Source organism: Grampus griseus (assembly GCF_964374135.1).
Source record: "Grampus griseus genome assembly, chromosome: 4".
Taxonomy (NCBI): domain Eukaryota; kingdom Metazoa; phylum Chordata; class Mammalia; order Artiodactyla; family Delphinidae; genus Grampus; species Grampus griseus.
In genome coordinates, this window is record NC_138997.1 from 124,720,301 (window position 1) to 124,864,479 (window position 144,179).

At 39.5% G+C, this 144,179-nt stretch overlaps 1 protein-coding gene across 3 annotated transcripts; it reads right to left on the bottom strand.

Moving 5' to 3' along the window:
• Positions 1–8,690: 8,690 nt before the first annotated feature.
• TRPC3 (transient receptor potential cation channel subfamily C member 3) lies at positions 8,691–88,814 on the bottom strand (the record flags this gene model as incomplete). 3 transcript variants are annotated; one of them, XM_082653904.1, is made up of 13 exons in its annotated part: positions 8,691–8,833; positions 11,526–11,601; positions 34,878–34,961; positions 37,172–37,219; positions 38,445–38,654; positions 39,981–40,176; positions 44,187–44,451; positions 46,349–46,582; positions 48,667–48,883; positions 51,628–51,792; positions 60,083–60,271; positions 68,557–69,328; positions 88,603–88,814. In XM_082653904.1, 13 exons carry the CDS (start codon positions 88,812–88,814, stop codon positions 8,691–8,693), a joined length of 2,811 nt encoding a protein of 936 aa, XP_082510030.1. The 3 variants fall into 3 exon arrangements, with proteins under 3 accessions (XP_082510030.1, XP_082510031.1, XP_082510032.1); XM_082653905.1 differs by lacking the exon at positions 37,172–37,219; XM_082653906.1 differs by lacking the exons at positions 34,878–34,961; positions 37,172–37,219.
• Positions 88,815–144,179: the final 55,365 nt, after the last annotated feature.

Here is a 144,179-nt window from a genome sequence, read left to right on the forward strand (position 1 = left end):
GTGGTAGTTTTTGAAAAGTTAGTTGCAATGTGGCTTCATTATACAACATCTCCAAAAGTCCATTTGTTAATATCATCACAGATTCCATCAGAAAAGTTTTGAAGTGTTGGAAAGTTGTCAACCTCAGATGGCGGATACAAATTTTTGAAAAATTCTAATTTGTGCTTAAAAGCTTGAATTTGAAGCATTGGCAACAAATGTCAATTATTTTCCTTGAAATGATAGTTTTCCCTCTTGAATTCACAAGAAAGTGTATGCCAGGTATCCAAGTCTAAATAATCAAAATTTGTCAGTCGTGCTTTCAAAAAAAGTTCCATGAAAAAAACAGTGAGTTCAGCTAGCAATTCAAATAATCATACAAGTGCTTTTCCTTGAAACAACTAATGTACTTCCGTATTCAGTAGAAATGCTTCATGCATACTTCCCATGTCACCCCACAGAGTATTAAAAAGGATATGTACTCGGACTTCCTTGGTGGTCCAGTGGTTAAGACTCCACCCTTCCACTGCAGGGAGCCCAGGTTCGATCCCTGGTGGAGGAACTAGGATCCCACATGCCACGTGGCATGGCCGAATTAAAAAAAAAAAATGATATGTACTATGAGTAGAGGCTTAAAATTAACAATTTTCACTGCTTCATAAAGAACATTTTTACATGAAACTTTGTTTCCTGTCAATGTGTGGCCTTGATCCATGCTTAAGTACCAGCAGTATTAACCAACCTTGCTTTTGTACCATTAGTACAAATGTCCACACAGTGAAAAAGGCAAGTAGCATCTTATTGTTATGAAAATACCTTCAAAATCACAGACCCCCCGAAAAGGCCTCAGGGACCCTCTGACTATTGCTGGCCTATAGTGACCCATGATCTGATTGAGAGCTGACCTTACTTGACTCATTTTCATCAGTCCTTCCTTTGTGCATACCACACTCTGCCTACAGAAATACTACAGATGAATAAGTGGTTTCTGTGGTCTACTGGGGAGAGTTGACAAATGATTTCTGTGGTCAACTAGGGGAGAGTTCACAAATGTTTGTGAAACAAGAGTTAAGCCCTTGAGAAGAGGTTCTTTTTTTTTTAACATCTTTATTGGGGTATAATTGCTTTACAATGGTGTGTTAGTTTCTGCTTTATAACAAAGTGAATCAGTTATACATATACATATGTTCCCATATCTGAGAAGAGGTTCTTAAGAAAAGAAATTATTTCCTACACAGAGATCTGAGAAGGTTTTGCCTAGGTCCCAGGATATTCCAGACAATTCTTTTTTTAAAAATTTTTTATTTAAATTTTATTTCTATTTTTGGCTGTCTTGGGTCTTCGTTGCTGCACGCGGGCTTTCTCTAGTTGCGGAGAGTGGGGGCTACTCTTCGTTGCAGTGCAGCGGGCTTCTCATTGCAGTGGCTTCTCTTGTTGTGGAGCACGGGCTCTAGGCATGCGGGCTTCAGTAGTTGTGGCACGTGGGCTCAGTAGTTGTGGCTCGCGGGCTCTAGAGCGCAGGCTCAGTAGTTGTGGCGCACAGGCTTAGTTGTTCCGCAGCATGTGGGATCTTCCCGGACCAGGGCTCGAACCCGTGTCCCCTGCATTGGCAGGCGGATTCTTAACCACTGCACCAACAGGGAAGCCCCAGACAATTCTTTTGCTGAGGCCAAAATAACTCAGTATTGAAATAGACAACAATGCCTGAAGATGGTTTAGCTGTGTAGAAATTTGGAGAAAATATCAATTAAGACTCAACAAAAATACAGATAAATTTTAGAAGTAAATTGAAAAAATAAAGCCATAGAGGAGATAAAATAGAATTGTAATAGAATTTTATGGAATTTAGGGGGTTGGAAGGTGTATTAGTTAGATAGAGCCACTATAATAAAGAAGTACAAACTGAGTGGCTTAGACAACAGAAATTTATTTTCTTGTATGATCTCACAAGCTAGGATTACAAAATCAAGTTGTCAGCAGGGAACCAAACCAATCCTCTGAGGCATTTCTCCTGGGCGTGTAGATGGCCATCTTCTCCCTGTTTCTTCATATGGTCTTTCCTCTGTGTTCATCTGTGTCCTAATCTCCTCCTCTAATAAGGCCATCAGTCATGCAGGATAAAGGTCCACCCTAGTGACCTAACTTTAACTTAATTATTTCTTTAAAGGTCCTTTCTCCAAATACAGTCACATTCTGAGGTACTGGGGATTCGGATTTCAACATATGAATTTGGCGGGGGCTGGGGGTGGGGGGGAGGCACAATTCAGCCCATAACAGAAAGGAATTTGTTTCATCTTAAAAAGAATAGAAGAAACCACAAAGAAAAAACAGATATGAAAAACAAAGATTAGACATTTCAATATGTCACAAAAATTTTAAAACAAAAAAATTTAGGACTTCCCTGGTGGCACAGTGGTTAAGAATCCACCTGCCAATGCAGGGGACACGGGTTCAAGCTCTGGTCCAGGAAGATCCCACATGCCACAGAGCGACTAAGCCCGTGCGCCACAACTACTGAGCCCATGTGCCACAACTATTGAGCCCACGTGCCACAACTACTGAAGCCTGCACACCTAGAGCCTGTGCTCCAGAACAAGAGAAGCCACCACAATGAGAAGCCAGTGCACCGCAACAAAGAGTAGTCCCCTGCTCAATGCAACTAGAGAAAGCCCACACACAGCAACAAAGACCCAATGCAGACCCAAAATAAATAAATACATTCATAAAAACAATTTAGGATAAATATGTGTAGTTAGTATCTTAATAAACAGTTCATACAAATATTAAAAAAAGAAATATAATTATTCCAATAAGAAAAACATGAACAGACAATACACAAAGAAGGTGGCTACTGAACAAACATATAGAAATTTGTTACCTTCACTTGTAATCAATAATATTAAAGCAAGATACATTTTTTACCTTTCAAATTAGAAAATAAATTTAAATGATACCACTATATGCTGTAGAGAGAGCGCGTGCTCATCATCCATGATGCTTTAAACTAGTAATAAAAACCCTTTTCAAAAGCAACTTAGTAATGTATATCCAAATCTATAAAGTATGTGGTGATATTTTTAACCTATAACCCCAATTCTGGATATTTAGTCTATGAAAACAACACAAAATAGGTTAGAAGCCATGATCGAGGCATTATTTAAAGTAGGAACCTACGTGTCCAATAATAGGGGAGTATTGCATCCCTCCACTTTCCGGGCTATTATGCAGCCATTGAAAGTGAAAATAATGAAGGCTGTATAGCAATGTGGAAAGTGCTCAGGACAATTTTAAAAGAATATCAAATTGTGTGTATACTATGACTTCAATTATAGGAAAAGACTGTTAAGAAATATACCAAAATAACTTTAGTCGGTTATAAATTGAAGAATTATGAGCTTCTTCTCCTGTTTTTTTGTTTTCCATAAGGTGTTTAAGAGTCATCTGTTTAACTGGGCATAGTTTCCAAAGTACGCAATCCGCTGTCCCAGTGATTGCAAGTTTCTGATAAAGGGTATTCTAAGACGGTGAGTACCGAATCTTCCCACCGTCTATTTTCTTGTTTCCCTTTTTAGGTCCTGGCAGTACATGTTAACAATTTAAGGAAAATGGTACCGATATCAATATTGTTATGTTTTTGTATTATAACAAACAAACCATCAAAATGTCAAAAACCTGGTGAAGTGGACAGACATTATCTTTTTAAAAATGATGCTTGGGAAGTATTTATAGTATTCCAGGACTGGGTGAAATCTTAGAAAACATTAATTCAATATTTTCCCTTTTGGATTCACAAACTATTTTCATAGTAGTATATAATTCTTCAAAGCCCTTAGGAATTTTAATAATAACTTAATTTTTTCATTGTGTGGTTTTGCAATTAATTTTGTGTAATTTTTGCATAGAAATGTAACTTTAAAGAAAAGGTATTTAGATTGCTATTTAATTAAGGTGGCATTATAGAATTCATCTTTATACAATATTTATAATATTTGTAATAAAAACATAGGCTGGCAATGCTTATTTTCCATTTAAGAAGTGATGCTCGCTGTTTATTTCACATTCAGTTAATTGTGTAAAAGATGAGAGGTTTTCTTTTGAAGATCAACTTTTTAAAAAAATTTATTTATTATTTGATATTTATTTTTGGTTGTGTTGGGTCTTCATTGTGGTGCACAGGCTTCTCATTGTCGTGGCTTCTCTTGTTGAGGAGCACGGGCTCTAGGCACGCAGGCTCAGTAGTTGTGGCACACAGGCTTAGTTGCTCCGTGGCATGTGGGATCCTCCCAGACCAGGGCTCGAACCCATGTCCCCTGCACTGGCAGGCAGATTCCTAACCACTTTGCCACAAGGGAAGTCCTGAAGATCAACTTTTAAAACATAGAAATGAGGCTATGACATATTATCAAAAATAAATAAAAAGAGCTTGTATGATATGTTACTTGGAATTCTTTCATTCTGCATCTAGAAAAGGCAAGGGATGTATTTTTTATTTTTAAGTACTGTGTTCTGTTTCAAAATGATGAGCAAAGGTTTCAAACTACTAATTTTAAGCACTTCTCAAATAATTAGCAGGGTGGGGAGTTTTTATTCACAATAAATGAAATACAAAGTTAGACAAAATTGCCACTATATTTTCTCTTTTTAAACATGTCTTAAGGTAGTTGCGACATCTTAGTGGGCTACATCAAAAAGAAATATAAGTCAAAACAAAACAAAACCCCCCAATACAACACAACACAACAAAACCCCAGATGATTGCATCTCAGATGTGATAAAAATTGCCATGAGACAAATTTACTGAATTACCATGCACTTCAGTAACTTATAACCTTATGTTGTGGTCTTAAAGCAATCATTGTAAGCATAAATTAAAGAACTCATTACTAAGAATAGGAGCATTAAATTCATTATTCATTAATTGTGTTAAAACCATCCACACAGCTAGAGGTGGTTGGCTGAGTGACTGAGTCGTGAGTATACATATTGGTCTCCACTAATATGTGGTACCAATTTGGAAACTCTCAAACTCTTGTTTTAAAAGAAAAAAGAAACATACAATGGAAAAAGAAAAAAGAAAAATAACAAATAGCCCTTTCAGGCTGACTTTAAATAAAAGCAAGATATGGAAACAGAGATCATTACCACCTTGGAAGATGATATTAACCTTCTGAAACACCTCTACAATGCCCAGAGACCAGGAACCCCTGGTGTAGCATAACCCTGTTTGACTGGACAATGTATGAGACCAGAGAAGTTAAGTGATTTGTTTCAGGCCACACAATTAACAATTAATGTGGCTTCAGTTTCCTTTAGACATTGGCCATATGACACTTTACCATCCCATTTACAAAAGCTGCTCTCATTTGGTTTACACATTTGAATTGAAATATGTTGGACATGACGGGGAAAGAGAATTATCCTAAATTATACTAACTTTGCTTTTTTTTTTTTTGGTTGGAGCAGTGTGGCTTGTGGAATCTTATTTCCCTGACCGGGGATCAAACCCAGCCCGCAGCAGTGAAAGCAAGCGTGGAGTCCTAACCACTGGACCGCCAGGGAATTCCCTAACTTTGCTTTTAATAATCACAACATATTTATGTCATTTCTAAGTTTCAGTAGTGCACAGAACTTTTTGAAGACACTGGATACTATTTTGCATAGTCCCTTCTTTTATTTCAAGTCTATGAATCCAAGGTTCTCAACATATTGTGAATTCCAGCAAGTCAAGGGTCCTCAGTAAGTTTAATACAGCAAGCACTTACAAAGTGCCAAACTTTTTAAACAATAAGCCTAAGAAGCCAGTTGAGTGTTGCCTCCTTTCCTTGATCTTATCTGTAACAGAGGAAAAAACTAAGCATAGCAAAGAGGTCAAAAAGTAGGAGATATTGGACTTTGATAGTCCTGTAATCAATCATAAGCACCTAAATGTCTTTTGCTAGACAAGTTGCTTTGGTCCTGTTAAAGTGTTCCCTTCTCCAAGTTGCCCCACCAACTTCTTTGAACTTTACTTTTAAGCCCAATGTGCCTGTTACAATAGTAAGTGGGTCAAGGACTTGGTGGCCCAGGCCTATCATTAACCTCAAAGAAGTATTAATTCTCACGGTAATCCTCTAAACTAATCTTCACTTCACCCTTAAGTTACCACAGTAATACCTACCTCTTAGGGTGGTTCCCTAGACGCAAATTCTAACAAGATTTGGACGTGGTGATTTATTGAGGGGATGCTCTCAGGAGAAAGGGAGGGAGGGAGGAAGGATAAAACAGGGAAGAAGCTAAGAAAAGATTTGGTCTCAGCTGGAGTCTAGCTGCAGCCTAATCCTATCCAGAGCTCTGAAACATGAACTGCACCAAAAGAGTTGGCCCTACCTTGACACAAGGGGACAGCTTTTTGTGCGACCACGCCAGTTGGTCGTTTATTGGTGTGAGGAGGGGAGGTCATAACGACAGGGCTGCTTTCTTTCAGCTGAGGGCAGTTCCCTGGGGAACAGGATAGCTGGGACCTGTTAAGGAGCCAACACTCTGGATCTGAGAGATGCATGCCCTGGTCCATTCAAGGCAATCTGGGCAGGGCACCCATAGTATCAATAGCATCTACCACACCTTGGTATCACATCTTCCTCTGGACTACCACCCAGAAACTACAAAAAAAGAAAAAATGTGAAATATCAAAAACATACTAGTTTTACACAAGCATAGTAAACAAAGGAGAAAAAACCCTATGTTGAGAGCTCTAGAGTTGTGAAAGGTATGGACTGAAAAGATGTATGTACTCACGTGGCATAGATGACGTGAGTTTTATCTTCACTCAAGACTCCAAGAATCCTAAACTAGCTGCTTTTAACACTTTTACATTCAACATTTTTCCAACCCCAATCAAAAATATTACTTATTATTCTGCTCCATAGCTGTAAACAAAAATACCCACACTTGGAATCCTAGACAATACTATGGATAAGACTGAAAGTGTTGTCTATTATGGACACTCCATATCTTTACTGCTGTAATATAAAGTATAGTAACATATAACAATGAAAAATTCAGTCTTTTATTCTGTTCTGAGGTATAACATAAAATACATAAAGTTTGAACCATGTTTAAGACAAAATACTATTAGCATAGCACAAAAGCTAATGAAATATCCTACAATGGTAGCAAAAAATGTATAAAGTTCTTTTCTTAATTAAGTCCTCAAAAGTAGAAACTAAGAAATAATCTTTAAAGACCTTTATGTAGTTCCATTTAATGTTCATTTTTGTCTTCATGTCTAGAAAGCCTTCCTGTGTGATAGCAATGACTCAAAGTATTATGTATGTAATTGGCTTTTAGAACCTATAAAACTATTTATGATCTATGATCATAATTTGTATTCTGGTAAGGTTTGAGAGGAACAGACTGAAGAGAATTAGGACGGTAAGCATAACTCTATGAGAGATTTAAACCTAGCTGGTTAAAACAAATACTTTGACGTTTTATGGTCTGTGAAGAGAGGAGGGAACTTACCAGTCTGTATCCCCTTTCCTAGTAAAGTCATGAGGCGTTGTGGATATTACCAGTGTTCAGCTCAGTTATATAGTAAGTCATACACATACATCACAATCTATTTTGTGTAGCAAGTGTAAGTGAAATGCCTTGATAAGGAAAAGGATGTCAATCATTGTAAGCAATGATGGCAAGAGATGCCTCAAAGGAAAATGAAACCCAGCTGGTGATGCTTGGACATGGCTTTCCAGGTACACAGCCATTGCTCCTTCCTATTCCTCCCCATAGCATACCCTCCAAAACTCAGAGTGGAGCTAACAGGCAAGATATGAAGTCAGTTGTTGATAACTTATTTAGCATTAAAGCATCAGAGGCAGAAATTAGGAGGTTATAACAAACTAACAACCCTGCATAACCCCCGACTCTACAAAATTCACCACCCCACTGACTAAAGTCACATTACTGAAAAAAACCAAATGAAACTCTAAGACAGTAAGCAAAAAGTATATACTTTAGAAAAATCTTTAATGTGTTGTTTTGAACAATTCTATGAAACAAATATGTAATGTAATTATATTTTCTAGTAACCCATTTCATTGTGAAATTCTTCATTCAGGGCTCAAAGCTTCTAGGATTATCAGTGATGTCAAAAATTCTAAGAAAATCTGACCAAGTCATAGCTGTTTGTAAAATTTTTTGTTTATATTTTTCAAAAAAAAATCTCTTTAGCACTTGGACAAGGGAATATATGCTACATAGTGATGGCCTTTTAATTTTTATTTGTATTTTGTTGGCAGTTCAGTTCAGTTGGTTTTGACAACATTTATTGAGCACCTACTATGTACCAGGCACTGTACTAGATGCTGGAGACACAAAGATGAATAAGACATGGTCCCTGTCCCCAAGGAGCTTACAGTCTCTTAGAGGCAAACAGGTAGTGCAAAGACATAGAGTTTATTCTAAAATGGACAAAAATATCAATAATGTAGTAATATTGGGCCTTTAAATACAATGGCACGTCATTGTTTGTAATGTCAAGGCAGACAATTAAAATGAAGACCATTTGCATGTGATAAAACAGTAAAATCATTAAGACCTAACTTTTAAAGATTCACATGATAAAGGTAGTTAATACTAAAAATTTACATCATAGTTTTTCAAGTATTTCATACTTAGGAATATTATTGCCCACAATTGTGCTACAGTCAAAGCCATAATTCCAGGTTACTGAATCATTCACATCTCAGCACGCTGGGATTCAGTTTCTCACTGAGTTTATGAATTAGAATGGCTAATTCCTCAGTCGCTTGGCTCTTGTCCTCCAAAAGTTCATAGCGAAGGCTGGAGATATCTTGCTTGATTTCTTTTAATTCACCTACGGTATTTGTATTAAAAAACATATAATTGGTAATTTGCCCTTCGTATTTAGAAAAAAACAAAGAGTGAAATTTATACATGAATGCATTTGTCTCATAACATCTCCAACATAGTTACTTTAGAATGTTTAAGCAATGTCTGCCTTTAAAAATGTACTGGCTTTTGAAAAAAAAGCTATAAAAAGTAGTTCAGCTATGTTTTAAAAGTAAAACTCAGCTAAAGTATTGTCCTGTGGCTCAGCCAATTTTTAACACAGGGTGATTTCTCTGTTAACTGGTCTATAATCAGAGTATCTCCTTTCTATCTTCAGGGAGTTTGTCTGGTTCCCTGAGCCATAAGGGTTGACACCTATATGGATCATCTCCCATTGCTAGGCTGGAAGGAAATCCTAGCAAAATGAAACATTTCTAAAAATGAATCAATCTATATAACAGGCAAATACTCACATGTAAGAAGTAAACTGAGGTCAAGTTTGAAGTAAGGGAAAGGAAGGAAAAAGAGTAGGGGTATTTCTTAGGGAAGGCAGTGGCAATGAACATGGAGCTAAGGAACAAACAAATTAGTTTCTGTGGCACAGGGGATGATGTATAAGGAAATAACAAGCAATGGTGAAATTAAGGAGTTTAGATGTAGTACCACTGGCAATGTTTACATACGCAGAAGTCTCCATAGGAAACTTCTGGCTATTAAAACACAACTATTCCCATAATTTAGCTTGGTAATACTTTGAGCATGTGTAGATTGCAATTAATAACTGGATTCTCTTGCAAATAATTGTAATGTAGATAAGCCATTGACTTTGAAAGGTAAACCTTGGGGCATGAATTTATCTTGAATCCAAGAAATGATTCTTTAAATCACTGGCACTTTAATAGCTTTCTATAATAGAATCATATGTAAAACATATCTTTCATGATATTTCCTGGTATCTTTATGATGCTTTAAAGTATAATCTATGTTCTTTTATTATATAAACGTCAGAACCTTTTATTTTAAAGAATTCTAGCTCTTCCTCAAGAATACACACAAAACATTTGATTCTTTTTGTGGCAAAAAAAAGGTGGGGGGGGCTTTTCCTTTCACATTTGGCAACGTAGAGGAAATAAACTGATCAAATTAGAAATCGCGAGGCCAGTCTTTGGTGGAAGAAATGGATTCTCACAGCATTTAATATCATATTTGGACCATAAGCCCAGTGGGCCCCCTTTCACCTCCCTACTACTACATTCTTCTTCCTTGTTTTTGAGTTATGGGAAGCCTAAACACTAAGTGTTGTACTTAGTTTGCCAATAGAGGAAACACAAATTACTCAACCTCTTCGGGATTTAGCTTCTTCATTTATTCAGTGAACAGGTTAAATTATATGATATACTTTCTTAGTTAGAACTTTGTTCAAAACTCCAAATTTTCCTTAATTCACTTTCCTCTTTTGTATAAAAGGACTTGGAAGATGACTCCTTGTTTTTGATGCTGTCATGGTGGCCCATTGCCCCCTTCACTTAGTTTTTTTGTTTGTTTTCAGGGAGGTTATGGTACAACAGATAAGGTTTCTGCTTTCTAAACTAAAACTCAGTTCCAATCCTGTCTCTCTGAGACTGTTTCTAGGTCAACATGATTGGGTTTTTGCTGGTTTCCAATCACACATTCTTAGATTTCTACAAACACATACCATTGTATTGACTCAGATTTGTAAGAGATTCCTTGTATTAATCAAGTAATGGCTTCAAAGCTCAACAGTTTAGTTTAGCCTTTTCTTATCAGCGTAGCTCTATCTAGTAGCATCTCACTGGTGTTGAAAGCTATAGTTTCTATTTTTAGGGCAACTTATTTCTCCCTGGTTGAATTCTTTCCATCTCTGGACCTGTACTTTGTCTTATACCCCAGCCTTTGATGAAAAACTGTTACAGTCCAGACAGACGTGCTGCCTAGGATATGCCTGGAAAACAGGTGCCAAGAAGAAAAGTGAAAGGCAAAAGAGAAACACCAGATGAGAAAAATGGGTTAGAGATTTCTTTCTGGACAACAAAGTAAAGATTTTTCTGAAGAAATGTGGATTCTGTTTGAGCCAACATTATTCTATCTGCATCACTGGAAAAATGTTAACACTCAATGTGAACTCCCTGAAACAGAAGTGAAACTACAGACTACTTATGTAATAGGGATTAAAAACTCCCAGAAAGATGGCAGACTTTACATTCTAAGAAATCAGGGCATTCTGTAGTGATAAACTGTCTCTGATTGACAATTTAAGTGACGGTTTCTTTAAAAACAAAGAGTTTTAGAAATGTAGCGTAAGATTCTCCTGTCAATCTTGGAGGAACCCAGTTACCTGAGATTGGATTTTTTTTTCTTTTTCACACGTTTTAATTTTAATTTATTATTAAAATGTTTTGTACTGAAATCAGTAATGCCCCCGTCTTTCCTACTGGGATTAAGTGGCTTAGTCTTGCTTTGATATATTATGATGAGTCAAAATACAAGGCAACTCCAAAATCAACTTAAATATTTTTTCTTTTTTTTTTTGAAAGCAGGGTAAGAAGGAATTGCACTAACAATAGTTATTTCTGGTTGACTTTTACTTTCATTTCTTACTCTCCCATATTGGATTTTTCAAGTATCCTTCAATATGAAATTTTCCAAGTTTATTAAATTAGTTGTAAAAGGATGTTTCTCAAGTTGAAGGTGCTTACCTTCATTAACTTCATCATTTTCTTTGTCTACTTGTGCTTTCAAAACATACCGCTTTATAAGTCTTTTCATTATCTGCTGTTGGGCCAAGAAAAAAAAAAATTGTATCACCAACCATACACATAAGTAATCTGGATCCTATTTCCCAAAGAGCCTTACATACCTGTAAAGCAAAGAACCCAGGGGAGAGAAGCTGTATGTAACTATTTACAGAAGACTCACCCAGATTTCAGAACCTCATCCCTTTTCACCTTGTACTGAGTTTTACTGAATGATCCACAAACATTGCCCTGACCCAGCCTTCATTCACCCTCACTGCCACCCCACTCCGGGGATGCAAGAAGCTTCAAAAGAAGTTAAGCTAAAAGACTTCAATTCATGGCTTCTCTTTCAAAGAATGATTTCTCTTTAAGGTGCACTGACACTAAATTATCATCTATAGATACCACCTTATTTCTCACTGTTTAAAAAATATATAAATATATGTTCAATACGGAGAATTTCGAAAATACAGAGAACTAAACAATAAACGAAAATCATCAATGATCCCACCGTCCAAAGATAATCATTGCTGTTATTTTAGTGTATGTCTTTCCAATATCTTTAAATTTTGTATATATACTAATTACTATATGTATTACATTTTATGTTGTCTAAATACCATATATTCTGTTATATGTTTTCCTCTCATAGCAATATATGTTGTGAATATATTTCAAACTAAATAAATGCTCTTACAAGATAATTATTTACCATATGGAAAAAATTAAATTGGAGCCTTACTTCATACCATGCACAAAAAAAGGAATTCCACATGCATCTTAAATATGAAAGACAAAGCTTTTAAATCCTTTAAGAGGAAGTATAGGAGAATATATTTATAAATTCAGTGTACAACTGGATGTTTTTTAAACAAGATAAAAATTCTAATTATAGTATTTCTACTATAATTATAATTCTATTATAATTTCTACTTTTCAGATTTATAAACTCAACTTCATTACAATTAAAACTTCATTAAAACTTCTGTTTATAAAGGTACCATAAAGAAAGTAAAAAGGCAAGCCACATACTGGGAGAAAATATTGATGATACTTACAACTGGTAAAGAATTTGGATCCAAGATATATGAAGAACTTTAATAAGAAAAATTCAAATAATCCAATAGAAAAATGAGCAAAAGACAAACAGGCACTTCACTGAAATGGAATTGTGAATGGCCAACATGCATATAAAACAGTCTCAAAATCTTTTCTTGGGGAAATACAAATTACAATTAAAAGGAGATACATGGGGGTGGGGAGGGGAATTGGATGAAGGCAGTCAAATGGTACAAACTTCATTATAAGATAAATAAGTACTAGGGATGTAATGTACAACATGATAAATACAATTAACACTCTTTTATATTATATATGAAAGTTGGTAAGAGAGTAAATCCAAAGCGTTCTCATCACAAGAAAAATTTTTTTTTCCATTTGTTTAATTTTGTATCTATATGAGATGACTGATGTTCACTGAACTGATTATGATAATCATATCATGATGTATGTAAGTCAAATCATTATGCTGTACACCTTAAACTTATACAGTGCTGTATGTTAATTATATCTCAATAAAACTGGAAAAAAGCGATACAATTTTATATCTGAAAAGAGAAAAATCAATAAATCTTATAATGCCAAGTGTTGGAAAGGATATGGATCAATGGGACTTTTGTACTTCACTGGCATGAGTACAAGTACAGTAGACCACTTTGAAAAACAAGTCAGCATCATCTTTTTGTAATTGAAGTACAGCTGATTTACAATATTATATTAGTTTCAGGTGTACAACACAGTGATTCAATATTCTTATAGAGTACACTGCATTTAAAATTATTATAAAACAATGGCTATCTTTCCCTCTGCCGTACAATATATCCTTGCCACTTATTTTATTCATAGTAGTCTGTACCTCTTAATCCCCTACCAATTTGGCATTATCTTTTAAAGTTGGACACTTGCATATCCTTTCACTCAGAAAGGCCACTCCTTGGTATAGGCCCTAGAGAAACTTAGCACATGTGGACCAAGAGACAGACATAGACAAGGTTTATAGCAATCTTGTCTGAGACAGCAAAAAACCTGGAAACAGTCCAAACAAATACCAACAGAAGAATAGACAAATAAATCATGGTATGTTACACAGTGTTATGTCATTCTGTTCACTAATGAAATTAATTAATGCAATTAATGAACCATGGCCATACACAACAGTATGGATGAATCTTAGAAGCATAAATGTTGAATGACAAATTCAAGTTGCAGACTTCACAAAGTATGAAACTATCCTTATAAGGTTACTAAATAAAAGTAAATCCACATAATGCATTTTTAGGACTATCTATATTTGTGATAAACCTATATTTGAAAAGAAAGCCAAAGCCAGAGGATGAGAAACCCAGACTTCCAGATAGTGACTACCCCTTAGGTGGAGGCAAGGGTGTGGCCTAGGGAGGGGCACCCATGCAGAGGCAGTGGACAGATAATGTTACCCCTCTCACGGAAGTGGTGGCTTCCTAGGTATGCATGTAATTATACTTCATAATTGACGTGCTGCACATATTCTTGTGCATATATCAAGCATTAAAAAGACAATAAAGAAAAGAAAAAAAAGTTCTAACTGAAATGCAGATATAGTGAGGGTGGAAAATGTACCTCAGTTTTAAGAAAGTATGAATTATGAACCAAAGTGACCTACTAGATGCCAAGGTCAAGTAAAAAGGAGAAATCTAGGATAATTCAAAATGTCTGTCTCAGAGAATAATGACAGATTGAGAGGGAGCCCATGCTATCAAAAAGGAAAAGCCCATTTTATCAGTCATAATAAAATATGTATAAAACTTGTTGAGTTGTGTGGAATCTGGACCCCAGGACAGACCTTAGGCAGGACTCATTCATTCATTCACCAAATATTTTTAGTGAGCGCCAGCCAGGTACCATACTAGGCACTGGAGATGCAACAGTGAATACAATCCCTGCTCCAACGAAACCTCACTGGGACAATTCACTGTGGGTGGGATATAATTAAGTTTTGGGGACAATGCAGGCATATTCCTATAGAAAGAAAAAACAACGAAGTGTTTATCAGTGAAAAGCAGCTTGAAAGGCGGTAATACAAATCAGTGGGAAAGAAAAGACTGCTCAACAAATAGGGCCTAGACAATGGACTATCCTTACAGGGAAAGTTAAAATTAGACCTTCCTCACACCATATATTAAAGAAGAGAGCCAAATGGACGAAAAATCTAAATGTGAAAAGCAAAAACTTTGAAAGGAATATGGTAATGTTTCTTGAGAAAGCTAACAGAAAGGATAAGCCATAAGGAAAATGTTGATACATCTGACCATATTAGGACAATTTAAAACTTTCATACAAGGAAGAATATCAATAACATGTAATCTTATGTCAGATGGGATTTTTCCTGCTGTCCTGGAATTGTTGATAAACCCAAGACTGATGAAAAAGGATGCTAAGTACCAGGTCAGCCACCATGGTCTAAGACCACGTTGGTCCCTGCAGCTGGAGCCATCCACCTCCCCTCAGGGCTTACTGAGACTCACTAGATCAGTATTGAACTTACCAACTACTTTCTCCTCAACTCACATTAGGAAAGAGAGTGAGACATGGGAGGGATCATGGGCTTTGCGAGGAGAGAGGTTATTCTCTCCCTTACCTGTGTGGAAGGGAGAAGGTGCAGCCCGCCTCCTAGAAGCGAAGGGAAGAAGGAAATCCAAGGCAATGTAAAGTTTAGGGTTGCCTGTACGAAAGGGAGCCTGGCATCCTGCTTCCAATTAGATGGCTGTTCTAGCAGGCTTGCTGGCCTGATCCTGGTAATTTAGTCAGAAAGGCAAAAGAACTGTGATAAGAGAGGAACAGCCATTGGGTCAACCTGTACTCTCAATATTTGACAAACAGAGACAAATGTCCACTATGTTGGGTGGAATACACATCAGTGGGAAACGATAATCTTTTCAATAAATGGGGCTTGGACAATGGGCTCTCCTTATGGGAAAGGTGAAAATTAGAGCCACACCTCAAGTGAGAGCCAGATCTCTGCATCAGGGAGCTGTGCATCGCCTTCTCAAACCCTTTAAACGTGCCCCCGCCCAGTTAGACAGGTAGCAGTTTGGTGACGGCCACAAGCAAGACATCAGGATTTGATCAGTGTTAGAGCACTAGTGACGAACAACAAGGAAGAGACTGCAACCTGCAGTTAACTCAAGGGAAAAATGTTTACCTTTCAGCTTCTTCCCCTTGCCTCTCCACATAGCACAGGATGAACACCTAGAAGAGCTAACAGGAGGAGGTGTGGACAAAGGAGACCACAGCCTTCAGCCACTGGAATCACCTTCAGAGGTTTAGCTTGTGCTATAGGAGTGAGGAGAAGAGTGCTAGATTGATTTGGAGAGGTTTTTTCTTTCTTTCTTTCTTTCTTTCTTTCTTTCTTTCTTTCTTTCTTTCTTTCTTTCTTTCTTTCTTTCTTTCTTTCTCTCTCTCTCTCTCAATAATTTTTATTTATTTATTACTTATTTATTTACTTATTTTTGGCCCTGCAGCATGGCCTGCAGGATCTTAGTTCCCCCACCAGGGACTGAACCCCGGCCCTCAGCAGTGAAAGCACCAAGTTCTAACCACTGACTGCCAGGGAATTCTCAAGTTTCAAAATAAACATAACTATCTCTTTAATTACAAACATGAGACTTTCTAATAACCCTAAGTCACTGGAAAGTTATGGAGCCTTGACAAGGTGTTGTAAAGGGCTCCTCCATTCAGTGGAAAAGAAGAGTTCAAAAGAAGACAGTTAGTGGGAAATTATTGAAAACAAAGTCACTTTCATACATTCACAGGCTGCGACTCCTTAGTGAACCATTACATGAAGTTAAAAGACAAACCAAAGAGGGAGACAGGCTGCTTGCAAAACATACTGACCAAGGATCAGTATCCAGGACATGATAGGATTTTGACAAGTCACTAAGGTAAAGACAAACAGCCAAGTAGAATTAGGAAAAAGAATTTAAATTCACAAGAAAGGAAAACTGAATGACCAACAAATGGATGAAAAGATGTTCAATCTCATTGGTAACCAGAGAAGAGTACATTTAAAAAATTAATACCAATTCACACATATACGTTTGGCAAACGTTTTTTCTTTTGAAAAAAATTCAAACGCACAGAAAAGTTGAAAGTAAAATAAAGGGACTTCAGACTTTTCACCTTGATTCACGAATGTTAGAAATTTGCCACATTTGCTTATCTTGCTCCCTGTGTCTATTATGATTATATTGCTAAAGCATTTGAAAATAATTTTCAGACATCATGTCATTTTATTCCTAAATATTTCCATGAGTATTTTCTAAGAATGTTCTCTTATATAACCATGCTACAATGATCAAACTTTAGAAAAATTAACATGGATCAAACTGTCTCATTTTCCCAATCAAGGATCACATGTTGCTTTTAGATGTCATGTATCTTCAGTCTCCTTTAATCTGGAACAGCTCCTTGGCCTTTCCTTATCTTTCATGATGCTGACGTTTTTGAAGTATAAAGGGAAGTTGTTTTGTAGTTTGCAAAATTTAAAAATTCTGATAATACCAAGTTCTTGTGAGAACATTGGGAAACTCTTATACCCTGTTACTGGAAATAGAAATTGATATTACCACTCCCAGGTACACAACCCGGAAAAACACTTACAAATGTGCAAAAGGAGACATTTACTAGAATGTTCAATACAGCATTATTTATAATAGACAAAAATGGAAAATAAGCTAAATTTTCATCAACAGAGGAATAAACAAAAATTGTGTATTCATACAATGGGATATTATAGAACAGTTAGAATGAAAAACAAGACATATGTGTATCAATATAGATAATTCTCAAAAATATAAAGATAAGTGAAAAAACCAGAATATGTAATGTTATTTATATATATTTCAAAACCACATAAAACTAGTATCAATACATAATGGTATGAATATACTTATGTAAATAATAAAGTATACGTGGGAAGAACATACAAGAACTTCAAGATAGTGAAGATCTCTGGGGAGGGATGAAAGCCAATGTAATAGAGTAGGGGTATTTTAGTTGTATCAAAATTTCCTTACAAAAAAGATCCGAAAAGAATATGGCAAAATGTTAATATTTATTAAAGTAAGATGGTAGTGACATAGATGTCCAACAGGACATTTTGTGATACCTTTCTGTGTTTGAAATAGTCCATAATCAAAATTTAAAATATAATAAAATAAAAACAATTAAAATACTCTTATAAATAGGTTTTTAATGCTGCCTAGCAAATCGATGTGCCTCGCTAGCCTGGTCATTCATTCCATCTTCAGTAGCCAACAGTCATTCAGTCATGATAAACAAATATTTTTCACTTTTACAAACAAAGCTGTAAAAACTTCATGTTGTAAAGAAACTGAGAATAACTCAGGGCTTATAAGGGTCTTATTTAGTACCATTCAGAAGTGCATTATTTAGAAATACTATCTCCAGAAAAAATGAAACTTCTAAAAATGGAAATGAGGCAGAAGTTTGGAGTAAAAAACTTAGGAATTTGAGGGGCTTCCCTGGTGGCGTAGTGGTTGAGAGTCCGCCTGCCGATGCAGGGGACGCGGGTTCGTGCCCTGGTCCGGGAGGATCCCACATGCCGCAGAGCGGCTGGGCCTGTGAGCCATGGTCGCTGAGCCTGCGCATCCGGAGCCTGTGCTCCGCAACGGGAGAGGCCACAACAGTGAGAGGCCTGCGTACCACAAAAAAAAAAAAAAAAAAAAAAAAAAACCCTATGAATTTGAATGTAGGCCTTTATTTACTAGCTGAGTGAATTAAAGGTGCTTAAACTCTTTAAGCTTCCATTTCCTCATTTATAAAATGGGGGTAATAAAACTCAACTAATAAGTTGTACAGATTAAATAATCAAATGCATGTAAAAAGCATAGTTCCTGCTTAGAAAAGGACAGCTCTTGTTGGTATTACTTATAAAGTTTGAGGACTAAGATACTGCTACCCATATTCCCTAGCATAATACTCTAAAACATTTATGTAACATTATCCAAAACCACACTTAGAAAGTCTATGAAAACTTACATTTACTGCCAGAAGGGACAATAACAGGAAAATAAAATATTTTAAACATTCATATAGTGTTCAAGTTCCCTAGAAATATCCTGAACAAAACTATTCAGATTAAATTCCCTCATTGAAGGGAAAAGAAGAGGGCATATTCATCTCCATTTCATCTTTAACCCACAGGGAAAACGGTAGTTATAGGCTTAAATTTTTCCCTTCAAAATTTGATGTGTTTTAAGCTTTCCGTGCATCCCACAAAAATGTTCACCTTAATATTTATAACTTAAATATACTTTTCTACCACTGCACCAAGTTGGAGTCTCTCTAAAAGGCAAGAAGACACCTGCTATTGGGCTGAAATCAGTTTCCCCACATATGACACTACCTGGTAATAGTCCATCCCTTAGTTCACGTTGGAAAGATAACTGATGTGAATTCCAAAATGATTTGCAGCTCAGAGAAGGTGCAAAGTTTAGCCATTTCCATTCTATTAGGTAGCTTGTCTGGTGAGCCCAAGGCAGTATTGTATAGCAGTTGAGAAAGTGGGCTACAAGGACAAATAGCTTGGACCTGAGTGTGTTTTGAGCTATTTACAAACAATCAAATCTTGGTGACAATCTGTGTAGTGGAAATGTTAGCATCTATCTTATAAAAGATAATACAAGTTAATTACATAGAAGGTGCTCAATTAATGTAACTATTATTCTTATTATCATTTATGTTTCTTTTATAAAGAAAATTTTGATTAACCCATCTTAATAATGCTGGTACTATAGGCAAAGATCATGAAACTTGTGAGTAATAAATAAAAGTATCATTTAAAATATTATCTTTACCTCAATTTCTGATGGATTCTTTAATCAAAGCCAGTACCACAAATTAAATCGATCAATAACAGAATCATCTTCTTTCCCTCTTGGTCAAATTGCTAACTAATGCAACAGAAGTCTATAAATTAACTTCCACATTCCACATACCTCCAGAAATTATCCATATTTCTCAATATGAGCATGTGAGTCACTGTTTAAGGAAGACATTGTAATATTATTGAGTGGACTATGGATTTCCTCTATCCAAGGTGTGGAAAGCTTGGTCCTAGTTACCTCAAACATTACCTCCTGCAAACAAATCCAAGTTCATTTCTCAGCCCTCCATTAAGACTGGGAGAAGGAATGAGATTCGGATGGTTGCATATGTGTGCATGCCCTGCCTTTCCAGAAAGCATCAAAGCTTTTCTTTGCACGTGCTTATTTTTTACTGATTCAAATTCAACTAACAATTGTTAAGTAATCTATCAGATACTTTTACATTTATTTCCTCATTTACTCCTACAGAGAAACCAAATTTGACTGACATTGGCAGATTCTATAATCTGAATTTTAGCAACCTATAAAGTGTGACTATAAGGTAATAAGATTGATTTGGACAAACACAAAGAACTTGGAAGTAGAGAGCAGAATTTTAGGGAGGGAAGGGTCCTTGGAAATCATGTGTTTTTCATTTTTTCTTACCACTCATTGTGACATACATACCCTGACAGATCACCATTGCACAGCCTCTGAATAAACATCTGTGATTCAGACCCTGCTACTTTTTCCAGACAGTTGGTTTGGTCTATTTTTGGACAATTGTAGCTGTTAAAAAATTCCTTTGTATTGAGTCAAAATCTGCTTCATTGTACTTTCTAACTACTGGTCCAAGTTTTGTTCTTTGGAGAAACAGAGAATAGATTTCCGTCTTCTTCTACTTGATCAGCTTTCAAATATTTTCCTCCTCTGGGTTTCCCTGGGTTCCCATACCATTTTATTTATATCTCACTTATACCACATAGCCATATCCCAAGGTTGTATGAACGTTCACCTACTTTTTTCTTTCCTTCCCTTCCTTCCACCTCCATGCTGCCCTTCCACTCCAGTGGAGAGATACTTGAAGCCATGGACTGTATATTTGTAGTCTTACAACATAAGACCATGCATAACAGAGGATATCCTGAATGGGTCATGAAGCTTAAGGTGAATTCCTTATATTACCATGTACTTCCAGTAAAATCAAGACTACATGAATTAGATCAGAGACCATCATGTGGGCCGAAGACAGTCTAACACTATCTGAGCCAGAGGTGTTCCCAAGCCAAAGAAGGTTGTTAAAGCAGAGCTGCCACAGAAGAGAGCAGAGAGATAAGAACCTACAGCCCAGCTTTTGTGGAGGCTTACAATATATTCTCATTTCTCAAGGTCATATTAGCATATCTATGTACTTTTAACTTGAATTAACACAGGTATTCATGAGCAGAATTCAATCATAGCTATCCCTCCAAGTCTTTATGTTCTACAGAAAAATCATTCCCAGTTTTTCAAAAAAATTCTTTATATACATAAAAATTACCTCTGCATGCTTGTAATAATTAATGTTAATATAAATAATACTGCCATTAATTAAGGCACCTAAAAATTTTTCCTTTGTTGCCCTTTGAGACACATCTGAATCTCTTGTCTTTGAAGTAATTGTCATGGAGAGGAAACATTCATTTGAATGTAAAACATGTAAGATGATGACCTGATTGGTGATGGCCACATATTTTTTGAAGGTGGATGTAACTTTTTTTTTGCCGAGCCCTGCGGCTTGTGGGATCCTAGTTCCCCAACCAGGGATCAAACCTGCGCCCCCTGCAGTGGAAGCGCAGAATCTTAACCACTGAACCGCCAGGGAAGTCCCAGGATGTGATTATTTTTGAAAAAATGTGAAGTCAGATGGCACTGTCTTGTTAATAAGGTGAATGATTAGCTGAGTTCAGGACTGAGAAAGTAACAAAGCACTTTTTTGTGTCTTATAAACTAATTATAGACGTAACTCTTTAGAGATATTCCAGAAATATTCTGATCTGTGATATAAACCATTAGAATTAGTGTATTCCAAAGGTCATCCCTTTGAAGGAAAAATCCCCATTTAGCAGATTAAGATTTGGAATTTCTTTAAGGTAAATCACATAATCATACTACATGAAACAAAAATTCATAACAAATAAACCAATTGTTATCACTCATGGAGTTCATAACAGGTAGATTTTTATCTAAATGTAATCAAGACATTTATATGAAGTTTGGGGTATGTATAGATGATTGAGACTTTTTCCCTCAGTTTCTCTTTTTCTGCTATCACTTTTGGGGAGCTACAGAAGACTATGCCACAGGCACAGGGAATTCTTCTCTTTAGAAAATACGAAATATACAGGATTCTGGAGTCTCTAGGCATTTAGCAAGGATCATCTCATGCGGAGGCATAGCCATTTTCAATTTAACAATATACTTAGAAGTTTCTCCACTTCTTCCAAATCACTCAAAAGCAATAAGGAGAATAGGAAACAGAAACACTAACTCCCTCATTAATGAGACTTAAAGGAATCCATATTCTTTTTTAGAAAGGTTATATGTAAAGGTCAAATGGGGATATGGAGAAATGCCAAGAGCAGACATTCATGGCTGAGAATGTCCTTGACCTTTTGATACAAAGGCTACAGAAGCTTAGAATTATAGGGCTGAAGGAGAAATTATAAAGAAAAGCCATAATTGCTAGAAGTACTTTGTGAGTGAGGTGGAGAGGGAGAGTCTGCCTTGTGAACAATCCTGCAGTGCTATTTTTGACAAGAGATAATAAAGAATAAGTTGAACTCACATACACAATGCTGTGCCTAAAGGCAAATTCCTACTAGTCTGGGATGGGCGCCCTGGAATTCTCTGGCCCGACTCCAACCTCCTGAAACCAGCTGGTCCGAGAAGAACTTACTTCATTCAAAACTGAGTAATAGTCAGTAAGGAATCTATAAAACATATACACTAAGACAGTCCAAGGAAAAAAGGAAACTAACAAATAGCAAATAGAGAACACTCACTAGAAAAATGCTAAAGAAGAGATGAAAACACATAACACCATTATTGAAACATAATCTTTTAAAAATAGGGACCAATCATGTCTTCAAAATAAGAGCACAAGGAAAATATGGTAAGTCAAAGTAGGAAATGATATATAAGTTGGAAAATCTCAAGAAGAGGAGGAAGAAAAAAATTAAATCATCACAGAAATGAAAGATATATTTGAAGCAGCACATATGAAGACAGACAGGAATAAAAGACAGGATGGGAAAAAAAGGAGCCAAAGAGAGAAATGGATGAAAAATTCAAAAGGAATAGAGAAAAAAAGATTCAGCAGGCATCTAATTGGTATCTCTGAAGATGAGACCTCAAATAATGGAACAGAAAAAATATTTCAAGGTATAATTCAAGGAAATTTTTCAGAAATAAAAGAAGACTTGAATGTACAATTTGAAAGGACATACTCCATGCTAGGAAAAATTCATGCAGATCCACCTACAGAACAATCAATTGCAAGTTATTGGATTCAAAAGATAAACAAAGAAAATTTGGGCATTCAAATCAAAATCTCAGGTCAACTATATGAGAGAAATAATCAGGCTGGCCTCAAACTTTTCCATATCAACATTCCATTCTAGGAGCATTGGAGCAATGTTTACAAATACATCAAGAAAATAAAGTCATATCTAAGAATTTTACAGCTAGTTAATATGAATATATAGAAAATAGGAAACAGTTTAGGACATGAAATAACTCAGAGAACGTAGTTCCCATGAGCTCTTTTTTTTTTTTTTTTTTTTTTTTCCCGGTACGCGGGCCTCTCACTGTTGTGGCCTCTCCCATTGCGGAGCGCAGGCTCAGCAGCCATGGCTCATGGGCCCAGATGCTCTGGGGCATGTGGGATCTTCCCGGACCGGGGCACGAACCCGTGTCCCCTGCATCGGCAGGCAGACTCTCAACCACTGCGCCACCAGGGAAGCCCCCCCATGAGCTCTTTTTGAAGAAACTGGAGGAAGACAAACTTTACCTGACAAAGAGATTAATGGAAAATTAAGGCCAAAAGACTGGTGGTGAGTACTGACTGTTTAGCTGTGGGACTAAAACTAAAACAAATGTGAATTATAATCTTACAAGGTAGTGAAGGGGATCAGAAAATATCACCCTCAGATATATCACTTTGACATAGGATTACTTTGAGCTGAAGGCAATTAAGAAGCAGAAGACACAGAAGGAGCTCACTGCCTTCTTCCCAACTGCCCAAGAACAGGACATAAATTTCCCTTTGTGAAGGTCTTCCCCCTCCCCTCTCCCATACCAAGAGGAAGAGAAACAAGCATCACCACTAGAAACAGAAAGTTGGCTCAGAGATGGCTCTGCACAAACACAAACCTTACTACAATAACCCTAATCTTCCATTAATTTCCCCATATATATACTCACGTTCCCACAATTTACCATCCCTGGGAGCCCAAAGACATCCTCTTTCCTTTGTCTTGTCACTTCTCCACAATTCATTGCCCTTTTTAGGATGATATATAAGCCTCAATTTCTAACTACCCCTTTGAGTTACTCATCACAAAATTCTCCCATGTGTTTGCACTTTGCATGCATAAATAAACTCTGTTTTTTTTTTTCTTCTGTTAATCTGCCTTTTGTTAGTTTAATTCACAGGCCCCAGCTACAGAACCTAATGGGTAGAGGAAAGGTTTTTTTGTTCCACCCCTACAATTCTAATGATTTAACTAGCAAAAGCTGGGAGGAGGAGGGGAAAATGGTGAAAAATAAAATAAATATACTGATTTTTTCATATTTTATAGCTGGAGGGTCAAAAGATAAAACTTGAAACTTATAAATCAAATAACAGATATAAGTATGTGTAAAGCACCAAGACAAATAATATAATCCACTTTGGCAGAGACTGCCAATTCTCTTCCCTGGTTTTTTAGCTCAGCACACGGCCACTAGGAATTAAGACTTATTTTGTAGCCTCCATTGCAGACATGCTGTTTGTGTAACTTTACAGAATTTCCTTACAGGAAGGAGGCATCTTTCTTCCCTATCACTGTCTGACTATATTTTGGAATGCAGATATAATAGCCAGAGCTCCAGTAGCTTTCTTGGACTGTAAGATCATGTTAGAATGAAAGCCAATCATGACAGAGTAATATTATAGAAACAGCCTGGGACCCTGACAGTGGTGGGTACCATACCAGCCCTGGAATGACCACCTCCAGAATTCTTGAAGAGAAGAGAGAAGCACATTTCTATGTTCTTTCAGCTATTAGTGGTTGGTATTTGGTGGTTCTGTGTGATTTGCACCACTTAATCCTAATTAATATGAACACTCTGAGGACTACTTTAAAGTGATATTGGGTACACGAATGAAGATCTGAACAAATGGAAAGGTGTGTCATATTCTTGAAAAGGAAGACACAACATTATAAAGATGTCAATTCTTCTTAAGCTAACACAACCCGTAAAATACCAACAGAATATTTTGCAAATTATACAAGCTGACTCTAAAGTTTAAGGAGAAAAATAAACAAGAAAGAATAACCAGGAAAATTATGCAAAATAATTTGAGTAAGAGTCTCTTCAAGTAAGAGTCTTGAAGTAAGGACATATGTATGTGTTTCTGTGTATTTTGTTTGATTTTGTTTTAAACTATAGTAATTAAAACAATATGGTTCTATAGCATATTGAAAGCCCAGAAATAAATCTAAGTAGATATGGCAACTTAGTAAATGATAAAAGTGATATTTCAAATCAATAGAGAAGACAGATTATTCAACACACCCAGTTCTGTAATCATCTGGAAAAAAAATATATTTGGATCCCCATCCACACATTGCATCAAACTATATTCTACACAGATCAAATATTATCATGTAAAAAGTGAAACCGTTAGTGTACCAAGGAAAATATGGGTAAAACATTTCTTAAATATCCTCATATAGGAGAGGAGCTTTTGAAATAGGACACAAAATCTGAAGCCATAAACAATTTGTAATGTTGACTACACACAACTCTAAACGGTTGGGAAAAAATATCCACAAATATTAAAAAGACACACAACAAACTGGGGGAAAAATTCTCAACTCCTATCACAGATAAAGGGCTGATTTTCTTAAAATTAATTCTTAATTCTTAAAAGAATTCTTAATTCTTAAAAGAATTCTTCCTAATTTATAACAAAGAGCCCATCAAGAAAAGCAAATAAATATTGGGTCTTAAGCATATAGAAAACTAAGTCTAAAAAGATGGTCAAATTCATTCATTACAAAGAATGCAAAGTAAAATGTGACACTGTGGTCTCATTTTCACCTATCAATTTGGACAAGACAAAAACCTTTGGTAACATACTATTGGTATATTAAGGAGGAAACGGGCACTCTTGTACGTTTATTGTTAAGAATATAAACCGGGCTCAGACGCCGGCCGAAGCCCTCGATGGCGCACTCGGGAGCAGAGAAGGTGAGTGTCCAGCGCCCCACATGACTCAGACCCCAAGCCCGGCCCTCAGGTGACTGCACCTGACTGGGAAGCTCCTGACAGGAGGCCACCGCTCGGGCGTCTCTGGGACCTGAGGAAAGGAGCCCCAGGACAGGACGCCCGGCCCTCAGGTGACTCTGTAACAGGACGGCTGCCCGAGGAGTGAACTTCCATTTTGGAGAGGGGCCCACATGTGAGGGAATAGCAGATGGTCTCTATCAGCTGAGGGCTTGAGCTCAACAACCAAAAGGAAGCGAATTCCAACAACAACCATGTGCCTGCTAGAGGATCTGGAGCCTTAAATGAGTCTCCAGTCCTGACCAGCAGCTCCCGTGCAGCCTCCTGTGTGAGGCCCCGAGCAGAGGACCCAGCTCACCTGCACAGGTACCCACAAAGAAACGGTATCCTGGCAAAATGAGGCAGGAGCAAAAGAGTTGAACATGCATGAAAAGGAAAGTGACTCATAGTCCCTTCAGTCTAGTATAAAACGGGAAAATTGTTACAATCATTTGAAGACCCAAGAGGATGATAAAAGGCACACTATCAATAGAGAACTGTTTACTCATGAGAAACTGCTACCGTGTAGGGGAAGGATAATAAACATGACCTGGTCGTCTAAGAGCACTCAAGTACTTCCACCCAACCTCGGACAGAGTTAAAGACAGCTTCTTTGTGGCTGGCAGAGAAAACCAAGCAGCTTCACTGGCGAGAGGATTCTAAGGGAGGAGGAGAAGGAGAGTAGCAGGAAGGAAAACAGACATCAAGAGGGTCTTGGTGCTCTGGCCTGGTGTCAGGCCTGAGCCTCTAAGGTGGAAGAGCCGAGTTCAGGACACTGGACCACCAGAGACCTCCCAGCCCCATGTAAGATCAACTGACGAGAGCTCTATAAAGAGACCTCCATCTCAACACTAAGACCCAGCTCCACTGAACGGCCAGCAAACTCCAGTGCTGGATGTCCCATGCCAAAAAACTAGCAGGACAGGAACACAACACCACCCATTAGCAGAGAGGCTGCCTAAATTAATACTAAGTTCACAGACACCCCAAAACACACCACCAGACGTGGATCTGCCCACCAGAAAGACAAGATCCAGCCCCACCCACCAGAACACAGGCACCAGTCCCTTCCACCAGGAAGCCTAGACAAGCCACTGAACCAATCTTAGCCACTGGGGGCAGACACCAAAAACAATGGGAACTATGAACCTGCAGCCTGTGAAAAGGAGACCCCAAACACAGCAAGTTAAGCAAAATGGAACGACAGAGAAATATGCAGCAGATGAAGGAGCAAGGTAAAAACCCACCAGACCAAACAAATGAAGAGGAAATAGGCAGTCTACCTGAAAAAGAATTCAGAGTAATGATAGTATAGATGATCCAAAATCTTGGAAATAGAATGGAGAAAATACAAGAAATGTTTAATAAGGACCTAGAAGAACTAAAGAGAAAACATACAATGATGAACAACAAAATATATTAAATTAAAAATTCTCTAGAAGGAATCAATAGCAGAATAACTGAGGCAGAAGAACGGATAAGTGACCTGCAAGATAAAATAGTGGAAATAACTACCACAGAGCATGATAAAGAAAAAAGCATGAAAAGAATTGAGGACAGTCTCAGAGACCTCTGGGACAACATTAAAGGTAACAACACTTGAACTATAGGGGTCCCAGAAGAAGAGAAAAAGAAAGGGTCTGAGAAAATATTTGAAGAGATTATAGTTGAAAACTTCCCTAACATGGGAAAGGAAATAGTCAATCAAGTCCAGGAAGCACAGAGACTCCCATAGAGGATAAATCCAAGGAGAAACATGCCAAGGCACATATTAATCAAACTATCAAAAATTAACTACAAAGAAAAAATACTAAAAGCAGCAAGGGAAAAGTGACAAATAACATACAAGGGAATCCCCATAAGGTTAACAGCTGATCTTTCAGCAGAAACTCTGCAAGCCAGAAGGGAGTGGCAGGACATACTTAAAGTGATGAAAGGGAAAAACCTACAACCAAGATTACGCTACCCAGCAAGGATCTCATTCAGATTTGATGAGGAAATTAAAACGTTTACAGACAAGCAAAAGTTAAGAGAAATTGGCACCACCAAGCCAGCTTTACAACAAAGGCTAAAGGAACTTCTCTAGGCAGGAAACACAAGAGAAGGAAAAGACCTACAAAAACAAACCCAAAACAATTAAGAAAATGGTAATAGGAACATACATGTCGATAATTACCTTAAAGGTAAATGGGTTAAATGCTCCCACCAAAAGATACAGACTGGCTGAAAGGATACAAAAACAAGACCCATATATATGCTGTCTACAAGAGACCCACTTCAGACGTAAGGACACATACAGACTGAAAGTGAGGGGATGGAAAAAGATATTCCATGCAAATGGAAATCAAAAGAAAGCTGGAGTAGCAATTCTCATATCAGACAAAATAGACTTTAAAATAAAGACTATTATAAGAGACAAAGATGGACACTACATAATGATCAAGGGATCAATCCAAGAAGACGATATAACAATTGTTAATATTTATGCACCCAACATAGGAGCACCTCAATACATAAGGCAAATGCTAACAGCCATAAAAGGGGAAATTGACAGTAACACAATAATATCAGGGGACTTTAACACCCCACTTTCACCAATGGACAGATCATTCAAACTGAAAATAAATAAGGAAACACAAGCTTTAAATGACATATTAAACAAGATGGACTTAATTGATATATATAGGACATTCCATCCAAAAACAACAGAATACACATTCTTCTCAAGTGCTCATGGAACATTCTCCAGGACAGATCATATCCTGGGTCAAAAATCAGGCCTTGGTAAACTTAAGAAAATTGACATTGTAAAAAGTATCTTTTCCGACCACAATGCTATGACACTAGATATCAGTCACAGGAAAAAAGACTGTAAAAAATACAAACACATGGAGGTTAAACAGTACACTACTAAATAACCAAGAGATCATTGAAGAAATCAAAGAGGAAATCAAAAAATACCTAGAAACAAATGAAAATGAAAACACCACGACCCAAAACCTATGGGATGCAGCAAAAGCAGTTCTAAGAGGGAAGTTTATAGCAATACAATCCTACCTCAGGAAACAAGAAACATCTCAAATAAACAACCTAACCTTATACCTAAAGCAATTAGAGAAAAAAGAACAAAAAAACCCCCCAAAGTTAGCAGAAGGAAAGAAATTATAAAGATCAGATCAGAAATAAATGAAAAAGAAATGAAGGAAACAATAGCAAAGATGAATAAAACTAAAAGCTGGTTCTTTGAGAAGATAAACAAAATTGATAAACCACTATCCAGACTCATTAAGAAAAAAGGGGAGAAGACTCAAATCAACAGAATTAGAAATGAAAAAGAAGAAGTAACAGCTGACCCTGCAGAAATACAAAGAATCATAAGGGATTACTACAAGCAACTATATTCCAATAAAATGTGCAACCTGGAAGAAATGGACACATTCTTAGAAAAGCACCACCTTCTGAGACTGAACTAGGAAGAAACAGAAAATATAAACAGACCAATCACAAGCATTGAAATTGAAACTGTGATTAAAAATCTTCCAACAAACAAAAGCCCACGACTAGATGGCTTCACAGGCAAATTCTATCAAACATTTAGAGAAGAGCTAACACCTATCCTTCTCAAACTCTTCCAAAATATAGAGGGAGGAACACTCCCAAACTCATTCTATGAGGCCACCATCATCCTGATACCAAAACCAGACAAAGATGTCACAAAAAAAGAAAACTACAGACCAATATCACTGATGAACACAGATGCAAAAATCCTCAACAAAATACTAGAAAACAGAATTCAACAGCACATTAAAAGGATCATACACCATGATCCAGTGGGTTTTATCCCAGGAATGCAAGGATTCTTCAATATATGCAAAGCAATCAATGTGATACACCATATTAACAAATTGAAGGAGAAAAACCATATGATCATCTCAATAGATACAGAAAAAGCTTTTGACAAAATTCAACACCCATTTATGATAAAAACTCTCTAGAAAGTAGGATAGAGGGAACTTACCTCAACATAATAAAGGCCATATATGACAAACCCACAGCCAACATCATTCTCAATGGTGAAAAACTGAAAACGCTTCCTCTAAAATCAGGACCAAGGATGCCCACTCTCATCACTATTATCCAACATAGTTTTGGAAGTTTTAGCAACAGCAATCAGAGAGGAAAAGAAGAAGTAAAGCTGTCACTGTTTGCAGATGACATGATACTATACATAGAGAGTCCTAAAGATGCTATCAGTCTTAGAGGAAAACATAGGAAGAACACTCTTTGACATAAATCAGAGCAAGATCCTTTTTGACCCACCTCCTAGAGAAATGGAAATAAAAACAAAAATAAAGACATGGGACCTAATGAAACTTAAAAGCTTTTGCACAGCAAAGGAAACCATAAACAAGACCAAAAGACAACCCTCAGGATGGAAGAAAATATTTGCAAATAAGCAATTGACAAAGGATTAATCTCCAAAATTTACAAGCAGCTCACGCAGCCCAATATCAAAAAAAACAAACAACCTAATCCAAAAATGGGCAGAAGACCTAAATAGACATTACTCCAAAGAAGATATACAGATTGCCAAGAAACACATGAAAGGATGCTCAACATCACTAATTATTAGAGAAATGCAAATCAAAACTATAATGAGGTATCACCTCACACCAGTCAGAATGACCAGCATCAAAAAATCTACAATCAACAAATGCTGGAGAGGGTGTGGAGAAAAGGGAACCCTCTTGCACTGTTGGTGGGAATGTAAATTGACATAGCCACTATGGAAAACAGTATGGAGGTTCCTTAAAAAACTAAAAATAGAACTATCATACAACCCAGCAATCCCACTACTGGGCATATACCCAGAGAAAACCATAATTCAAAGAGTCATGTGGGCTTCCCTGGTGGCACAGTGGTTAAGAATCTGCCTGCCAATGCAAGGGACATGGGTTCGAGCCCTGGCCCAGGAAGATCCCACATGCCACGGAGCAACTCAGCTCAGCTCTAGAGCCTGCAATCCACAACTACTGAGCCCACGTGCCACAACTATTGAAGCCTGTGCACCTAGAGACCATGCTCCGCAACAAGAGAAGCCATGACAATGAGAAGCCTGCACACCGCAACGAAGAGTAGCCCCTGCTCACCGCAACTAGAGAAAGCCTGCACGCAGCAGCAAAGACTCAACACAGCCATAAATAATTAATTAAATAAATAAATGAGTCTTGTACCACAATGTTCATTGCAGCTCTATTTACAATAGCCAGGACATGGGAGCAACCTAAGTGTCCATCGACAGATGAATGGATAAAGAAGATGTGGTACATATATATATATACAATGGAATATTACTCAGCCATAAAAAGAAACGGAAGTGAGTTATATGTAGTGAGGTGGATGGACCTAGAGTCTGTCATACAGAGTGAAGTAAGTCAGAAAAAGAAAAACAAATATCGTATGCTAACACATATATATGGAATCTAAGAATGGATCTGAGGACATAAGGAGGGGTAAGGGTAAGCTGGGATGAAGTGAGAGAGTGGTACTATCAAATGTAAAATAGATAGCTAGTGGGAAGTAGCCACAAGGCACAGGGAGATCAGCTCGGTGCTTTGTGAACACCTAGAGGGGTGGGATAGGGAGGGTGGGAGGGAGATGCAAGAGGGAGGATATATGGGGATATATGTATATGTATAGCTGATTCACTTTGTTATAAAGCAGAAACCAACACACCATTGTAAAGCAACTATACTCCAATAAAGATGTTTAAAAAAAAGAAGATGCTATCAGAAAACTACTAGAGCTAATCGATGAATTTGGTAAAGTAGCAGGATACAAAATTAATGCACAGAAATATCTTGAATTCCTATACACTAATGATGAAAAATCTGAAAGAGAAATTAAGGAAACACTCCCATTTACCACTGCAACACAAAGAATAAAATACCTAGGAATAAACCTACCTAAGGAGACAAAAGACCTATATGCAGAAAACTATAAGACACTGATGAAAGAAATTAAAGATGATATAAACAGATGGAGAGATATACTATGTTCTTGGATTAGAAGAATCGACAGTGTGAAAATGACTATACTACCCAAAGCAATCTACAGATTTAATGCAATCCCTATCAAACTACCAATGGCATTTTTCACAGAACTAGAAGAAAAAATTTCACAATTTGTATGGAAATACAAAAGAACTTAAATAGCCAAAGCAATCTTGAGAAAGAAAAATGGAGGTGGAGGAATCAGGCTCCCTGACTTCAGACTATACTACAAAGCTACAGTAATCAAGCCAGTATGGTACTGGCACAAAAACAGAAATATAGATCAATGGAACTCGATAGAAAGCCCAGAGATAAACCCACAAACATATGGTCACCTTATCTTTGATAAAGGAGGCAAGAATATACAATGGAGAAAAGACAGCCTCTTCAGTAAGTGCTGGGAAAACTGGACAGCTACATGTAAAACAATGAAATTAGAACACTCCCTAACACCATACACAAAAATAAACTCAAAATGGATTAAAGACCTAAATGTAAGACCAGACACTATAAAACTCTTAGAGGAAAACATAGGAAGAACACTCTTTGACATAAATCACAGCAACATCCTTTTTGACCCGCCTCCTAGAGTAATGGAAATAAAAACAAAAATAAACAAATGGGACCTAATGAAACTTAAAAGCTTTTGCACAGCAAAGGAAACCATAAACAAGACGAAAAGACAACCCTCAGCATGGGAGAGAATATTTGCAAATGAAGCAACTGACTAAGGATTAATCTCCAAAATTTACAAGCAGCTCTTGCAGCTCAATAACAAAAAAACACACAACCCAATCCAAAAATGGGCAGAAGACCTAAATAGACATTTCTCCAAAGAAGATATACAGATTGCCAACAAACACATGAAAGGATGATCAACATCACTGATTATTAGAGAAATGCAAATCAAAACTACAATGAGGTATCACCTCACAGCAGTCAGAATGGCCATCATCAAAAAAATCTACAAACAATAAATGCTGGAGAGGGTGTGGAGAAAAGGGAACCCTCTTGCACTGTTGGTGGGAATGTAAATTGATACAGCTACTATGGAGAACAGTATGGAGGTTCCTTAAAAATCTAAAAGTAGAACTACCATATGACCCAGCAATTCCACTACTGGGCATATACCCTGAGAAAAGTGTAATTCAAAAAGAGTCATGTACCACAATGTTCATTGCAGCTCTATTTACAATAGCCAGGACATGGAAGCAACCTAAGTGTCCATCGACAGATGAATGGATAAAGAAGATGTGGCACATATATACAATGGAATATTACTGAGCCATAAAAGAAATGAAAATGAGTTATTTGTAGTTAGGTGGATGGACCTAGAGTCTGTCATACAGAGTGAAGTAAGTCAGAAAGAGAAAAACAAATACCGTATGCTAACACGTATATATGGAATCTTAAAAAAAAAAAAGGTTCTAAAAATGGTTCTAGGGGCAGGACAGGAATAAAGACGCAAATGTAGAGAAGGGACTTGAGGACACGGGGAGGGGGAAGGGTCAGATGGGATGAAGTGAGAGAGTAGCCTTGACATATATACACTACCAAATGTAAAATAGATAGCTAGTGGGAAGCAGCCACATAGCACAGGGAGATCAGCTTGGTGCTTTGTGACCACCTAGAGGGGTGGGATAGGGAGGGTGGGAGGGAGACACAAGAGGGAGGGGGTATGGGGTTATATATATACATATAGCTGATTTTCTTTGTTATACAGCAGAAACTAACACACCATTGTAAAGCAGTTATACTCCAATAAAGATGTTAAAAAAAAGAACATAAATTGGTACAAGCTCCATGAAAATCAGTTTGATAATAGCTAAAAAATTAAAATGCACATATACTTTAACCAGACAATTCTATAGGCTTGCACGTTTCAAATATCATGTATAGAAGGTTACTTACTTGTATTGCTTGTAATAGCTAAATATTGGCAATATCCTCTATTTCCATCAATAGAAGGCTGATAAATTAAATACAACCATATAATGGGACATAACGTAACCATTACAAAGTAAGAGTTTGACAGTCAGTGTGCTAAGCAATTTTGCAGAATGTGGTGTTTCCAAGAAAATCATATGAACAGGAGTACACCCATTAATTGACATTACCATTCATTATAAATTCTTTGATCCTCATTCTTGTGATCTTGTACTCAACAGAAATCTAAAGATTTGGTAGTCAAAGTGATCAACCAGATGGGAAGGACTATACCCTCTTCTGAGTTGGAAAATAGTGTTGAAATGTCACATCCAAGATCAAAGGGAAACAGGTATTTTAAAGTAGTACTGATGCAACAGTATAGCCTAAGATTCCATTTGAACAACAGATTATCTGGCAAAATGTACCAGGTTTTTTTGTACTGTGAGAACATTATTTTCCTAATATACCACATCTCCCACTGCGTTCTCCAGCTCAAGGTGTATGAAAGTGATCTTCGGAAATTGTGGCAACACTTTGCTTTCAATATCACAAAGGAACTCTTCTTCCTCAATCAAACAAACAAATAAACAAAACAACAGCAAGAAGAAGAAGGAGAAGAAGAGGAAGAACTTGGACTCTGATTTCTAAAGCGCCCTCTAACATACCATTTTCTCTGTTCTGTTCTACCCTCACAGCACATCTGAAGAACAGAAGAATATAATTCTACTCACTTTTCTCACACACACACACACATGCACACACACACACACATGAACACAGAGACATATATGGAACTACATACAGATAAAGAGATATGTCTAATGAATGCTTACCTGATAACGTGTTGGCGGATTGAGAATGCTGTTAAAACTGTGTGATTCAAAAACTCTTGAGTTAGACTGAGTGAAGAGGTTTAACTAGGAAAAAATACAATTAGCCTAGTAAATTAGAATACATTTATTTGGAAATCATAAATATAATCTACCTTATTCTCCCTCATAACTTTTCTGGAGTCAACATTTCCGAGGGACATTTTGTGGAAGCTGAGTTTTATGAATGACTTCATATATTTCCAAAGGCAAAAATTAATGTGAGCAACACGCTCACATTTATCAAAATGTTGGACAGATGTACTGTAATAGAACTGTTTAACTGAAAAAATATTTTTTAAAGTTGTCTCGTGTTAAACATAATTGTTCCTGGGGTCCTTGTACACTTTATCAAAATGTCTTCATGGCATCTAGAAGGAGAAATTGCACAGAAGCAACTCTATCTGCTCCTGAGCCTGTGTTCCTCTCCTACACTTGAACAGATACACACTACAAGTTCAGAGGGTATAGGGTATCATTTGATATTTTGTAATCCTAAAACATGAGCCAAAACAAAACGTCTTCCTAAGTATCTTGGAAGTACACTGTGCCAGGTTCAACACTTTGGAGAGAACTGGACTAAGGTATTTTGGCTTTTTTTCTTTTCTCTTTCTTTTTAAGGTTTAACTTTTGAGTGGGTAAGAACAGAAAGCAAGAGGAGACTGTCGTTACTGTCTACCCTTCACGTATGTGTACGGGGCCTGCATCTTATTCACAGATAAGCTGCTACCTATACAGTGTGATTCAAAGGCAGGGCCCTTTATCCAAGAAAATGTATTCACTCCACCACCTGTCTTCCCACCGTCATAACTTAGGAAGCGGTGGGACACTAGAAGGGAAGGAAGTGGCACTTATAGGTAAGGATCCTCCCGGTTTTGTCCTCTTTCGATTGTGGCAGGAGAAAACCTCAGCTAACAAAGTTAATTTTCCTATTTGCCACTAGAGGTCAGTCTCTGACTGTTGACTGAGGTTAGAGGCAAACGTTAGATTGATTTCTTGAGGTTCCTTCCTGTCCTCTAAACAAGAAAAGCAGAAACATAATTTCTCCAAATGTTTACTAAATTCAGGAGACAGAGAGTATCTATAAAGATTAATAAGATTAAAGAGATAAAAACAGCTCATGAACAATTTAAGAAATAAAATCAAAGCAGCAGGGCTTCCCTGGTGGCGCAGTGGTTGAAAGTCCGCCTGCCGATGCAGGGGACACGGGTTCGTGCCCCGGTCCGGGAAGATCCCACATGCCGCGGAGCGGCTGAGCTTGCACGTCCGGAGCCTGTGCTCCGCAACGAAAGAGGCCACAACAGTGAGAGGCCTGCGTACCGCAAAGAGAAAAAAAAAAAGGAGGTTTTTTTTTTTTTGGCCACACATGCGGGATCTTAGTTCCCTGACCAGGGATCAAACCTGTGCCCCCTGCAGTGGAAGCGCGGAGTCTTGGCCACTGGACCACCAGGGAAGTCCCCAAATGGCAGTTTTTAACCAGATATGGGCAGACTAGGAAGCCAAGCAGCATGGCTCCTGAAAGATCAGTGCTCAACCTTCTTCTGTTTCCAGCAACGTCTCTGAAGAAAGCTATTCTTCCTGCCGCTGTTGCAATACAGGCAGGAGAGGACACCCTAAACAGAACACAGCTGCCCCCCTCACATCCCTGTGAGCAAGCTGGGTTTTTTTGTTTTTGTTTTATAACAGGGGTCTAGGTAGCCACAGCCAACTTGAATGTGCTCCTCTCAACCTGTTAGTGTTTCTCCCCTTCTACATTATGACAGTATCAGAAATGAAGTCAAATGTCAGTGAAATCATTTGCCTACAGAAAGAAAACTTGAGGGTGTGAAGTGCTGGAGCTGTGAGTTCCCATGCTTGAACAGCTTCCCTTTTAAATAATAAAGCCTCAGAGAATAATAATCAATCCCCAGAGAAACAAACTGCCTTCCAAACAAAGTCCATCTCAGCAGTAGCAGGAGCTGCCCAGGATGGCAATTAGAACCCAACCCCTTTAAGACACCAGCTAAGCTGCAGCTAAAGGCACAGCCCGTGGGGAGAAGGCGGGGCAGTAACCAAGCCAGAGCCACAGCTGCTCTGGGCAGGAGCAGCCAGGTGGGCAGGAGGCAGCCAGGTGCAGCAGAAGGAGTTAGACCTCTGAGGCCGGAAAACGCCAATTCCACGACTACCCCCACACTGGCTAGCTCTTGTGACCTTGCATAGGTGAGTTGTTTTAATGGCTTCAGTGGTCTTATCTATAAAATGGGAATAATAATACCTACCTCACAGCGTTGCATGAGGTTCAAATGTATGGCAGAGCACTTTGTAAACTGTGAATGAGGAAGGGCACTGATATTTGTTGAGGCTGGAATTTTGTGCCTCTCGTATCCTCCTCACAATAACCCTGTGAAGTTTTCTCTCTTTCAGGTGAGACAACTATGGCTTAGGGTAATGAAGTGATTTATCCATGTTACTTTCTAATAAGCCTTAAGCCAGAATTGAAACCCAGGTCTAATGCCAAGGCTCTCTTCCTTACATTATGCTGCTTCTCACAGTATACACTGAGATATTATTTGAAATCGTAGCCAATCACTGTCTTAAGAGCCTTAAGAGCCCATATTCAGGTCAAACAAAGAAGGTTTAAAAGGCTACCTTCTTAAAGAGTAAAATGTAGAGTATTACAAATCTTGGAAATGCACATCTCTTTTAAAAAATGAGAAATTAAATTGCACTAATCCTGTCTTTTTCCCCAGCATCAACTGAGAAAAAATATGAACTTCGTGGAGGTAACATTGCTATATTGTGGGCTCCATTTTCACAACTTTTAGGCAAAATTATATTTTAATTTTGCTCCTGTCTGCTTCACTCCCTATTATTTGAGGTTCTGCCAATATCCTTCTGTCTCCTATACCAATTCTACCTCTGCAAATTAAGTTCCTGATTCCTGATACTAAAGAGCTAGCATGGAACTCATCTTTGTTAAAATACTTTGACTCAATCAGCGTGACTCAAGAACAAACCATTCTTGATTATTTATAAAAGGGAGCATTTATGGTTAATATTTGGGGGTGCTCTTAAGCCTGTATCAAGTTTATGATATTAAAGGAAAAACGATTATTTAGCCCAATAAAGGGTTTCTACAAATAAGAATAATATGTTGGTGGTGAACTATATATACAACCAAGAGAAAAATATGAGGATAGAACTATCTAATTTCAGAATAACAATTGAGAAGCATGGAACACACACAAAAAAAACAAAGTGTTTTCTAGCAATAACTTTTCTGTTTACTTTTAACAAGTTAAAGAAGTTTTTTGTTTGGTTGTTTCTAATTTGGTAGTTTACATGAAATTCTGACCAAAAACAAGGCATAGACTAAGTGACTTCTTGATATATTATGAAGACATTAAGTATTAGTCTATGAAAGACTACGGAATGGACGGTTACTTTCAACATCTTCTAAGTTCACACATAAAAATTATTGAACAAACGTCAAAAGACAAGGAGAAAGACAAAACATTTATCTTCAGGTCTCAGAAAGCTTTTGATACCTACCCTGGACTTTGAGTTACCCATTCCCATTTCTATATCCTTCTGTAGCCTTCTCCTTCTGCATCTGGAAAAGTTAATGATCCGCATGATGAAATAAACAAATGACTTTGGACTAGGAACCAGACTGAAGGGTGGAGGTAATGTTTTTCCATCATCAAAATACGATAACCAAAGTTTTGAGCGAGCAAACTTCCATTCTACGTCACTGTCATCCTGTGTCACAAAAACAGAAAAAATATAACAACTGATTTTAAAAACTAAAAAGTCTAGTAATTGATTTCAGTAGGATCTTAACAATGAACATACATTATGCTTTTGAAATACAAAAGTGGCATATATACATTTATCTGCATATTATCTCTATTGGGCTATATAATATCTAAGTAATATCATTTTCATGATATTTAAAATTTTTTTCTCTTCCATATGCCTCTGTCTGTACCCACTGAAATTTAACCAGAATTTCCTGTCCCCTATCTAAAAAACAAAGCATAAGCACAAGAAAAATTCAGGGTCGAGGAAGGATGAAAAGATTAATTCCTCCCTCCCTCCCCACCCCCTCCAATTCTGTGTATTCAACAATAGTTCTCCGTTCCCCTCCTCATCTACACCCATCCAAGCCAGGCTGTAGACACAGCATATTATAAAGGGCAAAGGAAAAAGACAGCAGCATTCAGATGAATTGCACTTTGGAGTTTATGTGTCTGCCATATGTACTCAAATGTCACATAAGGCCCCCAGTGGCCTGTGTCTGTCTTAATCTCCTTTTATCCTCAGTGCTGCCCCTGGTGGTGGGCACAAACATTCTATCTGGTAGGAAGAATGGAGAGAAGAAACGGAGCCCGTTTCTTCCATGATTGGAAGAAGTTGGCTCAGTCATTTCACACTGCCCAGTCTGCCATTGCTACACCCAAGCAGGTGTTCAGAGTACCAGTTTTCAACTCTGGAGGACCTAACTTCTGCTTTGAGAACACTATCTTATGTGTTTCTAAAACACAGATAGAAAGACTCGATGGACTTAACAAACAGTAAAGCACTAAAGAGATACAGCACACTAAACTGGAGTACGTAAGAAAATATATATACAGTGATGAAGAAAGGCACCAAATCGAGCCCAATCCCAAACAAAAATAAAGTGATTTCTAGAATACTAAAAATTCTGACTAGATAAAGAACATCATCAAAGTTTACCAGGCACCTAGTAATTCCTCTACTGGGATCTTTCAGATGGTTGGCTGGCCAAAATAGGAGAGAATAATTTCCCTATGGCCAATACTTCTTCTAGACACTAATTCAGCAATATACCCTGAGAGAAGGCAGAGTGATGGTAAATTCATGAGGACCCTGCTGTGCTCCTAGAATATACTAGAAGGTGTATTACCACCTATCCAGATGGAAAACACAGAGAAAGGCCCTGCTTTGGTCTAAGCCTCTTTGTTGACGAGATCAGGAGCTCCAGCACAGGGCACAAAAGCAGACACAGTGTGCTATTAGAACGAAATGGCAAGGACAGACACAGTGGGTAGGAAGCAGATTTACCTCAATTTCTTGATAGGAGCTATTAATCATAGCAATGAGCATGTTGAGTAAAACAACCACCATAGTTACATTGTATATTCCATAAAGAACGTATCCAATATTCTCTATGAATTTGTGATCATATTTGAGCACAACGGAAGTCACTTCAGACAACCCAAATATTGACCAAAACAAAGTCTTGAAACTTTCTTCTACACTGTTGAAAGAATAAGGTACAAAGTAAATAAGTAAACAGTTTTCAGTATGAAAAAGTCAAAAGTAAAAACAAGTTAAGGTCTGAATACTGCACAGACGTAAAATGCTATTGTATTAAACTATCATCATAATACCCCGATCATAACAATTTTGTTATAATATTTAATAGAAAATTTTCTCTCAGGTTTTTAGGAACTGGTGATTAAATGGTGCCGATACCTAGTTTTTCTTTAAGTTATCATCAAGTGAAAATTTTCCGAGCTTGGCAGGTGAAAGTTGAAGTCATGCCCCAATACCCATTCCTTTTTCCTAGAAGGATGGAAGTTTGGGGTTTGACTTTGTAGGTGGTTTAGGAATTTAAGTCGGGTTTTCTGGAGTAGAACAAGATTAGGATTAAAATTATATACCCACTTCAAAAAAGAGTATGTACAAACGTATTCCTTGCAGCATGGCAGCAGGGAAGAATGAAAACTAACAGAATATCTATCAATAGAAGAGTGGGTAAATAATTCTGGTACATCTATAAATGGATTGCTATGCAGCCACTGGGAAAAAAATGAGACCTATCTGGCTTTATGTGTTTATATAAAATGATATCCAAGATATATAAGAGAAAAAATGAGATGTAACAAGTGTGAAATAGTCTACTGTTTTAACAACAAAGAGGGGTATACAAACTCTTATATTCTTGTTTATGCAAAAACCATCTCTGAAAGTAACCAAAAGAAACCATTGCCTCTGTACCTAAGGAGAACCTAAGAGACTGGTGTCCAAGGCTGAGGAAGGGGACAGGCTCTTCACTGTAGATACTGCTCTACATGTATTTTTCACCACAAGAATATATTACCTACCTAAAAGTTTTACTTAAGTGGAAGTGAAGAGAAGGCAACAGAATTAAAGATTCCTATTCTTTTCCCTTCATTTATATAGTCTACTTCCTGATTCTTCCATCACAGCAGTTAGCACTTAAGCCCTCCCCAGACTAATTACCTACTTGTATCCCTTAAATGAACTATGCCGACTGAATTTGGCTGGTTTTGTCATACAACCGAGTGGTAGTCACTGATCTGTGAACCATGAGAATAATCCTTAAACAGTTACACATGTAGAATTCCAGTAAAAAGGAGGGTTCCAAAGTAAGCCCTTTTTTTTTCAAGGAAATAGTACTTTTTTTGGTTTGTTACAACAGATGCTAAACAACAATTTTATAGATTTGCAGGTTTTAGTACTAGTTTAATTCAATCATTCAACAAGTATTGAAGGAGCATCTATTACGTTATAGAAATTGTGCTAGACACAATTTCTATAGAGGGTTCTGTAGAGGATAGAGGGTTCAACAGAAAGGTTCCTGTTCCTGTAGAGTTACTCTCGATTATGAAACATCTGATGATGTGACGTTAAAGCACAGATGCTAAAGGAAGAATAAGAAAGACTATTAGCCTCTTTGTTCCTGCCGTGAATTTAACAGCATCACAAAGTGTCCCCACTCCCTCCTCTTCCTTTGCAAACCTTCCCACCTCTAACGCTGGGAATATAGATTCCCAAGAATCCACACGTGTGGGGAGAGCGGGGGAGGGAAAAAGAGAGGACACTGGCAGTTCCTAAGCTCCTACTACGGGCAAGAGGCTTTACATAAATTACCTTCCATATCCTTACAATGACCTGATTCAAACCTTATTGTGCTTTTTTTTTTTTGGCCTCACCACGGGGCATAGAGGAATCTTAGTTCCCCGATCAGGGATTGAACCCGTACCCCCTGCAGTGGAAGCACAGAATCTTAACCACTGGACCACCAGGGAAGCCCCTACAATACTTATTTTGAAAACAAGAAACTAATACTGAGAAATGTTAAGATACTTAACCAAAGACCACAGCTAGAAAAGAGCAGACGTTGCATTCACAGCCCGGTCTGCCTGATTTTCCAGCCTATGGTCTTTCCACCATATCGTGTTGCCAGGTCCTCACACAAAGCAGTGACGAAATGTAGTGTATAAGATGAGTTCTCATAGAGGTCAAAGGGGTACTACTGTGTGCAGGATCTCTCTGTCCTTCCCCCCTGGGTTCAAACAGAATTTTTTTTTTCATCAATAAAGTGAGTTTCAGTTCTCTTTCACCCCTACGATCTGCTCTATATTAACTACTTGGAAAAATTCATTTCAAAACAATTTAGATGCCTGGAAGGGCTGGATATTCTACTTTAGTCCACAGGGAACTTACTGAAGGTCTAGTTTGTTTTCAGCTGTGGCATTACAGGGCACAGAGGGTACAAACGGAGGCACGGAGGACCTTCTGATCTCCTCACCTGGAAGGACCACAGTACAGACGGAGGGCCCGCCTCCCTGACCGCTAAACAGCAATGGGTGACAGAGGATCTGGCAATGTGGACTTCTCCATGCTGAGGGAACTTAAAGGGACAATCACTAAAAAAGCTTATTCAAGGAAGACTTCATGTGGAAGGTAGGCCTCCAGTGCAGATGTCAGTATGATCAAAGGAAGGAAGTGGTACTACTGTATAGTGGATGGTACAACATTTAGTTATAATTTCTTCTTCTTCAACTCCCTGTACTGATTAATGATACATTAACATAAAAGCCAATGCTCCAGGACTTCCTTTGTGGTGCAGTGGTTAAGAATTCACCTGCCAATGCAGGGGACACGGGTTCGATCCCTGGCCCAGGAAGATCCCACATGCCACGGAGCAACTAAGCCCGAACGCCACAACTACTGAGCCTGTGCTCTCGGGCTCTTGTGCCACAACTACTGAGCCTGCGTGCTGCAACTACTGAAGCCCACGCACCTAGAGCCCGTGCTCCACAACAAGAGAAGCCACCACAGTGAGAAGCCCACACACCACAACGAGGAGTAGTCCCCACTCGCTGCAACTAGAGAAAGCCCGCACGCAGCAATGAAGCCCCACTGCAGTCAAAAAAAAAAGAAAAGCCAATGCTTCTTTTTGAAATAATAGTAATGGCTACAAAATGATGAAACTAAATTTAACGTCATACATAATGTAAGAGATATCCAGTATTAAAAATTTGCTACCCAATTCTCTTAAAATAGCTAGTTTTATCTAGAATTGCCCTGAGTTTTGATCCACTCTATGATCAAACATTCACTAAACTCAAAGAGATGAGCCTTTGGAGCAATGTAATCTCACACAAGCACTGTTTTTGTTTTTTGTTTTCTTAGGTTTTCTCCATCCCTTTCCTTTTTTTTCTTTTTTCGGTATAGCTGATGTACGATATTACATAAGTTTCAGGTGTACAACACAGTGATTCACGATTTTTAAAGGTTATATTCCATTTACAGTTGTGACGAAATGTTGGCTATGTTCCCTGTGCTGTACAGTACATCCTTGAGCCTATGTTACACCCCACAGTGTGTGCCTCCTAGCCCCCCCCCCCGATTATTACACGCCCCCACTGGTAACCACTAGTTTGCTCTCTACATCTCTGATTCTGTTCCTTTTTTGTTACATTCACTAGTTTGTTGTATTTATTAGATTCCACATATAAGTGATAGCACATGGTTTGTCTTTCTCTGACATTTCAATTAGCGCACTCCAAGTCTATCCACATCTTCTTTATCCATTCCTCTGTTGATGAACACTTAAGTTTGTTTCTATATCCTGGCAATTGTAAATAACACTGCTATGAACACTGGGGTGCATGTCTCTTTTTGAATTCGTGTTGTTTTTTTTTTCTTATATATACCCAGGAATGGCATTGCTGGATCATATGATAGTTCTATTTTTAGTTTTTTGAGAAACTTCCATACCGTTTTCCACAGTGGCAGCACCAATTTGCATTCCCACCAACAGTGTACAAGGGCTCCCTTTTCTCCACATACTCGCTAACATTTGTTATCTGAGGCACTAACTATGTTTAATGGATTATTTTCCTGCTCTTAAAAACATCTTTAGGACAATCATTGAAAAAAATTTTTTTGCTTCATCTAGACTTGTTAGAATTTCCCTTCATCCTACCTTTTTTTGTAAAATGTTTTACTTACGTGGTAAAAGCAGCATTTACTTTAGCCCCAAGGTAGTAAGAATAAAGTATGAACATGCCAATCATAAAAGCAAGAAACACCATAATAAAGAGGACCATGAACTTAAATATGTCCTTCACAGTCCTTCCAAGAGAGATCTGTAAGGGGCCGAAGCTCTCATTCGCAGGGAGGATGTAGGCGATCCGAGAAAAGCTGAGCACGACAGCTATGGCATAGAGACCTTCAGATATGATCTGAGGGTCAGAAGGGAGCCATTTATCTCTGGCTGCAAGAAAAGAGACAGAGATTAAAGATGGAACTTTCTATTCATTGCTAACTACGTGGAACACCTTAAATAGGATCTACCTTGTAGGTAGGTGGTTATTATCTCAATTGAAACTACTCTACATTTAATGAACTGTCCAGGCACTATTTTTCATGTTAAACCAGAAACATATGAATTCTACATTCATATGTTTCTTTTAATGGAGGAAACACTATTCTAAAGATACAATGCTGACTTCACATTGAGCAGAAGCAGAATATAGTACAAGAGATGAAAAAAGAGGTGAAAACACTTCATTAGATACAGACTGTGTCCAGGATGACAAAACAACTGACCTGACTGATTTGTCCCCTCAGTTACCAGATTTATTGACCGGCTATTTTATCATCCTATAGGCTCAGTTGGCACAAATCTTCTTTTCCCTAGTTCATGGGAAAACTAGGTCATCTATCAGTTTATGCAAGTAAAATGTCATATTATAAGAAGTGAGAATGTCACTGAATCACAATGGTGCTGTCAATGTGATGTCTGAGCAACACAGCTGGTTCCTGGAAAGTATAAAATGCTACTGAGGTGCAAAAATCTTGGCAACAGATTCTAGATGAGGACCCCCAACACCCCTTTCAAGGTTATTTTAGTAAGTTCACAGCAGACTACTGGGTACTCATTACCCTGGAAGATCAGCAAAACACTATGTGGTTAATTCTGTGAGAACTGGGTCACTCCCAGAAGGATGGCGCACTGCAGACATTTCCAACAACAACAAAAGTGAACATTTATTGCATGTTTAATATGTACCAGACACTGTGCTTTCAATGACTCTATGGATCTGAGGTTATTATTCTCTTCTCAAAGATGCAGAAACCAAGACTTAGAAAGGTTAAAAACTTGATCAAAGTCACAGTAAAGAGTGAAGCCTAAATTCACAAATTTCCATTCCTCCCGATGACAGTCATTAGACACACACAAGTAAATCTAAATAAGAAGGTACTGAAATAGTCAAGATATATGTTACACACAAATACAGTCTAAGCTATTTCCTTAATTATAAGTGGTAATCACTTGCTCATTTGATCCTTAGTATATAAAAATCTTTGCTTGCTGACAATAAGAGATAATGTGTTTAAATTTCACAATGTGTAAAACGTGCACCTTCATTTTAGAGCATGCACTCAGCCTTCTTCAATAATGTTAACACGCTGCTGGTACGTATCACAGTGTACTTATAAAGAGTTATTCCTTACAATCAGAACGCATTTAAACTCTGTGCCTGAGTTTCCTTATCTGTAAAATGAGGGTTAGACAATGATTGCTAAAATCTTTTCCAGGTTTAAGATTTTGCAACTATATGAAAATTTGCTAATTGCGGCTTCCCAATTTCGCCTCAAGGGAAGGGAAGCTAACATTGCTTAATATCGGTTTGCAGTGGGCAAGGAAGGCATCGGTAACCATGCACATCTGATGTCACTGGGGTCTCCTGCTCTCATGATCTACAGAAGCCTGGCTTCTCCATCCCATGTCGGTCGTAGGAGCACAACATCCTTCCCAGCATTTCTGCTGGTTCTGCAAAGCTTACATTCTCACTGTCACTTTAGCTCCTATTTCCTGCCTCTGCTGAATTTTTGTTCACTTCCCTCTACAGCAGTTTAGCACCTTTTATTATCTTCTCTAACCCAGGCTCTCATCTTCCACATCAAACAATTTAGCAAGCTATTTTTCCCCCCAATTAAAGACAATTTCACGTCCTAAGAATATATAATGTTATGTCATGATGTTAGGCTTAAAGGTAATTTTCTCCCACCTTGCAATACCTCCTTTTTATAGATGTGAAAACTGAAGCACAGAGAAGTAAACTAATTTGATGAGACAAAAGAGGACTCTGCAGCTGATAACTTACCATAAGTGAAATACTGTATCTCTGGTGGAAGTGTAACTTCACTGAGGTCGCTCTCTTGGACATAACTGTCCACATAGTGTTGTGCTTTTGTCGCCTGAAGGAAAGCCAGGAATCTGGCTGTGAAAGCAGCAATGAAGATGGAGAGCATCCCAAAGTCTAGGACATTCCACAACTGCAAAATGTATTCCCTGGGTCCTTCCAGCCAGAGCTCCTTACACTCAGACCACATCATTCCTGTCACAAGGTGCACAGATTACAGACAAGAGTTTACTGCTTGGATAGGGAAGCTACTATTTCGCCCACCATCTGTCCCCACCTATAAAATGCCCCAGTGTATAGCTTGCCACTGGGCACTGTAAAGCACTGATGGACTACAGCTCGGGAAGGGAGGTGCTGGGCAGAGTTAAGTGAAAGAAGAAGCTTCGACCAAAGGAATGATTCACTCCATCAAGTTAGATTTTGGTGAAACATAATTCTACATGTGGCACCAGAAATGGTGCTACTCTTATGGGGGTAGGGCAGGAGGGAGGGAAGGAAATAAGCAAGGAAGGCTCTTCACATCAAATGATTTTGGCCCATGAAACACTTGGAGGAGAGGAGAAAATTCATCTTTATAAAATGACAATGGTTAATTATCAAATCATGGTGATTATTAGAGAAATAAGCCCCTAATTGAAAACCCTACTCTACACTTTTTTTTTTTTTTTTTTGCGGTACGTGGGCCTCTCACTGTTGTGGCCTCTCCCGTTGCGGAGCACAGGCTCCGGACGCGCAGGCTCAGCGGCCATGGCTCACGGGTCCAGCCGCTCCGTGGCATGTGGGATCTTCCCGGACCAGGGCACGAACCCGTGTCCCCTGCATCGGCAGGCGGACTCCCAACCACTGCGCCACCAGGGAAGCCCTACACTTTTAACAAGAACAGTTTTCCAGTCATCCAGGAACACTTACCTCATTCCCCTACCCTCTCTCCTCATTTCAGCTTCATGCTGAGAAGGTGAGGAATGTCATTGGAAGAAGAAGAAACCCTTAAGCAGGAGGCCCTAGGACATTATGAAGAAACTGAAAGCAGAAAATGTCCTTCTGGGAGAAGAGGACAAAATATGCCAGTTTAACAACTTGTCCTGACTATGTAAGGGGAAAATATTGTAGCGCTTTTAAAAGACATGTAGTGGGGCTTTCCTGGTGGCGCAGTGGTTGAGAGTCCGCCTGCCGATGCAGGGGACACGGGTTCGTGCCCCTGTCCGGGAAGATCCCACATGCCACGGAGCGGCTGGACCCGTGAGCCATGGCCGCTGAGCCTGCGCGTCCGGAGCCTGTGCTCCGCAACGGGAGAGGTCACAACAGTGAGAGGCCCGCGTACCGCTAAAAAAAAAAAAAAAAAAAAAGACATGTAGTGGCTCAAAATAAAATTTATAAAATAATTGACCCAGGTTAAGGCTACAGGAGTGAATGAGGAGGAGAACCAACCCATTAATTTGGGAACTGAGAAGATAATAAGAAACATTCTGTGTGAAATAGAATATCCAAAAATGACTTTGGATTAGTGATCAATAGATAAACTGGTTCCAATCTTTATTTTTTTCTCATATTGCTTAAAATGTTTACTTTAACATAGCTATTCAAAATGAGCTATTGTGAGGTGAAGTAACAAACATTCTGAAAATGCAAACTCTCCTTAAAAAAACCTCTGAAATGGAAGCAATAAATGTTCTTTAATCATCAGTTAATAGCCACTAGGTTATTTCAGAACTATTTCAATTAAATATTTGATCATCACAATGAGTCACATTTTATTTTTTTTAATTTATTTTTTAACGTCTTTATTGGAGTATAATTGCTTTACAATGGTGTGTTAGTTTCTGCTTTATAACAAAGTGAATCAGTTATACATATGTTCCCATATCTCTTCCCCCTTGTGTCTCCCTCCCTCCCACCCTCCCTATCCCACCCCTCTAGGTAGTCACAAAGCACTGAGCTGATCTCCCTGTGCTATGCGGCTGCTTCCCACTAGCTATCTATTTTACAGTTGGTAGTGTATATATAAAAATGGCATTTTATTCAGTAATTGAAGTCGGATTTCTGAAACATGGTATATTTATAATTAAGCTTATGTTACTCATAAAACTTTTGTTTAGTGTTAAGGGATACCTTTCAGCATTATCAAGCTGCCACGTTATTCCAGTATTTGCTATTCTGCTTATCTTACAGTGGGGATGTTGTCACCATATAACGTACCACAGCATTTTAAATAGAACATGGCAATCATTATATGGATGTTATTTTGGTAGAAATTAGAATACTTGAAATACAAGGCTTACCAAGAACCCAGACCATAATTAGCATTTCAGTCCATGTGAACTGGGTGGTTTTCACCCTGAAGATCTGTTTGGGATAGTCAATAACAGTGATATTTGGCAACGTGGTGATTCCTTCGAATCTGTCTGAGGCATTGAACACAAGCAGGCACAGGAAGATGATGAAAGAAGCAGCGTGTGCCACAAACTTCATAAAAGGGCTTCGCAGAATTTTCCCCAGCTGTAAGAAGGCAAGCAAACAAACAAAACAAACAAAAAACACCAAAACCTTTTACTTTAGGAAATCTGGCTTCCACTTATGAAAACTACTATACAGGATAAAAAAAAAAAAAACAGAAAATGAGAACACTCTCAAAATTCTGCTTTTGTTTCTGAAGAGTTATACATTGTAAAAATTACTCCTTTTAGGGGATGCTTCCTCTAAGAATAATTTAAGAAGTCTTCAAACTTCATTGTTTCTAAATATCCAATTTGTCTTAGGATGTACTTCATTCACAGATGCATTTCTGGAAATTACAAGGCATATACTGGTTATTCTTATTTTTACGTGAAAGATTATGCAGTGTCAGGATTTTAGAGTCTAGGAAAAGAAACTCCAAATTTGTAATATGTAATTCTTTATAATTGAAATGTTATGATGAGTTTGTGGACTCATTCATTTATAATTGAAATGTTATGATGTTTTTGTAGCACATTACAAAGCCTTTGAAGGTTAAAAAAAACTTACTACTACAGAAGTAAATTTTTGTTCTCACTTCTACATATTCCAAAATCAATTTGTACTTTGTATGATATAAAAAGGCAGAAAATATTATAATAAACATAAATATTTTATCTGTTGCTATCCAATAAGAGCAGAGAGATACACAATAATTAAAACCTCTAGGTAGGTTAACTTAATGAAAAGTCATCCCTGAGTTTGGAAAATCATATAAATAGTACAAAAGCACTTTTAAAATTCAGATTATAATGATTTTAAGGTAACTCTTTTTAAATCCCATGTGATATAATGTCCTTAAAAGCCATATGTTCTAGTAGAAATGAAAAACAATTCTTCCTGTCCCAAGAGCTTCTGCAGTCTAAGAATTAGGTATATTTGGTAGATTTATCAGAGAAGTTCTCTATTCTGCATACTCAGACCCTACTTTCAAACTCAGTCTGTGACCTTAAAAAGTACCAAGGTTCACATGTAAAAGACTGTCACTTCAAACAAATGTTTTTGTATGTCCAGAAACTTAATTTGATGTCAACAAATAACCAAAGAATGTCAAGCATTTCTGGGATTGGACATGAATGCACACAGACAAATGTCACATGTTCCATATTAGACACAGAAAAATAAACCACTCATTTACATAACACTGTGCTGTGCCCCAGCTGCCAAGGAGACACACTGGGGTAGCTCATCCACAGCACATCGTGATCTGGCGGGAGCTGCCAAGTCTGTCTCTCCTAAAGGTTGATCTTTGAAAATGTTAAATAACATTAGAAAAAAAAAAAAAGCAGCATGCCTATCTTAAAAAATGGGACACATGTGGAGAATTCTTACTATATTGTCCTTTCACCACAGGATAAGTGGTATATGGCAGGTATAAATGTGGGCTCCAGAAACGACTCAATTCCCTCCTTTCCCTTCTCTGCTGGGCAGAGTTCACCACATCATTAGCTGCACTTTTACAAGTGAAGAGAAAGAAGAATAGACTTCAAGATGCCTACTTCAAACTCAATATGTTTTAACTGGGTAAGCTGCCCTAAGAGACAAACATGTATAAATCTGAACATTCCAATTCATTTCCCCCAAGAAGGGAAATTATTTGGGTGGGATATGATTTTTGCTTTAATGAATGCTCTCTCCTTATTTATAGTTTTCAGTTTTTAGTGTTTATGTATTAGCAGAATCTTGAGGTATTTGCCCATGATATATAAAAAAGGAACTTAGCTGAGTCATCAAAATTGATCAAAATGACATTTCTGCCTTAAACTGCATGGGCAGCTCAACGACGAAGTGAGATGGATGAATATTCTTACACGTATATGGGCCTGCGGAGCAGGACTCTGCAGGGGGAGACAGATGTGCCAGAGAGATGACGGATTTCCAGGGTCATTTGTGAGTGGCCTTGACTCATTTTGCCTGAAACTGCCTCTGATTTTAACAAAACCAGATTGTAGAATATAAAAATAAGACTAAAGGATCTCAGAACTGTTTCTTCTCCCTGGCAGTGTCCTTTATTAACCTAATACAGATTCTGTTAGCATGACTCCTATGCCTTTCCACATCTTGTTTAGAGGACCTCTTAGGCACAATTAAAATTGACTGTAAACTGGCAAAGTTGAGAGAGGGATAAAGGTAGTGAACAAAATGATTCAAACAAAACTAAATATATGAACAATCTAAAAAATCCAAAGCCCCCAAACCCAAATTTAACACTTTTTAGAATCTCCTGAAGGAACAAAGGGCTAGGGGCACCTGACATGTGCTTTCTTAAAGACTTTGGATAATACCACTGTTCAGAACCTAGCTTAATACACCCAGCCTCAGATCTTTTTGACAGGTTCAACCGAGCTGCCTTTTCAGTTCTCAGGTTAACTGTTTCTTGGAACCACTGCAGTAGGGCTCTTCCTCTTCCACAGGCCAGCCTGGTAGACTATTTATTAAGCTGGCAATAGAATCGGTACAATTGCTACTTCACTTAAGCAGCTTTTCCTCCTGCTTACCATGGGGATTTAATCTTAAAAGCCTAAGTATTATATGCCTGCAAATATGATCTATCCCACTAGTACCAAATTCTTTTCATCCCTTATTTGAACTAATCCAGTCATTAAAAAGCAGAATTCGTATTCTTGAGTCAATTAACATTCAGGGTAAAACTGATAAGAGCCTTAAGTAGGAAGCTTTTTCCTTTTTCATCCTCAAAGGACATGGTACACCAACCACAGAGGAAACAGAGGTGGAAAAGCCGGTACCCTGCTGCAAGGTGCAATCCAGTAGCCGATGGCAAGGAACGGAAGGCCCAAGGCCACGACCAGAACCACCAGACACTTGATAGCTACCGTCTGTTCCCGCAGGCCTGAGAGGTTCTCGTACCAGATTGTCAAGAGCTGCTGCTGGCAATTGGGGTGAGCCACAAACTGTTGGTCGGAACAGAGAGAGAGGGAGAAAGAGAAGTAGGTTACCATGCCATTGTCGACAGCTGGGCTACCGAATGCATGTGCATCCTAAAGATATTAGGCGCTGGATATAGGCACTGGAAGGTTTCTGGTAATATTCTTTACTTTCCCTTTGTTTTTCAAAATTGCTTCAGAACTATTACAAGAACTAAAGCGGAAACATGAGGGTAAAACTGACGTTGTCCTTAATCATAGTTCTTTCTCTCTGTATTTACAGACTCCTCTCTGGAATCTGGGTGACATACGCTTTCCTTTGCGGAAACGTGTCCCATGTTGCTGTCTGTCAGCTTACTTGCATTCAGTTCAAAATGGAAAAGAAAATAGTTATTTGGTTTACTGGATACTACAGCTAAAAGAGAAATGTTACTGTTTCATGAGCAACTCCTAAAATGATACATCTATGAAAAATATATACATGATATGTCCCATGTGGATGTATGCCCTACCATAGCAAATATGCAAAAGATTTGCAAAAACTCAGTGAACCTCCAAGTGTTATGCTTGATCCACGTTTGCTCTGCTTCCAGGAATTGGCATCAAATATCATGTCCATCCTATTTTAGTAATCTGTACTCTTTTTGTTGTTTCCTCTATCACAGGTGAAAAACACACAAACATTTATCTCTATCAATTCTTTTATAATTACAGCTCTAATCAGGAAAAACATGAGCAAATTATACTTATTTTAGCCCTGCTATTTTATTTTATTATTTTTTTATTTTATTATTGCCATCTGATTTTGCTAAGTCATCTGCCTACATCTATATAGAAGGACTGGGATTTCATTAAGGTCCTGTCTTCATTAAGGTAGCAGAATATATTTGTAGTCAGGCCCATGTGAAAAGGCCCCTACGTCAAAAGGTGCCTATCTGCAGCTGGATATGCCTTTCTTTGAACGGCCAGCTGCACTTTGCCCAAGCTTGGGAATTATTCAGGGTCATTCACAAATCAGCGACGAGTGTCAACATATTTTTAAAAAAGAGTGCTTAGCAACACAAAAATCAAGGTATAACTGTCTTCTATAAAATGCTATAAACAACAAAGAACCTGCTAGGAAGTACCCATGAAATGTTTTTGCAAATTCTGAGAGGCAAAGGAAGCAGCCGCAGTTCCCACTAAGCAAAGGGGTCAACTTTAATCAAGTTCTAGTTAATGAGCTGAATGCTTCTTAGTAACTCTAGGCAATTCCTCAAGTTACCTGGCTATCTATCAATAGCTTACTTATTTCTTCAAGGAAATGAACAGGATTCCACTTAGTGGTGTAGAGTTTACCATCAGCTGTTCTAATTTTTTTTAAAAAAGAAAAGAAAAAACAAAAGTAAAACCTCATCTCCCAGGTTGGGCAGTAGAGGCACAATTTTCCTCAAATTCTCACTCTTTTCCCCAGTGTGCACCCGCCCTCTGGGAAGTCCACTGACTTTGCTATGACAGCTGCCACCACTGTGCAGAAGGAAAACTTGACAATCCATTGACAGAGGTGGTGAGGATGAGTTTACAAATATCAGGTTTGAAATACTTAACTGAATTTTTTCCCAATAATACAAAGGAAATGAACAGCAGGATTTGGGAGATTGAAAGTACTAAAAGGAAGATGCTATTTTTTTCTTGCTCGATGAGTTCAATGGGAAAAAACATATTTTATCTTGTAAGTTCCTTTTAATTTAGTTATAAAAATCCCAGGTCCTGAGGCTCATGGGTCATTGCTAGTGGCTAAGTATACATTAGATCTTCTTTCCAAATTCAAGATTCTGTCACTCTTCCAAAGTTCTGATTTTTGAAAACAGTATTTCAAGATCAATGCAGTCATTATTTGAACTCATGATGAAATAAAATCAAGGTTGAAGGCTTCCTGGGGTCTATGTAACAATTTCCTAGGAGTCTTACTGAGAATTTCTCCAAACTTCCACTTGTGCCCCTGTACTCTATTGGATCAATATCTTTCTGCTTCACCCCTCCTTTTGTGTTAAGAATCTTCATCCCCTCTACGGTTCTTCTTCTTTTTTTTTTTTTTTAAGATTTAATTTTATTTAATTTTGGCTGCATTGGGTCTTCATTGCTGCGTGCAGGCTTTCTCTAGTTGCAGCTAGCAGGGGCTACTCTGTTGTGATGCTCGGGCTCTAGGCATGCAGGCTTCAGTAGTTGCAGCACGCAGGCTCAGTAGTTGTGGCTCACGGGCTCTAGAGCACCGGCTCAGTAGTTGTGGCACACAGGCTTAGTTGCTCCGCGGCGTGTGGGATCCTCCCGGACCAGGGATCCAACCTGTGTCCCCCACATTGGCAGGCGGATTCTTATCCACTGCACCACCGGAGAAGTCCCCGTTCTACGGTTCTTAAATGTCTGTCTCATTCATTCATTCATTCTTCAAAATGTCATAAGCCCCTCCTACACGCCAGGAAGGTATTTGGTACAAGAAAACCAAAACGGGAACATTAGTATTGCAGTAAGTGATAAGTGGTCCCTGTTCTAGAGCACACAGTAAGCTCTGCATAAATGTGAAGAAGTTATTATAATGGAGACTTGGATTCCATATGCTTGCCAAGATAAATAATCAGCATTTAAAATACTCTTAATTTGAAAGTTGGTCCAAATGTCTTGGTGTTTGGAGGATCTGCATTTGTGGGAAGTTGGAGAGATGTAACTAAAAGGCAGTCCTGTGACTCCAGGTAGGCTCAGCTTAGGAATGGGAATGTTGCATTCAGAGAAACCTACAGGTAGAGCATACACTGTCATCAGGTCAGATTACCACTTGGGAAGCCAACACGCACTTGTTTATAGGCCAAGGGTTTCTGTAAAACAGAAAATCCGCATGAAGTTAAGAGACACTTGGACACGTGTCCCTGTGAAATTGATGGACAAACTTCCCTTTTGTGGTTGTCCAGCCTTTCTCAGGTTTTAAACTCTTGAGTACAGAAATAGTAATGTAGTATGGCTCCATCTTCTTGCTCTTCCTCCTTGAGCTAATCTTTAAATTTGAATCTTTAAATGCGTTATGGGATTAATTATACTGTATAAAGTTTACAAGGCCCTCAAAGACTTGGTGGAAATCAATCCTTTCCATATGGCATTATGCAATGATCAATCTTTGACCTGGTGTGACTTGTACAATACAGTGCAGACACTTAACATATGTTAAATACTAGCCAAAATCATGGTGTTTGCACTTCACTTGTTACACTTTAAGATTCAACCTAACAGGTATATCTCCTATACCATTAATTCTACCCTCTTCTTAACTGAGATCACAATACGGCACCATATGGCATTTAATCCACGGAAAGCAAACACAAATAGATATTTTCCTCCAATGATTTAAAATCCTAATACAAGTACACAAGGAACATTTTAAAAAAGAAAAAAAACCAGTATAATAGTAGCAAGTGAGGGCAAAAGAGCTAATCCTTCTAGGAGCTGAGTTTTGCTCTTTTCAATGACTTCAAAATAGGGCAGTAACCTTTATCTCTTAAAACTGATTTACCTCCTAAAAAATGTCCTATGCTGCCACACCAGTCACAGCCAGCTGGATAAAATTTGTATGCTGTTTCTTAACTTCAGTGGACCAACAAATTGAAACCATTACAGAAATAATACCCTTATTTGAGGTTTTCTGATATAAAGGGAAAATGCTTGACACACAAGAAAATCTCAGTCTTTCAATGGAACAAAACGACTGGAGCATAGAGAACAAACTCTATTCCCTACCAAATGACGGACAGATTGTAAACTGAACCACCAATCAGGGCAGTTGATAAATTTCAACCTAAAAAAATTACACTGTCTTTTTATCAGATTAGCTTTTCCAAGAACTATCTTCATGGGAATACTGTTGTACAAAAACATGGTAGGAACACTCTGTTTTTGTTTTTAATGACATTGCTGGAGCCACAGTTTACAATATTTAAAAGAAAATATTCTTGTGAATAAAAACTAGATCACTCATCTTCTTTTTAAAGTTCTTTGAATTGTGAAATATAAACTGAAAACTCCACTGTGCTGCACAGCAGAAACTGGCACAACTTTGTAAATCAACTCTACTTCAATAAAAAAAATTTTTTTTTAAAACCCCTGAAAACTTACATTGTACACGTTTTCTGGATTTCAAACCCACTGAGTGCAAAGTGCTGTTACCAAGAGCTAACCGACTGTTACCTTTCAGGTGCCTGAGCAAAAACATGGCAGAAGCCCTACAGTGCAGGACCCCTTCCCGTGCCGGCTGCCACATGCACGCCAAAGTCTCTGCAGTGGATTTACCACTCTTTCATTGTACTGCTCACTTTCTGGGCTTTCTTTTCACACTTTCTGCCTACACAGTGGATAATTTTATGTGTCTATATTGCTGCATGTCTCATTTCTAGATGATCTTTCTACGGTTAAACCTAATCTCTCTCTGGAGGAAACAGAGCAAGGAGGAAGAACTCAGGAAAGGATTTCCTCTTTCTCAAGAGCTCGGTTTTCCAGATTTGATGATCCATCCAGTGCTAGTATCTTTTATCTCTGTCAGGGGCTTTCTTACAATAGAGAAAGCTCACTTGAGATAGGTAGGACTCCCGTTACTTCTATGGGGGGAGTGGATTGATATTTATCCTCAAGTCAGAGAAGATAGAGGTACAGTCATAAATAGAGCTCAGGACTTTTTGGAGGGCAAATAGTCCATTATTCTAATTGGAAAATAATGAATGGTTTGCCTAAAATTTAATTTTCTTGTACTTATTTTCAAAAAACCAAATTTCACCCTCCACTCTATTCCATTCTCTTTTGTAGAATAATGTGGGTAACTCTACAAACGGTAATAACATTTACTATCTTTCCAGTTTTATTATTTACCTTAAAGACCCCTCAGAAGTGAATCTGGGATGAATAAGCTTCAACATCCACTCCCTGATAGAAGATACATTATTGTTTGTTCCCCACTAGTAGTGTATGATTGCTCATTTCACCAACAGCACTGAGAATTGTAATTTTTTATTCTTTAATAATTTGAGTGAGAGGAGATGGTATCTGTATGTTAGCATGCATTTCTTTTATTACTAGAGGGTTTGAAATTTTAAAATATGTTTGTTAGCCATTTGAATTTTCTTTTCTGTGAATTACCTATCCAAGCCTTTTGCTTATTTTTCTACAGGGCTCTGAAAATTTTCCCTATAAATTTGTTTGTGTACTTTGGATATTAAGAATATCAATCCTCTGTAAGTTATAGTAAAAAAATGTTCCCAGTTTGCCCTTCACCTTTTTTGTTTATGATCTTTCTGATGTACAGAGGTTTTAAGTTGCATGTGGTCAAACAATTTATATTTTTGTTTTTTATATCTTCTACTGCTTTTATATCAAAAAATCCTTTCCCACATAAACATTAAATTCATGTTCAGACCTCTCCTATTCAGATCTTTTATATTTTCATTTTCTTCATTAACTGTCATTGAGCCTCTAAGGCCTAAGGTGAACTCATGGTTATTCCTAGGGAAGACCTGAGCCCAGAAAGAACCCAACAGACTCAGAATCAGAGTTGGGGGTAGGTCTTGGGCAGATGGCAGAAGAGACATCCTGAGTTTCTTATGGGACCTAAACAAATTAACATTAATCAAATTGGCTTCCTTGGTGGAATTATGGGTTGATTTGAACATATACAAGTTTATTATATTATTAGGGGGGGAATTCCATAACATATAAAGTATTTTGAAATCCCAATGCCATGCATATAGCTATGGGCTACTTCAGTGTCACAGTGGGTAGGGTTCATGAATCATTATAACCCAAGAGGTTATTTTACTTGGGGACTAGAAATGAGATGATGGAAAAAGGAAGCAGCAGAAGTGGGTGGGGGTATTTTTGATCCTTGCTAGATGGAGATGGGTGAGTATTGAGTGAAGAATGAAGGAAACCTTGGAGAGAAAGAAAGAGGAACTAGGGCTTTTGGGGGAGGCATTCCAGAATAAAGTTCTTATATACAGTTATTGGGTGAAGATTCCAAATCAAATATTTTAACTAATATTCCTTTTATAGCATAAAACAGACAAAACCAGAAATACCTGCAAAGTCATAAATCTCCTTTCAGTTCCGAATACATTTTTGTTGTTGCTGTTTCCTGATAGTTGACGGATAGCAAATTTATTATTAATTGACACTTCATACATTGTAACCTACACATCAATTTATTTAAAATCAACATGCAAGAAGACATTCACTCTGCAAGACAGTTTGGTTAACAGAAGCACATCTGTAGATGAGCTGTCTCTGCTAATACGACACTTTCAAAGCAATAATAAAGAACCAGTGACAACTGAAATCAATTCTCTCCTCTCAGGTGCTAAAGAGGAGAGATGCCTATTGCAAGATCTGTGAATAAATGTCCAGACAGTTTTCTAAAAACAGTTTAATATCAATCTTATGCAAAACTATCTTTTTCTTCCAATACAGCAAAACTTCAACCAGCAAGAATACTCTGAGAGGAGGGCAGTTAATCCAATTCATTTACCTTGTAACTGACACTTCCTTGAAAAGTTATTTTACCTCAGCATTTACTGAGAATCTTCACATCTCACTATCTTATAAAGTAGAGGGGAGATCTGTCATTAATGGCTGGCTATAATCTTGTGAACACTACAATGTGGAAGTTTTCTACATTGTGGTAGAACTGTGTATGTGTGTGTGTACACACATAGAAACACACACACACAGAGAGAGAGAGAGAGAGAGAGAGAGATTCCCCCATCCTCATTTGCTACCAGGGTGCAAACTTTGGCCTAGGTTCCACGGGTCAGAGGCATATGTGCACACCTCTGATTTGGAAGAGGCTTTTTATAACAGGCAGCACTCAGCACTCAGCACATCCTTTCTGTTGGTGGGGAGCTGGCCATCTGCAGCAGAGGCAGAATTGTTCTGTTTGGGCCACAGAAACTCCCTTACCAGGTCAGTTCTGGGCCTGGTTCTGGGCAAGCTTTCTGCAAGCACAGCTTAGATAAGCTTGTTCCTCCACCTCTCCTAATGATTCTGTGAGCCTCCTAATATCCTTTACTGAATTATTTTCTGTTTAAATTGGCTATGGTCTACCACTAAGAAGCAGAACCAGCACAATAAACATGAAATGTCGTTGATGACTAAGAGCTGAACTTGTTTAAGAGCCATCATTCTGAGAATGAATTTTCAAATGCAGAAATGTGATTAGCTGACACTTATTGAGCAATCACCATGTACTATGCCTGTGCTAATTACTTTACTTGCATTAGCTCATGTAATCCTTAAAACAACCAAAACAGTAGTTGTCCCCACTACCAACGAGCAGAATGAGGTTTAGACTGATCAAGTGACTTGCCCTGTCACACACAGAAGACAAGTCAGGACTTGAACCCTTGCAAGTTGGCTCCAGGGCCTGCCCTCTTATGCACCATGTCACACTGCAGGAAGGACAGAAGATTCCATAGATTGACCAGTTCATGAAACCAGATCTATTCCCGACAACAGCTTACTTCTTTGTGATTTAAAGAGCAAAAATTTAAGTTGTATAAAATATGTATAAGCGATTAGATTCTGGATAACTGAGATTTTTATTATAAGTGAAACGTCCTAACTACAATTTACATGAATTATTTCAAAGGCCCATACAAGTAGCAAACACATAATACATAACTGTTCTATCTGCAGTAACCAGAGTAAAAAAGTAATCATAATTTTTTTTTTTTTGGCAACTGCATAAAATTCCATAGCTGTGTGATCTGAGGCACGTCTTTTAAGCTTGGTGAACCTCAGTTTCCTTATAGAATAGAAATCTCATCATCGAACATTTATTTTATAGGTGAAATGGATAATAACAAAGGCTTACTGCAAGATTAACATGCGAATGTAAGTAACAGTGCCTTACAGAAATGTTTACAAGTAACAGATTTTATTATCATTAAATGCATTTTAATGAGCAGTTTACAAAGCTCTTTTGCATATCTTAATCCACTGAAATCCCACCAAGACCCTGAGACAGATAAGAGGTATTATTCTCCTTTTATATGAGGAAAAAGAAATTTAAAGAAGTTTTATGACTTATCCAAGGTCCAAAAATGGATAAAAAGTGGAAAGGATCGGAGCTAGATACTTGACTCACAACTTTACCATGATACTTCATTTAATCTCTTTCATGAAGTGAAATAAATCTTCTTATCAATAACATCTATTACTGCTATTATTTTAAAATCTTTCCTGGGATTATGGCATAGTTGATATTACATGTTTATTCTAATATGGAGCTGGATGAAAGTAGGCCACTCACCTTTTTGACTTCATACTTAATGGCAAGTTTGACACGACTCAGTGAAGCTTTATGCCTGTGCATCTCCAGAGGCTCTGCTGATTCCAGATCTCCGTTCAGAATGGCTTCTACCTCTTCCGAGTCTCGGCAAAGATCCAGCACACCCACTACGAAGTCTTTGCATTGCATGGAGAGCTTGCGATAGTCATTCTAAGACCAAGAGGTTTAGAGTTTAATGCAGAGAATGTGCTTTAATTCAATGGAAAGTGTTTAGGGGTTTTGTGAATTAGAAAAAAGTCTCCCTACCTCTGGGTAGGAAGTTGCAGCCCCCAGGTGGGTGCAAGTTTTTTTGTTTGTTTGGGGGGTTTTTTTTTTGCTGTACGCGGGCCTCTCACTGTTGTGGCCTCTCCCGCTGCGGAGCACGGGCTCCGGACGCGCAGGCTCAGCGGCCATGGCTCACGGGCCCAGCCACTCCGCGGCATGTGGGATCTTCCCGGACCGGGGCACGAACCCGTGTCCCCTGCATCGGCAGGCGGACTTTCAACCACTGCGACTCCAGGGAGGCCCTGGATGCAAGTTTTGTTCAGTTCGATACCGGCTGGATTTGCTCCCACCTACCCCCGTAGCCAGTACCTTCCACAACCTGTACAATCATAGGAGACAGTTCTGAAAATGGTGTGCATGTCAGTGATTGATTTATATTAAGAGATGTTGGCTAAATGCTAATGCTGAAAGACTAAAGAATCAAAAGAATCTTTCTTGTACAGATGAACAATAGTTTTCTTGAAGCTCAAACAAAACCATTTCTACGATGAAAGTTCTTTAAATTAAGTGGCATTTTGGCATAGAAGATTGACTATGTATGAAAATAACCTACCTGATTTACTATCCATTGCCTCTTTGGAGACAGTGCTTCTCAAATTGTAGTCCTCGGACCAGCAGCCTCAGTAGCACCTGGACATGTGTTAGAAGTGTAAATGCTCAGGTCCCACCCCAGGTGTCCTGAGTAGAAACCGACGTTGAGGGCCCGCAATCTGTGTTAACACACTCTCCAGGTATTCCTGATACACATTTATGTTTGAGAATGATGGTTCATAGTGAAGGCAAAGAGAAGGATAGGTACCAACATGGAGGGTATTTTTTCTTGTTTGTCTGAAGGGCACATTACAATGTCCTGCAGAGCTTCTAGAGAGAGAGAAATGTCTGATTATATGTAACAGAATTCTCAAGGGTTGCAGAATATCAATACCTGAGAGAAAAATTTTCAGGCTACTGGAACTGACACCTTGCTAAAAATAATCTGTGAATCTTTAATTTCACTAGCATATTTATATAGTGCCATGGACTAGTATGAGGAAGTCAGCTGTCAGCATTCCCTGTTACCTACTGAATGGAGCTCTATTTCTAGCCCATTGATTCCAGTCTAGGTGTCAATGGCCATCTCTTCGGGAAAGGGCCTTACTTTTGCAACCCCCAGCTCCACTTCTATGGCTTTCACTAAAATTTTAGCCCATTAAGAAAATTAATCAGATGATAATCTAATTTGGTGCACTTGAGGAAAATAGAATCCCTCATTCCAACATGTCCTGAGATACTGTATATGTCTAATAACTGAGTAACATTTAGCACAGCAGAATTTCTGGGCTTCCAAAAATCATACTTTAAAAATGATGTATAAAGAATTTCAATTTTTTTCCCCTTAAATGATTAATTAACTTGATTTGATGGGCAAAAATCATGTCACCAACTAAAATAAACAAGAAGAGGAGAGACTGTTTAAAGGCTACACAGACTAGAATAGTTTCCATTTCAGATATCAGAAATCCAGATAAAGAACAGTTGCAGTTAATCCTTTTCCCCTCATAAGGGAACAGATAAAATGAATAAAAACTTCAATCTTTGGTTTCCATTCAAGTTGGTACCATGCAACTGATAAAATTAATAAAATGTTCAGTCTCTGGTTTCTATGCAGAGTGTCAGTTAAATATCCATCTGCCTTCCATTCCTGAAAGACTAATGAAATATTTTATTATAGCATCCAGAAGAAGTGTTATCCATGTCTGTTTCCATATAAAGCTCCCCTTTTAATACAATTTTTTAGATGAAATTTCCTCATGTTCCTCGTCAGTTCAGACTGTTCTGTAAGATTTGGTGCAACACAGGATGGCCAATCCTCCATTGATCAGAAATAAAAGAGACTATTTTCTATTCTTGAAGAAGACATAGGAACCAATTTTGCAGTAATACCTGAATAATAACTCATTATTTTAAAAAATTATAATCTGTAAAATTATCCGATCTTAAGGAAAGCTTTGTGGCCTTTTCACATCCACTAAAAGAACAGTCAAGAAGCAAAAAACAGGTAACCAAGTTGCAAGGACAACACTGTTTTCATAACAATTTAAACATTTCCTGCTGGAAGAAGTCTGCTATCCAAGTACAGAAAATAATCAGAGCTGGAGGTAATAGCGATTTCTTCTACTGGGGTTGTGGGATACCATTTGCCAATATATGCAGAGCTCTCAGGGAAAGATGGAGAGCACCACTAAAGATGGCCTTTCCTCAGCTGCAAAAGGAACTATCTAAAGTCTGAATTGCATCATGAGCTGACTCTGTCCGTTCTACCATGAGGTCCTGTCTCATGTTGCTTCACAACTCAGACCGTTTATCTGCTCTGAATTTTCTAATGATGCTGTCTTAATTTAGTTTTGCTTGATCATCTTCACTGTGCCGCTTTTCCATTACCATGGCCTTCCACAAAGTTACCAGATGGATCTGCAGCCCAGAGCAGGAACTCAAAACCTGGAAGAACTGCTCAAGCCAGAGGAAGAACAACGAAGCTCGCGCCTCATCACAACCTGTCTACAGGTTTCAGCAGGTTTTTAATGTGTATGCTTTAATCGTCATTCTAACCCCTTTTTATCCTTAACAGGAAAATTGAAATTCAACTCTAAGCAGGCGTGGTCCCGTCAGATCCTTTCCCTAATAATAAAAGAGGCAGGATAGTGTAGTGATTAAAAGGATAAATCTGAAACCAGACTTCCTAGGTTCAAACACTGCTTCTACCACTTACTGCTTCTACCACTATGTGATCTTATAGAAGTTACTTAGCCTCTCTGATGAGAATAAGCCTATCTAATATTGCTACTATGAGGATTAAACACTTTGAGTGTGCTTGGTACACATCAAATACTATAGAACTGCTTCAGTGTTACCAGGTACAGCATGTTACATAGAATAGCTAGGACTGGGACTCAAGGCACCCAAATCTAGGCTTAGCAGATGGGACCTTGGCTACAGTCTTTGTTTTCTCATTTGTAAAATGAGAGGTGTGTATAGTCAGATGATTCCTAGAGTATTTTCCTGCTATAAAATGCTATCTTGCTTTTGGATTACATTCATTTTCCTCTTCCTTACAGTCCTACTGTGATATAAGTTGAAATTGTTTTTCTGCTTTAAAGAGGGGAAATTTGAGGCATGGAGAAAAAAAAATGGCTTTTTTTTTTTTTTTTGCAAAAAAAGTGCATCATTGATTCAGAATTAGGAAATTAGTAAATTTCAGCTTAATAAATGACCAGCTTCCTTGCCACTGACATTTGAAGGATTAGACATGGAATCCATCCTGTCCAATATTCTGTTTCTCAAAATAGCTTCAGATAGCATTTGCACATCGAAAATACTTCTTTAATAACCTGTCACCAAGCTGTCCTCCATTAATCTATCTATATCTATATCCTAGAATGTTCAACCCTTGGGGTAATGACCTTCACATGTTTTCGGCACCATGCCTCCTGCACTCTTAAAGGAACTTTGAAAACTGCACGGTGGCTGAGAACCTTCCGTGAAGCATCTAAGTGATGGCAGTTTGAGGGATGAGATACTGGATCTTACAGGCCATTGATAAGATAAAATAGTCATAGGTGTCTGAAACGGAAAAAAAATCAAGTGTTTTTCACTAGGGAACACGTTGTCTTTTTTTTTTTTTTCCATTTCAAGGCCAGTACTTTGAGCTCAAAGCCTCTATGGAAAGAATATAGTGAACACCATGGAATAGGGTAAATTAAGTGACCCTGCCACAGAAATAAGCTTCACTTCCTGCCCTTTCAGAGCTCCGAGTCTCTGGGTCAGTGCTGTGAAAGCACTATTTTCTCTGTCTGTCGAAAGCCCTGACGGGTGGACATGAGTGTGGGATGAGAAGGCAAAGAGGTGAAAGGAAGGCAGATAATAAAAGAATAACAAGGAGTAGTGAGAATGGGAAAGAAAAGGAACATTTAGTCAGGAGAGAGAGACCTGTAGTCCTTAGAGACTGTAACTTCCAAAGAAGTGTCTGTATTTTGGCTCAGAGATGGTTATGCTACACGACTGCTTTCCATATAATTCAGAAAAAGGAAGTGTGAGATTTAGATGATTTTTGCATACCCTTAGATATATGGCAGCTTTATGGATGCCCTCTTAAACTCAGCTGTGTTTTCTCCTCTTTTTGCCTCTTCACTTATAATAGTTTCCCACCTTTGAAAGGTTATCAAAGGTGACTCTTTATGTCAGGGTAAAGGAGATTCCAAGCATTATCAATATGGGTTTAGCTGGCTTCAAGGGGAAAACTATGAATAAATTTTCTTAACATTGCTTCACTGAGACTACTTCTCTGGACAGAATTGCATACGTCACCATCTTTCGGAAATTATTAAAACATAATCTAACCACAAAGCTACAGTAATCAAGACAGTGTGGTACTGGCACAGAAACAGAAATATAGATCAATGGTACAGGATAGAAAGCCCAGAGATAAACCCACGCACATATGGGCACCTAATTTACAACAAAGGAGGCAAGAACATACATGGAGGAAAGAGAGCCTCTTCAATAAGTGGTGCTGGGAAAACTGGATAGCTACATGTAAAAGAATGAAATTAGAACACTACCTAACACCATACACAAAAATAAACTCCAAATGGATTAAAGACTTAAATGTAAGACCAGACACTATAAAACTTTTAGCGGAAAACATAGGAAAAACACTTTTTGACATAAACCACAGCAAGATCTTTTTTGATCCACCTCCTAGAGTAACAGAAATAAAAACGAAAATAAACAAATGGGACCCAATGAAACTTAAAAGCTTTTGCACAGCAAAGGAAACCATAAACAAGACAAAAGGACAACCCTCAGAATGAGAGAAAATATTTGCAAATGAAACAACAGACAAAGGATTAATCTCCAAATACACAAACAGCTCATGGAGCTCAATATAAAAAAAAACCAAACAATCCAGTTAAAAAATGGGCAGAAGAGGGCTTCCCTGGTGGCGCAGTGGTTGAGAATCTGCCTGCTAATGCAGGGGACATGGGTTCGAGCCCTGGTCTGGGAGGATCCCACATGCCGAGGAGCAACTAGGCCCATGAGCCACAGCTACTGAGCCTGCGCGTCTGGAGCCTGTGCTCCACAACAAGAGAGGTCGCGATAGTGAGAGGCCTGTGCACCGTGATGAAGAGTGGCTCCCGCTTGCCACAACTAGAGAAAGCCCTCGCACAGAAACGAAGACCAAACACAGCAAAAATAAATAATAAATAAGTTACTAAACTCCTACCCCCAACATCTTCTTTAAAAAAAAAAAAAGGGCAGAAGACCTACATAGACATTTCACCAAGGAAGACATACAGATGTCCAAGAGACACATGAAAAGATGCTCAACATCACTAATTATGAGAGAAATGCAAATCAAAACTACAATGAGGTATCACCTCACACCGGTCAGAATGGCCATCATCAAGAAGTCTACACATTATAAATGCTGGAGAGGGTGTGGTAAAAAGGAAATCCTCCTACACTGTTGGTGGGAATGTGAATTGATACAACCACTATGGAAAACAGTAGGGAGGGTCCTTAAAAAACTAAAAATAGAACTACCATATGACCCAGCAATCCCACGACTGGGCATATACCCTGAGAAAACCGTAATTCAAAAAGAGACACGCACCACAATGTTCACTGCAGCACTATTTACAATAGCCAGGACATGGAACCAGGACATGGAACCAACCTAAATGTCCATCGACAGATGCATGGATAAAGAAGATGTGGCACATATATACAATGGAATATTACTCAGCCATAAAAAGAAACGAAACTGAGTTATTTGTAGTAAGGTGGACAGACCTAGAGTCTGTCATACAGAGTGAAGTAAGTCAGAAAGAGAAAAACAAATACCGTATGCTAATGCATATATATGGAATCTAAAAAAAAAAAAAAAAAAAGGTACTGATGAACCTAGTTGCAGGGCAGGAATAAAGAGGTAGACATAGAGAATGGACTTGATGACATGAGGTAGGAGGGCGAAGCTGGGGCGGAGTGAGAGTGGCATCAACATATATACACTACCGAATGTAAAATAGTTGGCTGGTGGGAAGCAGCAGCATAGCATAGGGAGATCGGCTTGGTGCTTTGCGACCACCTAGAGGGGTGGGATAGGGAGGATGGGAGGGAGGCTCAAGAGGGAGGGGACATGGGGACACGTGTATGCATATGGCTGATTCGCTTTGTTGTGCAACAGAAACTAACAAAGTATTGTGAAGCAATTATACTCCAATAAATATCTAATAAAAAAAACATAATCTAGAACATTCCCTTTTGTAGAATCTCTTCTACAGACTTTCAGTATATATCAAGCAAAATGCTTAAAAACAACGTTTGAGTGAAACTTGGAATAGTGAATTAACAAGTTTAGAATTATATTTTTTATTACTTTGTTGAAATAAAGTGACATTTAGACTGAATGCTTTTCTATTCTCTTCAAACAGAATTTGAAGTTTTAAATTTGCTCTACATGAGTTCTGTCAAAAAATAATTCATTTTAGGTACAAGGAAATAAATCTTTTCAAATACCACATAATGAATCTTTTCAACGGGAGTAGATATCAGTGAGATTTATTTTCTTCTTTTTATTTTCCCACATTTTCCAAAAATTTTACAATAAATATGTGTAGCTTTTATATTAGAAAAGTATGTAATGGAATAACAAATAAAATTATACTAAGGCCAGATGTCCAGAAGGACAAAATGTGTGTTGATGGATGTAGAGGGAATGTGGCGCATACAAAAGGGAAACCCCCCCCACAAAATTTTCCTACCATTTTCTTTCAACTACTTACCTTGAATTATATTGCTAGTCACATTTGTGTAGCTCACACCTAAGTGTGAAAAGCTGCAATAATATCTGAAAAGCAGAATCATCACTTTTTCTGTGATCTGATACCACAACACTAAAGTAAAAAGATTAACTCAGCATACAGAAAATAATTCAAGGAATCTATGCCTAGAATCATCCTCTTAGGTGGATAACGGGAGGCAAGAACCTGCTGAAAAACAGTCTGACTTGGACCCGATCTACGAAATCTCCTTTTGCCCCAGATTTAATAGGTAGAACCATCCAAAATGCACGGCAGACTGTAACAATTAAATTTAAAAAATGTTCCACTATTAATGTATAGGTTTTATAAAAATAAGTAATTCTGCTTGACTGGAGATGATGTCCAGAAAAAAAGTTCACTCATAAAAAAACAAAAAAATCTATTAAAGCAAATCACTCTGCTGTCCTTATTATTTCTGGGTTGACCTCATGTCTATGGCTCACCATTTTGAATACTGTGGATTTCACTTGTGGATTTCAGGTACAGCCGTTTTTGTCACAAATAAAATGACTTTAGTCATTCATTTAAAATTTTGTATTAGCCTTTTGACTTTCAGTCTAAAGAGACACACAAAGGGCTTCCCTGGTGGCGCAGTGGTTAAGAATCCGCCTGCCAATGCAGGGGGCACGGGTTCGAGCCCTGGTCCGGGAAGATCCCACATGCCGCGAAGCAACTAAGCCCGTGTGCCACAACTACTGGAGCCCGTGCGCCTAGAGCCCGTGCTCCACAATAAGAGAAGCCACCGCAATGAGAAGCCCGCACACCACAGCGAAGAGTAGCCCCCGCTTGCCGCAACTAGAGAAAAGCCCACGCATGGCAACAAAGACCCAATGCAGCCAAAAATAAAATAAATTTAAATACAATAAATTTTTTAAAAAAGTGATATACAAATGTTTGGGCCAATAAACAGTGCATGCAAAACTAATACTATTTCTATATTTTCTATATTGGGTGCCACCATACAATCAACTACAAAAGAGGAAGAATTTGGAAGGGAGACGATCACACCACATCCCTCCTTCAACAAAAGAGAAGTCTTGTGTACTACTTAACGCTTATCCAGAACACAGAGCAGCACCGTAATTACAGCTCTCTGATCTAGTATATACCCATCCTCAGAGCGAATTTATCACAGCTCCGTGGTGAGAAAGGAAAATCATCAGGTCGTTTCTGAACGACGCTCCCAGTCCCTCGTGGTTTTAAATCCGCTGGGCGAGACTGATTCGGGAGCAAACTACGGAAGGTGCCTGGTGGCAGCCTGGAAGCGGAAGAGCGCGCAGGGCAGCCGGGGTGGAGCGCACAGCTTACCTTGAACTCCTTCTCTATGTTGGCCAGCTTGGCCAGCTCGTTGCTGAGCTCCAGGGCGGTGAGCACGGGGTCCTCGCTGGACAAGGACAGATACGCTGGGCTGGCCAGCCCCTTGTAGGCATTGATCCTCGAGCGCGAGTGGCTGAAGGAGTCGTGCCTCTGCTTCTCCGTGCAGTCCCCGCACTTGCAGAAATAGTCGTGCGGCCGCTCGATCCTGGCGCCCTTCATCAGCAGCATGTGCACCACCTCGTACTTCTGGCAGTGCGCCGCCAGGATGATGGGGGTGATGTCGGGGGAGAAGCGCGTGCCGTCCTCGTCGTAGGCGTAGAAGTCGTCGTCCTGCAGCTCCTGCTCACAGGGGCTCAGGGTGAGGCGCTTGCTGGCCGCGAAACCCGGGTGGTTGAGGATGGCCTCCACGATGCGCACGTAGCCCTTGCTGATGGCGAGCAGCAGGGCGTCGCCGATGCGCGCCAGGTTCTCCTTCTTGAGCAGCAGCTCAGTCACCTCCAGGTGCTCATTGCCCACCGCCAGCTGCAGCGCGTTCTGGCCCATGTAGTCCACGCAGTTGACGTTCAGCGTCCTGGATTCCTCCAGCATCTTGCGCACCACAGGGATGTTACCGTACTCGGCGGCGTCGAGGAAGCGCTCCTCCTCGGCGGTGAGGCTGGTGCCCCGATCGTTGAACATGAAGGCCGGACCCCGGACAGCCTGGCGCCGGCCCTTCTCGCGCATCACTGTCTTGCGCCTCAGGGAAGGGCTTTCCTCCATTGACCTAATCAGCAACAGCAAGAAGAAGAAGAAAAAGGAAAAAAACCCAGATGTATAATATTAGGGCATATTGCTTCCTCCCAGATGTCGGGCCATTTCTGGAGTACACAGCAGCCACCGCGCACATCTGTGGCCCGAGGACAGCCAGGTCCGTTGCTGACACCCGCCTGAAATTTACACCTGTACCTAACACGGGGTGCTAGAACCCAGAGAGGGGCCGGAAGCCCTTCAGAACAAGAGTTCCTGTTCCATAGAAAATGACATTCACAAGGAATAATAATATAAACGATTTCCAGACACCCCGCGTCTCCCTTGCGACCCTGGCAAAGATGGGACTCATCATACCTTGTGGAAATAACCTTACTACTGCTCTTAAAAGCCTTGAAAATAGGGGCGAGCAGGTACCTGGCACCAAAGCACTAGGCTTGAAGGCTAAAGAAATTAAAATTTTCAAGAATTAGGCCAGAACAATCCTCTCAAGTCACTGCATATTTTTAACTAAATAAAATCATTGACACACACACACACAAAGCCCAGTATTTAGGCCAAGTATTATCTTTCAGGATCTTAGATTTGCTATTTTTTTTCTCTTAAGGGTATCCCACTCCACTCCCACACCCCTCCAAAAAACTTACAAGATTCATTTTTTTCAGTAACACAGACAAGATTTAGCAATTATAAAATGAGAATATCAATCTAGATTTATTTTTTTGAAAATAACTGTGTCTTTGTAATGAGTTGTTTAATTACCAATATTATATAGTTACCTCTTTGAACTAAAAGGATATGATATGATTTATGGTTTAAAAATCACTAGTATTACTTTATGAATAAAGCAACGACCATTGACAAAATAGCATTCACATAGTCAGGGGTTGAAAACTAACTAGAGAGGCACTGTCCTCCGCGGGGCACCTGGAGGTGGGCATTAGGGAGCATCTCTAGCAGGTGAACTCAGAGGCGGGTAGCAGTGTCCACTCAGTTCTCAGTTCTGTGGGCCCCAAATTAAGAAAGGAGCACTGAAGCCACTGGCAGAGGTTTCCCAGATAGAGACCAAGGAAATGTGGCCAGGCAAACCTACAGAGGTAAGGAAACCAAAGAAATCCCCCGACAAGCTTGTAAACTTGTCCAAGGGCAGAGGGTGCTGTGACTGGCCCCCCATTCTAACGACTCAACTAGTGTCAGGTGATCAACTTTAAAAAATTAAATATAGTATTTATATATACACACACATTTATATGAATATACTTATATATACACGTATGTACACACACATGTATCTATGTGTAGGAATTTCTAGAAAGCAATACAAGAAGCCTTTCATTGTATTTATACCTGGGGCTCTGGGGAGTGGAACTGAGGAGCACAGGGGAAGGGAGATTCTTACTTTTCACTTACAGCTTTTACACATTTTGAATAGTTTTAACCATAGTTTGAATATTTTTATTAAAAATAAAATTTGTTTAAATTTTAAAAAATCTTAATCCCTTAGTTGACAAATTTTTTTAAATATAGGTACATACTACATTATACATAACCATTACACTATAATCTTTCTGAAGCTAAATAAATGCCATGTGTTTGACTATTATTAGTAGGTGTGGTGTGTAGAATAGTGTGCGGAGTGAGGTGTGTAAAGTGTGTGGTGTGTGTGTGTGGGAAACAAGGAGGTGCAAGGCTGGTTGGGGGCGTGTGTTTTTTGTGTGTTTTTTTGTGTTGTGTGTGTGTGTCTTTGTTTGTAGAATGATGATTTTTTAGGTGGACAAGAACTGGGAAATAGCATTCACTGAACTGCATAGAAGAGACCTTTGTTTCAAGATCAAACTCTATGACAAGGGTCTTTTTAAAAATCTTAAAAATACTGTCATTGTAATAAATTGACATACTTATTACATTAGTAGTACTGACTTCATTAGATTAAATATTACTATTAAGCTAAAAACCGGTACTCTTCAAATGGCTAGAACTTCCATATTGTATAAATGATGAATTTTGTGCTTACCATTGATAATATATTGACATTATTTACGACTACAGAATATGTATGCAGAATATGTAAGTCTGCAGAATTCCAGTCTATCTCAGACGGGTAATCTTTGGGGAAATAAACTCATTATTCAAGTGTCACATCTTAATGGAATAGGGCTTTTTATCTAATGATTGCTACCTACAAAGAAAATAACTCATAAAAACCCTACCTTTTCTCCCAAAAGAGAGTGATCTGAAAATACCAGAAAGTGATTCTTTCATAAATTTTTTCTTTGCATTTCTTAGTATTTTAAAGTTTTTTTTCTTAGTATCTCTTCTTCTTTTGGAACCTATACCTACGTTTTGTGTATTTGAGCTGAAATGTGGGGTTTTAGTACTATACAACACAAGTGACATGAGCCCTTTTGATTTTGTCTTTAAAAGATTCTAACACTGAGTAAAGTGTGAAGTAAGATTTTTCAGTTAGAACAAGTTATACTGCTATTTCAAAATAAAAGTACTGACTTAGTGCTACTTGTCTTCATGGTGAATCCACATAAGAAATGTCCTTTTTTTTTTTTTAACTTTCCTTACAGTATTAAGATAAGCTTCATGAATCTGGACTGATAAAATGGTATGAGTCACACAATCAGTTCATCCACAATGCATTAGCATGGCCTCAATCTTGGCTGGTCTTGACAATGCATCTCCTCTGGCATGAGAAATAAGGAAAGAGTGAGGGTGAATGGGAGAGGATGCCTAACCTTAGTAATGCTAACACTAAAATCACTTTGCCAGACATTTTCTTACCTTTAGCTCCTCACCCAGTGGGTCAACTCATTCAGCACTGCAAGGGTGCATTGGACAGTAAAAGCATTGGAGAACCGCTGACCTAAATCAGTTGCCCTACAAGCACAGTGTGCAAGCTCCTTCATGGCTGATATGGATGGCTGGTAATATCTGATTGCTATGGACTGCACTCTGTACCACCACAAATCCATATGTTGAAGCCCTAATCTCCAATATGGTATGTGGAGGTGAGGACTTTGGGAGGTAATCAGGGTTAGATAAGGTTATGAGTGTAGAGCCCTCATGGTGGAATCAGTGCCCTTGTAAGAGGAGAAAACAGAGAGCTTGCTCTCCCTACCCTCCCACCACCCCCTCCCTGTGAGGACACAGTGAGATGGCAGCTGTCTGCAATCCAGGAAGAGAGCACTCACCAGAACCTGACCATACTGGTACCATGACCTCAGACTTCTGGCTTCCAGAACTGTGAGAAAATATGTTTCTGTTGTTTAAGCCATCCAGTCTGTGGTACTTAGGCGTGACAGCCCAAGCTGAGTAAGACACTGACCATACATCTTAAGGCAAAAGAAAATGTTTTCGTGCTTTATGAAACAAACTTTGGATTCCTAGTACTTGTCCAAACACTTAAGCGGATAAAAAGTTCTTCCCGAGAAACATTTTTGTGCACCCAAAGGCAATCCTTTGCTCCATTCTATTCAGAGGCAAAAATATAAGCAATGCTCCTCAGTTTTCGTAACTTTGCCGTCCACTCATCTGACTTCTAACAGTGTGACTTGAGGCCCACCTGCCTCAAGATCACTTGGAATACCTGTTAAAATTCAGATTTCTGGGCCCCATTCTAGATGCACTAAATCACTCTCAGGGGTGGGGCCCTGGAATATATATTTTAAATGAGCATCCTTTGCAATTCCCGCACACACTGAAGGTTGCAAACCTCCAGTATAAAAACGGCGATATCCTGGATCAATGACTCCAGGCTCAGAGGCCTGTAAACACTTGTCACACTGGCCCTGCCAAAAGCAAAGTTGGAATAACATGTTTGAGCAGCGCAGGCTAAGAGACAAGCAGCCTTACATTCACTTAGGTTCCCTACCCTTTATTACCACTTAAAATTTGATCTTCAGGACGCTATTCACCTGAATCACAGTAAATGAGAAGCCTGTAAAATGCCTTCACCAGTGACCATTTAAGGTCATGCTCTTTCTTTTACCAAGGATTGATATTTTTAAAGGGTTACTATGTTTCCTTCCAAACTGCCTTTAAAGGGTTAAAGAGGTTTTCCATTATAGTATCTATTGTACCTTTTATGAGGATTCAAGTGCTAAAATCATCCTAGAATTGTGTATCAAGAAGCCTGTCTCTCCAGATGAGTTTGCTTCCCTTGATCTAATAATATGAACTGTATACCCTTGTCTTTTTTTGTGGCCCAGGGTACCCAGGAATTTAGCTTAGATCTAAAAATGCTCAATTACCATCAGTATCCTAAAACAGGTTTCTGGCACAGTCTTTCTCCTTCTCCTAAATCATTTCTGGCATAGATTTTAAATCAGTTATCCTGTGTTCCATGTGTCTTAAACCTATTTTATGGTTATCTAAATTCTTTTCTGAAAAGCAGAGTATTAATAAATACCCCCTCATATAGGCCACCCCTGCCCACATTCCTGGATGGTAAGGTCATGCTTTATTTGTCATTACCCAATGCCCCACAGGGAGTAGATACTCAATAAATATCTATTCAACTGAGTATTCAAATCTCTTCCTGGGCCCTATCCTCTCCCTTGGCTTCAGCTCCCACATGTACAACTATCTGTCCTCTGGTCATTCTAAAATGCCCCAACTCACGTTCTCCCTTAAACCAGCTCCCCTCCTAACATTTGCATCTCAGGCTAGATATTCAGGCTTAGCAATTGCAAGGTCATCTGTGACTCACTGTCTTGATCCTGTCAGTCACAAAGTTCTGAAGCTTCTCCTTTGGAATGTTGCCTGTACCTGACCTTTCCTTCCAATTCTCATTGCCAACGCTATCCTCCAGATCTTTACCTCGTCGTGGCTGCATTATTAGAACAGCTCTCCGGCAGAGATGGCACAAGGGAAGGCAACGAAACTTTACTGAGTTCCTGGTATATGTGTCTGTTTCTCATGCACTCTCATATTTAATTCTCGTAACATTGCTAGGAAGCAGGTATTATTTTCTGTTTCATAAATAAGAAAACTGAGCTCAAAGGAAATTGCCCAAGGTAATACACAGAGTAAAATGCAGAACTGGGATTCAGCCTAGGGTCTGTCTGACTCCTATGCTTCCTGGCATTTCGTGCTGCTCCTGATTTCCTCTTTGTATCCCCACAGACATCCCCAGCACCTTGCACTTCTTAAATTCGGCTTTTACTCTCACACTTCTCTCTCTTTTTTTTTTTTTGTGGTACGCGAGCCTCTCACTGTTGTGGCCTCTCCCGTTGCGGAGCACAGGCTCCGGACGCGCAGGCTCAGTGGCCATGGCTCACGGGCCCAGCCGCTCCGTGGCATGTGGGATCTTCCCGGACCGGGGCACAAACCCGTGTCCCCTGCATCAGCAGGCGGACTCTCAACCACTGCGCCACCAGGGAAGCCCCACACTTCTCTTAAAACCAAACCAAAACCAAAACCAAAACCAACTAGGTCCTCCAGCTGATTTTCAGGGATGCTGACAGCCTGCCCCCCCATCCCTAACCAACCTTCTCCTCCCTGCGCTTCAGATTCATTCTTCACTGTCTTATAAACATATTATTCTGCTTATTTCTGTACTGTAAAGGGTACAGGTATAAAATATCCTATACCATCAAGGATATTTTTTTGAAAAATTAGCAAGGTGCTTTTCGATTTTGCCTTTCCAAATACCAGATCTTGACCCTGGTTAATTCAGGGACATCTTGCTTCAGCCTTGGGGTGTGGGAGGGATGCAGTATAGAGTTGCATGAGTTTAGGGGGAAATAAATTTTAGAGGAGGAGTGCACATAGAGAGATCAAGGAATTTTTAGTGGTTTTTTTTTTTTTTTTTTTGCAAGAAAAATGGGGTTTTGTAAGCAGAATTTGGGAAAAGGGAAATTGTCTTGAGGAAGAATTTGCTTAGTTCCTTTATTTCTCTAATTAATTCCAAAAGAACCTGATCGCTGAGTGCTCTCGTCACACAGACAAGATAATTCTCCCACTTTTGACACCAAAGCAATGGTGCTTACTGTCCTGGGAGAAGAAAGAAATAGCAGAAAGGAAGTAAAAGTCAAGATGTGGATTTAGTAAGGTGAGGAACTACTGAGGGTAGGGGGATTCTTGCCCTGCTTGTTTGATTTGGAGATCTGGAACAGTCCTGCCTGGTTAAGTAGGGAATGGTCTGGGCTTTCTCAAGCCACCCTCAGCTTCCATGTAGTGTGGACCCTGCAATGAGAGCCAGGGAGCCTGCACCCAGACTAAGGATGACCAGCTGTGAGCTGGATAGAGGATGTTGCAGGCACCCAGCTTTGTAGCCCCCAGGAGCTGAGCTGAAACCACATATGCCAGCGAGCACATCTGGGTGACAAAGTCACGTCAGCCAAGATCAAGTTACTGCCACTGACAAGCAGCACCCAGCAGACAATGAAGACTGCCCAGAGACCACAAGAGTCAGAGAATAGCACCCTTTCCTCCCTCCAGGGGACACGTAAGTTCCCCTCCCCCAATGCCCAAATGCTACAGAGAAGAGCAGGGGAACCAGCAGCTTTCCAAGAGCCTGAGCAATTTTATCCAAGTGAGACAGTATTTCTTAAAAAGGAAACTTACTTTATATTATCAAACTAAGATGAGTGAAATTGGCCTCACAGCATCCCTCCACAGTGCCCTGAACCGGGGGTGGACATGCGGACCAGAAAGAGACTCCAACCCCTTATGGAGATTGCAGAGAGGAATCAGTAAGCAAAGGTCCCTTATACACCGGCTCGCAGCACAGGGAGACACTGTTCTAGTTGACTAGATCCCTGCGATAATGCAGGTCAAGGATTCCCTTCTTATTAACCCACATAATTGCTTAATTGCTTAATTAACTTAATTGCTTAATTTACTGATTGCTTAATTCACTTGCTGAATGAGAATGAATGTCTGTTTAGCAAGCAAAAAACAAAACAGAAGTTTAAAAATTAATTTAAACCACAGATTGAACATTTGGTCAACTTTTCTCCCCACTAGTCAGCAGGTAGGAGGCTCAGGGGAAAGGTCTGTTATGAGAGCTACATGCTGCCCATACAAGTTGTTCTGGTTTCTTGTTCCTGCTACACCTGCCTCTGGGATGTTCCTTTTGTTTCTATCCCTGGGCATACTCTTATTCTTGCCCTCTGCCAATTCAAATCCTTCCTACCTTCTGTGGCCCAGCTTACATTACACCTCTGGAAACAGAGGGTAAGGCTTCACATGGTAATAACTAGAAGACCTGCAAGGTTCCGTTCATTCTGAAATGTTGTCTTCTGAGAACCTTTCTGAAACCATTCCTGACCACTTCAGCCTGACCTTTTGCAATATTGCTAGTCTGCCCATAAATCTATACACTTTTTTTTCCCTCTCCTTGATTCTGTCTCCTTGATTATTGTCTCCTATGATATTCATGTCTCCTAAATCTGGTTGAGAATAAATGCCCCATGCTTCCTATCTTATTTTTCATACTTCTTAGCCACCTCTATAGTGCCTAATATAGTGCAGTATATGTTCAAAAATACTTGTCAATTGATGCTAATTCTACAGATAAAGTGACTCAGTCAGAATGTTAACGTCCTTAAGGTCACTGAAAGGAAGAGAATTAGAAAGTGAGAGCTCAGAGGTTCTCTCCTAGAGTCTCTCTACTTTACCATGCTGTCTCTAGGGAACAAGAAAAATGAATAACAAGTTGCAAATCAAAATAGCACTATTAAAATATAGGCTGAGCTTATGTATTGGAATACTTTGGTTCTATAATCACAAGCTCCATAGCACTCAGCAACAAATGGACATTATTAAAGAAGTCCCCTCAAATCTTTTATTGAAGTGAGGTGAAGAATTCAGCAGCTACTCAATCTATCTAGCAAGCCAGCCAGCAGCCAGGCAAAGTAAACACCACCAACAATGTGAGCCAAAGCAGTAAGAATAACAGTCAAATTGCTTTGACTAATCAGTTCACCACACTGAAGGAGGCGCATGTGCCCACCGGCTAGGATCCGGTCCGTCCTTCTGTGAAGGGCAAGCAAAGCAGGAGGAGCCGCGGAAGATAAGTAGCGAGAAAGGCACAGAGGAGGGGGAGAACGTGTTGGAGAGCCACCACCGCATTAGCTACCGTATTAGGGTTGGTGATAATCGGAAGTGGTAATGAAGGTGGGAAGCAGCAGGCACCTGACGGAGGACAAGAAAGTCAGAGATGAAAAGTCAAAAAAGAGACAAACCCCACAGTCCCCCAGGGAAGCAGGCACCTGTCAGTCAGTGTGGTCGCCTCTGGAGACATCTGGAGACATCTGACACTATGCCTACGTGTGAGTGTGCTCGGAATGAGGAGAGGGCATCTGACAGCCTCGATAATGTCACGTTTTGAAAAATCTCTCATATGTGTATTTGTGGAGGGGAAGCAGTAGAGTGGCGGGGCACTCTGAGCTTGAGGAGCGCCGACGGGCACCAGCGTGCAAGGCTAGAGAGCGGCAGCCCAATCAGTCCGACTGTCTGGTGTACCGGGGACAGCGCTCTGGGTAGCGCCGCTTTCCACACCACCTGCTGCTGAGCCTGCCTCTACCATCACCACGCACAGTCCGACAACACGCTGTCACGACCGCGGCCACAGCAGCAAGACAAGGCACTCCGCTTCAGAAACTGGAACGCGTCACTTTCATGCCTAAAGAGTCCCACCCCAGAAAACGGTTAGAATGTAGAGATTCCAGAACTTCTAAGTCTGGGGAGGGATTTGGATCTCCACAGTGATTAATTTCCTGAGAGTTTCTGTTGGCCAGGGTTACATTCAGAATTCTCCATGCATCATTCTCGTAAATCTATTAGACATCTGCTAATTTTGATATATGCCCTAATGACTCAGTCGGAGACAAGAAGCCGTTGTTGGAGGGAAGCTCCTGTCTCTGCTCTTCATCGCTTTCCCCGTCATCCCTCTCAGGAAAGTTCTGGAGACCCTTTAGCAGCTAAGACCAGAAAAGCAAAAAAGCTTTTAAGAGTGCGTTGTTCCCTCTAAAAGTCCACTGGGAGCAGAGGTGAGGACCCCTAACCACTGCCTGCATGAGTTCTTGGTGATGCTTCTTAAACGTACGTGCCCAGAAAAGCGTTTAGGTAAATGCCTTCTAGAACTTAGATGTTTCTGTTTCCAGGAACTGCATTTTGTGTGTAACTCCATTGAGCTGACTTATTATGGTTTTGTGAGTAACTGCTTTCATGCCAGTCTCCTCAATAATACTGTAACATACTTAAGAGCAGAGACTGTCTGTCTATATCTCTATATGCCTGGCTGTTAGTACGTGGCTGATCAATATCTATCTCTTGGAGGCACAGATGTGTGTGTGCTTAAAGCGTTAAGACTGAAGACCTAGGGAACAGACACTTTTCCCCTTCAGATTCAAGCATACCCTTGGTCACATAAAATAATGTGTGGAAGTAGTGGTGGAGGGGAATTTGGAGTAATTCTTCTATAAAAAAGAATGTCATGAATACATTAATATAAGTTAATTATCAGGAATTAAAGTAATATAAACAATCATTCTTCTTTCAAAACAGATTTCTGCTTAATCACATTCAATTCTTAGTTACACCACAAAATAACTGACGAATCTTACAGCTTGTGATTTTGATCTTACATAAAGTTACATTTTGTCAGGATAATCTGAGGGCAAATGGAGGATACGTCTTAGAATTTATAAGCTTTTAGAGTTAATAATTAAGCTTGTCTTCAAAAACAAACTCATTTATTAAACTCAGTACTTTCTAAAACTAATTTTTATTATTTCAGGAAGATTAGTGACAATGAAATTAGAAATGAAGTACAAATTCAGTCTATAATTGATCAAGAACTTGAGATAAAATGAACTCAATAATAAAATCAAAAACCTCTACTGACCCAAGAGAAGTTCCTATTCGGCTATTTAAACATATTAGTCACTATCAATTAGATATATATTAACTTCTAATGTTATTAAAAGCAAAAGGATCTGGTTTTCTATCATTGTCATCCATATCTGAAGTCAAAAGCCTGAGGTTTTTAGATTCTTGTTCCCATCTCATCACCCTGCAACCTATTTTTCAACAGAGAACCCATATGCATCAGTCCTATTTGACAAAATGTATTTAGAAATGCAAAACTGGTGTAAAATATTTAGTAATGTCATGCTCTTTCCTTAACACGTCATGCACTTGTGGACATTTAAATCTCATTTTTTAAAAAAAGGTCTAGGGCCAAATTCATATAGTCACCTATTATTTGAATAGTGCAAAAAAAAGAGGGGCGTTTTCTTTTGAATAGGGGAAATTTTCTGACTAGATAAGTGTAGACAAATACCCCTGACCTAGATACTAAATTAAAGACAAAATGCTATAACAATCCTAATTATTCTCATAAAGTCACTGCTGAGCCCCTTATGCACAAGTGTGAATTTGGCACCCATAGCGCCCAACTCCAGACCTTCTATCTGGGGCCAGATTCCTCTGTGTACACCCTGAACAGGCCACTCTTTTGGCTCCCCTGTCAGACTGATAACTACGTAGTGTTGATTGCCTGAAGGGGGCTATATCAATCCTGAGCCAGGAAGTTGAAAGTATTCCTTCCTATGGAGAGCAGAGAGCTCTGCAAAAACAGTTGTCTTCCTCCCATTACATTTCCTGTGAAGTTTTATAAGGAGAAAACATGAACAGACAGACGTTTGCTATCCTAGCACAGTAATGAAAAATTCCTAAAGTTCTAACCTACTCTTCAGATGTTGTCCAGGATCCATTTACCTCTTTGATATTAAGAGAAAACCATAAATGATATTTGGCAGGGGTCAATTGTTCCTTGAGATATTCTTATCTCCACCCACCCACCCCCGCCCAATTCTTTTTTTTTTTTTTTTTTTTTTTTTCGGTACGTGGGCCTCTCACTGCTGTGGCCTCTCCCGTTGCGGAGCACAGGTTCCGGACGCGTAGGCTCAGCGGCCATGGCTCACGGGCCCAGCCGCTCCGCGGCATGTGGGATCTTCCCGGACCGGGGCACGAACCCGTGTCCCTTGCATCGGCAGGCGGACTCTTAACCACTGCGCCACCAGGGAAGCCCCCCTCCCAACCCCACCCAATTCTTAATCCTCCTACTTAGTTTAAAACTTTCTCAAGTTGATCTGCCATCAGTAGTCAAATTGAAATGATGAATTAATTGAATCTCATAAATGAGTTAATACTAATTATTAGTTTCCTGCGTTGCTCCTCCTAGGAGTAAGTGCATCTAAAATCTCTTTGAGGAAGAGAGAAATGCTTAACCCAAACTCGGCCACAGTGTAAACATTACAGTCAAAGGAAACTGGAGATTTCACAAGGCCTGGGGCTGCTGTGAATTCAATGTCAACCTTCAGCTTCAGTTTCTCAACTGGACTAGATGAAATCCTTTTCGACTCAAACATTCTATTCTCCATCATATTCTACATCAGTTAAATTTAGGAAGTGTGATTCTAAGATGATTTTAGTTGGGGGACTTCAGATGATCCTCAAATCACACTGTACAGATTACTATCTACTTCATTTGCCTAATAAGATCAGTCATAATTAAGAATAGTCTTCCTTCTGCAACCTTGGTTCTGTTAATAATACTGTCTTCATCTGGGCTTAAATGAATATCTAAAACACAATTGTAAGCATGTTTGGTTTCAAGATGATGGAATAAAGGCCTTTCTCACCCCTTCACCTCTCAAAAATTACCCCCTAAACAACACAGAAAACAAAGAACACAAATTTCATCTTCCATGAAACCAGAAGTATTTGTAACTGCGCTCCACAATATATGAAAAGGAGATAAGTTGGAAGAATGGTGAGTGATTTAACAGAAGGAAGGAAGGTCTAACCAGAGTGCCTGTAACAAAAAATAAGCTGATCCACCCAATACCGGAAAAGACTTGGAAACTAAGGGCAAAAGAAATCTCAGAAAGCAGAGACAAGGCAGGAGCCTAAAATGGAGGAATCCGCTGAAATTTTGTGTAAGTGGTGTGTAGTAACCCTCCCCCTAGATTGCTAACCTCCAGCTGATATGATCAAGTGACAACCCTCCCACATCCCTATAAGAAATATAGGATACGAAATCTCTGGAGAAATAGAAACAGAGATTCTCTAAATGCGGGGATACCAGGCCCAGGGGAGGGTAGGAACTAAGAATGGGGGGAACCCTGGCCAGTTCCAGAATACTAGCAGCCAGGTTTATTATCTCCCAACCCCTACTCCCTTGTGACATTAAAAAAAAAAAAAAGATACTGTATCTCTGAAATAAGAAAGAATGCTATAACAAAGGAATACTCATAAGACAAAAAGAGCTCTTAGAGATTAAAAATATAATAGATAAAATGGAAAAAAATTCAGTGAAAGAGTTGGGAAATATAGCCAAGGAAATATCTCAGAAAGAACAGAAAAGACAATCACTGGAAAACAGGATAGAAGAGATACAAAAACTAGGGGATCAGCCCAGGAGATCCAAAGTCCAAATAATAGATTTCCAGAAAGAAAGAAGAAATATGAAAATAACAGGTAGGAAATAATAAAAGAAATAATACAAGAAAACCTCCCAGAACCAAAGGGCATAATCTCCAAATACTGAAAGGGTTTATCAAGTATCCAGTTCACTGAATGAAAAAAAAGACCCATATCAAGGCATATCATCTAGACATTTCAGAACAACACTAATGATGAGATCATTCTAAAAGCTTCCTGAAGAAAAAAAAAATTAAAAACCACAAACAAAGAAAGTCAGAGGGTTTTGGAAGGGATGTCTTCAGGAAAACACACACAGTAAGAGACTGTAAAAGGTGTTGCTAAAGAGGCAAGAACAAGATGGAACACATATTTACTCCATGAAAAACAGCTAATTATAAAAGAAAAGAAATGCAATCATACTATACTACTTGACTCAGCAGTGAATAATAGTTACATGATCATAATAATGAAGACTTTAAGTAAGATATTAACCACAAATTGTACCAAACCATGTGATGGAGGATGGGGGAGAATAAAAGGTATAAGTGAGTGAAAATTGTTTCCTGAGAATACTGATGACATCTAAAAACATGAATAACAAGATAGCTATACCTGAAGGAGTTTTAAGTGGAATGAAATGGAGGGGACAAGCAGAAAAAAGGAGAAAATCAGGGAACTGCTATGGGTTTGCTGTTGTTCTTATAAGCCACATTTTTTAGTATTAAGTTTTAAAACTATATTCTTGCATTATTTTGAAACTATATAAAATAATTTACAACAAACCAACAAAAATGACAACTCTCTATTGTACATAGTGAAATTACTACTCTACAGGATAAACTAAAAATACAATTCAAAGTTTCAGATTATTAAAGGTCTCAAGTCTAATGCCATGCTGTACTATTCTTGAAAATTATAACTATGGAGAAACCTGCCTCTTCCTTAATAATGCTAGTTTGACTTCAGTCCTTAAAGTCCAAATTCCTATCCCTGGAGATTCAACAGTGACTTGGCAAATCTCTGACTTCCACTCCAGCGGTGGAAGGGAAGTGCTACTTCCAGTCTGAAACACAAGCCAACATGCACAGCACTGCTCTCAATCCCACAGCCAAGCTAAACCTAGACTGGAACATTTTCACAGGCCAGTACCATAGAAACTAACATCCAAGTAGACAATTTGGGTTACGAGGCATTGTGTACTCATCTTCAGATCCCCTATCATACAAAGTTGAGCATCAGAAGCTCTATTATTTTTTTAAATCTTCTCATCACTCTGTGGATTTATTTTATATAACTTTCAAAATAAAAATTGAATATATTTATGGTATATAATATGATGATTTGATATACATATACAGTTGACCCTTGAACAACACGGGTTTGAACTGTGCAAGTCCATTTGTACACATTTTTTTTTAACAAGTATATTGGAAAAAGTTTTGGAGATTTGTGACAATTTGAAAAAACCCACAGGCAAACTCTGTAGCCCGGAAATATTGAAAAAACTAAGAAAAATTTAGGTATGTCATTAATGCCTAAGATATATGTAGATACTAGTCTATCATTACATAGGCATAAGGTGAGTGACATTTAATTATAATGTTTAAATAATTAAATAATATATTTTAAATATATTTAATAATAGCAATAATGTTAGTTTTCTTACTGCTTTGTAACTTTGCTTTCAAAGAATTACATTACCATATAGTATGCGTCTCTCTCTCTCTCTTTCAATTGGAGAAGACGTGTGTCAGCCTATCATCACAGGTAAGTGGTTTTAAAAAAACATAATTATGTTTCCAATACTGTATTATGAATATGGCATGGTAATAATACCATATGCCACAAGAATTTTATAACGGTTCATTCGTTATTTATAGGCTACTGTGAAGCAGCCATATTGATTACACCAGGCTACCATAAAGCAATCATATTGCTGCTTCTTCGTTATCAATGCATGAATCATTATACCTGCAAATAAATATGAATTTCTTTTTCACATAATTTTTGATGTCTAGTGTTAGTATCAATAATACATATAATGTCTGCAGTGTTTTGTATCATATAAGACAATATCGTTGTAGGTACTGACAGATGATTCATTTTGTAAACAGATGACATAAGCATGGTATCAATAGATACAGTACAATACTGTAAATGTATTTTCTTTTCCTTATGCTTTTCTTAATAACATTTTCTTGCTCTTACTCTATTGAAGAATACAATTATAAAATATGTACATATAACATACAAAATCTGCGTTAATCAACTGTTTATGTTATCGGCAAGGCTCTGGTCAACAGTAGGCTATTAGTAGTTAAGTTTTAGGAGGAGTCAAAAGTTATACATGGATTTTAGACTGTGCGGGGAGTCGGCACCCCTAACCTCTGGGTTATTCAAGAGTCAACTGTACATAGTGAAGTGATTACTGCAGGCAAGGTAATTAACATATCCAGCTCCTCACATAGTTACATTTTGTGTGTGTGTGACGAAGAAACCTGAAATCTACCCTCTTAGCAAATAGTCCAAATATGGAAACAACCTAAGTGTCATAGACCCATGAATGTTAAAAGAAACTGTGGTATATATATATATATACAATGTAATATCAATATTATTCAGCCTCTACAAAGGAGATCCTGAGATTTGTGACAACATGGACAAACCTGGAAGACATTAGGCTAAATGAAATAAGCCAGACACAGAAAGAAAAAAACTGCATGATCTCACTTATAAGTGGAATCTAAAAAAGTCAAATACATAGAAGGAGAGAGTAGAACTGTAGTTACCAGGGGCTGGGAGGTGGGGAAACTGGGGAGATGTTGGTCAAAGGGTACAAAGTTGAAGTTATGTAGGATGCATAAGTCTAGAGATCTAATGTAGAGTATGAGGACTATAGTTAATAAGACTATATTGAATACAGAAGCTCTATTATTGATTTACTAACTAATCTTTAGAAATTGACTTAACTTCACTGTGTATCAATTTCCTCATTTGCCAAATGGGAAAACCTGCTTTAAAGAGGTGTGATTGAAGTTAATTCATTTAAATGACAGCATGAGGTATAATATAAACACAAATTACTGCTTTAATTATGACAAATTTTTGGCAGCACTTCCTCAAGAAAAACTAAACAGAATCCTCTCTCTTTTTTTTTTAAGTACGTTTATTATAATTTTTTTTTTTTGGCTGAGAGGCTTGCGGGATCTTAGTTCCCCAGACCAGAGACTGAAGCCAGGCCACGGCAGTGAAAGCACTGAGTACTAACCACTGGACCACCAGGGAGTTCCCCAGAATCCTCTCTTCTAGAAGCCTTTCTCTCTTAAAGATAACACTGCTGAGAAATCTAATGACTTCTTGCATGTATGTTAATGAGTAAGGATTGAGTCTTCTTACTAAAAGTAAGACGAAACACAAAGTTTTTCCCTTTATTTACCAAATATTTGCCAACTATGGGTCAATTCTTCCCTTTTCTTGAACCTCTTCTCTCTAGGCAGCCTTGTCTTAGTACCACCTACTCCTTCGTCTTTTTCCGTGTCTTCTGCTTGCTACTCTTTCTTTCTGCCCCTCTAAACAAAAAAGTTCCCCTCAGAAAACTAGCTCAGGCTCCCTTTGTTTCTCTCTTCGCACTCCCTCCTTGGGTAATATCATGAACTCACACAACTCTATAACAATTCCCATTAGACGCTCAAATTCTCCCAAGCTTTAAATGTGCATCTTCCTGCTTGACACTTCTATCAAAATTATCTGAAAACTCAGATTCTACTCTGTTTGTTCTTTTCTTTTCAACAATGACATCACGATCTTAGTCATCTACATCAAAATCACCAAGTCATCTCTGACCCTGCTTTCTCTTTAAACCCCTGATGGACAGTTAGCTGCAAATTCCCATAGATTCTTTGTGTATTCTCTTTTCCTATCTCTCCCCATTCCATCCCACCAGTCCTACACGATTACAGATCCTAATCTCAGCCTGGAAAGCTACAATAGCCCCCTAATTTATTTATTCACATTCTGCCAATTGCCACTTCAATCCATCCTGTTCTCAGAGTGGCTTTTATCAAACTGTTGCCGCTTTGAAACAATCAGTGGCTCCCTATTGCCTCCCCTTGACATACAAGATCCTATACATTAATGCCCCAAATAAGCTATGTTTCAGTAAAACTCAATTAATATTCCCTGGACATGCCTGGCATTTTGGAAGTGGGAGGGCTTGAATTAATTGCCCATCCTGTCTCTGCCTCCTATCCTATTTACTTTTTAAGGCTCATAAAGGTTTTCTTGATTTCTCCACAACCTTGTGTTGTCTATTTCTTCTTTGCACTTGACTCATCAGAGCTCTATTCTGTGTGTATGTATTTAAGCACTTATTTTACTCTAACTTACAGCATAATTGTTCATACGTAGTTTCATTTCCATCTCTCCCTTATGAGATTTTAAACTCCTTGAGTGCAGTAAAGTTGGCCTACTCATCTTTGTGGCTTACTGTACCTAGTCTGCACTTTGCACATGTAAACGCTTAAGAAATGCCTTTGAATTAAAACTCATAAGAACTGCCTTCAAATGCTTTTGGAGTTCATCAGACATATTTAATAACTAAAAACTTCGAGAATGAGTTAATCTTGCCAGTGACATACTACTTGGTCCTAGATTTGCAAACAATTGGGAAAAAAGAAGTTTTGTTTTGAATCAATGGTTGGATAAAGAGTTCTATTAAAGGATTTAAAAAAAAAGTCTTCTTAGTGATATAGTAGATGACACTTTTCCTCCTAAGTCAGTCTGTTTAAAATTCCCAGATGTAATACTGGAGCATGGAGCAGTGAAATGAGCAACAGGGTTATGCTAAGGAATCCTTTTGGTAAAAGTGGGATTCTACCCTCGGCATTCTGCTGGATGTTAAATTCGGCTATTCTATTCTGCCTACTGAAAATGACCCTGGGGCTTTGGTAGACTGGGTATCCTTCTCCAATTCCATTCTGGGGCTGTATGCTTACTTTTTGAGCTATTAAACTGTGGCCATATTCTACTCAAAGGTGGAATAAAGAGCTAATCTCTGCTACAGATATCAAGTTAGTCTCTGCCGTTACCAAGTGACAGGCCTCAAAGAAACAAGAAGAGTTTGCTGCTCTACCTCTAGAAGGAACCTTTATTAATGGATATCGCCTTCAAATGACTGGGTCTTTTCAGCCAGCTGTATTTACTTTACAAAATAAGTACACTACAACATTTACCTGTTGAATTATGTAAAGTCAGAAGATAGATAGGAAAGATGTTCTCTTACGAGTTAGACATCGAGGCTACATTAGAATTTGTCCCAGTGCTTTGTGTAATTGACCTCAAGCTTCAAAAAGCAAAGTGTGTAATCTCTGCTCCCCCCCCACGTTCTCAGATAAGAGTGCTCTGGTGTCCCATTTATTGTGGATTTACGATAAAAGGAAAAAAAAAAAACTAAAGAATCAAGAAGTTGAGCTGGGTTATAAAAACCAAATTGGCAAAAGGAAAAATGGACAACGTCTTAAAACCTTAGGGAGGCGGGGAAGCGAGCTGGCCGCGCTTTAATCCGAAAGGACCTACTTTCCCTCCATTTCCTGGGCCATTTCCAATCCAGGCTAAACTTCAGCAATAAGTGAACCACACTGGGAAGCGTCGCTCGTTTTAAATCAGAAACCTTCCCTAGACGACCTACTCCCAGCCAATGATTTGCGTTTTTAATAGACAAGTCCGGCCGAGCCAGGTGCGGGCTCTGACCAGCCGAGCAGTGCGCGACCCGACCGGTTCGAGGTCGTCCCAGAAACCTCGCACCCCGCCTGTGGGCAGCTTACGGGCAGCAGGGGGCGCTGCGGAACCTCCGTCCCTTCCCGGGAGAACCCCTTCCCCGGCCCAGGCGGTTAGTCCAGCCCGTCACGACTGGCCCCAAGTTCTCTACCTCCTAAAAAAGACGCCCAAGGTACGTGACAAAAGAAACAGCACGCTCCCTATAAAACGTCCTTATCCTCTCTGAGTCTCGCGGCTGGTTAAAGGCTGTTTCCAAGATTCAGCAATTAAGAAAAGTTGTTCTTTCTCACACATTAAAGCGCGGGCCTCTACCTTTCTTTAAAAAAGAAACAGCTACTGACCCTGAGCCGCCTGGGAACCACAACTAAGTACCTCAAAGCGGTGCCGGCGGCCGCCCCGCGGCCGCTCTCTCCCCGGGAGACCCGCTGGGGCTTCGGCTCCAGTTTACCCCCAAACTGTGACTGGACCGTCGGGAAAAGAGGTGACAGGGCAAACCTTCACCCCACACTCTGTATCGCACACCGCCCCCTCCCTTCTCCCCACGCCCGACGGCCGGGAGCGTCGGAGGGGACTGAGGCTCCCAGGGTGGCTTCACGCTGAACGCCGGGAGGAAGCCGGGGTTCGAGCTCGCGCCGGTGTCTAAGCACCCTTCCCCTTCTTTGACCTCCCGGGGTAAGCTCCGGGACCCCGGGGTCTATCTTCCGCGAGGTCCCCTGACCACAGGCAGGGGCACGCCGGTCCTCGGTTGCTGGAGAGCAGGCGTCTGCTTACTGGAAAGCGTGCCTGGCGTCCGTTGTGTCAGTCCGCGGGGCTGTTCCGTGCGCTCGAGCCGGGACGGACACCCCGGCCACGCCTTCGGCACCCCCAAGTCCTCTACAGAACAGCACCAAGGGTGCGAGACCCCGCCCTAGGTCTACCGTACACCCGAGCCGCCCCGCATAGGACTGCGGTGGAGGGTGGGCTCTGAGGGTCCGGGGCACATCGCGAGGCGGCTGTGGGCGCGCCTTCCCGCACCCCGCCAGGCGCGGTCCTCCCGAGGCGCGGGCCGCGGGCCGGCCGGGTACTCACATGTCGGGCCCCGGCGGGAAGGGCGGCAGGCAGTAGTCGTGCGGTTCCCGCTGCAAGGGCGCCAAGCGCGGCTCGAGCCCCCCGTTGACGCCCCTCCAGCCCCGTCGGCGGCGCTGCGGCTCCGCGCCTTCGTCCTCGCCCTCCTCCTCCTCCTCCGGCGCGGGGAAGGTCACCCTCGCTTGCTCCTTGCACTTGCTGACCTTGGTGGACATCGCGCCGGCCGCGGTCCGAGCGCGGGGATGCCGGCCGGCGGCCTCCTTCTCCACCGCCGCCGCCGCGCGGTCTCCCCGCGGCGCCCCTTCCCTACCTTCCGCGGCTCCAGCAGTCCCGGGCAGCCCCGGGCGTGGAGGCAGGAAGAGGGAACGGCGCGGCCCGAGACCGAGCAGTTAGAGGCGGGAACCAAAGCCGTGTCGCCGCCGCCGCCGCCGCCCACCATCAAACCGTGGGGGAAGCCGCCACGCCCGTGGCTGTGAGGAGGAAGCCCGGGGCCGAGCGGGCCGCTGGTACTGGGAAACGCTCTCCCGCCCCGCGGCGGCGGCGACGGCGATGCCCCCTCCGTGCCCGTCTCCTGTTTCCGACAGCATCACTTGCTAGGACAGTACAGTTACTCAGGGTGAAGGAGAGAGAGAGAGGGAGGAAGGGAGGAAGGGAGGGAGGGGGAGGGAGGAAGGGAAGGAGGGAGGGAGAAGAGGGGAAGAATCAATTCCTTATCAGACAGTGAGAGCTGGAGAGGAAATCAGACAGACCAGCAGGTAGGGAGTAAGGAATCAGAGAAACTTCCCTCCCCAATTTCCCCTTTCTCTTCCAAAAGAGCCTTTCTCCACTTAGAGATACAAGTTTCTCAAGGAAGGGAAAAGGAAGTCGTCTGGCTTGTTGATTTTCCTGCAGTTGTATTTACCCTGTTCAACTTTATATTTGTTTCAACAAGCACCGTTGCTTCGTTGTGTTACTTACTCTAAGACTTCGTTGAACCTACAGAGGTTTAAGTCCATTTCCCCAAGTGCCAAGAATGGTAATGTTTTAATCGTGCGTGATGCTTCAGGGGTTTTTTTGTTTGTTTTAAATGAATTTCAAAACATCTAACAAGATTTATATACTTTCCAAGAAATATTTTCCAGCAAAATTTAAAGTATTCTTTTTAAAACTTAAAAATTGCATTTTAAAATTCAAGAGCAGTATTTCTTCTGGGAGAAAAAACTTGTGGAATTTTAGTCAGAATGAGTTTTAGGGATCAAGGAATTTATCACTCGTTTTAGAAATAAGAAAACTGAGGCCTAGAGAGACTGAGTAAACTACTCAAGGTAGGTAATAGAAAACTCAGATGAGACCTAGGCAAGTGTATTTTCTAAAGTTTTCTATTGCCTCAAATAAACAGCTTTCCAGCAAGTCCAACTTGGAATAATCACAGAAATACCAGGTACGCTACTATGAAATAAGATACTCATTTTTACCGTTGTCCAATTATACTGTATTTTTTTGAAGAGCAATTCTTCTCAAATTTAAAGAAAGCACAAGAAAATTTAGCTCTTTTGAACTACGGTCTTAAAAAGTAAATAATATATTGTGTGTTTTATTAAGATGATAATGTCTGTATGTTTTAGGAAGCAATGATGTTTATTTATACACCTGGTACAGAAAAAACAAATAATGTCTGGTGTTTTACAGTTGGAAACACCCTTCCCATACCAGCACATATAGAAGTAGAAGTGTCAAAATCCTCACAATGCAAGTTTCCAGACCCCTTCAATTCCACCTCTGAACGATCTCTAAAGCAGGACTGCTTTCCGTACCCCCAAACCACTGCTTCAGTTAAGGCTCCCATCATCCTCCCTGCCATCTAGTCTTTCTGCAGCCCACCTCTCCCCACAGCATTTCATTCTCCACGCTGCTAGAGAGACCATGCTCAGAGCAAGTCTGATCATGAATTTTCACTGTAAAAATCTCTGGTGGCTTCCCACTGCTCTCAGGTTAAAATCCAAATTTGACATGCCCAGCCCTTTGTGGTCTGACCTTAATTCTTCAGTCTCTCCTCCCATCCTCCTTCGTATACATCCTAACTCCAGTTACGCTGAACTTCTCACTCATCACCCTACATTCTAGCCACTTTCCTGTTTCCCTGCCTTTGTCTGTGGTATTCCTGTCACTGAAACATCTCTCTCCCCTCAGCCACCTGGCACACTTTTACTTTCCCTAAAGACCTAGATTAGGTACGGCATCCAATCTGATATCCCTCCTGCCTCCCAGTTAGTTCCCACAGCTCATGATCCGCACCCATGGCACTCTGTGCGTACCACAATCTTACCAGTAGTCATAGCACTTTGAAATTAACTCCTTATATTCCTGTCTCTTTTAAGACTGACTTCCTTGCGGGTGGTTTGGGGTCTTATATACCTTGAGCTTCTTGAGAGTTTATCTTTTCGTCTTTGCATTCTTGAGAGTTTATCTTTTCGTCTTTGCATCAGTACCTGATGTGCAGGAGAAGCTCAATAAATGTTGAATGAATTCAGGAAGTCTACAGGTTCTTTACAATTATGTTAACGACTGCGTGAACTGCTCTTATGAGGCTCTGGATAGAAGCACTGTGGGAATGCTGGACTCACGAGGGTTTACTCTTACATACGGTGTTAGTTTCCTAGGGCTGCCCTAACGAAGTATCACAGACTGGGTGGTTTAAACCATAGAAATTTGTTTTCTGATAATTCTGGAGGCTGCAGGTCTGAGATCAAGACGTTGACAGGGTTGGTTTCTTCCAAGGCCTCTCTCTTGACTGTCTTCTCCCTGAGTCTTCACATGGTCTCCCCTCTGTGTCTGTGTCCTAATCTCCTCTTCTTATAACAACACAAGTCAGATTGGATTAGGGCCCACTGTAATGACCTCACTTTTAGCTTAATTACCTCTTTAAAGACCCTATCTCCAAATACAGTCACATTCTTAGGTACTGGTGGTTAGGACTTCAACATATAAATGAGGGACAGGGGCACAATTCAGCCTATAACACAAACTAACTCTCCTGGGCTGAGGGAACTGTTTCATCCAGAGACTGCCAACATTTTTATTCTTAAGAAATGCATTCATGGGCTTCCCTGGTGGTGCAGTGATTGAGAGTCTGCCTGCCGATGCAGGGGACATGGGTTCGTGCCCCGGTCCGGGAGGATCCCACATGCCACGGAGTGGCTGGGCCCGTGAGCCATGGCCACTGAGCCTGCGCGTCCAGAGCCTGTGCTCTGCAACGGGAGCGGCCACGAAAGTGAGAGGCCCGCGTACCGCAAAAAAAACCCAAAAAACAAAAAAACAAGTGCATTCATGAGATTAACGAAAACCCAGAGGAGAGGAAATCTAAAGAAAGTAGGTTCTTACAAGAGAGAGGAAATAGGGACCTCCTTGGCATAAGCCAACTTTGTCTTTTTGGTTTTCTTCTTTTGTAAAAGACGGTCTATCACTGTATGTATGTTGTTGGCTGTCTGTGTACTCATGAAATAAGTGCCTAACATGCATTCAAAATCCATTACTCCTTTGGAGAAAGACAACAACAAAATCAATATTCAGTATTCAGAAAATCAACTGTTGAGGCTGGTTATTTTCAAGTAGAGGTGGTCACTGAGGCAGAAGAGAAGCATAACTTTCATGATAAGTCCAAATTAAATAAAAGCAAATTTTTTAAAACTGGTAGCAGAAGATGGATTCCAGTTTTCCCCCTGAATCTCTAAGAAATGCTATACCTTCTTTAAAATCTGTTTCACACACTGTGGAAGGCTCTGTTCTCTGTCTCTCTGTCTCCTCTCTCTCCCTCTCTCTTCTTCCAGGGTTGTCTGTAACACACCTAATAAGAAGACACTGTTGAGCAGTAATTCTTACACCCCAGGATGAAGTTTAGACTTAGCAGTTTTCTCAAGGGGGCAAGAGCATGGAAACAGGTATAATGTTCCAAGCAGCGCACATTTTAGAAAAAATTTTTATTTATTATCATTTATTTTTGGCTGCGTTGCATTGCTGCGTTCATTGCTGCATGCAGGCTTTCTCTAGTTGCGGCGAGCAGGGGCTACTCTTCACTGAGGTGTGCGGGCTTCTCATTGTGGTGGCTTCTCTTGTCTCGGAGCATGGGCTCTAGGCACACGTGCTTCAGTAGTTGTGGCATGTGGGCTCAGTAGTTGTGGCTCTTGGGCTCTAGAGTGCAGGCTCCATAGTTGTGGCTCTCGGCTCTAGAGCACAGGCTCAGTAGTTGTGGTGCACGGGCTTCGTTGGTCTGCGGCATGTGGGATCTTCCTGGACCAGGGCTCGAACCCGTGTCCCCTGCATTAGCAGGTGGATTCTTAACCACTGCGCCACCAGGGGAGCTCCAGTGCACATTTTTTTCCTCTTTAAGAATAGAAGTTCTCTTCCAAGTGGATTTTGCTTTGCTTTAAAAAAAAACAACTTTATTTTTTAGAGCAGTTTTAGATTCACAGCAAAAATGACTGTAAGGTACGGAGAGTTCCCATAGACCCCCTACCGTGACACACACAGCCTCCCCCAATACCAACACCTGCCACCAGGGCCGTATATTTGCTACCACTGATGAACCTGCATTGACACATTTTTATCAACCGGAGTCCATAGTTTACATTAGAGTTCACTTTTTGTCTTGTACATGCTATGGGTTTGGACGAATTTATAATGACATATATCTATCACACAGAGTAGTTTCGCTGCCCTAAAAATCCTCTGTGCTTTGCCTATTCATCCCACCCTTCCCCCCGTCTCTGGCAGCCACTGATCTTTTTACTGTCTCTATAGTTTTGCCTTTTCCAAAATGTTATATAGTTGGAATTATACAGTATGTAGCCTTTTCAGATTGGCTTTTTTTCCCACTTAGTGAGATGTATTTAAGTTTCTATCATGTCTTTTCATAGCTTGATAGTTCATTTCTTTTCAGCACTGAATAATATTTCACTATCTGAATGCACCACAATTTCTTTATCCATTTCCCTACTGAAGGACATCTTGGTTGCTTCAAAATTTTGGCAATAATGAACAAAGCTGCTATAATGATCTGTGTGCAGGTTTTTGTGTAGACATAAGTTTTCAACTCCTTTGGGTACACATCAAGGAGCACACTTCAGTGATACAGATCTAGCACTTTATGTGTTACAAACTTCTTTATAAAATATTTTAGCAGTATTTAGATGGATTCAAAGGTTGCGAAAAATGTCAAATGGAGATTTTCTTTGCACCATCAACAAGATGAGACTAGGCCAATGAAACATGAAGTCCGAAGGTAATGCTCACCTGAGAAGAGTTTGTGGTAGGAATGGCATTAGCTGTCTATTGTTTCTTAGCAGTTGAAACAACACACATTTATCATCACGTCAGGGAAAAAAAACGTGTTCTCATAGTTGAGTTTTAAGAGTTCTTTGTAAATTTTGGATAACAGCCTTTTATCAGATATGTCTTTTGCAAATACAGTAGCCCCCGCTTATCTGCAGTTTCATTTTCCATGGTTCAAAAATATCAAACGGAAAATTCCAGAAAGCAAACAATTCATAAGTTTTAAATTGCACGCTTTTCTGAGTAGCATGATGAAATCTCGCTCGATCCCACTCAGGACGTGAATTATCGTTACTCAGGATGTAAGATATCTGTTAGTCACTTGGTAGCCATCTCAGTTATCAGACCCACTGTTGTGGTATTGCAGTGCCTGTGCTCAAGTAAACCTTATTTTACTTGATAATGGCCCCAAAGCACAAGAGTAGTGGTTCTGGCAACTTGAATATGCCAAAGAGAAGCCATAAAGTGCTTTCTTTAGGTGAAAAGGTGAAAGTTCTTGATTTAAGGAAAGAAAAAAAAAAAGAAAGCGTATGCTGCGTTTGCTAAGATCTACGGTAAGAATGAGTCTTCTATTCATGAAATTTTGAGGAAGGAAAAAGAAATTTGTGCTAGTTTTGCGGTCACACTTCAAACTGCGAAAGTTATAGCCACAGTGCATGATAAGTGCTCAGTTAAGATGGAAAAGGCATTAAATTTGTACAATATTTTAAGAGAGACAGAACACATTTACATAACTTTTGTCACAGAATTTTGTTGTAATTGTTCTGTTTTATTAGTTATTGTTGGTAATCTCTTACTGTGCCTCGTTTATAAATTAAACTTTACCATATGTATGCAAGTATAAGAAAAGATTTAGTGTATATGTAGGGTTGGATACTGTCCGCGGTTTCATGCATCCACTGGGGGTCCTGGAACATATCCCTTGAGGATAAGGGGGAACTAGTGTATTTTCTCCCAGTCTGTGGCTTGTCTTCTCATGCTCTTGATTTTTTGATTTTTAAAGGAAACATAGGTCATTAATTTTTTTAGCAGCATAAACTGGTAAGATGGGGAATGCTGCATATCGGGATAATTGAACCTGAAAAAGGAGGATCCCTGAATGTATGATGTGGTAATTAGTACTCTAGTGCTTTTTACGCAGAATTGGCAGGGTTCTATTAACAGGGTCTCACTGATGCTTGCAGCTCTCTTACAGGCCCAGGAGGCCTCAGGGAGTTTCCTACCCCTTAAAACGTTTGTTTTGAAAATTTGTTCATGGGTCACAAGTTTAGAACTCCACATTTACTTTATCACAGAAATAAGTTGTAAGTGATGGGTATAGTTCTTGGACAGCTCACAAAAGCTTACTTAACTTAAACTTGTTTCAGTGACCGTATAGAGAGGTATGTAAGAACATATACTCTAGGCCAGAGGCCTGGAGTCCAGTCCCACCTCTGCTGCTCTGTGACTTTAGGGAAGCTACCTAACCTCTCTGAGCTTCAGTTTCTTCCTCCATAAAATGAAGATATAATCATAGTACCTATTTCATAAGGCTGCTAGAAAGATTCTAGGTGTTAATGGCATGGAAAACTGTGCCTTGCACCTAACAGGTACTGGTAAGAATTATCTATTCTTAGTTCACTATTGTAAACTATAGAACTTACAATAGAAGTCTGAAGTCTGGGTCCTAAGGCAGGGAGGTGCCATGTCTGACTTAGATGCCCCTCCATATAAAAGCATTTACTAAATTGTATAATTGTATTTAGTAAATAGCATTTACTAAGCTGCATAACTGTTGACTTATTTGTCTGTCTCCCCCACTGGATGGTAAGCTCTATTGAAGGCAGGGACAGTGTCTTATCTGACACGGTCACACTGTGTAATCATAAACCTGAAGACAGCAAGTGTTCAGTAAGTGGTAACTAGTAATAGTAGCAGTGGCAGTTGCAATAGCAGATGCTCGATAAATATTTATGGAATGAAAATCCAGGTACGAGGAGAAGGAGGGAGAGAACTTCCTCTGCTTTGGGCACAGTGCCAACTTCAAACAAAATCTGGGAATGGGCAAAATTCCTCTCTGGTATCTTTCGACTCTTTCTCTCACCTCATCTTTTCCCACCTCATGGTGCCTGCCTTCCCTGGCATCTATGGACTCAGTGACTTCACGTTGCTTGAATTATCCCACAATGTTATCTCTCCGGCCTGCTGAACCCAAAAAGTGCTCCGTGCTTTACAATCACCCTTCTATATGCTGCCAGTCAAAATCGCTCGTCCTTCAGGGCAACCAACCTCAGCTAGCTATTAAAGGGAAAGTGTCTTACACAAATTCCCACTAATGTGTGTGAACATCTAAGAGCGCTTAATGCTCTGAAGGATTTACGTTTTTCAAAAACTGCAGTGAATGTCCATTAGTGGAATTAGTGGAATTACTAGCTGTGTATTAAAGTGAAGTGAAAGGAAGATACTTTTTACAGGGGTGGGGAGGGGTGAGGAACTGCCAAGTAGCGAGCTGGCCAAGGAGGAACTTTCCTACAGGGTTTCTGACTTTTATCTTCCCTGTTACTAAAGTTACCATTCCCAAACATTTTACATTCACCCCCTCAGCCCGCTCATCAGCATCTTCCCACGGCACTGTCAAGAAAGGGTGCAGTTTGAGGAGGGAGTGCAAGAAGGGCTAAGAGGCAGAGCTCGCGACTTCATGTGTAGTCTCAATCTTGAGAAAATAGGAACAAAAGTGTATTATTTTTGGAAGACAGTTCTCCATGAATGCCTCCCATTTCTATACATCTTGCAAGCAGAGAGTCTGCCTTTGTTCTGGAATATCTTTTCAAGGGTGTTTGTAAGGCTAACAGCTTAGGAAGGCAGAGGGAGTGTCCCTCTCTGGAGCAAAGACTAGGTTTGTATACTGTCCAGTATAATAAAGATGGTACTCCCACTGGGCAAAGGGCAGGGAGGCTTACTGATCCTTACAAAAGATTCAGTTACCTAAGTGTGGGGTTCCTCTCTTGTAATGCAACCCACTGCATGTACAGGGATCATCTGGCCCCCTTCCTGTTACTTTGTGGGAGTTGGGACTCAGGGAACTAGCACAAATGCTGACACTCTATCTACTGCTATGGCTGTGAGTAAAAAACTGTCCTTTATTTCTGGTCTGGGAGTTTTGTGCCTTCTGCCGGCATCCACGAAACTGTGACTGACCAACTTGTTAGCTTGCAAATAGTGTAAACTCTCAGAGCGCTTGACAATTATTATATTTTACAGGTGAAAAAATTCACAGCTCTCCTCAGAGCAGAAATCTCCAAGAGTATATTAGGTTCTGAGAGGGGTTGTATTAACTTTCCCACGAGAATAAATGCATTAATTTATTAATTAATTTTTTCAATATTTGCTACTGATTTTTATATGAAATCAGTACCAAAGGAAATCAATACCCTCTACTTTAAAAATATTTTTTATAAGATTTTTTTTTTGATGTGAACCATTTTTTTTAAGTCTTTATTGAATTTGTTACAATATTGCTTCTGTTTTATGTTTTGTTTTTTTGGCCGCGAGGCATATGGGATCTTAGCTCCCCACCAGGGATCGAACCCACACCCCTGCATTGGAAGGAGAAGTCTTAACCACTAGACCTCCAGGGAAGCCCCAATATCCTCTACTTTTTAAGATACAGACTTTATGACTGCTAATAGTTTTGTGTTGACAGTCTGAGGAGTGGCTTGACATTGCTACTCAGCCAACACTGCTACTCAAGGCTTAGAATGCTGTTGTGTTTGGAGACTTGAGGAGAGGTGAGGGTGAATACTTAGCTTTCACTTCCTCGACCTCTGTCTGCACGTACATACAGAAATCAAATCTGTCCAGCCTCTATTTTTGGCGTGGGCAAAAACAACTCTGCTTCATCCTAATCCCTAAGATTCCTGCCCACCCTCTTCCGAAACCTATTTAAAGACATGTTCCTCAAAGTTATATTTGTCCTTCCTTGAGGGAGGAAAAAGTACTGATCACTTACAAATGGAAAACTGGCAGAAATGTGTCTATGTAAGTCACCTGTCAGAAAGGGAGTTTGAGAAAATGGAGTAGTCAAGTTTTCCGATGATAGTATATTCACCATTAGTGAAACGAGCTAAAATCGTTTCTTATTCATATTATTTTTGTGCAGGGTGAATCCTTAGAACACATTAATAATGGTGATAAAAACTAAAGTGCAATTCTCTTTCCTTTTCCTACTCATATAGCTCTTTAATGTCAAATTTACTCTGTGCTACGTGCACATGACTTACAGGCTGCAAATGCAATCCCATTCTAAGGTCTGAATTGTTCAGTAATAGAATTAAGTTGTTAGTCTCCATATTACCAGTTTAGCTTCCTTTGTTTTGTTTAAAAGCATAAATATCTACTCACCACCAGTGGATGAAGAGAGACTTGACTTTCTGACGCCTAATCAGGTGTAACTAGGTATGGATTTAGGGAAGGGAAAGTGGGCCTCACTTAAACATTCTGGATATATAAAGGACAATGTTTCCCCACTGCTTTAAACCATGCCCTTCCTCCCCAGACCCCAATTAGCTATCCCTAATCTTCAAATGTAACTTCTTTATCTTGTAACTCAATTAAGGCAAAGAGTTAAGAGAATACAAAAGGAAAGAGAAATGGGAGAGAAGACACTGTTTTCTGCTTCTCCCTCCCTATATTCACCTGGACTAAATTATCTTAAATAGGTCGGACATATCCACATACATGGGATGCTCAGTGGTCTAATTTTAATGCAAACTTTGATTAAAAATTAAAATTACAAGATAGTCACACAGCAACATAAAACATATAGCTCGATTATTAATACTTTTGACATGATATTATAATCAGTAGAATGTCTTTAAGGACTTTAGGGATAAAGAGAAAGGAAGGAGATTATACTGTCTAAAAAATCATGAACTATGTGGATTTGAAATGTATCTTAAAGGACATCTAGTCTGATCACATTATAATGCTTGAATCCCTCTGCACTGTCCTGGCTAAATGTTTGAACATATATGTTAATATTTTTATAATGTCAACAGTTTTAAAAAACACCATCCACATGCCACTGTAGCTTCTTTTTTAGTTCAATAAATCCTTTCTTAGAAGAGTTTCAGATGCTGGGGAAAAAATTAATTGTGTGGACTACATCTTAATCAGTGAGTCAAATCTGTGAATAATTGCCTTTATAAGGAAGGTTGTTGAATCTCTTTGCGATGGAATAATTGTTCAAAGGGGAACTTTAAGTGATGCCTATGAGGGTTCCTGGGAAGCACTGATGTTCAACACCATCCAAATCTACAAGGCCTGGAAAAGTCCAATTGGACATGTACAAATCAAATGGGACAAATGAGTCTCCATTGAAAGTTTGGGCTTTTAAAATTTGAGCCTTGGATACAACCCAATCAGAACTTCTTAGGATTATGAGTTGGAGATGGGAATGGAGAGCAATTACAAGGATCTGCATTATTATAAACCAAAAAGAAGACAGATTATAGATTTTTTGCATACAATAGATTTCAGTTTGACTACAAAACAGGAGAGAATGGTCTAAAATATAATTTGAAAGTGGAAGCTTTGAATCTTGGCTTGAATTTAATTTATCCTGGAAAAGGAGCTTTGTCCAAGGGACTTTGCTGGGATCCTGTGAAGGTGCTACTTGCTGCGGAGCCCAGCCACAATAACAAAAGAACTGTATCTGTATCAAACAAACAATTCCTGCACACAAAAGTCTTCCTCATAAAAGTTAGACATTAGTCTCGGCTGCAGAACCACAAAAAGAAATCGTTTCTCTAGGATGTTCTGTTTCATGAGGACTTTTTTTTCTCTACTCAACTGTTTAGCCAGCAGCTTCAAATTCTGAAACCCCAAGGGAGAGAGAGGCTTCTCACACACCCAAAAGAAGATGGCAGGCTCCCAAACCATAAATGGCTTCAATTTTCTTATAAAACCAGCGTAGTGAATCACAGGTGGATTTTTACCAAAAATGCATTGATAGGCTTATGCTACCAATAATACCTTACTTAAAAAGAATCAGCTTTTTCTTGGCTAGAAATAGTATGCGTACTGTAGCCAAATACATTAGAACATCAACAAAGACAACTTTGGAGATAATTCAGGAAAAGCCCAATATCCACAAATGAATTGATTTCAGGAGGAATAATAAAAGCTCATAAGCTAACAAGAGTACATTAAGGATTTATAGTACTGTTAAGGGAACAAAATGGAATAGTGTAATTAGAATGACTTTCTGTGAGAGCATGTAAGATCTTATTCATGGGTTTTGATTTGTTTCAGAAGCTACTTTTATATAAATGCAAACTATAAAATTGAGTACAAAGCAGGAAAAAATCACCAGTAGCTAAGGAAATGAAAAATCCCAAGGTATCAGTGTGGCCATGAACGAAATGATCTTATATACAGAACATATAGGACTGGTGTATCATGGGAGACAGTCATGATCAGAGTCCATGTACTTTATATCCCAGAATCTCACATCAGCAGCAACAACTACCCTTTTCTACTATTCCTTTCTGTTTAATGTGGAGTGAGCCTCTATAGAATGATGAGCCTAAATTAAACCCACAATCAAAGAATAGTGAGATGCCCACCACTTAAAACCCTTCAAAGTCTCCTGATGGCCTCCAGATAATGTCCTTTACCTAACACTTAAGACTTTTGGTAATCTGGCCCTTGCCTCTCTTTCTGGTCTTATTTCCTGCTACCTTCTCTTTGAGACTTTGTATATGTGTTCCCTCTGCCTAGAATACATCCATTCAAAAAAAGTTATTGAGCATCAATTATATGCCCTTCCTTAAATGTCTGCCTGGCAAACTCTTCAACTTTTAGAACTCAAAAATCTCCTCCTCCTTGAAGTTTCCTTCCTCAAAGCAAGTTAATAACCATCCTCTTACCCTTTTAAATAATGCCACCACTGTACCTTGTACACAACCCTTGTGGAACCATACAGCAACTCTCTTTTTTCAAGGGAGTGAAAAAAAAATTACACAAGTGAATGTATGCCAATTGTTAAAAGTTTTCAGTGTTCCAATTGTTAAAAGTTTTCTCCTTTTCAGAAATAACCACAGTTAAGAGATAGGGACGTATTTTTTCAGGCTTTTTTCTATATACTTATATACCCGATAGGCAATTTAGTGTACTTAAAAACACAGACCTGGAGACAGGCTGTTTGGGAGAAAATTCAAGCTCTACCTCTTAACATTTTGGGGTTCTTGGGCAAATTACTTATACTCTTTGTGTCTCAGTTTCCTTATCTATAGAATAGCAATAATAATAATAATAATAGTACATAGCTGACTGAGTTAATACATAAAGCACCTAGAACAGTGTCCTGCACATAGTACATTCTTTAAAGTGTATGTAAAGATATGTTATGCAAGTATAGGTTTTTTGATGCTTTTAAAAATATATAAAGGAAATTATACTATACTTGCTGTTCTGCAACCTTTAACTTTGCTCACTATCTACCTTATTTTATAATATGGATTTATTATATGCTACTTAACCATTGAATATTTATTTTGTTTCTAGGTTGATTGCTACATGACAATATTTTGCAGGAAAATTCCTAAAATTTTTGAGTCGAAGTATATATTCACTCCTTGTTTACTTAGCTACTAAGGAATTGCCCTATAAAGAGTCTGTAAACAATTAAATTCCCATCTGCAGTCTTGACCGGCAGTGTCAAGGGTGTATCTAGTACACATTGAATAAGACACCTCTACCAGGTCACACACCCTCATCAATAGGTGTCAAGAAGCCTCTGAGATAGGGCTTCTCTGGCTCTTTATCTCTAACTCCTGAGGTCATGAAGGAGCCCTGAATATGCCGAATATCTTCTTTCCCTTCTCCTAACAGACACAGCCTTCCCATGACCTCACTGTCTGCCTTGAGTCTACCAGGACTATCTTCATGACGCCCTTTGTCTATATGTTTATGTCACTCACCATAAGAAACTCCATATTCCAGGTCACCCCTTCTCTCTCATCAGCTATGCCCATTTCTGCTTCTAACCCTGTCTCCTACCCAGCCTTCACCAAATTCCTGAATCCCTTTCACTCTTCCTTCTGGAATTCAAGATCCATCCTCAGCAAAATCTGCTGTCTTCAACCTCCTTTCTGAAACTCTCCTTTACCTTCTTGCTTTACAGAAAAGCTGGCTGTCCTTCTGAGGACCCATCTTCCCCTGCAGTCTTCACAAGCGGGGACTGTTTTCCACACCCTTTGTATTTATAGACCCAGAATCAGGGTAGATTTCTCTGTAGCTTGACTCTGATGTCATCAAAAGGTATCACTGATTAACATCATTGGTGGGAGCATCTTCCTATGCCTGAGCCACTCCTAATTTCTCTATGATTTTAGCTCCTGACTCTCTGTCACTCTCCCCAGCACTTTTCCTATATTAATTTTTGAAGCTTCAGGATATATCGATGATATTTCTCTCAGTTTCTTGAGCTCCTTTCCTCTGTCTTGTCCTACACTCTACCTCAGCTACTCCTCTCAAATTCTACTCCTAGACGTTGTCATAACCATCCCTCAAATCCCTCCATCCTCGCAATTTCATGCACCTCACTCTCTGGCCTTACCACCCCCTATAGTTGCCATTTATTCTTTCTAGTAGCACAACTCTAACAATACTTCAATCTTTCCAGAATCTTTAATTCATTAATCCGACCCTTTTCCTTCTGTTCCACATGCCCCCTTACCCAACTTAAACTCCACAACTATAATTATTACCATTCCCCACATAATGCCTTCAACTCCCTTGCCCCCTTCCCTTCCTCCTAGTCACTTGGCAAAACTAATCTGCTATGTCCATGCCTCTACTTGTACTTGTACAGCTGAATAAGCCTGCAGGAAAACACAGTCCTGCTTATTGAATCACATTAAATCAAGACCACAGATATCAAGTGGGCTCTGAGGCTGTCTGACCATCACAACATGGAAGGCAGTGGAGGATGGAGGCGAGTAGAAACATGTGAAGAGTCATGTCCTGTGTGGAGGAAAGGTAGCAATATGGATTCACTCTGTAAGGTGAGGAAAAACAGACATTTAAGTATGCGTTATTTATGAGCAACCACTACTGTTTTTACAAATTGTTCTTCCTTCAGGATGTTACTCTTGAGGATGAGGACTATGTTTATTCATTCTTTTTTTTTTAACATCTTTATTGGAGTATAATTGCTTTACAATGGTGCGTTAGTTTCTGCTTTACAGCAAAATGAATCAGTTATATATATACATATGTTCCCATATCGCTTCCCTCTTGCATCTCCCTCGCTCCCACCCTCCCTATCCCACCCCTCCAGGTGATCACAAAGCACGGAGCTGATCTCCCTGTGCCATGCGGCTGCTTCCCACTAGCTGTCTACCTTACATTTGGTAGTGTATATATGTCCATGCCTCTCTCTCGCTTTGTCCCAGCTTACCCTTCCCCCTCCCCATATCCTCAAGTCCATTCTCTAGTAGGTCTGTGTCTTTATTCCTGTCTTACCCCTAGGTTCTTCATGACATTTTTTTTTCTTAAATTTCATATATATGTGTTAGCATATGGTATTTGTCTCTCTTTCTGACTTACTTCACTCTGTATGACAGACTCTAGGTCTATCCACCTCATTACAAATAGCTCAATTTCGTTTCTTTTTATGGCTGAGTAATATTCCATTGTATATATGTGCCACATCTTCTTTATCCATTCATCCAATGATGGACACTTAGGTTGTTTCCATCTCCAGGCTATTGTAAATAGAGCTGCAATGAACATTGTGGCACATGACTCTTTTTGAATTACACTTTTCTCAGGGTATATGCCCAGTAGTGGGATTGCTGGGTCATATGGTAGTTCTATTTGTAGTTTTTTAAGGAACCTCCATACTGTTCTCCACAGTGGCTGTATCAATTTACATTCCCACCAACAGTGCAAGAGGGTTCCCTTTTCTCCACACCCTCTCCAGCATTTATTGTTTCTAGATTTTTTGATGATGGCCATTCTGACTGGTGTGAGATGATATCTCATTGTAGTTTTCATTTGCATTTCTCTAATGATTAATGATGTTGAGCATTCTTTCATGTGTTTGTTGGCAGTGTGTATATCTTCTTTGGAGAAATGTCTATTTAGGTCTTCTGCCCATTTTTGGATTGGGTTGTTTGGTTTTTTGTTATTAAGCTGCATGAGCTGCTTATAAATTTTGGAGATTAATCCTTTGTCAGTTGCTTCATTTGCAAATATTTTCTCCCATTCTGAGGGTTGTCTTTTGGTCTTGTTTATGGTTTCCTTTGCTGTGCAAAAGCTTTTAAGTTTCATTAGGTCCCATTTGTTTATTTTTATTTCCATTTCTCTAGGAGGTGGGTCAAAAAGGATCTTGCTGTGATTTATGTCATAGAGTGTCCTGCCTATGTTTTCCTCTAAGAGTTTGATAGTGTCTGGCCTTACATTTAGGTCTTTAATCCATTTTGAGCTTATTTTTGTGTATGGTGTTAGGGAGTGATCTAATTTCATACTTTTACATGTACCTGTCCAGTTTTCCCAGCACCACTTATTGAAGAGGCAGTCCTTTCTCCACTGTACATTCCTGCCTCCTTTATCAAAGATAAGGTGACCATATGTGCATGGGTTTATCTCTGGGCTTTCTATCCTGTTCCATTGATCTATCTTTCTGTTTTTGTGCCAGTACCATACTGTCTTGATTACTGTAGCTTTGTAGTATAGTCTGAAGTCAGGGAGCCTGATTCCTCCAGCTCCATTTTTTATTCTCAAGGTTGCTTTGGCTATTCAGGGTCTTTTGTGTTTCCGAGTTCTAGCAGCCTATCACTCAGTAAACGCTTGGGAAATCATTTTTGACCAGAACATTCCTTTGTTATAGGTAACGAAGTAAACTGATAAAGATGGTGGTGGGGATGGGAGTGATGGTGATGATGTGGGTCTAGACACTTCCTAAATATATTTTATCTAAACATCATCCTCTCAGAACTTTGAGAACTTATTAAGCAATAACTGGTTGCATTTACAGGGCTAGATTTAAAATTTTAATTCTGAGAATATTGTGAATTCTTCAGTGCAGAAGTCCTAGATTCTTTGTGAATTTCTCCATCCCATGGCCTAACTGCATTTTGTTACTTTTCTTCTTGCTACTTTCTTTTATTACTATTTTATTTGTTGGCCCATATTTAAGGTATAAAGCTATTTTGGGTGCAAGGGATCAAATTGGATAAAATACTGATGATCTTAGTAATAATCCTTTCCCTTAAAGCCTTTTTTATTAATAATTTGATGTTTTATCTCCTATTAAAATTTTTGGATTAAAAAAAAAGGTCACTAGCTATCAGGGGGGCTAACCAATGAAAGGAAGTAGAAATAAATAGTCCACGCACTGATTCCTTTAAATGGCATATTCTGAGATATTTTTGAGGTTTTTTTCATCCATCTGTGTTGGTGATAGAATTATTAAAAAAAAACAAAAAACCTGATGTTGGCCTGTGATAGATAGTCTCATTATACTTAGAATTAAATAAATATGTAATTATAATCCAGAATTTTAGGCTTTTTAAAAAAGCCACATAGATTTTTACATGTGACACAAGTCACGATTGAAATTGAACAACAATCATGTATCAATACATTCAGCATTTATGTAATTTATATAGAATGCATTTGTCTTCAAACTTTCCTGAATTAGCAAGAATTCTTCCCATATTTATTTTTAGTAACTCACTGAGATATGGAAAATGGTGCAGAAAATAAATGCAAAGCCTTTTGTTTGTTCTATTGTTAACTGATTTAAGGCTTTGATTATCTATAGGCACTTTACACTGTAAAAAATGAAATTAGTCACTTTATCAAGGCATACATTTTTTTCTGTAAAGTCCTAGTATTTTATTTCTTAGTCACACTTCAAAACTCAAGAGATTAGTAATTTTTCTATATGAAAATGTAAAATATGTAATACATGATTATACAAACCTATTTAATTCCATTCTTTGTCTCTTTTTAATTAAACATCCTGCCTATCAGAGCTTATTAATCAATTACTTGATTAATTATTAATTGCTATGTGTATTTGATATGATATGAACATGGATAATCACAGTAGAATAATTTATACAGGAAAAAATTAGAAACAGTAAGATTTTGGCAAAGTAATTATGGTGCTCCCACGCAATAGAATACTATACTGGCACAAAAGTCATATTGTAGAAGGATATTTATTGTCATGGGAAGAAGTTCATGTAATACATTAAGTAAAAATTATGGGCCATAGAACTTTATGTGTAGCTTTATACCTTTTTTTCCCCTACAAACCAACATAGCAAAAAGATTATAAGAATTTTCACCTATTTCCAGTGGCAGAAGAGGAGTAGGGAAGAGGTTGTGAAAATTAATAAAGGGAAACCTCATTTAAAATGAAGTTGGGAAGCCTTGAACAGGGTGTTCTCAGGCTCCATCTGTCACAGCTAACTATGCATTCCTGGGCAGGAAGAAGGTTACTTTACTACCCTAGCAGGAAGAAGGAAGATTTTTTTCCTTGCCCAGTAACAACCCAGCCAATGAGAACAGCAAGTACTCAGCCAATGAGTAACCACTACTACCCTGAACTCTCACTTTCCTCCAGTAGATTTCAGTTCAAAGCAGCCACTCCCAACTTCCCCGTTTTCTCTGTAAAGTAACATTCCTCTCCTTCTTTCTCTGAACTTGCCTACAGTTTGCCATAGTTAGCATGTCCTGAATTGCAATTCCTCTTCCATTTCTAAACAAACTCATTTTGCTAGTAAAATAACTGGTTATTTTATATTTAAGGTTGACAGGGTATTTAGGACTTGTGATGACTTTTAAGTTTTCCTTTAGCTTTTCTGTGTTTTTCAAAATTTCTCCACTGACCATATGTTATTTCTAAGTAGAAAAAAGTGTTAAATGAATTCCTCAAATTAGAATCAGCTTTTGTTTTAATTTCACTATCCAAATCAATATTTATTGAACACCAACCTAGTGCAAGACATTGTAGGAAGATTTTTTAAAATTTATTTATTTTTGGCTGCATTGGGTCTTTGTTGCTGCATGTGGGCTTTAGTTGCGGTGAGCGGGGGCTACTCTTCATTGCGGTGAGCAGGCTTCTCATTGCAGTGGCTTCTCTTGTCACGGAGCACAGGCTCTAGGCACACGGGCTTCAGTAGTTGTGGCACACAGGCTCAGTAGTTGTGGCTTGTGGGCTCTAGAGCGCAGGCTCAGTAGTTGTGGCTTACGGGCTTAGTTGCTCCGTGACATGTGGGATCTTCCCAGACCAGGGTTCGAACCTGTGTTCCCTGCACTGGCAGGTGGATTCGTAACCACTGTGCCACCAGGGAAACCCAGGAAGGTATTTTTAAAAGTCAATTTTTCCTGCAGTCTAGGAGCTTCCAGCCGTGTTGTAGAAGGATTGGATGTAAAAATAGAAAAAGTTAAAAAATCAATACAGTTTAAATAACAAGTCAAGCCAGGAATAGAAAGAGGATAAGCACATTTGATTAATTATATTGATAATTATTGCTATGGGGAGAATCAATTCTCTGCTTAACATTCCTGTGTTCAATCTGACTCACCATGAATCTAACCAACCCTTGCTTTTCTCTTTCTTATTGGTACATAAGCCTAGTTGTGTTTCATTGATGACCTCATCGTTTGTGAATAATCCTGTTCTTGAGTTCAATTTCAGTGGCATTTAGCAAAGCACAATTCTGGAACCTCCTAGTTGTTTGACTGCAAGCCACTCAGTGACACATGAGAACTTTACAATATACAGTTGCCATTTCAGTCTCTACCCTTTGTCTGAGATTTCAATTTAGATATAGCACGTAAAACTTTCTTCCTTCCCTATTTTCTGGTGTGGATTAAAAGATGAAGGAGAGGGGCTTCCCTGGTGGCGCAGTGGTTGAGAGTCCGCCTGCCGATGCAGGGGACAGGGGTTCGTGCCCCGGTCTGGGAGGATCCCACATGCCGCGCAGCGGCTGGGCCCGTGAGCCATGGCCGCTGAGCCTGTGCGTCCGGAGCCTGTGCTCCGCAATGGGAGAGGCCACAACACTGAGAGGCGCGCGTACCGCAAAAAAAAAAAAAAACAACAAAGATGCAGGAGAAAAAAATAGTCATATATTTTTACTCTGTAGCTCTTGACATATTTTCCCAGCTAAAGAAGGGAGAGTACGGTAAGTTAATTCGTCATTTAGTCAATGCCTATTTCTTGAGAAGTATGTAGCAATGTACTAGTACCAAAGCATGATGCTGCACCGTCAGTCAGTGAAGTGGTAAAATAAAGAGGGTTGAGGGACCCTAAATGTGTTTCAAATAAGGACCCTAACCTTGGTTGTTTTCCTCCTTCAGTAATTAACAAACCATGTTTGTTAATTCTTCCAATGGGAAAGACTGGGAATGAATTATTGTCATTCAGAGAATCTAATTCCACTGTAAAGAAATACATTACTTAGTACAGAAAGAAAATTAATGTTGTTACCTATAATGATGGAAAATGTTGGTTTAAATTTCACTAAATGTTACCTATGGGGTAGGTAAGACAAGTAATTATTGAATCATATCCTGTTACATTATATAGATTTTCACAGATTTCCTTCCAGAGTGATTTGCAAAACCCTGCGTGAGGATGTGTATTTCACCCCAGAGGGGACTTAAATATAGGATAAATTTAAAAACTGATACGATTAAAGTGATAGCAGCGTCTTAATGACATTTCTTCATGCCTGGTAAGTGAGAAAGATGCAGGGATAAATAGTTTCCAGTAGCACTTGTGAATTATATTTATCTAATGAAAATTTATTTTTTCCTCCTTATTATGGGTTTCTCCTTCCTTCCTTCCTTCCATCTTATTGTCTTACAATAATTTATATACACGTGTTTGAAATTAGATTTCAAATTTATAAATCCTTTTGTCTGGGAACAAAGCAAATGGTAGCCCAAAGGAAAACAACAGTAGCCTCCTTACTGTAACAGAGCTTTTTAACAGCTCCTTTAAAACCTAAAAACAATTTATCTGAATTAAAATAAACATAACCAAGTGAATGCTTTTTTTCAAGTAATGTATTCTGTGTAAAAATTTTTTAGATTACTGTTTTCCCATAATACTAGAACATTGTTTCTCTGAAATTGAGATCTTTTTTAAAGAATGACTTTTTAACATTGCACTCACTCTTGCATAACTATAAGCCTGTTAAAACACACAAATTGTTCATTTAAGTGATTACATTATCATCTTCCCAAGATAATATTCATTGTGTACTTTTCTATACCTGAAGCTAGAAATTCTGCTTATCAAATTACTGATGGAATAGAGATAAACATTCTCCTGAGTAAGTGATTTCTCCCCAGCCCCCAGAAGTCACTGTTTACATTATTCACTTCATATGAAGTAAATTTAGGAATTTTTAAAAAGGAAATAACAGTTGCTTTTTCTCTGCTGCTTTTGGCCAAGTTGAATTTTCTTGATGTTATATTTTTACCTGAAATTTAAAAGTTCTGAATAATTTATTAGGCTCTAAATTTCTGGAAGACAACAAGAATAGAAAAAAGGAAACTATGATCTTTCCAAGGGACATCTCAGCCTCAGGGAGATCTGAGCGGGAGATGTAATAGTGAGAATTGAAGGGCTTGGGAGGAAAAGCACCCTGCCTCCAGACAGTGAGAACATAAGAGCTGGGATCTTCATCTCCTTGCCTGAAACCTTCATTTCACACGTGAAGAGAATGAGATATAAAGAAGCCAGCTGACTTCCTGAAGGTCACTCAGCTGGCCAGTTCCCTTGTAAACCTGCACCTCCCTTCATCATCCTCCCAGGCACTTGAATAAGTCAGCCCTAAGCTATTTCTCCTGATTTCTTGTGAGCTGAGCAATCCTCTTAAAAGCATGCTCTTAAAACTGCATTAAAGAGTTGGCAGTTTGGAGAGCTGTTCAGAGTATCTAGTCTGCCATCCTACCAGGATGGAACTCAGCCTCAGGATCGGACTCAGCCTGAAGTCACCTTTGCAGTCCCTACCCTGCTGCTTCTCACTCATTCAGCATCCTTCTCTCACCACACTCCCGTTTCTGAGCCTGGTCACTTTGCGTGACCACACCTAGTGCCTAGATGCCTTTGTTAGTGCTGTAGCCTTAATACCCATCCTCCTCTACCCTCGAGAATGCTTATGCTCTTTTCTGCCTGGAGAAGTTCTGCCTGTTAAGCCTGGTGCCCAAGTAGTGGATCTATTCAGTAAGCGCTCTTTCTCTTCCCTGTTCCCCCTTGTTTAAGGGTACAGATCAAGGTTATAGGAGAACTGGAGTAAGAATCTAGATCATCTGGCTTGCAGACCAGTTAGGTTCCCACTCATTCCTTTCAGCCAAGCTCCGAGGACCGTCCACTTCTTGATGGAGGTTTCTCCCGGTCTCTTAGACATACAAGTAAAAGTCCCTTCACTGAGGGTGCTCTTGGCTGATGACAGATCGGGGCAATTCCCTTCTATGACCTTCCTTTGCCCTCAGGATAAAGTCCATCTCCTTAACATAACCTAGAAAGCCTCTGCTGACCTCTCCAGCCTTTATGTGTGTGTTCTCCCCTTAAACACTCCGATCCAGTCATGCTGACCTGGTCTCGGGTAGTCTGTTACCTCTGCATTCACAGCAATCCTTCATCCTTCACCAGGCAAATTCCTACCCACACATTGTATTTGTTTCAACTGACATGTCATCCTTTTTGGAAAGCCTTTCCCAACCTCGGGTTTGATGCCGCGTATCATAGAAAGTATCCTAACATGGTATAATAATGGGTTATGGGCATCTATGAATCTTCCATCAGCTATGAAGTGCTTGAATCTTGAAGAGACTTTATCTCAATATCAGTAATACCTGCCCTTTACGCTATAATTTCATTTTTAAACATTTACTTTTTTAATTGAAGTAAAACATGCATCTCAAAAAGTACATAAATCATATATGCACAGCTGGATGAATTTTCACAAATGAAAATCATGCTGTAACTAGCATAGATCAAGAAAAGGAACATTATCCCTAGAATAACTCTTCATGCCCCTTTACAGTCTTTGCCTCTCTTATTGCTAACACAAAAGACTGTTGCCTGAACTTTATATAAATGGAATCATACAGTACGTATTCTCTTTTGTGTCTATCTTCTTTCTCTCAATATTATGTTTGTAAGATTCTAAAAGCTTTTTTTTAAAAAAATAAGTAATATTGCAGTATCTAAGATTTTAATCAATGTATATGAGATGTTTTCCGTATCACCAGTTCAGAAAGAAGGCAGCTATTAAGAGGCATGCATGAAATTTCTCTCTAGAGGTTGCCTGCTCAGCATTCTTTACTGTCATTCTTAACAGAACCCACTTTTGTTCCTGTGCCACATGCAACCCATGTGATTCATGGGGCGGGGGGTGAGCCTGGTTGGTAATATTGCTCCTCCTTGCCAGTGATTGGCTGAAGAACGTGAGTCCGCATTTTGACCAATGAGACCTGAAGAGAGGTTTCCTGGGGCTCCTGGGAAATTTTTTGCCCACTACTCCAGGAATGTTTGCAGAAGTGACCCCTTAACTCTTTTTCTGGATGTATTGTCGTGTGTAGGTGTGAGACTCAGACCTCTAAGGACACCCCGTCACCAGGCTCGAGGATGACGTCAATACAATGAGGAAGACAGTGCCAAGGGTCACAAGGAAATAGGGCTATCTACGGGGTTAAATCATCCTTGAGTCTATTCTACCTCTAAGTTTCCAGATATGTCAATCAGCAAGTCTCATTATTGTTTAATCCAGTTTGAGGTTTTTCTTGTTTGTTCATTTTCAGGTTTTTTTGACCCTTAAAACTAAGGGCATTTTTAACCAACCTATCTCCTAAAGACTCTGATGCTTACCTGGAGGGCACATGTACCTGAACGGATAGTGATGTGAAGCTTTGGTCGTGGTAATGAGATGAAAGTCAGGCAGCAAAGCACAGGGTGGCATGGGATGGAGGACTCCAGCTAGATCGTGGGGCTGAGATGGAAGTCCCTCAAGAACAGGCTGTTCTGGCACTGCCCACACTACCTTGGGCAAAGGCTCTAGGGGTACATGTTGTAGACTTGAGGAACCAAGTAAGCAAAGTACAGCAACATTCTGAGTGGTAGGGGTTGAAGCCAGCTGTGCGTGCCTGCAAGTAGAGAGGCTTTTCCTTCTGCCCCTCATTTGGAGAAAATGACGGTCAGAGCAACAAAGTCGTGTAATCCTAGGTGGCCCAAGGGAATTTCTTCAGAGGACAGGGATTGCACCAGCTGACTGGTTGCCAGATTTTGGTTGTAGTACATGTCCAAGATGACAAAGGGTCCTCAAATAATGGACGTGAAGTGTGGCACAGGTATAACCAGATTCTTGGTGTTTTCCCAACAATGTAATGTGATAATGAGAGCAACAAGAGTGACAGGAAAGGGCCTCTTGGCTGATGGGATAGGTTTTCTGTTTTTCTGCCCCCCTGGAGATGAGAGCAATTAATATTGCCCCTGGGGACTGAGAAAGCATGCCTGGGGGTACTGGAGTTACCATGAAGGGACAACTGTCCAATGGGAAGGATATTCTGTAAGATAGAGCCTCTGAGTGATTTATGCGAAAATGAAAGGGAAAATAGTTCTTTCTTCCATTCAAGCTGGGGAAATGGGATAGATCAATTCCATTTACATGGGGATATTAGGGAGATTTTGTGAATCAGGCGGCATCTGATTTGACCTGAGAAGGAAAGATAGCATTTACACTAGAAGTGATATTAAGGAAGATATTTCAGTTAAAGGGAACTGAACGTTCAGAGGCAGAAGGGCAGGAAAGAGAAGAGTGGGTATAGGACAGAGTGAGCAGATCAATTTGCCTCTGCCATAGGAGAGAAGCGGAGTGTGTGAGGGAGGAGAGAGCTGAGGAAAGTGGGAAAGAGGCGTTATGTCAAGACGGAGGAGTGCTGTGAATGCCTCAGAACAGGTGTGAATTTTATCCTGTAGGTAATGGAGAATAAGCAAAGAATTTTAAACACGTCAGTGATAAAATTGGAGTGGGCCTCCAGATGATTAAAATCAGAATGGACAGGGAAGGGAAAGACAGGAATTGGGGGGACCAAATCAGAGCCCAAAGCCAAGGAACAGAGGAAAGGAAGTGAATTAGGGTTGTGGTTGTAGACTGTAGAGAAATGGGAGAACTCATGGAGGTGAGCTTGACAGGAGTTGATATCTGATTGGGTGTGAGTGTTGCATGATTAAGAGGAACTGGATCATTGTCACAAAATCTAGTCCCAGAGGTTGATAATTTTTTCACACCATGTTACATTTTCCACACAACCGTCTTGCTAGTGAAATGATTCCCAATTTGCAGGCTATTTTGGGAGTGTATTTGTAACAAAATGAAACAAACAAAAAACAAAGTGATGAGGTGATAGATGTGAAAAGAATTTGCCTGAAGCAGACTCCTCTATTCCATGGGGTTAACAGTAGTACTGCTTTTGACCAAGCACAATTGTGCGTTCCAGTGATGGCAATGGAAAGATAAGTGTCTTTAGAGCTCTTTTGCACCTTCACTGTCCTCCCAACTCACTATCTGAACCTGCAAGAGCTCAGCCACTGATTGCCAAGCAATTAAGCATGTACTTTTTAAATCAGAATTTAGTTTATTGGCTAGAGTGCATTCATTTTCTTAAGCCGGAAAAGTGAGGTTGGAACTTGATGCCAAAGCATAATTCTCTTAATTATTAAAGGGGAGGAATTGTGAATGCACTCCTTAAAGAAAGGATGCCAAAAAGCTTTCTTGACGATGATAGAGGTAACAATACCTTTTAAAGTAGTGTCTTTCAAAGAATAACTTCAATATCTCTCTTCCTGAGGGAAGACCATAACCTCTTTATCATAGGGCTTAGTGCTGTAATCATGCTAGTTGCTCCATAAATATCTATAAGAGAAATAGCAGGCCAAGATTGAAGCAAAAAGAGAAGACCTGAGATGGGAGGAATACTAAGCAGTGATAGAATTTTAAAGTTTTTATGCCAGGAGAGCCCTCTTACGCTCAGGTAATAGATCTTCAGAGAAAAAAAAAAGAGGGAAGGCTGTTTACTCCTGAGGACTATTTGGTTCACTCATTTATAAGATTTGACTCAAGAGTTGGGATTAAGTTTAGAGGGAAATCTCAGTTCTAGAGATTCTAAACCGACTTAAATTACTCACATCCTTCACTTTTTATCTTGGATTCAAGGACATCATGGGGAATTATGAAGAATCCCCGAGGCCCATCACTTCTTCATCAAGAATTGTCTAGAGCTCCCAGTGATTACTTAACCATGACTTTGGCTGTTTAACAGACTATTTATCCTCTCAGATTTACATTGCTTTGTGTAATCTAAACTAGAGATCTAATTTTTATGGCACATAATAGAATGACTATCTATCCTCAAAAGATAACCTTGAATATCTCAGTTATATTTTACGTTGTAGCCAATCCTGCAGAGCACCATGAAAGGAAAAGTAGTATTTAATGCAGAGCAATTAGTAACATGTAATAAAAACGAAAAGCATTGAGTAGTAAGGAGAAAGTGTCCCCCAAACCATCCTTCCAACTCCATAATTTGCTGGAAATTTTCCAAAAGGAAATGGAAATATAAGGACTCCATTTTAATTGCACAACAAGGGGGGAAAGTGCTCAACTGCCGTAAGAACATGTTGAAAAGTAGATGGATTTTGAACCAAAACATAAGGTAATATTATGCCTCTAGAAATTCTATGTCTCCACTGTGATTTGAAGTGTTGTAGCTTATAGTAATCATCTTGGCAAAAGCAAAACATGAATAAGAAGCCTGAGTAATAATCATGGATCTGCACTTCAAGCTCTGAGTAAGGGAAAAAGGCATAACCTAGCTAAAATTCTCATCCAAGCTGATTCTCCTTTAAATGCATCAAGGCGTTCTTAGAGATAATTTCATCATGAGATGAGGGGCCAAGTATCACTGTCCTAGGTCTGATCTAAAAACAATAATAAAAGCTATTATTCATACAGATTAAGCACTTCATTACGTTTCCCGTTGTCACCATACAGAAATCTAATAGTGAATTGGAAGTAACCTGAACTCCCTTCTTCTCCCTCCATCCTTTCCTCCCTGCCTTCTTCCTTCCTTCCATTCTTTTGAATGGAAGGGATGAAGTAGCCAGACATTATCATTTCCAAAACCAAGAAAATCAATCGAGGATTTTCATGGACTTGCTAGCTGTATCAGTTGCTATTGTTGCATAACAAACAACCTCAAAACAATTATTTCAAACAACCATTTATTTAGTTCATGATCCTGCAAGTCAAGTTTGTAATTTAGTCTGGTATCTCCTGTGCTCCCTTATGTGTCTGCATGCAACCATTTGAGGGAGAGGTAAGTCTGCTTCCAAGGCTTGGCTGGCACCTCTTCCCTCTGCCCCACGTGATTTCTCATCCTGCAGGAGGCTAGCCAGAGTCTGTGCTATTTTCTGTCCAAGACAGAAAGTGGAAGCATGCTAGGGTTCTTGGGGACTAGGCTTAAAACTGACACAGGTTCGCTTCTGCCATATTCTGTTAGCCTAAGTAAGTAATAAGCAAGTAATAAGGCCAACTTAAGTTCAAGACGTGGGAGACAGATGCTACTTCTTGATGGGAGGAGAGGCAAACTCACATTAAAAAGGCATGAATACCAGGAGGCTGTTAATGGGGACTGTCAGGTGACCAATCTACCATACTAGCTACTGTTCTTCTAACACTTTAAAACATTTATTAAAGAAAAATCTTTTTTATTCCCATTTTATCAAGACTTTTTATTCAGGAGTGACTATTTCGTGTTATTAAATGCCACCCCCCACCTTTTTTTGCATATGTGAAGTTGATTATGGATTGGAGTTTTTCTTCTTTGAAACAAAGGATTGATTATCTGAATAGATTTTCTAATATTGAACCTTCTTTGCATGCCTGGGAAGAACTGTACTTGATTGTGGTTAGAGTTCTTTTATTATACTGATTAATCTCTTTGCTGGTATTAAGATTTTACATGTTTATGAATGGAGTGTAATTTTCCTTTTAGTGATACACTTGTCAGATTTTGGTATTGGTTATAACTCTGTCAGAGCAAAGTTTCCAACGTAACAGATTTTGTCCTAAAGAACTTTTTATCAGAGATTGCTAAATTCTGGCTGAGTTTTTAACCTCTCTTTCTCAATCCCTTTATTCTTTACTAGATAACCCACTCTCTAATTCCCCCCGACTTTCCTATCTCCTAAAGACTCCAAACACACCTCTTTTATTTATTCATAGCGTGACACAGGTAGTTTCTGACTTGGCCTCCTGGTAGTCATGCCTTCGTTTAATCCCCTCATCTAGAATGTGAGAAGGACCTGCGTCTTGTTTCTAACCAACAGAATAGGACAAAGATGATGGAATGTCACGTCAATGACTAGGTTACACAAGATAGTAACTCCTATCTTGTTAACAGACTCTCTCCCTTACAGACTATGATAACACAAGTTCCCATATTGGAGAGGCCCACATGCTAAGGAAATGAGGGTGACTTATGGCCAACAGCCCTCAGTCCAATAGCCTTTGAAGAACTGAAACAACTAGATCCTTCCCCAGTCAAATCTTCCGGCCCTGGCCAAAACTTAACTGCAACCTTGTGAGACACTGAGAAGCAGAGGACCCAGCTGAGCCATCCTTGGATTCCTGACGTACAGAAACTGAAATAATAAATGTGTATTGTTTTAAGCCACTAAACGTGTGGTAATTTGTTAGTAGTAGATAACTAATACACATTGAATAACAGATTCTCAGGGTGGGAAGAACTTTTTTAAGTTCACACGGTCCAACCTTCTTTTTTTAATTAATTATTTTATTGGCGTATACTTGATTTACAATGTTGTGTTAGTTTCTGCCACACAGCAAAGTGAGTCAGTTATACGTACACATATATCCACTCTTTTTTAGATTCTAAAAAATCTCTTTTCTAAATTCTTTTTTAGATTCCCATATGGGTTATTACAGAACACTGAATAGAGTTCCCTGTGCTATTCAGTAGGTTCTTATTAGTTATCTATTCTATATATAGTAGTGTGTATATACACACAGTCCAACAGTCTAATGTGAATCTCCCCCGAGTACATGTCTAGCTTATGTTTAAATGGCATAGATGACATAAAACTCACCACTCTAAAAGGTAGTGAAGATGGAAAAGTAGTCCATTCCATCTTCAGGAAATTATACTTCTTAGGAAATAGTTCACTTTAATAGGTTATATTTTATTCCCAGGTCCTGAATCTTACCTAGGTGTCATAGCCATTTTTTATTCCACATCATAAACCTTAAATTATTTTAAGACAGTTATTATTTTTATTTCTAATCTTCTATTCTTGTTTACACTGTAATGAAACTATGAACATTCTGAGACTAGGAACCAGTCATGTATATTTCTGTATTTCCTTTGCCTATAACAATCTCTGGCATAAAGGAAATGTTCAACAAATATTAGTGAAATCAAATTGAATTATTAATGTTAAATATTACCAGTTCTTCCAAAATTCCTAATATGATGTGGTTTTGTGCCCTCTCTCATCATCTTTGTCCCCCTTTTCTTAGCAAGGTGCCCATAAATGACCTTAACTTTAAGGTTTGTTTTAAGTAGTACAAAGAAATGTGGTACTATCATTTAGAGTAATTAATGAGCCCACTGTTGAAATCACTGTTCACTCATCTTGGGCTCACTGTCAGAGAAAATCTCTGCTTTTTTCCCTTATGTGAGCTATACTAAGTCCTGTCATTCCTATGTTATGTTTACCCTGCTTAATTTCAGTTTATTTTATTTGTTCACACCAAGAAGTTGATGTCTTCCTGATGTCTTCCTACTAATTTATCACCTAAAGTAGTCTCCTTTGTTCCTAACTGCACATTATCCACAGATTTGATAGACATTTTTATAACTTTATCTATACTTTGAATATAGTGTTGACATGTGGCCAAGACAAATCCATTGTTCTGGTTGATACCTATTTATACATTAATATTCTTTAAATAATATCCTTTGTGCAAACTATTACAATGGCCTTTTAATTGTGGTCTCTATCATTTTCCATCTTAAATTCCTCCTTTACAAAGCAGCCACTTTATAGTTTTCTATTTCCTACTGTTGTCTTCAAGCTTATCTTTTATTTGTTTCAACAAAGTCAGCATAGTTCTTTTACTGTCTCCCTCTGAAGTCTTTTGGGGTCGCAAGTCTAGTTTCCTTATATTCCTGGTTTTCTTTGTGTGTAGAACACTGTATTTGAAAATTATCTGTGGAAACAATTTGAGACCCACAGATGAAGGTACTCAATTCCAGAGAGAATTTTTTTTTCCTGTTTTTGCTAGGCTTCTGGGGCGTTACTACCTTAAACCATAAGCCTAAGTCTAGAGATAGCAATTAAATCAGAGGCTATAAGTTATCTTCTGGGCTGTTTCCCTTCTGATTCATGCCTATCCTGAATGTGCAGCCCTTTGGAGGAGGATTCTCAGTCTATTGAAAGGAGGGTCTTCTACTAGATTCTCCACCAGGTCATCTCCCTTGTCCAACAAGGCCATCATAACAAAGCTTCTGATCTACCCAGATTGGGAAGTGCCTTTAAGTCAAAAACAGTTTCAATGCTCACTTCCCTTCTGTATCCATTACCTTCCAGAGTTCTCATTTTCCCCTCACTTTTGGCCTTTTTAAAAACTGTCTTATCTTTTTCATGACGTTAAGAAGAAGTTTCTTTTAAGTGTTTTGGTTGTTTTCAGCAGGACAATTGATTCAAATATTATAGCCCACCATTACACAGGAATCTGCTTCACTTCAAATCCTTACTCTGTTACTTTGTAGCTGTGTGACTTTGGATAAATCACTTAAGCTCCATGTACCTCAGTTTCTTCATCCATAAAATAGGGATAATAATAGTACCTACATTACAGGATTACATGTAAAGAATGTAATATGCTGGCACATAATAAGTATTCAATAAATGTTAACTATTATTAGTATGTATTTTCATACCATCTTATTTATTTCCTTTAGGGCACTTATGACTCTCAAAGATTGCCTTGTTTATTTTTTATTGTTGTTATTTTTTTCTTTCAATAAAACATAACTGCCATATTTTAATAGTTACCACTATAAATTGAACAATAACACTTTAAATGAATTAATGAATATATTCAAGTTTTTCACTAAAACATCAACTTTGATTCAATCCCAATGACCCACAAATAAAAAATAGCTATTTTATGTGAAAAATAAAGTCTCTTCTGTAGCATATTCTTTTAAAAAGAGAACAAATTAAAAGCCCACCTTAATCCAAGAAAAGGAGAAGAATAATTAGACCAGTTTTTACAAGTTAATTGCCAAAATCACTTGGATATACAGCACATTACTTCTATGTTTGGACAAACAATGCTCCTCTTCAAATTTTAAAAATCAAGATACCTTAGTTTAAGTATCTTTTAAAATTTACATATGTTCTCATTTACAGAATGTCTCAGTCTTTCACCATTTATTATAATTCTAGAGACTTCTTATTCATTGGAGCCATTACTCCATTCACAGGAATTCAGGGATGTTCAGCATGTAACTTCTTTCATTACAACCTTTTGATAAAACTACTGCATTATGTGCTCTATTCTGTGCCAGTGGATGGAGTGGAATGAACTATAAACATGTCTGTTTGTGTGAGTGCCTCTCTGTGGATGGAGATGCCATTTGGATTACAGTTCAGGGGGTGAAAACTTCCTTGTCATCTCTGTCTTCTCTCCATTCAGAGTCTCAGAAGGATGTGGATCATATTAGATATGATATTGGGCTTGTCTTAGGAAATGTTCCTCACTCTTTGACTTGGACACAGATGTCTCTGTTCCAAGAGAGAACAGGCAATGGAGAACAGGCAATGATTTCTAGAGAAAAGGCAATGGAGAACAGGCAATGATTTCTTCTGCAAAGAGAGCCCAGGAAACCCCTTCCTTCAGGAAGCCCTCCTTAAGCTCTCTTTAGTTGCTTTCCAATGGGCAACTTTATTGGCTCTAATTTTTTTTAGTTAGCATGGTGGGCTAATCTTAAACACAAAACTTTTGTATTATTTCTGCTTGCAGAACATATAGTACTTGGCAAAGAGAAATCTAAAAGTTAATACATATTTGTGTAGGATGCTCAGCTTTATGCAAATATTTTCCCCAAAAGTTATACACATATTAGATTTCTGTAAATCAAATCACAGTCAATTATGGTCAGCAGTCTTTATATTAAAAAAAAACTGAGGTGAATTATTTTGGAAAGCATAGAGTGAAGGGGAGGAGTAGGAGGAGATGAAATTTTATAATTCTGAAGATAATTATATTTTATTACTTGTATGAAATAATAAGTTACATGTTAACCATTGCCTGACCAGCACTGTTATAATACAGGGTCCTGCTAGGGGTATTCTGTGGGGTATCTTTGTATCCCTCATGCCACAACATATGGTGATGTACAAAGGGAAGTATGCGTTAATCTATAGAAGGGAAATGAAATGGCAATATTGAGAAATCAAACACAAATTAATTTCTTTTAGGGTATGTAGTCTTAAAGTCTTGAATAAAAGAAGAGAACTAGGGGAAAAATAGTCTCTAAGTGTGTCTAAATGAGGTTGTCAAGGAGATATGGCAGAAGTGAAATAAAGATGGTGCTGAACTTTCCTATTAAAACATTTTTTCTTGTGGGTGATTGATAGGGTGTCATCACATGGCTTGCAGGAAGGGAATAATGTGATAAGATTTTGTTTTATTAAGATAACACTGAGAGCCATCAGGTGAAGAATTAGAGGGAAAAGTGACTAGAGACATAGAATCCCACTACAGAGTAATTATAGTAGTTAAGGCAAGGAAAGTGAGAGCCTAATATGGGGGAAGAGATGGAGAGTTATTTGGGAGGTTGAGTTGATAGAACATAGACTTTGGTGAGACTCACAGTTTCTTGTTTTGCACTCTTGATGAATCGCGGTGCCATTTACTAAACTAAGGAATGCAGGACGTGGGGTAGCTTGGGTGCAGAGGAAGTGGAATGGAACTAAGGAGTAAAGATGATGAGTTCTGTCTTTGACATCCTGGAGCTATCTGTGACTACCTAGGTAGGGTTGTTCAGTATAGGTGTTGGATACATAGGACTGGAACTCAGGAGGAAGAACAGGGTGGAGATGAAGGTTTGAACACCATTGGCATGTAGGCTGTAGGTCAAAGCCATGGGAATGGATAAGATGACTCCTGAGGATCAGTGAAACAAAGAGAAGAGGAGTATGAGTAGGAAAGAATGGCTGGAGAAAAAGAAAGCTCAGCAAAAGAAGGTGTGTCTTAGAGGCCTAAGGGGGAAACGTGCCGAAGGAGAAGAATGTTTTAGGAAGGAAGGGTTGTCAGCAATGTCAGAAGGTCCAGAGAAATCCAGTATGATTAAGTTCTGAAAGATTTTCACTGCATTTAACAAGTAGAAGACCTTGTGGCCTTTGCCAGAGTGCTGGAGAAGTCAATTCAAAGTGAGATTCAAATCCTGCCCCCTCACCATTAGCTGTCTCCAGATACTCCCTGACTCACCCCACCCTGTTCTGTGTGTTGTCTGGAGTGGGTTCTTTACCCTAAAGTTTAAGGGCAGAATTTTCTCCTCAAAGCAGAAAAAGAGCTCATGTGTAGGGGAGGTGGTAGGGTGAAGGGAATCAGATTCTAGTTGTTTGAGAAGAGCCAAGTTTTGAGCCCTGGAGAAACCAAGTTCCAAGGGGTTCAAGTTGGGACCGCAGACCAAGGGTGTGAGGCTGGGTAGACAGGGTTAGAGGGAAAGCAGATTGCAGCCCAGGGAGAGAAGCTGGGGGGTTGCCGAGAGCTCTGGGCTGGGGGCGAGTGGTTCTAACTCTTCCTTATGGTCGGGTGTGTGTGTGTGTGTGTGTGTGTGTGTGTGTGTGTGTGTGTGTGTGTGTGTGTGTGTGTGTGTGTGTGTGTGTGTGTGTGTGTGTGTGTGTGTGTGTGTGTGTGTATAGAGTATGTTTAATCCTATCACAATAGCCCTTTACTGTCAGCCATTCGATGGCACCTATTATCCAGGAGAAAAAAGGCTTAATAGGTAAGTCCAACATCCTCTTTACTTCACTTCTGCCGTATCTTCTTGATATGTTCATGTGTATAAGCTGGCTATAAGCAGGGCAGTAAAGTGAAGAAATGGTGACTAAGTGTGAGCAACTTTTGAGGAGTTTGTCTGTGAAAGAAAGAAAAAAGAATGAAAGTTTTTATACACTGGATTTTAGTTTTTAACATGCGCAAAGATGCTTTGCTTCTTAAATTTGGGAGTCACTATACCTTTGAAATAATGAATTTTTGAGGTTTTGGTGATGTTAACATAATAGGCACAATTTATATAAGTATATTTATTCTTCAAAAACTCTCTGTAGCAAGTGGGGCTAATTACCATAAAACAGACTTTAGTCTCAATGGTGATTAACAACAACAACAATTTTTATGTCTGTCTTTTTATTCTTATTTCTACTATAATAAGAACAAGAAGATAAGAAGAAGAAGGCTAATGGAACTCCAGAGTGGGTGAAATTGAGGGCCATGTGAAAGCCCTATAGGGAGTAACGACGTTTTCTAAGGTTGCCTCCTCATCTATCTATCTATCTATGTACACTTTTTCATATTTTTTCATAATCTGATTTAAAATCTGTCTTTTTCATTTTCTCCATGGCTTGAAGACATTCCTGCCATGGGTATAAGCTAAGGACTTTGGACTTAGTCACCTTTCAATTGATCTATGTTAGTTACCTAGGGCCACATAAATTTCCAGTGCACTGTCTCTGTGAGGTGTGAAGGCAAACAGTCCTCTCCTCCCGGCAACTGACACCCACGTGCTGCTCAGTTCTGATTGGCTGAATCCACTGGCCTGATTGGACCTAGCCAGTCAGAGGGCACATGTGCAAGGGCAGGTCACACTTACTGTCCCTTATTTTTCTAAGTAGATATTAAACAGTTGGAAAGTTAGTAAATGAAATCTCCTTCAAAACACATCTCTTCCTTAAAAGTGGCTGAAAATATTTACACAGTTATATGTTCTGGTGGTAGCGATATGTATGAGTCAGATCTCTTTAGATTAAAAGTGACTGGATTAAACCAAACTGAATTAAACCAAAAAGGGAATTTGCTGGTCCTCATAATTGAAAGTCTTGGTGAGAGTTCAAGCTCATCTGAACCCAAATGCTCAGATACTGTCATTAGAAATCTGTCTGCCTCCACTTCTCAGCTCTGCTTATCTCTATGCTAATAACTTCACTCCCAGTTTCTGAACAAGTCATGAGAAAAGTGGCAGCCAGCAGCTCTAGGCTTACATCCTATCAGTCCATGAACTCCAGCAAATAGTGGGCACCTCTTTCCCAATTGTTCTGGCAGATATCCTGGAGCTACGTTTTATTTAACACAGTGGTGAAATAAAGTGTCCATTCCTGAAAAGCCCTCTGAGTCCAGGGGACTGGGCTTTACCAATAGGCCAGGCTTACACCATGGGCCCACTCCTAAAAGGGGGGTTGGGAGTGGAAGTCAACCACACGAACAGCTGCATGGATACATGTGCTGCATTCCTGTGTTAGGTCAGAGGGTTTTATTAGCTCAAGTCCCATGTTCTCACCAGGCCTTTGCACATGCAGGGGAGGCAGGCCCCTTTTTACCTAACAGCAGAAACTGTTCTTGAAAAGGGGAAAGAGACAATAACTGATGTGAAGGAAGCAGCCCTCGAGCAGAAAAACTGAGAGACAGAAAGAAAAAGGAATAGCATGAAAAAGAAAGCAAACATTAAAAGAGAGGTTTAAAATAAACAGAAATAATTATAAACAAATATGAGGATTATTAAAAAGCTATAAAGTTAATCACAACATTTTGCCTTGACCAATTCCTGCAGAACGCACCCTCCCTTTGTAATAAGCCCCCTGAGAATGAGCTGTGTTGATCTGTTCCGGCCCATCCTCAGGGTATACTTCTTTCTGTCTTTTCCTGTATTCTACATTCCATCTTCCACCTCTTCTTTACTCTTTCTGATTGCTCACATCTCTACTGACAGCTTCCTCCTTCCATTCATAGCTACTGTCTTCCACCTTCTTTTGCCTAATTTTGCTTCACCTCTACACAGCAAAATTTTATTTCACATTCCTCCAAGGAGAGAAGGAAAAGAAAAAGATGAAGAAGACACTCTACTGAGCCCCTGGCATAGCTATTTGATTTACCACAGCTAAAACATGCTACATAATTTTCAGGGCCCCTTGTTCAAAATGTATCAAGAAATTCATGACAGCAGAGGATTAAACTAAGAACAGGGCCCTTCTGGGGCTAGTCTCTGTGCTGCTGTCCAGGATATACATTCATGACACTGACCCTGGGCAGAACTCTTTGGTTACTTCCCAATGCCATCCTCAGATATTCCTTTGCTTTCACATGGCCATCCTTTTAGGTAGGGGGAGGCTTGTCCCATCCTCAAATCCAGGGGAGAGGAATAAGCCAATAGTATATCTCCATTTCCTTTGTCAGAAATTGGTTTAGGCCTGATCATATGATACGCTTCTAGCCAGTGAGATCTGATTTCATTTTTGATGAAAAGAGACACAGGAGAAGAAACAGGTCTTCTTTCCCTAGACATTATTATCTGTGCAAGAATGCCCAGCATTGCCGTAGCCAGCTTGCTAAATGAGGAACCCTACTGAAGATGGCAAAGCGAAAAGAGAGAAGGAATCCACCAGTTGGCTGTTGAATTAACTAGCTATGAAGCCATTCCTGCTTAGCCTTCTTGCTATGTAAAATAATAATTTTTTTTAATTAAGCTGTTTGAGTTGGAGTTTTCCTCTTACAGCTAAAAGCGGCTCAATTTGTATGTCTTAGTAATCAAAGAAATTCTTACATAAAATCTTACATAAGAATGAGAACAGAAAATATTAGACAGAAAAGTAAATTGTGATGCAGCACAGAAAGGCAAGGTTTCTTGAAAGTGTTGCTTCCCCACTAAAGAGACCCATCTCATACTGTCCAGTTTCTCTCTCTCTTGTGAGATGTTGAAACAATACATAGAAAGCTTAGAAACAGGAAGCAAAGTCTCGGAAAATAAATGAAATGCAAACCCAGATTTCAGGAACAGTTTTGGTAATAGAAACTTTTATTTATGTATAAGATTCCCTGAGGGCAACATGTGAGTAAAAGCCACCTACCACTCCAGAAGCAGAAACAATAAGTCCTCGAATGTGCTTCTTTGTGTCACCTTTGAAATTACCACTGTAAATGACTTATAACTAGCTTCAAGGACTCACTTATTGGCAAAATAGAGATAAACTAAAGGGACATCTTTCTCGAGATGTTGCCAAATATAATCGGAAGCTACTCCTTATAGTCAGGACTTTATCTATTTTAAGCAACGGGAAACCTAAGTGAAGCTAACTTAGCTTACATAATCAGGGGCTCCCAAGATGGACGAATTCTGGCCCAGCTGGATCCAGGCTCACATAATTAATGCTCTCTCTTTCTGCATCTCTTGGCTCTGCCCATCCTTGAGAGATACAGTGCTCTGATTGGGCGGGTCTCCTCACATACCCTGCGCCGGCAACAGGAGGAGTTCACCTACCCCAGTCGCCTAGACTGACAATGTGGGAGGGCTGGTTTCTGAAGGAGAACGTGGGTTTTGTCTCAGAAGATGAGGGAAAAGATTCTAGGCAGGCAAAACCAAGTTGCCTATGTTACTATTGTACAACAAACTAGTGCTGAAATTTTATTCTATTAATAGCAAGTATTGCAGGGGAAAACAAATGTTATTCAGAAGTCAAAATAAAGAATTCTGAATCCAACACTAATTTATTTAGAAGTTAAGATTTTTTTCTTAATATACCAGTTAAGTTTGGAGAATTGAGTGAAAATTTTAGTCTTCTGTCTAATCATTCTAAAGGCTCATTCTCTTTCTAAACTGAAGGGATATGTGAATTCACACGTCTAATCTTCAAATGTAAATTGAAAGAGGAATGAAATTGAAACCAGAGACATTATGTATATTACCAAATCAAAATGATGACAGATTAGAGATACAAAGCAAGATTCTTGAGTGGAACTATCTATTATGCTCCATCAAAGTGTCAGTTAAAAAGCCCTAATGTAAAGTCACATAACTTGATTGGGTTCATATCAACATTTCTGACTGCTTGTCAGAAAAGACAGTTTAGTTAGGGAGCTGACTTCATGTATTGGAAAGTAACAGCGTGTATCATCCTTTCCTCTTAAGCAGCTTGTATTAAAATCTTCCAGTCACAAGATAGTGAATGAGCTGAGTTACTGGAAAAAAATCTAAAAAGAGTTCCTATGAAATGAAAGGCATACTTCAAATTTCTAACTGAACTTTTTATTTATTGTGAGTTCAGGGATTCACCTTTTTAAGAACCAGATCTCTAGACCTGCATGAATTTGAGATTGCCTCATTTTCATTGGCACAAAGACAAACACATTAGTTCCTTATCCCAGAATAACAAGACGTCCTTTATTTCAAATGGTAGAGGTAACTTGGAAACATTGCTGTAATTTATAGATACTATCTAATTGTAAGACACGTTGTTATTCCACAGGCTGAGGAAAAATTAGCTATTTAAGAGGTGGTTTATCTGAGTGAAAATTATGGCATTGCTTTGCGAGGAGTTTCTTGCATCTGATGCAAACCCAACTCCTTTTTAAGTTATCACCTGAGGAGTTGTGCAATGTTACAGTCAGTGCAGATGGCAAGTTCTGGGATGGGAGTGAAGGTGTTGATCAAACGAAGAGCTATCTTAAAAAAAGCCCAAGCCATTCAATATCATCTTTTAATATCTTGTTAAGCAGGCTGCGTCCATCACCAGAATGTACAATAATAATTTGTTACTAAGAGAAAAGCATGTATCTGAAACTAAAACTGGCTGTGGCCTGTTCTTCCTTACAAGGAAGAGGTGGCATAATTCATTTCAGTGGAGAAATCTATTTCTATAAATCTCTATATGGTTCCTTCCTCCTCACAGAGACTTTAGAGGAGGGGAGAGGAGAGTGAGACCTGGAGCAGGGACCCATCATTCATAGTCTTTAGCCATTCATGAGGGGCTTGGTGCTGAGTTGGAGGATAGATGTTGGAGAGAGCTGCAGAGTTCGCTCCCACCCTGTCAACTGTAGGAAGAACCATTGTTATTGTTGTTGTTTTAGTCGTTTGTGGCAGCCAAAGAGGGAGGCAGAGCCACAGCTGGGCAACCTGGTGGGAAGCTAGAGTTAGTTAAACAAAGAAGGAAGCCTAGCATTATATTTTAAGTCGTCTGTCTTAGAAATCTGTGATGTAAACTTCTTGCCATTCCTTGGAATCATCAGTAATAATTCGCTGTACATTAATTTTTTGAGGGGGAGGGTGTGGTTAGAATTCAAGGAAAAACAGCCTAAGTTCCACATCCAAGGTAGTGTGACTCGAAGAAATGGAGGCAAGACTTCAATGAGACTGAGAGCTCCGTAGGGCAGGAACTCGCAGAGTCACAAATAGAGCCCAAGGTTGGCACAGAAATTCCAAGGAGGGAATGGGATGATGGCTTGAGTTGACATCGGGGTTACTAACATACTAATGATTACCAACATGTATTGAGAGATTTACTCTGTACCAGACCTTGGACTAAGAGTTTACTCATGCTCTCTTGTGCATTCTTTGCAACAATCCTACATGGTTTTAATCACTTTCCCTGTTTGAGATGAAGAAATCAAAGCATAGAAGTGTTAGATAACTTGCCTTAGGTCATAAATGCTGAAGCTAAACTGAGAACATAGATCTGCATGACACAAAAGCCCATGTTTTTTGTTTGTTTGTTTGTTTTTTGCGGTACGCGGGCCTCTCACTGCTGTGGCCTCTCCCATTGCGGAGCACAGGCTCCGGACGCACAGGCTCCGGACGCTCAGGCTCAGCGGCCATGGCTCACGGGCCATGGCTCACGGGCCCAGCCGCTCCGCGGCATGTGGGATCTTCCCGGACCGGGGCACGGACCCGTGTCCCCTGCATCGACAGGCGGACTCTCAACCACTGCGCCACCAGGGAAGCCCAAGCCCATCTTTTTAACCAGCAACTTATACTACCTTTCCAGGGTCCCTATCAGCTCCACAGTACTGATTCTCACTCTTTGATCCACACTCCTTTCCCTTAGCAGAAGTAATTAAGTGATGCCTTTAAATGCTGCCCCAAATTCCTAGATCTTTTTAGTTTTAAAAGAAATCACTCTTATCAGTGATGGTTATCGATTATGTAGTTAGTATGTGTGGAAGGAAGAAGAAGTCTAATACCTAGTTCCTAGACTTATGAGAATCATAATCAAGTTGGATAAAAAAGCATTAAAATGGAAATAAAAAGCAATATATGACATTCCAAACTAAAAACCAAGTCTCCGCTGATGTGGGGTACCCTAAAGTTATGGAGAAAGGTGTTATGGGATTCCTGGGTCAGCTCCTCAGAAGCTGTGCGGGTTTGGGCAAGTCTCCTAACCTCCCTCACTCACAGCTGCCCATTGGCAACATGTGAATAGTCATAGCCCTTGCTTTACCCACCAGAGCACTGACATGAGTCTCAAGTGACATGACGAATGGAAAACTGCTTTGTAAACTGCAGAGTTATTTTAAAATTCAAGTGCAAACACGATTGTCCCGCAGATATTTCAAAACAGCTCATCTTCTACATCAAAGGTCAAACGCCAGAAGATAAGACTATAACCAGTACATTCAAATGAGACACCACTTTTACTCCGTTACTTATGTGGGGAGAATTAGTGGCAGGGCAGCAGGCAGCAATTGTAGCAAGGAGCCACTGATGCCAGTGAGGAAAGACAGAAGAGCAAACACAGTCAACCCAGACCCTACCCTCTCCCTCGCAGTATCCTCTCCTCTGTTGGCTATGGAACCAGCCAGTCTTACACTTTGGATATTTCTCAAGTACACTGTTTTCTTCCACTCCATCACCACTGCTTTCCTTCAGGCACTCATTACCTCTTGCCTAGGTATTGCACCAACCCATCCGTCCATTTCCCATTACCTCGGTTTTCTTTCTAAGATGCAAATGTGGTCATGTCACTCTCCAGCTTAAACCCCCAGACTGCCTTCCCAATGCCTGGATGAAGTGTAGAGCTGAAGCTCAGCCGACCCCTTCACAATCAGTTTTTCCCTCTTGGAGCTTCTCCAGTTGCACCCTACAGTCCAGCTGGACTCTCTGCCTCGCAGCCCTTCAAGTAAGCCACGATCAAAGCCACACCTTTGCACTTGCCCTTCCCCTTTGTTCCTCTGACGATTTTTCAGCCAACCATCAACATTCAGTGCAAGAGCAGCCTCCTCTTCACAGCCTTTCTCCCCATCTTCTCCCATCCTATCACCACACCCCACACACCCAGAGAAAGTTAGGGTTCTCTCTGACCCAGTGACACATTATGCATGCTCCCCTTAGAGCATTTTCCACAGGGAGTATCATTAATTCATTAATTACCTTTTTTTCTCCCCCACTAGACTGTGCACTCCCTGAGGGGAGGGGCTTCCTCACATTTGAATCCCTGCACCTAGTACATAACAGCTCCTTAATAAGCACTGAGTGAAGAAATGTATTAACGCTGACTTAAAAGATCCCCATATTAGCACAGTTTTTAAAAAATGACTGCATTAGCAATATATTATAGAAGCACAGCTTGCTTGTAATTTTCTGTCTCACATACTCAGCATGGAAATGTTTTCAGTCGGAATACCTGAAGTTGTAATCATTCAGAAGAGGTGACACAAGCTAAATGGATTCTTGTGCTTAGAAAAATGTAAGAGAGTACAGTGATCAACAGAAAAGTCCCACCAGGACATTTCTTTATCCTCATTTTCATGTCACATCTCCTTGTTTTGGAACCTGCAGTAAAGTTTTGACTCTATTAATTATGACATTACTGCCTGCTGCTATCAACTTAAGGACAATGTCAAAAACGCTGAACTGTGAAAACCAGCAGGGGTGAAGGAGCATGGAAAATGGAATGTTTCAGTAGGAGAAACTCTCTAAAGGAAGCAATCCAGTGCCCAGAGACCATTATCTGGTAAAACCATTTGTCTGACTGTGGGTAGAAGCCAAAAACATTTCATTTACAGTGGGCACCATAGAGGAGGCCAGTGCCAGACGTAACTATTTTAGCTGCTTTTTCTATGCCATGGCAAGTATCACAGAATTCTATAGGAAAAGTAAGTGAAATGCATTAACCAGTGACTTACCCTCTGGGAAGCCACAACTTACAGCAGACTAAGTAATGACACGGAGGGGCCATGGCACCCAAACTGGTCTGGCTTTCTTTACCAGTAGGATTTTCTAGGAAGGGAAATTGGTAGTCTTTTCCCCTTTCTCCATTTTTTAGAGGCTCCCTTGAGCATATTCTACTGAAGCCCACGAGTAAAATCTTGCTTTCTTACGAAGGCTTGGAGTGTTGCTCTTTTTAAAAGGACAGAGGAGACTTGCCTCTGAAGGGCAGGGCAACATGACATCTTTTCCTTTCCTCAGCATTCAGTACTCTAACCTGTGCCCTCATCATCCTGGGGCTGGTACACTGCACCTGCTTCAGACACCTCCCATCATCTCAGCCCACCTACTGTTCCAGGTTTTACTGAGCCACCCAGCTCCGCAGAGGATCACCTTGCAGCCCCGAGCGCAAGGTGCTCCGAGCTCTCTCACCTAATACTGTGGGGCTCCTCAGATGCCTCAATGTGGGATGCCTGTGGGACCTACGGGACTCACACCTGTGGCCCGAAAGTGTCTGTGCTTGGAGGCAGGGTAACCAAATTCCCTTCTCTTCCATCCCTTGGGTGGATAGATCTGAGCCATTTCTACATGGTTCCACAGGTGGTACCATTGGCAGGATGCCCCAGCTGCCCACAGTGGCAACCAACCGGACAACACACCCTTGTGTTGGCTCTCCTCCCTCCCTGTTTCCCACTACCCAGTTCCCCACTCTTGTTCTTCAAGATCACTTCTCAAAATGAACTACCTGCATGCAAGCTACGCCTCAGGGCTCCACTTTCTGGGAACACCCAGGCTAAGCCAGCCTCCTAACTGGTCTATAACAGATACACTTTTTTCATTACTAAATGTAACGGGTAGAAATATACTTTTTTTGTATTTGCAATAATGAAGTTTCCACTTCTACTTTGTAATTGGGGTGGGGGAGTACTTATTTGGTCCAAGGTAACTCAGCATCTTTCGGTTAAAAAAGTCTCTTTAGGTTATTATAGGGTCAGTCCTTTAGCATTTAAGCTTGGCCAGTTCTGGATTCTTCCCCTCCCCTCCTCCTGCACTTCCCCCCAGAGACCATTTAAGTTCTCAGATACTTAAATATCACCCTAGCTTCTTTTACCTTCCCTAGGACAACATATGCTTTCCTCTTCCCTAGGACAAAAGTCCAGAATCTCCTGGTCTAGAAATAGTAAGAGATTGTAGGGAGAAAAAAAGACAAATAAGAAAAATATGGTTTAAAAGATTACAAAGATATTATGCTTTTTCAGGTCTCTACCCTCTTTTCAATATCTTGATACCACTGTCTACTAGCACCATTTTTTGCCATGTCAGTTCTCTAAAAAGGAAATAACAGTGGCTTCCAATTTACTATCTTTGATACCTAGTCTGAACTTCTCTTCTCCAGCTGTACTTAAACTTAGTGTCAATATCCCTTGAAGTGAAGGAGTACATAGGGTACCAAAATTGGGATAATATTAAGAGGAGGAAAGGGGACTAAGGACGTGACCAGCAATTGCCATTAAAGTTTGCCACCATGATATACTTTTCTTACTGTCTTTCACATGACCTCCTGCAGCAAAAACAATGCCTGGTTCAATAACTGAAGTTTACTCTCTAGTACACAGACAAACTACATTTCCCAATCTCCTTGCAGTCAGGTTGGAGCCTGTGTTCTGACTGTGTTCTGGACAGTGGAATGTAAGCAGAGCGATTTACACCACTGTGAGCCTTGGTCCATAAAACTCTTCCATCCCCAATCCTCCATTTCCTCTTCTTCTGTGGTAACCTTGGGAATCACACATGGAAGATGATGACATCAAAAGACAGATGAGCTTAGGTCTCTGAATGGTCGTCCTTTATTCTCCCCACACTGCCACCCCCATCACATTAGATTGAGATGTAAATGAATAACTAAGGTTTATTGTGTTAAGCCACTGAGACTCGAAGGTTGTTATAACAGTGAGTGCCATTTACCCAAATGCAGCCCTCAGTGTCGTGCATGAGAATTCTCTTACCTAAAGTGTATACTCTCTTCCCTCCATTTTTTTCTAATCAAAATCCTACCAATGTGTAGAAACCCACCTGGAATCTTACCCAATCCACAAAATTTTTGCTGACCATTACAGCTCATGGTGACCTATCTCTTCTCCTAACTCCTAGGGCACTGTTACCCTATTTGGACCTTAAATAAGTACTGCTTTACTTTCTTATATGGCTTTTCATGTGCTACTTGCCCAACTAGATTATAAATTCCCCAGTGTAGAAGGCTATTTGTTATTATTATTATCATTATCGTCATCATCATTAGGTACCTAAAGCAATTATCAACAGTCTACGTAGGTGGTACATCAGGAATGAAAAGTCAGAAGTCACATAAGGCTTATAAAGGTCCTATAAATGTCATTGCATGATTCTAGCTTGGGCTAAATATAAGAACTCAGCCCCAGTAATTCTGGCTCACAGGCACAACAATGAATTCCCTGAGGATAAAATTAATTCCTATATATAAATGAGTTGTTCAGAAATACATTTAATTTTCTTTTTTCCTCAAGGGCTAATTAATGTTAGCATTTCCCCCAACTCTCCCGTAAAAGCATATTGAACAATATCACAAATTGTGAAAGGAAGGATTAGAATGTGAGATCTCTTTGAAAGTCCCCACACTACTGATTTTCTCCCACCCATATTTAGCTTCTCATTTGAAATGAAAGTCAGCAGGTTTAGTACAATTTGTGCTGGATATTATGAGTCTACTTTTCAATAATAACAACAGCAACAACAATAATAAGTACTTCTTTCCATTCCTGAATTTCCTCTCTCTGACCCTAAATGTTAAACAGTGATATTCCTCATTTTTTGTTCTCTTTCTCTAATTGTGAGAAGAACAAGCTGCTAAAGTTTATCATTTCAGGTAGGCATGATTAATTTTGCAATTAAGCAAAGGGAGGTTTGGGAGTAAGTGTTTTAAGTGTAAAGACTAAGAACTTGAACCAAGCACATATTCACAAATTTTATACAAGTTGCTGTTTGAAGGTGCTGGAAACCATTTTAAACTGGAAAAAAATGGTGACTATAAATTTTGATGCTGTTGAACAGTGCCTGTTCAGTAATGCAGATTCTGACTCCCTTATTCATGCCATGGGGCTTAGTGCTAGCAATTTGCTTTTCTGTCCAGTCAATGCACTTCCATTCTGAGCTGGAGAGAATACTCTGCAATTGTACAGTTCATGCCCTCCAGGCGTTAGTTTCTTCTCCATCGAAGCTACTTGTGTAGAGATCAGTGTCTGCTGGCTGTACCAGTGTTTCTAACAATCACACAGCATTCAGTCTCATCCTTTTCAAGTCCCAAGTACAACATGTTAATGATGAAGAATAAATTTTCTAGCCTTTCAAGGAACAGCTTGAAAGGACACAGCAACATGGGACAAGTATCTAAAAAAGCAAAGAAACATTTTTATGGGCAGTCTATCACCATTGCATCTGAATTTCTTAGCAACCATAATTTAACCTTTGGTTGACAGGAAGGTAGGACAAGAACTAGGATATAAATACACTGGTTCATATATTTTCCCCCTCTAAAAACTCTAATGTGAGAATTGCCTTTTAATATGTGGTTGAAGTTTTTTTTTTAAAAAAAATATAGCCACCATTAGAGATTTTCTGCAGAGGTTTTCAAAATGTATTTCTCAAAGCCACAGGTTTTCCATGGTGGTGCCTCAGGGCTGCCAAAATCGGGGCTGAGTGTGTGTGTGGGGAGGGTTCTTTCCCCTTCCTACCCCAGGAGTTTTGCTTTTTATGTTTTACATTTGGATTTCTACATAAAATTTACAATAAAAAAACGGATTCTGAGGGGAAAAAATTTTTAAATCCCTGAATGAGGGAATCGTGGAGACATTTATTTTTTTTTCCAATCGAAACAAATCATTTTTCTGCATCGAAATAACCAAAATATCATGTTTCAGGAATGTGTGGAGGATATTTGCCTGGGATATACTCCCTTTTCCTTGCAGCACCCTGATTTCCTTTTGGGGAATTACCTCTTTCCCACTGACTGTGATGCTGGTGGATGATGAATCCAGGGACTTCCCTCTACAGGAGCTGAAGTGACCTGATCTTTCCTCTCAAAGCCCCAGGACAGCAAGGGCTTTGCTCCTTCAATCACATGGTCTCTGAATCTGGAGTGAGGGACATAACGAAGGAACACAGGGGCTTGATGCATTTCATCAGTGGTACCCTGACCTGTCAGGAGACCTTGCTAGGGTTCTTCCTTCTTGTTCTTCCAGAGCTGCCCTGGTGCCTGCCCATTTCCAACTCAGATAGTTCCACCTTCTGGCAATTTAGTGGCTCCCTGATAATCCTTCTACCTGAGGGTGTTTCTTTGCAGTGTGTCTTCATTTTCCTTGCCTTTTGCGCTTTCCCAGTCCCTTTTGGACCAGTCCATAGACTGCCTTGTGGCAACGCTCCACTCAAATTTAGCTACTGGCTGATCCTTGGGACGTATCCTTCTTTTCTTATAAGAGCTTTGGTGGTCCACTTATACTCTATCCCTCTCTCCTCCAATATATTCGCCAACCCTTCCCTGTTTTCCATTTGCTCTTCCTGTGCCGTGCTGATATCCCAGTGTGTTCCTGATTCTCTGTACAGTATGAGTTACAGCAGCAACGGTATGAAAGTATGGAGGCCTCAATTGTCTGGAGAGTCAGGAACACCTGCCACGAAGGTAAAAGTAGAGAAAGTCAGAAACAACAAGGATGTCAGGAACCTGAGAATCACAGCACAGACTGAGAGGCAGGAGGTATTAGAGAAGGGGCAGGGAAAACGCACAAAATCCAGACACACAAGGAACTTAGGGCCAGGTGCCACCATAATAAGGAAATTATTCTGCGGTAAGTCTAGTTTGCACAGGGCTTCTCTATATTCTGTGCCAGAACAGGGACTGCTCTGGTGAGGTACCTAAGCATCCCCCACCACCCATCGAAAGAAAACAATATAGATTTATCCAAATTCTGTTTGGTTTTCATGAAGACAGTCCACCATTTTATTAACACAATGGAGACAATAAGACCCTCTCCGTATGATTTTTAAATAATAATAGCTGTCACTTACTGGGTGCTTACTTTATGCCATGCTCTTTGGTAAACTGCTTTGAGTATAATGAGAATTGATTTGAAGGAAGTTAAAAAAAAACTTGCCCAAGATCACACCCCAAGTAAATAGTAAAGCTGAGCTTTGAGCTCCTGTCTGTCATCTCAGAGCCCAAGTTCTTAATCACTAAGCATCCTTCCCCTAAATGCCATTCATTGCACTGGGCTCTGGAATACACCCATTAACTACGTCTTCCAACTCCAAGCTTCCTACCTGGAACTTAAGGAGGAGTTCAATAAATACGTGTGGAACAAACATGAAGGAGGCTGTTAGCTCAACTCTCACCTGTTGGTGTAAGAATGGGCACAGTAACCATTGTTTGCCTACAACTGCAGGTCCTTCTTCTGGGAAATGCTCCTTCCCCTACTCTACCCATATGCAAAGAGGAGCTGCCCTTCACTCTCCCATCCCACTCTCTCGTGCCTCTTCTGATTGGCCCTACTTCGAGATGACTGGAACAGGTTTGGGCCCAGCTGGGTGAACACAAGCTCGGCCAATCAGAGTCCTCCCCTCTGATCTTGCAGCTGGGACCTTAGTCTCAGTCTCCCTCTGGTGGCGAAGCTAGGAGAAGTCTGGCATGAGAGCAGCTGGTGTTTCTACATTAGGTCTGGGAATATAAAGCTGACCTTTATATTCCCAGACCTAATGTATATTATATGTAAATATATAGATATTTACATATATATAATGTATATTATATGTAAATATATATATATATTTCTGTAGTCAGAAATTGAGAGATAGAAACCATGAGGAGAGGAGGAGAGATAGTAAGAATGGCAGAGTTTGAGACCTGGTATCATGTTGTTCTCAGGTCCCATCTCTACTCTTTTCCTTACATCCCCTCACCAACTAGTTGGGTTTAGTCACTTCCAACCAAAATAGTTTTGACCAAGACGCCGTGTTTACAAAAATTCTCACTAACACATTAAGTTCATGTTTATACTGAGAGAAAGGGGAAAGTACTTTTTGTCTTTTGTCTCTGGAGATGGCATATACTTCCTTATCGCTAAACTTAGACTCTGCAGCTGTAGATGGGAGGGTAGTGGTAAGGGTTGACAGAGCAGAGAAACAAATTTTTGGAATTCCACCAGTAGCACTCCTGTTTTTGTATATTCCTTGCTGACTGTCAAGAATTTTATATTGCAAGGAGACTTTCCTGACCATCAGACAGCGAGAAATAAATTTTTATAGTATCACATATTTCTACATAATAGCTGGTAATAAAGTTTTTATTCTGAAGAACTCTGGGGCACATAAATAGAGGTTCTTTGCCACCCTGGACATGAGGAAGTGAGCTGAGCTTAATTTAATTCCTCATTAAATTATTCTACAATAATTAAATAATTGATATAATATTACTTATTGATTTGTATCATGGGTAAATTGTGAGATAATGCTTCATCTTAACAAACAATGCATCATGGAATTGCTGCAACTATTTGGTTTCAGAGTATAAAACACTGCCCTGACAATTTACAAAATCTCCCCGTATGTGGAAACCAAAGATCATAGTGAGTCCACATACATTTAATTCACGCACAACTTATTAAAAAACATATTATTACATGAAGCTAGGCTGCTGAGTACGGGTATGTAGTTTGTGCACTGCGCAATGACACCTAGCTTGGAGCACAAGTGGGAGCTGAAATCTAGCTCTCACTTCTCGCCCTAAGCCATGTGCCCACGAGGCTGCCTGCACGCCTTCAATGGCACCATGTAGGCCAGCAGTGGCCCTACTGAAAACAAAGCAAACCTGCCTGGGACCTAAAACTCTTTTGAAGGAAAGATGCATTCTTCTGAAGCACAGAACAGATAAATAATGACAGAAGTAACATTTTCCCTATAAAAGTTAAGCACATAAATGCCCAATAAGTGCTTATTAAACTAAATGAATACCTTATCGAAGAAGAAAGGTAATGGTCTTCTTGATAATATGCCAAAAGGAAAGTGAAAGCAAATGACTTAAATTATATATTCTTATTTCTTTTCATGGCTTATTTCTTCCTTATAGCTGTTTTCGTTTTGGTCCACTCTACTCAACAGCATGAGTATTGATGACAATCCCATTGTATCCCTTCTCTTGTCACATAGGGATACCAGAAGAGTAAATACTTATTTTAACTTAAAAATTTTTTTCTTACTATCAATGTTTCCCTCCTCCATCTCTACCCTCATAGCTGCCCTGATCCTCTTGGAGCACATGGCCGATGGGGGAAGTAGCCCCAGTGAGTCGCATAATCACATCCCCATCACTGTGGTTTTGGTTTATCAACATGGACAATAAATTCCTCTCTGTGGCTCACCATCGTTTGCTTTTTTATACCACAGAAAGGTCCTGGACATGCTTACGGTGCTTTCTATAAATAACAGCCACACATTTCCAGCTTTCGAAGGAGCACAGTCTGCTAAACATAGACTGTGGAGACAAGCAATCCCTGTTTTTCTTGCTGTATATCATGGGTGCTAATTCAGGCTCAGTTTTCCTTATTTCATCTCAGCTTGGCCTTGATTATTTTGGGGTCCTTCCACAGAGGTCACCATATCACTTCTAGTGCTTCAAAGTTAATACCCAGGCCCGTAGTATCTGCAGCCCTGGGGTTCCGGAGCCTCACAGCTACAATCGCCATTAATTGGATGAGCCACAGTGTTGTTAAATAGTCTCACGGATATTCTAAGACAAAAACCAGAAGTTTGGGAGTCTCTTGGTAATTACAAGAGCCATAAGCCATTTGAAAGTTGAGGTCTGGGTATTACTGACCTAGAACTTCCCCAGCTGAAGCAGGAGGACAGACAACTTGGCGTGAATAGCTAGAGTTAGCCCAAGGGCTCTATGGAATATGTCACTAATACAAAAGACTTACAGTGTGGTTTACTCAGTTCTCCCAGCCAGTGCTAGCCTAGAGGATAACCTGGGTATTATGGGATGTGACTTGGTTAAATCTTTTCTTACTTTTTGCTTGTTTCCTTTTTTTCTTTTTGACTTTCTATTTTTTTCAAAAGCATATACCATTCAGCAGCAGGAATGTGAACCAGAAGTCTTTTGGAATTACTTGTTATTGGCTTTTTATTTTGGATATATTTTTTTGTTTAAGACCTTGCCCCTTTCTGTCTATAACCTTACATTTAGCTCTAAAATGCCAACAGGCCCATCAGTTACACCAGATCTATCGCCAGAGTATTAACGATCCATGCAGTGCTTTTCAGTTTACAAAATGTGACATCATGTCCAGCCCATCATGGAGCCCCAGAACAACCCTGTGGAGGAGGAATTGCTTTCCCACTTGAGAATTGAAGAAACTGAAATCAGATCGATTTTTATAACAGGTCCACAGAGGACAGCCAGAACCCACCCTCTAGCGCAGTGCGCTTTCTGTTTCAACTAGAGAGTCTTTTGTCTTTAGAACTGGAGTAACTTGGGTGGTAGAGAGGGTACTGGATCAGAGCCCCAGGACTTCCATTAAAGTCTCTCCTTGCCAGCCAGAGAAAGTTGCAATGATTGCTTGATCTCTGAGCCTCAGTTTCCTTTTCTGTAAAATGAAATCTCCTTTTGCTCTCACATTCTATGATCCTATGATAGGCAAACAGGACCATCAGGAATCTTTCCTACTCATATCAATACAAGTGTGATATGTGTACTTTACATGCAAAGGAAAATAGAAAAGTTGATAATTTTTCTCTTTCTGTGACTTTCTTCTGTCTTCATTTCTTTTACCGTTCCTTTAGTCTGCTGCAATGGGTGAATTATTTACTGCCATTCAAGTCTGCATTTTTGTTAACTGCTAAATGAAGAAATAGTGCTTTTCTCACATGATTTTATTGAGAGTTACTGCTCTGTCTTCACCAAATAAATCATAATACAATGTCCATATAACACAGCAAAATCTTATGAAAAGTTAGATTGGCCTTTTGGGGGCTTTGGGGGGTTTCTCTTTTGGGGCTTTGATTTTAGGGTTCATCTTACAGCATTTTGTTGGCTTCTGTGTTTGGGTTGGAATAGAGATGCCAACACTTTTTTCATTTCTAAACCTCAACTCTCACCTTGTCATGCATGTGAAACTGGTCCTTGCTAGAAACATACGGAGAAAAAAGACTTTCCTGGGTGTCTCTCATCTAAGGCAACAGATCTGCCCATACAGTTAGATCAGAGATTATCAAAGTGTCTTCCCTGGACCAACACCATCAGCATCAACTGAGAACAAGTTAGAGATGCAACGTCTCAGGCCCCACCCAAATCCTGCTGAGTCAGAAACTCTGGGGTTGGGGCACTGAAATTTGTTCCAATCACTCTAAAGTTTGAGAACTACGGAGAATAGATTATTGTCCTATTAGAATATTTTTTCATTCCTGAACTCCTCAGCACAGCTCTGTGGAAGTGAAATCACAAAGAATATCTGTTAGGGGAATGGAAGAAACTTTATGTAGGGCCATTAAGGCACAGCTATAACTAGAGTACCACAGTTACCTACATTGTTAGTCTCCGTTACCTTTTTAATTTTCTTGTCACTGCCTTAGACATATACTATGAATGTCCTTTTCTGTATTTTAAATGTGTTTTAAACCTTAATCTCTCAATTAGCATCAATACATAGTATAAAATTTACAAACCTAAATCTTGTAACTACCAAACTATGTTCGAACCTTCATTCAATTCCACTGAACTGAGGCTGGTCATTTTTCAGTAATCATCCCTTTGGGCTGTTACTACATGGTAAATACTTTTTTGTCTTTTAGTTCTTGAGTGATTCTGGGCCAGTATGATCTATTCTTCCAAATATTTCTCCACATTGCCAATTTCTATTCCACACAATTTTGTAAGAGACCAAGCCTGATCTTACAGGCTTGTCTCTGTACCCTGAGGAACCCTGAGGAAAAAGTACCTTCTGAGGACTTTCCTGGTGGCACAATGGTTAAGAATCCACCTGCCAATGCAGGGGACACGGGTTCGATCCCTGGTCTGGGAAGATCCCACATGCCGCAGAGCAACTAAGCCCGCGAGCCACAACTACTGAGCCCGTGTGCTGCAACTACTGAAGCCCACATGCCTAGAGCCCATGCTCCGCAACAAGAGAAGCCACTGCAATGAGAAGCTCATGCACCGAAACGAACAGTAGCCCCCGGGGATTCCCTGGTGGCGCAGTGGTTGAGAGTCTTCCTGCCGATGCAGGGAACATGAGTTTGGGCCCCGGTCCGGGAAGATCCCACATGCCGCGGAGCGGCTGGGCCCGTGAGCCATGGCCGCTGAGCCTGTGCGTCCGGAGCCTGTGCTCCGCAACGGGAGAGGCCACAACAGTGAGCCCCCGCTCGCCACAACTAGAGAAAGACCGCGTGCAGCAATGAAGACCCAACACAGCCAAAGAGAAATAAAATTTTTTTTAAAAAGTTTAAAAAATAAACAAAAAAAAAAAAAAAGGAAAGAAAAGAAAAAGTACCTTCCAGAGGCACTCCATCTGGTTTGTTAATTCAGTTAATAGCAGAGTCCTTTTCTGGGGAAAACATGTTCTGTTTGCTTTTTTTAAAATAGGATTTACTTTTTTTTTTCTTAATTAATTTATTTATTTAGGGCTGTGTTGGGTCTTCGTTTCTGTGCGAGGGCTTTCTCTAGTTGTGGCAAGTGGGGGCCACTCTTCATCGCGGTGCACGGACTTCTCACTATCGCGGCCTCTCTTGTTGAGGAGCACAGGCTCCAGACGCGCAGGCTCAGTAGTTGTGGCTCACGGGCCTAGTTGCTCTGCAGCATGTGGGATCTTCCCAGACCAGGGCTCGAACCCATGTCCCCTGCATTAGCAGGCAGATTTTCAACCACTGTGCCACCAGGGAAGCCCCACATATTCCGTTTTGATCAGCACTTTAATTTCCAAGGTTAATGCTCACAAGCTTCTCAAACATGGAGGTTCAGCCTTAACCCATTACAAACATATTATTATTCATCTCAGGATGGCAAGATTTGGGTTGTGCTACTTAATAATTGTGTGACTTTGAGCAAATTACTCAACCTCCAAGAACCTCATCTGCAAAATAGGGGCCTCATAGCCAGAGTTCAAAATCTGGAGGAGAATTCCATTTTTTAAAAATGCAACTCACCTCTTTCCCCACCCCCAGGGTTTTCAGCTTTTGAGGGGAGACCCAAGGGCAGTCCCTTCCCATTTGTCCTGGGAAGACAATAGAGCTTTGGTGTCTATGGTACAGGTTTGAGTGCGAATTCTAATAACACTATCGTGTGTCTTTGGGCAATTTACTTAATCTCTTTAAACTTTAGTTTCCTTATCTATAAAATGAGGTAATAATACCATTTATCTTGCAGGGTTGGAGAGATAAGTATATAAAATGCTTAGCCTGGCATGGAGTGAGCATTCAAATGTAACTGTTATTATAATTATCATGATTGCCTTTCTTAGCATATGTCAAATGGTACTGACCCCCTCTTTGGACCATACCATCCATTGATTTTCTTTTTTTTTTTATCATAGCAAGACAGAGTTATAGGACATCATTTCCTTCACTCTTTTGCATCAATTCAATGCCAAGCTATATGTGACTACTGGCCGCACTGTTTGAAGCAGACTTTTTCAAGATTAAGATGGGGCTTCTCAATCGATGATTGGTTTTGACTTCTGGAGCTGAATGGTTCATTTATGGGCAGATGACCACAGGCTTTTTCTCATGGCCCGTAGCCTGTAGCCAAGCCCATTGTAGACCACTGGGTAGTTCTTGTCACCACCATCCCTGACGGTGGGGGGGTGGGCACGGGCCATGGTGAAAGCTAATCACAAAATTCTTTTGCCTTCTATTGCCTTACATTGTAACAGCACCCACCCTCACAGAAACACCTTTTCATATCTTTCCAGTTGCCATCATCATGCCTTTGATCACTCCTCGTTTGGCGAGAGCTCTACACTAACAGCATAAAATGGAACTGGATTCTGAACTGGCCTTCCAATGACAAGGTAGAGATGATCTCAAAACACAGGGCAGGAAGGACACTTTTGATAGTGTTTGCTATTTTGATAGCATTATTATCCTTAATTTATAAAACTTCTCAAACTTAGGATTCAGCTGGTCAAACTGTGATTTTACAACCTTAAAAATATGCTCTCACACTGCAACCTCTGCTTTATACATAGGCATATTCCCATAATTAGATCGTGAGTTATGTTTTAATCATATCAATCATTTATAAATTATATGGGCTAAAGTGTGACTAATGGCCCTAGTTATTAAGTGAAGAAATACGTTGGAACTTAAGTCATTTAACAGTACCCAAGCAGGTAAACATTTGATAGAAAAGCCTTAGCTAGCTTAACAGCTGTATAAAATAACACATCACATATTTTTGCAAAATGACTTCTGTATTCAAAATCAAGGTTAGAACTCAAGAGTGTTCTCTTTTGTCATGAATATATTTCAATTTTTGAAGCAGAAACAAGAGACTGCTTTTATTATACTATTTATGGTAGTTAATTATCTCTTTATAAAAGGAGGTTTCATATAACCTATTTTAGGAAAAATGGTTAAGAAGCTATTTTGGTTTTCAGTGTCCAGAGATTTTGCTCCTTAATTTTATACCATACTTATATATTGTAATCAGAGTGGCTTTTTGGGTATGGGTTTTTTTCAGAGGAATTTACTGAAATTCAGAGAGGATATTAGTCCCTGCCAGCCACCAATATGAATATAGCTCATGATTGGTCAATGATTGTACTGTTTCCAGGGATAGATTGGAACAGAGCCTGGTGGGGGCAGGGGTGGCTGGGGGAAACTTAGGGACAGTAACTTCACTTCATGAATACTAGGAAAAAATTTTGGTATGTGCACATTTGCTATTATTCAGTTTCGTAGCCAAACATTGCTTCTTGGGTTTTTTGTCTTATCAATGAAGCCAAAGATATCCCAGTTTTCATTGGTGCTGTCAGTTTGATTCCTGACTTTATCAAAAAGCCATTCTAACAATCTCCATCCTAGTGTTAGCCTCAGCTAAATAAATTCTTCTTGAAGGTGTTATCTTCAGTCTTACAAGAGGCTACATTAGAGTTGAAGCATAGTAGTGATGAAGGTATAAGTCCATGCTAAACCAGCTTAGGGAAAAGGAGCTTGGCTTTCTGAGTGTCAAGGTGATTGTTCACAGAATCCTGACTCAACTGAAAGTTCTACGTGTGAATGTGTCATGAGATGAAATTTTAACTGAAGAATTGAAATACTCTTCTACACTACTCTACAAAATTCTGCCTCTTTAATAAGAAATGCACTGTGAGGTAACTGGCCCTATTAACAGAGATAGTGGTATGTAAAACATTTTATAAGCAATATATTATCATGCAAACAATAATTATTATTACAGCTTTTAACAAGTGGAAACTTCATGGCCGAAACAGTGAAACAAAAGTTCCTATAAGGTATCATGAATAAATAAGCACACAAAAGGCCCAGCAGTGTTTAGCAATGTTCCCTGATGAAGGATGAAATGTAATATCTATAAACAGAGTCCTGGGCCTTCGAGGTTATTTATAAAGTCTGTTTGGGATTGTGGTAAAGATGATTCTCAATTTCTGGAGCCTAAATCTCTCAAGGGCTTGTCCTTTTATTAATCATTTACATCATACATGATGTGTTCTAATGTATATGCTTTCCATCTGAGATATTACTGTAGCCAAAATACTTCAAAAATGTTAATGTATATTTATATTCTCTAGAAGTTGTTCAATGTAAGCAAGGAGCTAGTTTAGAACCTCCAACCCTTGTAGATCAACTCACCCAAAATCAATACTTTGAAAGACAAGATTCAGTTAATTGAATGACCAATTTGCCAAAAATTACTGATTTAGCAAAAATGGTTTTAA